The sequence below is a fragment of the Vitis riparia genome, chromosome 9 (genome assembly GCF_004353265.1).
Source record: "Vitis riparia cultivar Riparia Gloire de Montpellier isolate 1030 chromosome 9, EGFV_Vit.rip_1.0, whole genome shotgun sequence".
Classification (NCBI taxonomy): domain Eukaryota; kingdom Viridiplantae; phylum Streptophyta; class Magnoliopsida; order Vitales; family Vitaceae; genus Vitis; species Vitis riparia.
The window spans coordinates 2,485,892-2,628,664 of record NC_048439.1 but is presented as its reverse complement, the minus strand read 5'-3'; the positions used below and the strand labels follow the sequence as shown (position 1 = coordinate 2,628,664).

Here is a 142,773-nt window from a genome sequence, read left to right as displayed (position 1 = left end):
TGCCACAACCAAAATAGGTCAAAATCCCAAGGTAAGAGAAAAGTTAAATGCTATCACTTTAGAAAGCAAGGATACATAAAAAATTTAAAAATAAAAATAAATAAAATAAATAAATAAAAATAAAATTTGTTGACACTAAAAAAGAAAAGTAGAGAAAAACATGAAAATGAACTAATCTATGTTATCAAATACTAGAGTTTTGTAGCAAATACTTTGGATGAAGGTAAAATCGTGTATAGCGAAGTAACAACAATTGCGAAAGGCAAAAAAAGATTTGTTGAAGTTTGGTTAATTGACTCGGCTACAATATGACAAATGACTTTTCATAGACAGTGGTTTCACTTGTATAAACCTATCTCAAGAGGATTAGTGTACAAGGGTAATGATCATGCCTTGGAGATGGTTGACATTGGCTCCATCAAAGTGAAGATAGATGATGGCGTGATTCACACTATTGTAGAAGTACAACATATGAAGGGCTTAAAGAAGAATCTGCTATCAATGAGACAATTGGATGGCCTTGGATATGAATTCTATGATAAAAAGGGAATCATGAAGGTTATTAGAGGTGCACTTATGATGATGAAGGCAAAGAAAATGTTGTAAATTTGTACATGATGCATGAAAGGACATATAAAAAGATTGAGACTTTGTTGCAAACTCTAGTTAAAAATTGACAATGAGGTGACATCAGAAACTTGGTCACATATTAGAAAAAGAATTAAAAATCCTTTATGATCAAAAGTTGCTTGTTGAACTCAAAACTTTAAGTCTACTAGTTTGTGAGTATTGTGTTATTAGTAAGCAACATAGATTAAGATTCAGTAAATCTTCTACAAAAAGTAAGAGCTTCTAGGCTTGGTGTATTTTGATGTTTGGGAATCACCGGTCACATCTCTTAGGAGTGCAAACCATTTGGTGTTGTTTGTAGATGGTTACTCCAAATGATTTTGGATGTACCCCATCAAGAAAAAGTAAGATGTTTTTCCAGTATTCAAAGCCTTTAAAGCATAGAAAAAGCTTGAAATGGGAAAAAAAAAAAATTAAATATTTGAGGACAAACAATGAAGGAGAATTTTGTAGTCAAAAAGGCATACAATGATAGAAAACTATTGCTTACACTTCATAACAAAATGACATAGTAAAGCCGACAAATAGAACTCTCGTAAAACGAATGAGAGCTATGTTGAAGACTATAGGACTATCCAAAACATTGGGTTGAAGTAAGCAGTTTAATGGGTCTCCATCAACATCAATTGGGATTAAGACACCTATGGGAATGTGGATTGGTAAGCCAACGGATTATTCCTCCTTACACATATTTGGATGTCTTGCTTATATGATGTATAATGACCAAGAAAGAACAAAGTTGGATCCAAAATCCACAAAATGCATATTCTTAGGGTGTGTTGATGGAGTAAAGGGGTGTCACTTGTAGGATTCCACTGCTTGCAAGGTTATCATTAGTAGAAATGTTGTCTTTGTAAAAAAACATGCTACAAAGTAAAGAAAGAGATAATGCACTAATGAAAAATACAGATATTATAAGTTTCATAAAAAAAAAAAAAACAATAAAAATAACAACCAAAATCTTCTGAAGTAGTTTCAAAGCACAATGAACAAGTACTAGTTGAATCTAAGATACCTGAAGTGTAGCGGTCTATTCAAGAGAGAAGAGAACCTTCCTAACACTAAGACTTTGTTATGGCGACTGATGTTGTACACACCTTCTTACAGAAGATAGAGAATCTTCAAATTATCAGGAGACCATAAACAGTTTAGATTCATCTTTATGGATGACAATAATGTAAGAGGGGGTTGAAGCCTTGCATAAGAAATAGACATCGAAACTTATGCCACTACTACCTAGAAAAAAAAAAGTTACTGGAAACAAGTGGGTTTAGAATATCAAATGTGATAGTAATGACCAAGTGGAGCAATATCGTGCAAAATTGGTGACTAAAGGATATGTTTAGAAAGAACGTGTTGATTTCAACAAGATCTTTTTTTTATTTGTTTGATTTAAATTAATTCAAGTAGTCTTATCTATGTGTGGTAACTTGATTTACACCTTGAGTAGTTAGATGTGAAAACAATGTTTCTTCATGGAAAGCTTGAAAAAAAAAATTATGTGATTCAATTGGAAAGCTTTGAAGAAAATGGGAAAGAAAACTTGGCTTGCAAGTTAACCAAATCTTTGTACAATCTAAAATAAATGCCAAAATATTGGTACAAGAGATTTGATTCTTTCATATTGAGCCTTATGTAAAACAGACTCAATTCAAATCATTGTATATATTATAAGAGGTTTGTGGGTGATGATTTTATTATCTTGTTATTGATGTTGGATGACATGTTCGCTGTAAGCCCCAACAAAGATCAAGTCCAAGAATTAAAGGCATTGTTGTCTAGGATGTTTGAGATGAAGGATCTAGGACCAATAAACAAGATTTTAGATATGCAAATTCAATGAGATAGAAAAACTAAAAAGATTTTACTCTCACAAAAAAAAACCTATTTGAAGATAATTTTGTCACTTCAACATGCATGATTGTAAGCTAGTGTCTACCTCACTTCCTATAATTACAAATTATCTTCAAGTATGAGTCCTAATAATGAAACAGAGTTGGTGGAACTATCTCAAAAAACGTATGCATCGCACTAGGAAACTTAATGCATGTTCATTATGATTTATTTACTAGACAACGCATAAGCAATGGGATCAATAAGTTGGTTTATGCCAAATCCAAGGAAAGCACATTGGAATATGATTAAGAGGACCTTTAGATACATAAAAAAAAAAAACCTTAAATGTTGCATTATGTTTTATAGGATCAAAATTCATCATCAAAGGCTATATTGATTCAAACTTTGCAAGTGATCTTGATAAGAGGAAATCTACTATGAGCTATGTGTTCACACTTATAAGAGTTGTGAGCTAGGTTTCAAAACTTCAAATTGTTGTGGCTTTATCTACAACAGAAGTAGAGTACATGGTAGCTACATAAGCTTGCAAAGAAGCTATCTAGATTAAAAGGTTATTAGAGGAGCTTGGGCCTTGTGATAGTCAAAGTGTGTTTTATATTGCAAGGAATCCAACCTTTCATTCTAAGACTAAGCAAATAGGAGTTCAATATCACTTTGTCTGAGAAGTGGTGGAAGAAGGAATCGTGAATAAACAAACGATCCATATGAAGGACAATGTAGCAGATGCCTTGACAAAACCAATCAATACTGACAAATTCAATTGGTGTACATCCTCTTATGACTTAGCGATAATGTAATCAACATGTGATAAGACAAGATATAGAAGAATGACTTCAAGTGAGAGAATGTTAAGGTTGGAGTCATCCCACATAGAAAGAAGACAAAAAGGACATAACCTCCTTGTGATATAAAAGGAAGCCTCAACTCCCTATGCTTTGCATCCCAAAAAAAGGTTTTCATCATTTTATAAACTTTTATATTATCTCATCTTTATAGAAAGAAATGTTATAATTTTGTCTTCATATAATGGATATTTTTCAGTCTTATCCTATGGGTGTTTCTCTTATAATCAAGAGGGTTTTACCACGTAAGCACTTTTTCCCATTGTTTTATTTTATTTTATTTTATTTATTTATTACTCTATTTTATTTTCTATTTTCAAATTATCATTGTGGGTATCATTTTATAACAATTTGCAGTAAGTCTTTGGAGAGAAGAATGGTTGTGCTAAAAGGTTGAGGTAGTATGATGGGGTTTCTGGCAACCAATTATGGGTTGTTGCTTGAGGAAATGATGGTGATTGGGACAAAGATGAGCTAAACCAATGTTGGTATATTGTCCATGTTGGTCTTTTATGTGGAATGGTGGTGTATGATGATTGATGGTCAGGAGTTGGATGAGAAGTGAAAGGTCTTAGCAAGGACACAAGTGTATGAAAGTTAGAGAAACAAGATGAAGCATGCATACTGTGGAGCTTAACTAGTTTTGACAATGTCAAAGCCTTATACACAGAGCCTCTAGTTGTTTTTTTTTTTGTTTTTTTTTCTCTATTTTTATTTTTAACTTTCTATAATACCACAAATGTTTTTTTTGTTTTTTTTTTAATTTTACAACCATTTTCTATGAAAAATGGTAAGGTACTATAGCGGTACCTAGCAAACAAAAGATTCAAATTGTTGATTATGTATGTTGAGATCTAAGTCATGGAATGTACAAATGAATAATCAATGAACAATTTATAAATAAATGACTCTAAATATATATATATATATATTTATTTATGTGTGTGTGTGTGTGTGTGTGTGTTGGGGGAGGGGGGGGGGGGAGAGAGAGAGAGAGGGGTTTGGTACTACTTGATTGATAGTGTTTTTTGTATGAATATACAGAGAAATACACTTATATAGTGTAACTAGACTTGTTTCTATACATATATTTTTATCAAAGGTCATTTATATAGCGGTTGTTCACCTCTTTATTGTTAGTTGACCTATTCATGGTTAATGGAAAAAGTACTTTTCTATAGCCCCTAGGTAACACCCTATATGAATTTCTATTGACAATAATAATTTTCATCAAATCCCTATAGTGGAAATAAGTAGTAGGCATCTTTGAACTATTTTTGAAAATCATTTTTAAAAATAGTTCTTAATTATCTTTAAAAACAAAATTTTATTTAAAAATTTCAAATATAAAAACCAATGTGTTTTTTTTTTTTTTTTTTTTTTTTATAATTACTACTTATTTATAGATAACATAGAAGTTTTCAAAATATGTTTTACATTTTCAAGTGTTACTCAAAACATTTTACAAAATATGATTAAAAACACCCTAAATTTATTTTACGAACCAACCTATTTTCATAACAAATTCTTAAAAGTAATATAAAATTATTTTCAAAAACAGTTTCTACAACAAACCTATATGTTTTTTATGACTTTATTATAAATTTAGAAATATTTATAGTACATTATTTCTCGTCAAAAAATTATGTCTTATAAGTTGTGCACAAGCAAATTACTTAAAGCTATTTCACTTCCCTAAAGTTGAATAAATTAGACTTTCAGTATTCGCCTTTCTCATGAAAGAAATGGATTTCATTTAATCAAGTTCTTTGAGCCTAAAACATTGATCATACTATTAATTCTTTGGGATAACTTTTATTTACCACAGTCAATTTTTAAATAATTATCTTCTATTTATAAATATTACAATTTGTGAAAGTGAACAAATTCATTCAAATAAATTTAATTTTCCCTAATTATGAAGATTGTAATCAAGAAAAAAAAAGTACAACTTAAATATGTTTTGCTTTTATCTATTTTCTTTTGTTTCTTAAGATAATTTATATAGAAAATTTTCTCAGGAATTTTACTTAAAAACAAAACCCAAATATATAAATCACTTAATTTGAATAAAAAGTTAATTTAAAATAAATTTTCAAAATTTTAAAATTGAAATCAAATTTCTACCACATGTCTCCACTATTTTAACTTTGAATGAACTTATGAGAACTCTTGCTTATTGGTGCATGATAATTGTAGGAGAGCTAGACAATAAATTGTCTTCTCCCCTTATTTTAATTGATTTCTTAACATGCTCAAGATAATACTAGCTTGAAACAAAGCTCTCCAAATGACTCTAGATAGAGGGTAAGGATGTATGTAGGTTGTGTTTAACAAGAAATATAACATGTAACAAAAATGTTCATTGCAACACTTTTTTGTACAAAATGATAATTAAGTTAATTTGATGTGCCTAGTTTGAGTATGGAACATATGATTTACAATCATTTGAAAAGCATTGACATCGTCACAAAATAGTTGAAGTGCCATCTTAAGCAAAATTCAAACGTTTCATAACATGGATGTTTCAATGTAATTTCATTAGTTGAAGAAGCCATGTAGCTTTACTCAACTTCAATGCTAGAGGGTGTCATCTCTTGGGTTGCTTTGTAGAACCCTAAGAGATGTAGTCAAAACCAAAAGAGTTAAAAAGTTTCCTACAAGGATTGATTTTCAAATATTAAAGTCTAAAAAAAAGTGGGTATTTAACTAAACAATTTAATAACTTAATGATCTAATGACTTAATTTAAGTCATTAAGTAGATTCACATGTTTGGTAAAGTAATTTAATATTATAACTTAAAGTAAAAAATAATTTTAAGTATTAAATCAAAATAGTTAATTTATTCTTAATCTTATTATTATATTATTATTATTATTATTATTATTATTATTTTACTTCATTTATCCATATTTAGTAAAAACATATTTTGCAACTATGATTCAAGTAAATAATTTTTATAGTTATATCATGTCGTAGAGGGTTTGCCCTTTGGGACATGGTATTAGACTATTAGTATTGAGTCATTGACTTATAATATGAGTATTAGGAACTGTATTGACTTGTAAAGTATGCGCCAAGTTAGGGCTTGGGGCCACATGCATTTATTAATTGTTGAATGGTAATATGAAATTTGTATTTCATAAACTATTGTCATCAAAAAAGGGAGAGAAAGGTGAGTAAATAAAGGATTAGAAATGAAACCAAATTGGCAAATCTAAGCCTCCCATGTTTCAACTTAAAAAATAATTCATTTTTAACATGAATGCATTTTTTATAAAATCCTAAAAAGTTGGTACAATTATCCAATATAGATTTTTCATGAACACAATTCAAAATATAGAGTGCACCATAATCCATATTCCCACATGCTAACATTAAGAAAATTTATCACATTAAAATGGAGCGTCCAACAACTACCTAGCACGGGGAGCCGATTGAGTGCCAAGAATCAAGGGAAGATCGTCCAGGGAATTGCCTGATCCGATGCTGTGGCTACCTACACTTTGAATTCTCCTGGAAGTCACCTCCATCTCCAAACATTCCTTCAAGTCTGCCAATACATGACTCGTATCTGGCCTTTGCATTCCTGTTAATGCTACACATGCTAAGGCTATCTCTAGGGCTTTCCAGGCAGAATTGGCGTTGAAAGCTCCTTGTAACCTTGGATCAACAATGCTTCGGATATCCCCTCTTTCAATCATAGGACTAACCCATCCAACTATATGAATGTTCCCAGGGTTCTTTATTGCAGGCTGGCCGGTGATTAGCTCCAACAAAACAATCCCAAAGCTGTAAACATCGCTCTTCTTATTCAAAATTCCCGTTGACTGGTATCTGCATAGGAAGTTACATTTCATGAATAAGGAAGCAATTATGTAAAATTGTAAGGAATGTTGTTAAAACTTACTCAGGATCTAGATATCCAGGTGTGCCTGCAGGGACAGTTGATATGAAAGCTCCACTTTCAATTGCAAGATCTCTGGACATCCCAAAATCAGCTACCTTGGCTTGCAGTGTTTCAGTTAATAGAATGTTGGAAGATTTCATGTCTCTGTGGACTATTGGTGGCTTACAGCCATTGTGTAGATACTCCAATCCTACACAATTAAGCAAGAAAAGAATCACAAATTAAAGAAATATTTGAATGCAAATTAATTATAATGTGGTAGATCTCCGCTTAGTTACTGACCATGTGCTGCATCTACTGCAATTTGAAGTCTCTGTTTCCAATTCAAAACATCTGCAGCTTCTCTCCCTGCAGCAAATGCATAAACATTGAAGTCCACAAGTTGCTTTCAATGACAGTTATACCAAGAGAGGTGGATATATACCTAATAACTTGTTTTGCAAGTTTCCATGGGACATGTATTCATAAATGAGAGCCATGTGTGTACCATCCTTGCAATACCCAATTAGACGAACCAAGTTTTTATGATGAACTCTCGTCAAGAGTTTCGCCTGCAACATTTCAAATTCTTTTAGTGTCAGACATCAGATGGAGAACTTCTAGTACTGTAGAACCACGGATGGATTGATTTGTCTAACCTCGGCTTGTAATGCCTTGGGGCTTTGTATTGATGATTGAGAACGCATCTTGACGGCAGCCTGAGTGCCATCTGTCAAAGTGCCTAGATAAACTTGTCCGAATCCTCCTCTACCGATGGTACGACTAAAGTAATTGGTGATAGTTGCCACATCAGAGAAAGTGAACTCGGAATTCCCTGACTTCAATGACCCATCTTTGGGGCGTTCACTGACCGTCTCTATGGTTGTAGCTAAGGAAATCACAATAAAAATAGAGCAATAAAATGTTAAATCCTCACTTCAAAAGAAAAAAATGAAAATGAAAATGAAAGAAAGAAAATACCTCTAGTTTCTCTCCTCTTGGTCAACTTCCGGATGATTGCAAGGGCAGCTATGAGGATCAGGATAATTACAGACAGAATGGATATAAGAACAGGAACAAGGAACTTGTTCTCCTTCTTCTTTCTTTGGCACGAGTCTGACTGACAAAGATTTGGATTTTCGCCAAGACTTGCATAAAATAGAACATGGTAAGTCAAGAATTCTATAAACAAACATTGAGAACAAGTACTAGAAAAGATCATTCATAAGCAAACCTCAGAGTTCCATTCTTGAACTTATCGATAACAGCCTGTGGAACCGAACCTGTTAGGTTGTTCCCCGTTAAATTTCTGCAAAGACAGGATCAATACTCAGATTACCTGCATATATATCCAAAAGAATTCGAATATCCCAAAACTCAAAGTTAATTACTCACAGGGTTTTTAAAGATGGCAAGTCTGCAAAAAATTCTGGTACAGGTCCAGTCAAGTTGTTGTATGATAAATCCCTGAAATAATTTGAATTTCATGCATTTTGAGTAAAGGTCTCCATCAGATTATAGAGAAGATATTCATGCTGCCACCATTTTTTAGGTGACTGACTGCTAATGGCCACTAATACTTACAGATTTTGTAATGATCTGAGACTTGAAAATGAAGTAAGTATATTCCCGGACAAATTGCTAGATGAGAGGTTCCTGCTTGCCAGGTTGATTGGCATATATTAGTAAATCATGTGTAATTTATTAGAAAAAGACTAATAATATTTAGGAGTGACAATTTATATTGGTGGATGTTGTTCATGTTATGTCAAAGCCAAAATATTGTACTACATAGATCAACCCAAATCGGACATGATAATCATATTAAAAATATAAACTTAAATACTATCTAATTATTAAACAAGTAGTGCATAGTGTAACCCATGTAACTCATTTAATAGTGAAATCCTTATATTTAATAATTAGGTTGAGTTAAGTCTTGTATAAGTATATATGATATATGTTTCAACTAAATATGTTTTTGACTCAATTTGTCTATTTATTTGAAGACAAATTTAAAATGAGTCAAAGATGGGTTAAATAACTTGAAGTTACAATAAAGTAAATCAATAGGATTATTAAATGAGTTAATCTAGATCGAATTCATGTATGTAGGTTGACCGAAAAGCTATCTATTTATTAAACCGGTTATGTAAGTTGACATACTCGAACTTCACTTAAACCCAATTATGCTTAATTAAAATCCGTAAAAAGCGTGTTGGGTCAAGTCGTGTTGACAAATTGTATAAAACCTTGCTACCCCTAATAATTTTCACCACCAAGTCCCTACAAATATAAAGTTGTTTGAAATGCCAAACTCACAATGATATTATAGAAGGGGAGGTATCTTGGCTGCAATTCAGGCCATCCCATTGGTATTTCATGGGGAGACATGGATCTCCTTGCCAGTTGCTGCTCACTGCGTATCCTGATTTGATCCTCTTGATTGCATCAACTAGTTATTTTCCAAGAAAAAGAATAAAGGAATTAAATAAAGCTGGATCATGTTCAGGCCTGCTCAATAACTAAATTATAACATATATGTAACAGAGCAGAACAGAACAGAACAGAACGTACCATCGTTTTGTTGGGTTGATGACTGTGAGAATTCTTTTAACCTATAAACCTCCATAGCATTGATAATTGGTGGAAGCGTGGATCTGTTTGTCCTTTTTAGTGAAAAGGACAATCGGTTAATACTTCCATTCAGGGAAAATTTGCTATATACCGTGTCCGAAAGTAGGTATCTAGGAGCCACTGGCCCACCAAATGACTCATCATCATTCACGGAGATGGTAAATTCTCTGATTTGGCCCTTGAGATCCTCAACCTCCGCAAAGTGCATGTACACGTACAACTTTTGAGAAGGATCACCAACTATTAAAAAAGAGAAACCCAAGGGTTCATTTTCATCTGCAGGTGTTGCAGCAGTTGCCATGACAATCCCCGGTATTTTATAGTCAGAGGTACTAAAGGAAGGATTTACAAGTGATGAACTAATTATGGACTCCGAATTGGCTGGTTCCCAAATCCGATCGTAAACATCATCTTTGTCCCTAAAGGACCACAATATATATTTACATAACTTGTTAGTTCCATATACATAGAGAATTAAAAAATTGGTTTGACAAAATCAGGAAACGGAAAATGGTTTTTTTGCTTTGAGGATAAGAAAACAGGTTGGTTTCAAATAACGTCTTTTAGAATCTCACCTGATTGCGTACAACTCCTCTTGTGTACCAAAATCCAACCTACCACTGAGAAGCAGTGACCCTGGTTCACTTGGACTATAAATCGAATTATTAAGCTGTCTGAGCTCTAACACCGATATGAATGGTGTCCCCAAACCGATGTTTACTAGACACACATCTATGTCGTCTGTAATTGGTATGTGTATGATTTCTGCTATAATAATTTTAGAGGCGTCTTTTATCCTCACCGTGGTCCATTCATCAATACCCAGATGTAGCTTGAAGATCGGAGGTTGATTCTCGGAATCATAATTCCCATACATGAACCAAGCCCTGATCAAATACTTATGATTCTTGCCTTGTGCTGGTCGTAGGGTGTAACAATTCCTGTCTCCTACTGGGAAGCTTCTAACGTTTATGAGATGTTGATCGATATCTTCAAAAACTTCGTATTCCGGGGAAACATTATAATTGATTCCAGTATCTATGAATCCTGTATCCGAAGTGTAATATATCTCGGTTTCACCATCCATATAATCGGAGCCCGGAGCTATCCACAATCAATGCTTATGAATCCTACGAAGTTTCAAACTCATTCAAATTAAACAGACTTCATAATGAATATGCTTATCTGCACATACTCGTTATTTTATGAAAAATAAATAAATAAAACATGGTGTTGCAAGATGGTGCTAAATTGTATAAAAACTTGGCTTGACAAAGTTCAATACAATTTGTCAATATAATTCGAATCCAACATACTTTTTATAGATATGGGTTGAATATAATCATAATTAGGTTAAACTTGTGTTGACTTCTATAATATATTTAATATATAAGTAGTTTTTGAATCAATTTGTATAACACGAATTTACTAATGGTGCTAATTAACTTAATAATAACTTTAAACTATTTAACTTATTTTAAATTTATTTTTGAATAAATAAATTAATTGAACGCAAACATATCTTATTGAAACAGTAATCATATATACTTATACAAGACCTGATTCAACTTAATTATTAAATATAAGGACTTGATACACGATATGTTACATGTTTCATAATTATATAACATTTGAGTTTACATTTTTAATAACCTATATATTTAATAGAATGCCTAGAATTTAACATGATATGAAAACTACCCACTAACATGAACTGACCTCTCATAAAAATGAATACCTACCTTCCTTTGCTGAAACCCATTCCGAGTTGTGCAAGGAAATAATCATCGGAAGAACGATCAGCCAGGTCAATATTAGTCCACCATCCATGTTGTTTGACAGTTTGAAACACCAAAGAGGCAACGAAATCTGGATGAAACTGAAGTGGTGAAGCTTAAGGAAAAGAGAAGACGTATTGGATAAGATGGGCCTGAAACAAGCTTTAAAGGGAAAGCCTTGTATACTAAGCCTCCCAAGCTTGGAAGAAGTAGGAATGATGTTGACTTCCAACGTGTTTGTTGGGAAAGGGTATTGACTTACAGCGTAGGTCTTGGGTTGCTATGACCAGCTCCCAATTATTCTTGACAGCCTCATAATATATGTAATTGAAAATTGAAGAAAATGTTCCACGGCTCCCTTAATGGATTTAATCAAAGTACCTCTTGATATAAATCTTAGTGGGTAATGATTTTTCCTCCAGAATTATTTTCTCTAAGTCTTGGGTTTCTATTTTCATAACCAATATGGACATTGGAAACTCATTAGAAATTCATGAGTGCCCACATCATGATTTGATCTTTCCCATCAAGTGGAAAATAAGGGAAGGAAAGATATAGAGGAAATTAGGGTTTGACTAAGATACCGAAGACTTGCTTTTCGATACTTACCCGAAAAACTTCTTTCAATAATTTTTCAATTATTAATAGTAATTGTTGTAGGAAATAAGACAATGAAGACTTGATTAAGTCAATTTGAAAGATTCCATTGTGACTTGACAAAAAAAATTAATTATTTAATTTTTAAGTCAATGCAAAAAATTAAAATTAATTTTTAATTTCATATTAATTACTAATTATATATAAAACAAATTCAAACCTATATATTCAAGTTTTAAATAAAAACCAAACACCCACTCCAAAGTGTTATGATTTTTTGTAATTATGAAAGGTCCGAAAGGAAGAAATCAACCAACTCTTCATTTTTTATTTTTTTATTTTAATTTTTTAACAAAAGTTTAGAATTTTATTGACTTGTCAATGTCACACTAACAACAAAATTGAATAATGCATCAAACTAACAGCTGTGAGGGCCCAATAAGACATGTGGTTGATATTAAGGGATTATTGTCATTGAAAAATCGATCGAGGAAGGTGCTAGAAATAACAACACTTTATTTATTTATATATTTATACTTAATATTATTTATTTGTATCTTTATTCAATGACTTCGATTCCACGGTATATATTGAACGATCCAAATTTCAATTTCAATAGATATCACTACGATGTCTTAGCATTTTTTGTGTAGAATAAAAATACCAAGCTAGCTCTGAATTATTGCAATGGGAGCTATGGGAGCCAAAACTATTGATGTTGTTTTCCGATCCAAGTTGTTCTTTCCCAACGTATTCAGTGGGCTAAATGAGTGGAAATGCCAAGAGTTGTGGGGCCATGTTGTGTTGGAAAAAGACTAGCATTATATGAAATCTCAGTCAATTCATTATTGTATTTTGGTATAAAGAAAAAGAAGCAAAGGGACTTTGAAGTTTCAATGGGGCAAAAAGACTTTGAATTAATAGAGTCAATTGTAATTGCATATCATCACTGCAAAATGAAGACAAATCCAATATGAGGAAGATGGATCCATTATGTATCCAATTTATCAAATCATAGTGATGTTTTCTACATGGAATTGTAATTAATTTTCATTCTTATCTTAATTTTGTCTATATTTTCACGTACCAAACACATTATACAAGTCAATATTAAAACCTGTTTTTTAAAATAAAGCCAGAAAATATGTTTTATGATAATAAAAAAAAATTCAATTGTTGAAAAAAGAAGAAGATATTTTTTTAAAAAAATTTTGAGTTGTTTTTATGTATTTTCATTTTTGTGAGGATGGTTTTAAAAAAATAACTACATAAATATGGAGAATTACTAAGAATAAAGTATAAAACATATTTTTTGAAAAATGCAAAATAAATTAAAAACATTTTAAGTTTTCAAACAACCTTTATTTATACTATATATAAAATAGCAAAAACTTTTTTGTTTCCCTTGAAATACAAATCATCTCACTTCTACGTGCTAACATCATTTCATTACTTTATTTAATTAATTTGAATAACATTTTTCTCTTTTCAAAGACACAGATAATATTTCCTTTTCTAAAAAAAATATATATTATAATTTATTTAAAATGATTTTAATTATTATTACTGAAATTTCTAGATGAAAAATATAAATGATTTTTTTTTCTATTTCTAAAGAGTGAAATGTTTGTAATTTTTTTTCCTAAAATGTTCTTATTATCTCACTTATATTCATATTCATATTTTATTTTATGGGACAATTGTGTTTTGGATCTAGTTGGGTCCAAAAATTAAACTTTAGTCCATATAAGTTCACTATTTAACCCAAGACTCGGAGAAAATGTGGAAATTGAGAAGAAGGATATGAATTTTTTATCTTTCCAAAAATGACCTTTATTAACTATGAAAAAAAAAGGTAGAAAAACATTAATTTAAATTTTATTCCTTTTGTAAACCTCAATAATTTTAATTTAATTTAGTGATTTGGAAAAAAATACACAATTTTCCAAAAAAATAAAAATAAATTATTATTATTATTATTATTATTTAAAAATCAAACATCGTGGAAAATATATATTTTTAAATTATGTATATAAAAAATAACTAAAAATATGTCAAAGTTATTTTTTTAAATAATATATTTTTAGAATATATTTTATAAAAAAATTAGTTTTCTAAAAATAATAAATTTTCAGAATAATTATTAAAAAAATTTAAATAAAAAAGTTTGTCAAACATTGTGGTAGAAAATACTCAAAATAGTTTTGAAGGATATATTTGGTCTCTTTACATTTTATATCATTCTCATCAATTATGCAACTTTCATGAACCAAATCTTAATTTTTGGGTCCAATTGGGTCAAAAACATAATTGTCCTTTATTTTATTTTATTAATATATTCTTAAAAGAGAACCTAAAAATCAATTTAGATACTATTTCCTTAAAGAAATTATCATAATGTAATTAAAATAATTTTAACTTGAAAAGTTAAATATTATTATGGACATTTTTGGAAAAAAAAAAAAAGTGGATGATTATTTTTTTTTCTAAAAATGGAAACATATAAGACAGATTTAGATCATTTTTCTCTTTTAAAAATTATCATAATTTCATTAAAAAAATAATATTTCAGTATAATATAATTTTTCCTCTTTGAAAAAGGTGATAAATAGATTTAAATAATTTTTCTCTTTTAAAATTATCATAATTAAATTAATGATATTCTATATCTCTAGAATTATCATAATAATTTCTATTTAAATTCTTTAAATGAAATAGTGATAAAACTAAAAGTTTAAATGATTTAATATATATATATATATATATATATATATATATACACATATATAATAATGTATAAAAATTAATTATAAATAATTTAAAGAAACGTAAAAGATAATCTTATATTAATATAATTTATTATCTATTAATATAATATATTTGATTTATCTATTTATAAATATTATTTATTAATTTAATATCTTAGTTTAAATTTGTCATTTTATATATTATTTTAATTAATTTTAAGTTATTTATAAATTATTTAAAACAAATAATTTACCGTTAAACTACTATTTTTTAAAAATGATAAGTTACTCATTAATTATCTTTAGAAATTTTATCTCTTTTCATTCAAGGGGATGACCTATAAATTTAATTTTCCAAATAATTATTAATAACAAATAAAAAAAGAATTCAAAATTCTTATTTAAAAGCCCTTTCATTGGCAACCATTAAAGATATGATACCAATCATTATTAACTATTAAAAATTAATAATTAAAATTAATTTTCAAATATTAGATTATTAATATTTAAAAATATGATATTTATAATTATCATAATAAATTTGAATTTTGTAATACTGATTAACAAAAAAACTAATAAAAGTAAGATAAGTAGAAACAACAAATTCACATGTGGAATTTTATAAAATATAATGAAAAAAAAAACAGTTATTATTGGGAAAAAAATCAAACATTAAATAAAATTCTAAGGAATTGTTAAAGTTATCCTAATAAATTTTGAGTTAAAAGATTTATTTGAAATAATAATATGTAGAAAATTGTAAATTGCTATAAAAAATAAATAAATAAATAAACTCATATGTGAGTTTTGGTGGGGTCCATCCCCATTATGAAGATGGTAGGCAACCATCTTTCTGCTTCTTGAGAAACCAAAATTTCTCTTTAGTTTTTTGTTTGCTCCATGCTGCCGCCACCGCCACAACCCCTTTTTCCTCCAATAAATTGTTGCGGTTTATTCCTCTAATAAAAACCTGCCTTTATTTCAACCAATTGAGGCGATCTTCACCCTTAAAAAATCTCCCATAAATAACAGGCTTTTGGGATCATTTGGAGAGACAAAGAAAATTCCAACTATAGAGAATTGTGCAAAAAAGTGCGAAAAGAATGGTAGGTATCACATCAGGGAGAGTGTGTGAGAGAAAAAGAATAGTACTCCACATAGAGAGTATTAAGTGATAAAATTGTGAGGATTGTGAGTATCGTAGGGTGTGTGAAACTCAAATAAAGGCAATACTTAAGTAATATTTTGTCTCAATTTTATCACATAGTGAATTATTTTGTCAGACTTTGCCTTATGGGGGTTTCCCTCATACTAAGGGTTTTACCATATAAAATGGGTGTTCCTTTTTCCTTCCATTTTATTTTATGTGGAATGGCACTGCCACCTATTTATTCATTTTTAAAGGTTGGCATAGCCACACAATTGCTTATTCAAATTTCTAAAGGTTGGCATAGCCACCCATGCTGTTTATTTAAATTTCTGAAGGTTGGCATAGCCACCCAACTTGCTCATTTAATTTCCTATTGATTGGCATTGCCATCAAATTATTAATTGATAATTATTATGGATTGGCAAAGCCACCCAAATATTACTTCTTGTAATATTTAACAAGTCACACACATTTCTAACAACCGCTATCAGAGTGTGGCTCAAAAGTTCAAGTTCGGGTGGAATCATGGTCGAAATTTATTCGAGTCCCATGATTAAATTGACGGCTACAAACTACTCATTATGGAAATCCATGATGGAGGATTTCCTCAATTGTAAGAATTTAGTGGTATCTTTGGGAAATTTTGCCCCAAAAGGAAAAGTCAGATTAGGTATGGTTAGAAATAGCCTATTCGATGAGGAAATTCAAATGAAGGATTTGGTGGGCAATGACACACATGCCCTTGTCACGGAAAACAGGGGTGGAACTAAAAGTAAAGGACCTTATGGGCAAAACAAATCAAGAAACAGATCCAAGTTTAAAGAGAAGATAAAATGTTATCATTGTGGTAAACTAAGCCATATGAAAAAAAACAAAACTATAAATTCCTGAAACAGGGAATAGACAAGAACCAGAAGCAAACAGATGATAGGAATACCACTGCTACCACCTCTACCAGTGACAACGAGGTGACCTTACTTTGTAACCAAGAAGATTGTTGTCATATAGCATATCAAGATGACGAGTGGATAGTGGAGTAAGCGGCATCATACCATTGTGTCCCAAAAAATGAATATTTCTCCATATACAAAGCAGGAAACTTTGGTGTTGTGAAAATGGGAAACACAAGTGTTTCTCAAATCGTGGGGATTGACAACATCTGCATACAGACAAGTACGGGGTGCACATTAACATTGAAAGATGTGCGACACATTCTAGATTTGCGTTTGAACCTGATTTTTGTACATATGCTAGACAATGACGGATATAGTCACTTTATTGGCAACAATAATTGGAAACTTTCCAAGGGATCTTTGATGGTGGCGCGAGGAAAATTATGTTGCTTGTTATACAAAACACACATGAAGGTGCGTGGAGGTCAACTAAATGCAGTTGAGGATGATACTTCTCTAGATTTATGGCACAAACGACTGGCACATATGAGTGAGAAAGGGTTACAACTTTTGGCCAAACAGTCCCTCATTCCTATGGCCAAAGTCAAATCATCAAACCTTTGTGACTATTGTCTATTTGGAAAACATCACAGAGTTTCATTCCAGAATAATTCCAATCAAAAGTTAGAGAAATTGAAATTAGTGTATTCTAATATTTGCGGACCCATGGAAGTAGACTTGTTGGGTGGTAACAAATACTTTGTTACTTTTATTGATGACACTTCACGAAAGACATGGGCATACTTGATGCGTACAAAAATCAGGTATTACAATATTTTCAACAATTTCATGCTATGGTAGAGAGAGAAATGGGAAATCCACTAAAGCATCTTCGAACAGATGATGGTGGAGAGTACATCTCTAGAGAATTTAAAGAATATTGCTCAAAACATGTAATCAGGCACGAAAAGACAAGTCTTGGTACGCCATAGCACAACGGCGTTGCTGAACAGATAAATCAAACTATTATGGAAAAAATCCAGTGTATTTTGAAAATGGCTAAACTTCCTAAGCCATTTTGGGGTGAAGCTATCAACACCTTTATTTACCTAAGGAACAAAGATCAAAGCTTGATGATAAAGCAATTCTTGCATCTTCATGATCGGATATGGTAATGAGGAATTTGGCTACAAGCTATGGGATCCAGAAAAGCAGAAGATAGTCAGAAGCAGGGATATTATGTTTCACGAACATGAGACCATTAAAGATATGGAGAAAAATGTGGTTAGTGCAAAACTCACATATGAAGGTGTTGCAGATTTAACAACAAGACAAACTTCATCAAAGGGTGCCATAGATGAAACAAATATGATAGGATAAAAAAATGGACAAAAATTGAAGAACCAGTCATCAAGGATGAGGATTAGGGGGAGCAGACCCCTCCACCAGAAGAATGAACTTAATTAAAATGAACTACCAGAGAACATTGACCATCCACAAGGTCTCCCAATTCTTAGTATATTTTAATTATTGATGAGAATGAGCCTGAGAGCTTCTAGGAAGTGCAATCTTACAAAGACAAAGATTGTTGGACAAAGCCATGCAAAAAGAGATGAATTTCTTATGGAAGAACGATACATACAAGTTAACATAACTACCAAAATGGAGAAAATCACTCAAGAACAAATGGGTGTTTAAACTAAAGAAAAATGATGAGAAACTGTTGAAATACAAAGCTCAATTAGTGGTGAAAGGTTTAGTCAAAAACAAGGTATTGACTTTGATGAAATATTTTCACCTATTGTGGAAGCATGTTCAATTCAAGTTACATTAGGATTAGCAACAAGTATGAATCTCAAATTGGAGCAACTCAACATCAATATTGTTTTTTCTACATGGTAATCTTGATGAAGAGATCTTTATGGAGCAACTAGAAGGCCTCAAGGTTAAAAGGAAGGAGAACATGGTCTGCAAGTTGAAGAAAAGCATGTATGGACTAAAATAGGCGTTATGACAATGGTACAAGAAATTTGACTCATTCATGATGAGTCAAAAGTACAAGAGAACAGTTGCAGATCCATGTGTATATGTTCAAAGATTCCCTGATGGTAAATTCATCATTTTTTTATTATATGTTGATGATATGTTGATTGTAAGATAAGATGCAGACATGATCCGAAAAATAAAAAGGAAATTGTCAAAGACATTTGACATAAAGGATTTGGGTACTGCAAAACATATCTTGAGAATGGAGATCCTACAAGATAAAAAGGCGAGCAAACTAATGGCTATCACAGGAGAGATACATTGAACGAATGCTAGAGAGGTTCAATATGAAATATTCGAAGGCAATCCTACTCCACTCGTTGGACATTTCAAATTAAGCAAGAAATCTTGTCCATCTATGAAGAAGTAAAAATATGAAATGTCAGTTATTCTGTATTCATCAACAGTTGGAAGTTTGATGTATGTTACGGTATGTACGCATCTAGATATTTCTCATGCAGTAGGAGTCGTGAGCAGATTTATAGCAAATCTTGGTAAGACACATTGGGAAATGGTGAAATGGATTTTCAGATATCTTAGGGGAACCTCAAAGGTATGTCTAAGCTTTGGGGAATCAAAACCATTTCTTGAAGGGTATATAGATTCTGATATGGTTGGAGACCTAGATAGTAGAAAATCTACTTCTGGGTACTTATTTACAGCTCCAAGGGGAGTAATATCATGGCAATCAAAGTTATAAAAGTGTGTTTCATTATCTATTACAAAAGCAAAGTACATAGCAGCTACTAAAATTGGAAAAGAGATGTTTTGGATGAAGCAATTTCTTCAGGAACTGGGTTTGAGACAGAAAGACTACATAGTATATTGCAACAGTCAAAGTACTATTGACTTAAGCAAAAACATTATGTATCATGCAAGGATGAAGCATATAGATGTGAGATATCACTAGATCAAGAAGACTTGAAGAGAAACTATTCCAAGTAAGAAAGATCCACACATATAAGAATACTGTTGATATGATGAGGAAGGTCATTACAAAAGAAAACCCTGCACAATGTGTCAGAAACGTCGGCATGGGCTCTTACTAGAAGTCAAGAGATTTCCCACCTTCAGTTGATGCATAGGTCTGGAGGGGGAGATTTGGTGGGGTCCATCCTCATTATGGCATGCAACCATCTTTCTGCTTCTTAAGAAACCAAAATTTCTCTTTGGTTTTTTGTTTGCTCCATGTTGCTACCACGACGACCGTCACAACCCCTTTTTGCTGTAATAAGTTGTTGCAGTTTATTCCTACAATAAAAACCTGTCTTTATTTCAACCAATTGAAGCAATCTTCAACCTTAAAAAATCTCCTATAAATAATAGGCTTTCGGGATCATTTGGAGAGACAAAGAAAATTCCAACCATAGAGAGTTGTGCAGAAAAGTGAGAAAAGAGTGGCGGGTATCACACCAGGGAGAGTGTGTGAGAGAAAAAAATCAGTACTTTACATAGAGAGTACTGAGTGATACAATTGTGAGGATTGTGAGCATATCCTAGGGTGTGTGAAACTCAAGTAAAGGCAATACTTGAGTAATATTTTGTCCAAATTTTATCACATAGTGGATTCTTTGTTTGGCTTTATCTCATGGAGATTTCCCTCATTTTGAAGGTTTTACCATGTAAATTGGGTGTTTCTTTTTCTTGTCATTTTATTTTCTATGGATTGGCACTGCTACCCATTTACTCATTTTTTTTAAGGTTGGCATAGCTACCCAACTATTTATTTAAATTTATGAAAGTTGGCATAGCCACCCAACTTGCTCATTTAATTTCCTGTGGATTGGCATTGCCACCTAATTAATATTTGATAATTATTGTGGATTGGCAAAGTCACCCAAATATTACTTATTGTAATATTTAACAGGTCACATGCATTCCCAACAAGTTTCAACTTTTATCCAACATAATAAACTCAAAAGTTAAAAATAAATAAATAAATAAATAAAATTAAATCAAAATTAAAATACTAAATCATTCAAATATTAAATCATTGAAATTCTATGAATTTAATCTCAAAAGTTATGGTTAATAAGAAAAAACTAAAATTTATGACTATAAAAATAAATATAACGAGTTTCAACTTTTATCCAACATAATAGACATAAAATGACAAAAAAAAAAAAAAACTTTTTAAAATATTAAACCATTGATACTCTATGAATAAGAAAAAACTAAAATTTTATATAATTATAAAAAAAAATCCAAGTAATATTCGAATAAGATATTAAATTGTGAAAGTTACATCCCCAAACATCATCCGCATCATCCATGTGCATCGCATCTATTCAACTACTAGTTCTACAAAATATGAGAAAAACAATTTTTTAAACCAATTTTCAAAAAACTATTTTTTAAAACTTGAAAACACTTATGAAATAGAGCCTAACTATTATCTTGCTTCTGGACCCATTTCAAGTTCAAGATCCGGACTATATAAGTCAATCGAATTGCTTGATTCTGTGGCCTGTTCCTCCATCCTTCTAGTTTGATCATGAGCTTTCTCTTCTTCCAAACACTCCTTTAGTTCCATCACTACATGACTCATAGTCACCCTTTGGATGGAAATTGGTGGTAGGCATGCCATTGCTGTCTCCAAAACTCTCCAAACTGAATTTGTGTTCAAATTTCCTTGTAGCCTGGGATCAACAATGCTTCCAATGTCCCCTCTCTCCACAAAAGACCTTACCCATTGAACTATATGAATGTTGTCTTCATCTTTAATGATTGCAGGTTTTCCAGTTATCAACTCCAATAGAACAATTCCAAAGCTATAAACATCACTTTTCTGGGTCAACCTATTAGATATGTAGTACCTGCACAGAAGCACTTGGTGACTAAATCCAGTATAGTGTCTTATTTTATTTTATAGTTTTTATAACACCCACATGTAGGGGTGTAACTTGGACAAGTTTGTCCGACCCAACCTAACCTTTGGACAAATTTAGACAATAATTTTCAATACTTGGATTGGGCTTAGGTTAAGTTTTTTCAATCTAAACTCAATTTGGGTTGGATTTAACTAAGGCTCGCACCACCCAATCTCAACCCGAACTCGATTTAATATTTTTTTTAATATTTGTAATGTCTATTATCTTATATAACAATATTCATTTTTTTTTTTAGATTTTTAGAAAATATATCAAATTATATTATATCATATACTTTTCATTTTTGTAAAAAGATATATAAATTTATTTTCACTTTTTTGTTATTATCTTAAAATTATGTCCTATTCACTATTTAAATTTTCATATAAATGTACAGAAAAAGTTTAAAAAAAAACATTATAGATGAATTTTGAATTATGCAACATAACCAACTTGAATTTGATCTAACCAACCCAAGTTCAACCCAAATTTAAAGAAATGGGGTTGGGTTAGGATTAGGTTGAATAACTCAAGTTAGAAAATGGGTTGGGTTAGGTTAAAGTTGATTATTTCTTAATTCAAATTGGATTTGATTTAGGGATCAACTCAACCAACTCACCTAATTTGCAACCCTATCCACATGTCTACTCTTTTTGACCAAAAATATAGAATGATCCCTAAAGTAGAAAATAGGGTTCTAATTCATAGACCAATCTCCTATAAAGAAATAGAGTCATATACTGATTAACTGTAAAGTAACATGGACTTACTCTGGATCAATGTAACCAATAGTGCCAACAACTGCAGTTGTGGGATGAGTTTCACTCTCAATTGAGAAAAATCTTGAGAACCCAAAATCAGCTATCTTAGCTTGCAGTTTTTCATTCAACAAAATGTTGGCAGTTTTCACATCTCTGTGGATTATAGGTGGCTTGCAACCACAGTGCATGTATTCTAGTCCTACACCTCAAATTTTGAAGAAATGTTAGTTTAATTCAAGGGATTTGAACTTTATTAGTATCAATTGCAATCAATTGGCCTTCTCACCTTGTGCTGCATCCACTGCTATTTGAAGTCTCTCTATCCAACTCAAAGGACTAGTGCTTATATCTGCCCCTTCAACATGAGAAGCCAATATTTGCATCTTGATTTTATTTTTAGCAAAATGGTTTTCTTAGTGAGGTAAGATTCATACAGGAAAATGGGAATTTACCTGATAGATAATTTTGTAAGTTCCCACCAGCCATGTACTCATAGATGAGCCCCATGTTTGTACCTTCATGGCAGTACCCAACCAGAGAAGCCAAGTTTCTATGGTGAACTCTCATCAAGAGCCTAGCCTGCAACTCAAAAATCAAAAACAAAGTCAAATGAGAAACATTTTCACAAGAAAGAGGACTCATACATATATAGGTTCAAAAAACTTTTTCTCTATTTAATGTGGGATATCACAATCACTCTCATACAAACATAGTGTACTTGTTATATCGTATGGGATTACAAGGCAGACATCCCTGATCGGGGATGAACTCTTGTGTGCCTTATATTCAAAGAGACCTCATGGCTTTAAAACACATATACAAGGTTAAAAAGATTCCATACATATATAATGGTGAAAATTTTTTTTTTATCCAATGTGGGCATCACAAAAATCTTTTAACAATCAAGATTTGTTGTAAGATCAAAAGAAAATGAATTTATGTATCAAGAAGCATGCCTCATTGCGAAACTCCTTCATTCCTTGTTTTGATGATTGAGAGAGCATCTTGATAGCAACTTGTGTGCCATTAAGCATGCAGCCATGGTAAACGGTTCCAAATCCTCCCGTCCCAAGGACTGTTTGAAAGTCATTGGTAATACTCACAATCTCTGAGTATCTGAATCGTTGGTTCTCCATCTTTAGTGACCATGTTTCTTCAGGAGATCTGACAAGTGATTTTGTAGCTAATATGACCACAAAAAAAAATCAAGACATCTTAGAATTAGGACGCAAGTATTCATAAGGCCAACTTCTTGAACTGCAAAAAATGCACCTTTTTTCCTTCTTTTTAGGCTCCATATAATAACCAATGCAAGGAAGATGATGACAAGTGATGAAACTACTGCTGCAACTATTGGACCGACAGAGTTCTTATTCTCTTTGCATTGAGCCGATGGACAAAGATCCGGGTTGTTGGCCACACTAGCATTAAATTAGTTGTTCTTAGGGGAAAATGAAGTTGGAAAACCAAAGTAGTGTTCAAGAAATAGAATTAGTATTGATGGGGTTTCGAATTGAGAGGGTGAACCTCAATGACAGTGACCCTTTCTCTGATCTTGCAATGAGATCTGGAGGAACTGAACCCGAGAGCTTGTTTCCTGTAACATTCCTGCAAAGATGTTGAATTAGACTGGATGTTTTTCATTCCAACAATTTTTTATTATACCATCAAAACTCCATTACTTACAGGGCAGTCAAGAATGACAGTCGTGACAAAAATTCAGGCAGTTCTCCTGTTAGGCTATTGTTCGACAAATCCCTGAAATGAAATGTACGTAGAATACTTTCAAACTCACTCCTGTCACTAACAGGATTTCTTATTACAGTAGAGGGTATTGTTGCATGTATTCATTTTCCAAGAAGTATACTTCACAAGTCATTTGGAAGATAAGGCTTATGACATAAATATATCAACCAATACTTGGATGTTTTAACGATGTCCAGTAACACTTACAGGAACTGTAATGCTGTGAGATTCAACAGTGAAGGAGATATCGTGCCTCTCAATCCACTTGAGGACAGATTCCTGCAAGTAATCCAATATTTATTGAGATAGTCTCTGTAATTAGCTATAACATATATAGTTTTTTATTTTCTTCCTTACATCCTTCCAAGTGCTTATACTCACAGAGAGATGATTCTGGGTGATTCATAACCATTGTTACTGCAGGTGAGGCCATCCCAAGGTTGCACTGGGGCACATGGATCTCCTTGCCAGTTCTTCTCAACAAGATAGAATGATTTGATTCTCGAGATACCATTTACTAGTATTAAACAAGCGATCATATAAAAATTATGCCTGGCTTAAAAAAATGTAAGTACATGAGCAAGGGGACACACCATCTTCTTGGAAAGTTGGCGCCTGTAAGAGATCTTTCACCATGTAAATCTCCATGGCATTTAGGATCGGAGGAAGGGAAGAATTCAATGTCTTATAAATAGAAAACTTCAGCTTGGATCCCCTCACTGGCTGTTTGTTATTTACAGTTCTTGAGTGCAGGTACTTGGGAACAATATTAGCTTCCCCCCAGGGGTTACCATTCAGGGTAATGCTGAAATTTCTAGTCTGGTTTTCCTGCAGCCCCTCAAGTTCTGCAAAGTGCATGTACACATAAAACTCCAGAGTGGAATCACCGATATCGAAATCAAAGTCCAATGAGGCACTGCTATTCATTGGCCTAATGGCAGTGGTCATGACCTTTGATGGCAGTTTATACTCAGTTTCAGCATGGGAATCAATGGGCACTGTTGTATTGAGTGATTCACAGTCAGGTAAATTATAAGGAAACCAAATTCGATCATAAGCGTCGTCTTTGAACCTGAGAGAGGTGTTTCCCAAACATATCATATGCTTGTAAAACATGTTTCTTGAAAACCAAACACAATTCAATGGTAAACTCACCTGACTATCTCATTGGTTGTTGAACCAGCATCGAGCCGCCTGTATAAAGCTAGTGATCCAGACTCAGTCCTATAACTAGAATCATGAAAATGCCTTACTTCCAGTGTGATGATATAAATGGTTCTCCACAACCGATATTTACAAGACATACATAGATATCATCATCTGAGGGAGCATGTAGAATCTCCTTCATCACAAGATGAGATGCATTGTCCAGCTTCACAGAATCCCACATGTTAACTCCAATATAAAGATCAAACTGTGGAACCTGGTTGAGTTCATCATAGTTTCCATACATGAAGGAAGCTCTGATCAAATACATAGTGCCGTGGCCTTCTGGAGGTCTCAGTGTGTAACAATTCCTTTTCCCTTGAGGGAAGCTTCTAACATTTGTGAGAGACTTGTGAAGAGTTGTAGAGCTGAACTTGGATGATATGTTCTTATTTATTCCGGATCTGATGAAGCTTGCATCCGAAGTGTACTGTAACCCAGTTTTGGCATCAATGTACTTGAAATCTTCAGGTAGCCCGCAGTCTATGTTTATGGAGCCTTTGAAATTCACAAGAAACCAGCAAAAAAATAAAAAATTAGAATAACCTTTTTGATCAAGTAAACCAGATTAATCAATGCTATATGCTACACTAATAATATATGTGCTACTTTTAATAGTTAGTTGCTGGGTTCTGTCCTAAAAATATCGATATTCGTGGGATTGGGACAGAGCTGTGTGAATTGGTAGATGAACAGAGTCCAGCAAAAACAGGGCTCTGATAATGATGAATACATTGCTTCTATATTCCCATTTCTTCTTTCCCATAAGCTTAGAGGTATGAAGTGTTAGCTCAGTTGTGTACTGTTTAGAAGCAAATTCAATGGAGAATGACTCCTACAAGCAACAAGAAATATCTCAGATATCACTTCAGAGGGAAAAGGGTGCCTAAGTTTTTTAGTGTTTGGTGAGTAAAAACAGAGCACTTTTTCTTCAGCCTTCTAAAATTCTGCACTTTATTTGAAACCCCATCTTGAAACTTGTTAATATACTTAAATCAGAAAACATTATTCCTAGGAATTCTTAAAGCTTGCTTTACAAAAAAATGAATTTGGGCATGAATTTTCCTCTGAAAACTTGATTTTAATTTGATTCTTGTGCCTTCTTCCTTAATATTACTATTAGGATGTTCAAGAATTATGGTCTGGATGATCTGAACTACGAAAGGATGTCTAATAACTCAGTCAGGGAAAATCTGCAGATTGATATCCCAAAAAGATAATTGCCTCCATATTTAGTGGCACAGGCACATGGTGATATAAAAAGCACAAAAAGTAAAATGAAGAGGCCAAAATCTGTGTGAAATCCCAAGAGGGAACTGATTTAAACCAATCAGCCCTTGAGACCTTGATCTATATTTCGCAATGAAAAAACACGTTACCAGCTATGTCATCTAGCTTCCTTCGAGCAGGTTTACGATTGATGATGCTTTCTGAATCACCAAAAACACCATCAGAAGCCAGAGCTACCGATTCTTCCATAGAAATGGTGAGGGCAAACACTTGCAGGAAAAGAAGGCATACTTTTGAAGACCAGGCATATGTTCCTCTGCACTCCACAAACATTTTTTTTTTCTCTATAGATTAAAAAATGTTGTATTCAGCTTAGATGAAGAGAAAATCGGAGATGAAACTATGAACTATAACATGATTGATCTTTCTGCTGAAAATCAGGGTATAGAAGATAAGACCGCTGCATTGATGGAGAGCCTTGAGAAACCTTCTCAAGCATTTAAGAATGAAGAGCACCTTCCCTACAAACATGAAAGTGACCATCACCAACCACTCTTTCTAAATTGAATACTCATCTTGACTAGTTGCAGTTACTAGGTTCAGTAGTTCAAATTTATGAACCCTGCAGTGAAAAGTAGCTGGCCTCATCTAATTATAAATCACAAGACACTTGGAACCATCTGATCAATCTTGGGTCATTCTAATTACAGATGATGTGTCTTCTATCTTTGAGATTAACTCAATATCCGTTAGATGTGGTTATCACGAGATTTAATATCATGTGGACCTTTTGTGATGTTTGATCTATAAGGTTGGTGACCACCATCATTTAATATGGTTGAATGCTTCTGAAAATATCTGTGGCTTGGTGGACCCTCAATGTGGAATTAGTCATTCAGATTTCTGCAGATACTATCATCAACCCCATTTGTGAAAAATTATTAACACTTCAATATATTTTCCATATTTTGATTAAACCAACCAACATGAACATAACATAAGGTGGGGAGTTCACAATACAGCATGAACTTCATTCAAATTTATTTTCAGAACAAAGGAATATGAAGCAGGCAGGGACACTGGCATGTCCTTTGGCTTCAATTTATTCATAAATATATGATTAGGGGACAAAGCTGGCGTTTCAGGGTGACACTGGTTGTTCTGCAGGAGAAGCACAGCATTGGCAGCAACCGTTTGGAGGTAAAGGTGAGCAACAAACACAAGCAGGGCAGAGGGGTCCTCCTTGAAGAAGCTCTGCATGAAAAAAGAGAAAGAAAAAAAAAAAGACTGAATTAATATCATCATGGTAACAAAATATCTAGTACCAGTAATCAATGATTAATCAGGTTTACCTCGTTGGGTGAATCGAGCTGCATCACATGGTGATACCATTGGAGATAAAACCATGGCAAAGATGAAAATGGTGAGCAGAATAGACCTTGGAGAGTTGGTTGCTGCCATGTTAATTTGTTATGATAAAATCTAGTACTGGAGAAGCATACTTATATACACTGTGAAGGACATAGTCATGGAAGTTACTTTGCGTATATGCTGCAAAGTATGAATGGAAAATGTAGAATTCCCAGCGTTTTGGGCTCCAGTTTGTCTAAGTTTCCATCTTATTGGATGAGCTTTCACCATTTTCAAACTTTTCTCCTTTTTCACAGCCTTTTTCTCATCATCTTAGGTGGGATTGTGGGTTGAATGAGCTTTGAGTCAATGTCTTATGTCACTAGTAGTTGTTATCAATTTGAATAGCATCTTACGTAGGTCAGCATGATATCCTCAACTCACTCAAGCAACTACAATGATTCAAAATCTATTGCTTTCATCAAGGAAACAAGAGAATTATGATGGGCTGCTGTAAGATTAGGTAAGAATCAAGCTGGCCAATCTTGATTTCATCTCGGACTATTTGAAATAGTCACTACAATTTTCCAAGTATCATATTGAGATAACCATGTTTAGCGGTGGCAAAGTTTGATACGATGTTTCCAACACGAACTCGAACCCAACATAGTTTTATTTGGCTCGAGTATAATTGGATTTGGGTTATATTCATGTTAACCAGTATATCCCATTTAACAAATAGAAAGTTTTTGGATCAACTTGCATAATATAAATTTAACCTAAATTGACTCATTTAATAATTAATTTAAATATAAGTTTAAACTATGTAATTCATATTTAACTTAATTAAGTTATACACATGTAGGCATTGATCATATAAATTTATATAAGATTGATCTAGCTCAACTTAATTATCAAATAGAAAAACTTGATTGTTAAATGTGTTACCTAATTAATAATTAGATAGTATTTGATTTATATTTTTGATTTGATTATTATTCATGTCGAGTTCAGGTTGAACTATGTAGTAAAATATCTTGGTTTTGACACAAACAACCACCAACACGAATTGCCACTTGTTATCAATTCCCTCAACTCAAAAACATAGTTCTTGTATTTTACCTTGTACTAAATATTTGATTCATCAACTGAGAATTTAATTTATGAATCATATGAAATCTTTTGTTTGTCGTAATTAGATGGAGGATGAGAAGTGCCCTCTTTGATTCTTTACAACTAAACCATTTTACTCCAACTTTGGAAACAAGGGAAGAGCAATTACAGAAGGGCAATGCAGAGAATTTATTCAGAAGAGCCACAGGCTACAATATTGTGAGAATCCCTTCTCACGAGTACACTATTATTTCCCTGGTCATTACACATCATAGTAAGGAAAACCATCTATATTACATCATGCCCTGCCCTCCAGCAGACTGAGACCAAGCTGTGTTGAACTACTCCGGCAAACTTGAGAGCTCCAACTTTCACCAGTTAAGCTTAGCAGGGAAGTACTGCAACAACAAAGGTTCTTTGTGATAAGGACAAATCATAGGGACCAGAAAGAATGTAAGAGTTTATTTGACAGTAATTTTAAAAAACATTTCAAAACATTTATTCTAAAAAAAAAATTCAAGTGTTAGAAAGTTTAGAAGCATTTCTTAGAATCATTGTCAAACGGGTTCTAACATCGATTCGGACTTTGCTCTTGCTGTAAAGGTCATATTTGCTGCATATACAGGAAAGGAATTGGAAAATAAACATCAGAATTTATTAGGCAAGGTATAGTTAGGACTTAAAAGTAAAAGAAAAAAATGGTAATCTTACTTGAATATCTTGAGCCACTTCAGATCCTCAATGTCTTCCTCATTCATCAGATGTTTATATGCATCAGACCTGTGCAAAGCTGCCACATTAAACACTTTCATTAAGACCGATTCATCATGAAATCACCATTTTGTGTATAATTGGATATATATTTAGAGAAATTTCCTCGTTCCCTCAACTCAATAACAAAATAAAGCCTTGATGCTAAATGGGGTTCAAGAAATTTCTCTGATTTTTTTTGTACTAACCACAAAAGGGAATGGTATATGATAACAGAAAGCCCTGCTGCAGGTAAAGTTGTCTTGTTCTCCTTGGCCACCTAAAAATGAGAGATGGGAAGTTAGAATTTTGTCACTCTTAACCTCAAAAACAATTAAAAAAAAATCATGTAGGTAGAGTAGATAATGTGGGCAGAGTTTGAAACATGTACCAGGTACATGTAATCATCATGCCCCCATGACATCATCACATTCTCAAGCCCACAGCCCTCTGAGTAAGCCCATACTTGTTGTAAGCAGGATTATGGTCGTCAGGGTTTTCCTTGAGATACTGCAGAGCATCATAAAAACCATAAGTCTGATTCAAATAATTAGAATAATTAGAGTAACTGGATATGTTTCTTTAGTAATATGGATTTGAAAGAAGACCAACCTTGTGATGAACAATGGACTCATCAAAAGCACACCCACCAGGGAATGTGTCCCCTGCAATATAACAAAATGATGAGATTACAAAATTTTTTAATATGTTTGATGATATTAGCTGCAACATATGAAATAAGACACTCACCAACAACAGCCCACTGAAGCAGTCCTCCAAAGGAAGGAAAGAGGACCTTTCCCAGATCTGCAGTACATCGAGAGACAAGTCAAGCAATTGTTTCCCTACTTACAAACCAGATTGGATGTGAGTCCTTTAGAGTCTGCCCATTTCATGGAAAAGTTCAATGTGACTCAAGAGTTGAAAAGATACAACTCCATCAACTTTATGGATATCGTCTACTTTGGACCCAAACAGTCCTTACGGTTTTAAAACTCATCTACAAGGTTCAAGAAGAGGTCATACACATATCATGTCATCAATCTGATGTAGGATGTCACAAATACACCCAATGGAGACACAATATATTCATTATATCACATGGGATTGCAGAGTGAAATAGGTGAGACCCCTTGTATTGGGTCAAACAAACTCCCACATCAAGATTAGGAATTAAAATTGATATCATTTATAACGAGTCACTCCCAACTATGCAAATATTGTCCCTGAGGATCCTCAAAGCCCATACGATGTCTGTTAGGCTGGGAGCGTTCCTTACAAGGGTCCTTTTGCCTCTACCTAATATTATTCATAGGATTTACCGAGATGAAGCAGGAATTTACCATGGATAAGGGCACAAGCTTTAACGTCATAGGACTTTTTGTGATGTTTGGTTTATAAAGTTGGTGACCACCATCAGTTAATATGGTTGAATGCTTCTGAATATATGTATGTTTATGTGGACCCTCAATGTAGAATTAATCATTCAGATTTCTGCTGATAATATCAACCGCATTTGTAAAACATTACAAAGACTTCAATATATTTTCCATATTTTGATTAAACCAAACAAACATGAACATAACATAAGGTGGGGAAGTTCACGATACAGCATGAATTTATGCAAATTTATTTTCATAACAAAGTCATATGAAGCAGGCAGACACACTGGCATATCCTTCGGCTTCTGTTTATTCATAAATATACGATTAGGGGACAAAGCTGGCGTTTCAGGGTGACGCTGGTTCTGCAGGAGAAGCACAGCATGGGCAGCAACCGCCGGGAGGTGCAGGTGAGCAGCAAACACAAGCAGGGCATATGGGTCCTTCGTCTTCTTGAAGAAGCTCTGCATGAGAAAAAAGAAAAGACTGAATTAATCTCATCATGGAAACAAAATATTCAGTACCAGTGATCGATAATTGATTGGGTTTACCTCGTTGGGTGAATCGAGCTGCATCACATGATGATACCATTGGAGATAAAACCATGGCAAAGATGAAAATGGTGAGCAGAATGGACCTTGGGGAGTTGGTTCCTGCCATTTCTGCTATGATAAAATCTGATACCGGAGAACCATACTCATATAGATTGTGAAGGACTTAGTCATGGAAGTTACTTTGCGTTATATGCTCCGAAGTATGAATGGAAAATGTAGAATTCGTAGTGTTTTGGGCACCAGTTTGTCCAAGTTTCCACCTTATTAATTAGACTTTCACCATTTTCAAACTTTCTCCTTTTCACAACAGGCTTTTTCTCATCATCTCTTAGGTGGGATTGTGAATTGAATGAAGTTTGAGTCAATGCCTTGTAACTATAATGGTTCAAAATTCAACTCAAGCAACCATAATGGTTCAAAATCTACGGCTTTCATAAAAGAAACAAGAGAGTTACGATGAGCTGCTGTAAGATTAGGTAAGACTCTAGCCCGACAATCTTGATTTCATCTCACACCATTTGGACAATCTTAATTTCATCCCATACTATTTGAGATATTAGTCTATTTTTTGTTTTTTGAAGACTATTTAAAAAAGTGATTATACAAATACGTAGAATGATTGAAAATAAACTACTACATATAAAAATTATTTTTAAAATATATTTAAAAATATTAAAAATAGATTAAAAATATTTCAAGTTTTCAAACAGACTTTTGTTTTATAAATCATCATAAAATAGTTTTGAAAATTATTTTCACAAGTTGTTTTTCATAACTATTTTTTAAAACAATTACCAAACAGAACCTATATTTTTCCAAATATTGTGGCAAAGTTTGATATGATTGAACCCTACACACTTTTGACGGGCTTGGGTTGAGTATAATTGGATTTAGGATAAATTCATGTCCACCTGTGTAACCCATTTAAATAATAGATACATTTTGGGTCAACCAATAGAATTGCCATATTTACCAATTCCTTGAGCTCAACCACATAGTTCTTGTAATTTACCTTGTACATAATATTTGATTCATCAACTGAGAACTTAATTTATGGATCATAATAGGTCTTTTGTTTGGCTTAATTAGATGGAAGATGGGAGGTAACCTCTTTGATTCTTCACAACTAAACCATTATGTTCAAACTAACAAGGGAAGAGCAATTACAGAAGGGCAATGCAGAGAATTTATTTCAGAAGAGCCACAAGCTACAATATTGTGAGATTCTCTTCTCACGAGTACACTATTATTTCCCTGGTCCCTAAACATCATAGAAAGGAAAACCATCTATATTACATCATGCCCTGCCCCTCTAGCAGACTAAGACCAAGCTATGAACTACTCCAGCAAACTTCAGAGCTTCAACTTTCACCAGTTTAGCTTAGCAGGGAAGTACTGTAACCACAATGGTTCTTTGTGTTAAGGACAAATCACACAAATCATAGGGGATCAGAAAAAATGTAAGAGCTTGTCCAACAATGATTTTGGGAAACGTTTCAAAACAACTATTTTGATAAAAATTTTCTAAGTGTTAGAAAACTTAGAAACACTCCTTAGAATCAATGTCAAATGGGTTCTAACAAAATACAGCAGTTCTAACCTTTTCAATGAGGGAAAGATAGTACGGCTTGACCTTCTCAACATCGATTCGGACTTTGCTCTTGCTGTAAAGGTCATATTTGCTGCATATATAGGAAGGCATTGGAAAATAAACATTAGAATATATTAGGCAAAGTATAGTTAGGACTAAAAGGTTAAAGAAAAAAATGGTAAACTTACTTGAATATCTTGAGCCACTTCAGATTCTCAATGTCTTCCTCATTCATCAGATATTTATATGCATCAGACCTGTGCAAAGCTGCCACATGAAACACTTCCATTAAGACCAATTCATCAAGAAATCACCATGTTGTGTATAATTGGATACATATATTTAGAGAAATTTCCTCATTCCCACAACTCAATAACAAAATAAAGCCTTGATGCTAAATGGGGTTCAAGAAATTTCTCTGATTTTTTTGTACTTACCATAAAAGGAATGGTATCTGATAACAAAAAGCCCTGCTGAAGGTAAAGTTGTCTTGTTCTCCTTGGCCACCTAAAAATGAGAGATGGGAAGTTAGAATTTTGTCACTCTTAACCTTAAAAACAATGAAAAAATGTTATGTAGAAGGTAGAGTAGATAATGTGAGCAGAGTTTGAAACATGTACCAGGTACATGTAGTCATCATGCCCCCACGACATCATCACATTCTCAAGCCCACAGCCCTCTGAGTAAACCCCATACTTAGTGTTGTAAGCAGGATTATAGTAGTCAGGGCTCTCCTTGAAATGCTGCAGAGCATCATAAAAACCATAAATATGATTAAAATAGTAATTGGATATGTTTCTTCAGTAATATGAACTTGAAAGAAGGCCAACCTTGTGATGAACAATAGACTCATCAAAAGCACACCCAACAGGGAATGTGTCCCCTGCAATACAACAACATGATGAGATTACAAATTTTTTTAATATGTTTGATGATATTAACTGCAATAAATGAAACAAGACACTCACCAACAACAGCCCACTGAGGCAGTTCTCCAAAGGAAGGAAGGAGGAGGACCTTTCCCAGATCTGTAGTCCATAAAGAAACCATGTCAAGTAATTGTTTCCCCTACTTACCTTGTTCAAGGAACTTCACCCTCTTACAAACCTGATTCGATGTGACCCTACATTTCTAAAGCATAGTAAATAGTGAGTCGTTTAGAGGCTGCCCATTTCATGGAAAAGTACAACGTGACTATCCTTATTGTGTCAGTGAAGGCCCTTAAGGCCCGTACAGTATCAACGAGGTTGGGAGTGTTCCTTACACAGGTCCTCGGGCCTCTACCTAATATTATTCATAGGATTTATGGAGATGAAGCAGAGAATTTACCATGGATAAGGGCAGTGAGGTGCATCCAATCCTCGTTAGGATAGTCTTTTCGGATGGCCTCAGCTGTCTGCAGCAAGTGCTCAATCTGAGGCTCATCCAAGTCAGGATCACTTTCATCAACAACATCATTGAGAAGTTCACAGCATTCCCATATGCTCATTTGCACCCTGTTCAGCCTGCTGTACTCCCCTCTCATTTTCTTCACCTAGTACATAAAAATCAAAGGCCAAGGATTGATTCATTTCTCTGACAAAATGAAAAGAATTGCTCAGAGTCTGATGAATTTTGAGGTTGAGGCGATCTTCTCACAAAGTCATATGTCTGGTTAATGTGATTGATTCTGTAGAAATTTTCTACCCCATCTTTTCTATCGCTTTCAGCATCATAATCCCTGAGAACAGAAGATGAAACATCGAATCATATCATATGTTACATATCTTGCAGACACATGTCTAAAACTGAAGCCCAGAACCAGAGATCTAGTTGCAGGCCCATACAGCCCAATGGGAATAGATCCCTGCATGGGTCAATTTCAAGCCCAAACCCAAGATCCAACTTTCAGACAGAAAAGACAAGGCCCAAATGGCCCAACCCTAAAACATGAAAGTCATAAGATCCTGGAATCTGCCGACAGCCGCCCTAATAACCGATGACCCTTTCCTATGATTTCCCGAGAAACAAACATAAAGGGAAAAAAAGAAAACACTGCAGCACATATAATCAAACAGGTAAAAAACACTTAAACTGGTAAAACACCTTTTTTTCTCCCTCCCCTTTATGAAAAAAAACAAAGGGGAAGAAATCCACCGGGTTAATTAGTCCAGGGTTAATTCCGTTTCCGGGATTTACCTAAAGGTATGCCCAAAGGCGTTGCTCTCCGGCACCACAAACCCACCGTCCAACACCAGTTCATTCTCCTGTTCAAAATCCACCTTCTCCTCCACCACCTCGACTGCCAAAAATAATTCAACATCAAAACCCACAAAAAAAAAAAAAAAAAAAAACTGTAAATTCAATATCAGATCTAAAACCCCAAAACCCCAAAAAAATATAGTAATTTTTTTAAAAAAAAAGATTAAAAATTACCAAAATCAGGCTGATCAATGAGGATGGTCATCCCGGATGTGTAGGAGGAAACCCAGGAAAACCCACAAGAACTGAATCAGAGAAATGAACAAGAGGAACCTGATTTGATGGTGGAGACATTATGGGTTTGGGGAGGTATTTATATCAGCCGGAAGTCCTTCCCTGAGAATTCGGGGGAATGGAGTCCTTGCATGAAAATGTTTTATAGTTTTGCAAACAAGTTTATTAAGATTGATGATTTTAGAGAGACGTCCTCTCCCCATGCAAGTTGGCAACCTCTCATGCAGACCTTCCCGCTGACGTGTCCACCTGTCACTCGAGGCTCCACCCTCTTGTCACCACTCCTATCCAGTCAGGATTTTTCGCTAGTGGTGGGCCCATTCTGACGTGTTATCTAGTCAAATACTGTAACTTTTGTACGTTTCCTTCTTTGGAGTATTAGCCTCTTGTTCCTTCCACCCATCATTTTCTCTTATGTCCACGCGCTGCCTACGTGTCGCCCTCCTGTCTCTGCCTGCTCTATCGTGCCGCCCTCATCTTAGCGCGTGGACCTGGGGTTTGTTGCGTGGAGGTGAGGCTTTTCGAGTTTGATGTAGTTCTTCAGGTTTTGACTTTCTTTGTAAAATCCAATAACATCATGAAACGTGGATACCGATCTTGACCGTCCGATCCGCATACTAAATTTTGACCGTGTCCACGATGGACCATCATGCTTGGGTCAATTTTCCTAAATGATCAGGTTTTCATCACTGCCACGTCATTTCAAATTATTATTAGGAGGATATTTTAACTTATTTTATTATTGCGCCTGATTTTCAGGTATCTGAACAATTAAAATTTTTGGTAATTAAATTCTGATAACCATATGATGTGTCACTGAATCAATCCTAAGGATAACATTAAAATATTCCCTGATTTTTCATATATGATAAGTCAATGCCAGGAAATATTTTTAAATTTATAATTTTCTAGAAATAAAAAATTGTCAAAAAAATATTATAAATGGAACTAAACATATATTTATTAATTAAAATAAATTTATAGAATATTTTAAAATTAATAGTAAATTAATATATGGAATTTTAGTATTATCCAAAATTTTTAAATGGAAATAAATATCATCTAAAAGGAAAAATTAGATGGGTTGATTCGCCTATGCTCATATGCCTTAATTACCTAAAATGATTGATTAATAAAAGGGATAATTGTGTTTTGAACCTAATTGGGTCGAAGTTTTGATCCATAAAAGTTCACCATTTAAGTCAAAGACTTAGAAAAAGTTGAAAATTGAGAAAAATAAATAATTTTTTATCTTTTAAAAAATGATCTTTATTGACTATGAAAAAAAAAGTAAAAAATATTAATTTAAATTTTATTTCTTTTGTAAACCTCAATAAAATTTAATTTAATTTAATAATTTTAAAAAATGCATCTTTTCCAAAAAATAAAAATAAATTATTATTATTATTATTTAAAAATCAAACATCTTAAAAATATATATTTTTAAAATTGTGTTTATAAAAAATAATTAAAAATATGTCAAAATTATTTTTTTAAATGAAATATTTTTAGAATATATTTTTTAAAAATAGTTTTCTAAAAATAATAAATTTTCAGAATAATTATTTAAAATAAAAAAATCAAAAAGTTTATCAAACATTATGGTAGAAAATATTCAAAATAGTTTTGAATGGTATATTAGTCTTTTCACGTTTTATATAATTTTCATCAATTATGTAACTTTTATGGGTTAAATCTTAATTTTTGAGCCTAATCAGGTTCAAAACACAATTATCATAAAATTTAAAAATTCATAATTTAGAGTGAGGACTGCAAAGGGTAAAAAGCTTTAAGGGTTTATTAGTAAATATATTTTAATTTTTTATCTGTCATATTTTGTAAATGGAAAATATCTCTTTTTATCGATCTTGTATGTACGTCAATAATCTTCATCAGATAAGAGGATAGAGAAAGACAAAAATCTTTATTCCAAATATTTACAAGCTTTTATTTATTCTTCCAGTGGTTACTACATTTAATAATTATAAAATCATAATAATATGAATACAATACAAATGGAAACAAAATTTTATTTTGAAATTTAAATAAGAAAAATAAATTGTATGGTAAAAAAAAATATATTATTTCGATTGAATAAAGGAATCAAAAACATAATAAAAATGAGATATTTTATTAAAAATAAAATTTTAAATTTTATTTTTATTTCAAGAATCATAATCCTTGCAAAAAATTCAACTTTCATCTTTCATTCACCGAGTTATCCTAATAATTTTAAAATAGTAAATAAAATGAACGTTATTAAAAAAAAATTCTTTTTAATTTTATTAAAAATTTCATGCATGCACATTCAACACGTGACACCATTTTTTTTTTGAAACAGCAGGGATGGCGGTGCCTCGCACGTGTGAAAGATACCAGTTCGGGGTGGTGGAAATGTCACGCCCAGATCGATACGTAAAACATAAAAAAGTTATGTGCGGGAATGGAAGTCACTGTCACTGATATCTAATGATTTAGCCAGCTGGCAACACTTCACCTGCGACCTAGAATGGGCCACGTCAACAGCGGCTACATTAAAGTAGTGGAAAGTTGGTTAGTGACAGTGAGAAAATCCACCACATGTTTATTAATTTTTTGGACTGTCGGTGAAAAAATATCTTCGATTAATTATAAACAAAGCAGGGCTACCTGCTCCATGTTTGGTAGTGAAGGAAAGGATCTACTATCTGCTGCTTAATGTCCCACTGAGTTAAATAGGTCCTGCAAGCTCAGCACCTTTTCTCAGCAGATTTGGACCATTCGATTCAGACATTTTTCCACCGAATGGACAGTCTCTGTGCATTGAAATTAACGAGTTCATGACGAAATAGAGCAGAGCCGAGAAATTAAGTACATTTTATCCTACCAATCTCCTCCTGTTTGGTTCAGATGAAAACTACATTCTGAACTAGATAAAATACACAAACCCGGGAAAATGAGTTATGATGGAAGTGAGAAATTAGCAGAGAATTCGGTTAGAGCAATGTAGATGATCTCGGATGAAAAGGGGATCAAAATTTCATTCTTTTAGATGGGCCTTGGTCGATGATGGGATCAAGAGCAGGAAGCTGTGGCTCGGCTGCTTGCTGGGTTTCGGGGCCTTTCTCTCCTTCCGCGGTTGCAGGGGGAGCATAGCCTTCTGGGAATTGTGGTGGTGGAGGGGCTGGAGGCAGCTGCATGAATGGAAAAAGAACATCAACTATAAAGAATCAACTCCATGAAACAATAAACTCAAATCTATTTTAAGTAATAAGAGATCAAATCCCATTAATTCCTTTATCCATCCACCAGCTTCTACACCTGTATGCTGTGGCTCAGGGCTGTAAAGGGTTGGGATGGATTAGGGTTTAAATCTTCTAATGTCCTAATATTATATTCATATAAAAAAAATGAACAGGTGCTCCATGACTTCTGTTAAAGCTTCAGAGATTTGGGAAACAAAAACTAAAATGTAATCATGATAAAAGATAATCTAAGCCAAGAAAGGGAGGCATCCATATTCATGTAGCCAAGCCAAATAGTTGGGTTTAATGCTTTTTTTTCAATGTTTTTGTTGTAAGGGAGCAGTGATATTAACTTCCATGCCCTTAAGGTGGCTTACTCACTAGGGCTTCCAGATGTGACTGGGGTTGGATTTCAGTTTGCGAGAGGAGGAAAAATCTTTGTAAAAGGAACAAGTCATGTATGAGTACAAGAATGCAAGACTGTACTTCATCCTTCATATAGCATTTGTCTGTCATCCAATCTAAAGATAAATAAACTGTAAAAATCAATTAATCATACATTCCATCAGATGTTTGTTATTGTTCCCAGGGTGATCTTCTATAATGTTTTGATAATTTCTACATTGTCCCTATGTAATTAATTCTCTTCAATATAGCATAAAGGCTCCTGATGGTTAAGGTTACCTTGCGCTGTAAAGATGCAAGAATCTGGTCCACTCGCATGACTTCCTTAAAGTCGATTGTCTCTTTACCAACCTTTGATTCAAGTGCGGATTTTCATTTTCAGCATCCACTGCATCAGAAGGAAACAAGAATTGAATTGATACGTGTGCGGCTAATAATGAAAAGGAGATATTTATGCGGCTGCCACCGATATTCTGTTATGCCATACTTCTGCCTACACTTCCATGATAATGACATCACAGTATAAAACCAAGTTGATTATGCCAACTATTTGAAACTTCTGGACCAAAATTCTTGGATTCAAAGGCAGCAAAACTTAAAGGGTGTTATGTTCCCAACACCTACCATCAACTAGTTCCAAAGACAAATGACAAACATAAACACATTATTCTAGTAAGCAATATGATAACTGTAGTCCTTCAAATGTATGCCACATTCTTTAATTTGAAAATAATGATGGCCTCTCTTCCATTAAAAAGAGGAGAAAAATGAGATAGCATTCAAATACCATATCCAATCTTCTCCAGCTTTGAGGCAGCGGTGTAAAAGCCTTTGATATATGATACAGAGCCCGGCCCTGCCACACAGGTCCACAAACAAGAAAAAGATTGAGATCAAGTTCACAGAAACAAATATATTAGATGACTTAATTATTCAATCCAGTGTTCCCAAGTTTCTATTATGTATGGTGCATATATCAAACAATTGCCATACAACTAAAGCTTCCATATTCGGAAAACAAGAAATGGTTTCAAATTTCATGTTTAATGGACTAAGCACCTAACAATCTTTCAGAAAATCATTGTCAGCACCTCAAGTAGTTCCATGATGCATATTCAGACCAAATAAACTTGTATAATGATTCAAATGGCTTCATCAACTGAATCATATGAACGTATAATAATTTTGAACTTTTTAAATTGGATTAATATGCCAGTACAAATGAGCTATATGGGAACAAGAGGACAACAAAGATAACAGAACTTACAATTCGAGCTGTAAAGACATTGCAGAGTTGTGGAGCTTGGTAGATTGAACCATCCAAAATATAATAAGTAAGCATTGGTGTAACTTTCTCAGGGCCATCTCTCTTTTGCTTCCGGATGACAAAGAGGTGGGGCTCCATAACTTCATTCAGCATGAATTCGGTACCAGTCATTTTCCTGTAGATAAAAATAACCATCATCCTTTACAGTGCAGCCCATCAAATCATATGGGGATGTCAACATGACGCCTAGTAGATACTTTCTCCTCATATATGATCTCTTTAATTAACACATGAGATATTAACAACTTGTTAAATAGAAAATTCAAGTGTTTCGTTGCCAAGGAAGGCGGTCCACAATCTTTAATTAGTTTTGGCAACCTAGAAGGCTCAGAGTACATTTCTACATCTGTACTGAGCTTGAGCAGATTCCCGTGTTCCAAGAATTGTGTTTTGAATTTGAAATGAAGAATTACACAAGGGAATGGCACTTAATTCAACTTTGATGGAATCCCCAAAAATTTTCTTGTTCCTGGTTTTCTTCAATTCATTATCACTGTAAATCATGATTCTCAAATTTAGCAGTAATTTAAAGTCGTGATATCAATATCTTGATCACAGAGGATATCAAGAATGTTTCAAAGTTCCAAAAAAGAAATAGACTCCAAATACTTCCAGAAACCCTAGCTGATTGAAAAACATAGTAAATAACAAAGTTTCGTGGCTGAGAAAAGGTAAGCGAAGAAAACAAACCAAAAATTGAAGCTTAGATTTTTTTCATTGAACTTGAGAAGACTAACGCGCCCATTCCACTTCCCTAATTCTTCCACACACTTGGCTTAATTTAGTTGAATTTTAATTTCCTTTTTAAAAAAACATAAATAACATAAGACATTATTCACATTTCCATTTTCTTTTTTCTTTTTTCTTCCCTCCGTTTTCTCAGCAACCAAACAAAGACTAAGAAAATTTAAAATGCACCTAAAAAAATACTAGGGAACTTCGAATAAACCTATTTCCATTCAGTTACCATGAACAATTGAGTTGAAATTAAACATTTTTAGCAAACTGAAGCAACCACATAAGCCACAAAACCACGCAAAATTTCTTATCGGCTTGGTGGAGTACAAGAATTTATGCAAACAACTCAAGACATAAAATTTAAAAATTTTCCTTTCATCTCCTCTTTCTCCTCGATTTTTTCAGAAACTAAACCAACCAAAATAATCAAAATAACGAGAAATCTTACGACAGATGCGAGGTGTCGAGAGGATGAATTGATCGTAGACGAAGCTGTTCGTTATTGCAGGTCCAATCGTAGAAAGGAGACAAAGCAAAGTAATCAAACACGAGGTTTCGATCCAGAGGGTAGGAGTTTAACCATAGCTGGTCTCTGAAACAGATGCCCGTCATGTCTGTTCCCGGCGGAGTTGGGGTCGCCGGCAGATTCCCGTCGAAGTTAGGGTTTCCCGCCGCCGCGTTCGGCGGCGCCATCGGCGTCGACGTCATTTCGTTCTTCTTGTCTGCGGGTACGTCCGTTCAGAAACGGGTTTCAGATGGCTTTAAATATGTTTGTTTATTATTATTATTATTATTATTTTATCTGAAGTTAAAATAAAATGTTAAAAACTGAAAAAAAAAAAAAAAAAAAAAGTAATAAAAAATAATAATAAAAAGAAACTTCTAGAAAATTTTGAGAATTGTATAAGAATTTTGACCTTTTATTCTCGTTGACCGAAAAATACATCTGATAATTGCACATACATTTGTATTGACTTTTATGTGATATGTTTGAAAATGTCGCATCTATCTACGAACTTGCCACGTCAGCTTTTCTATTATTTTTTTTAATGAAAAGAAATTAAAAAAACTTAATCTTAAAAAAATACGCGAGCGCTTTTTTTAATTTACCTTAAAAATTATTTATTTATTCAACTTTAGAGGCCTCTACTAATTGCAATTCTAAAAATTTGAATTTATTTTTTGAGGGAAATGTTTTTAAAAATAGTTTTTAAGTTTTTAAAAACTATTGTGTGATATTTTATTTAATAAAAGTTTGTTTGAAAACTTAAAATTTTTTTAATTTGTTTTATATATTTTTAAATATGTTTTAAAATAAATTTTATTTATATTATTTTATTTTTAATCATTCTTCATATTTATATAATTATTTTTTAAAATAGTTGATTGAAAACAAGTAAAAATTACCGAAAATAAGATGTTTTTAAAAATAATCTATTTTCTATTTTAATTAAAGTACAAATATTGATAGAACCCAATAAATGTTGCAGAAGAATTTTCAACAATCTTAATTTTCCAGAGACCAATGTCCATATAAACTTCACTATCTTGCATGAGGCATTGAGACGTCGAGGTCAACAGCAAACAGATCAATGGAATTAGCCCTTGATGCTGTATCTTGATATTTTCTCGACTGTGAAGCACTTTTGTTGCGGCGCATTTCCATCTGCAGACACTCCTTCAGCTCCACAACCACTTGACTCATTGCTGGTCTTTGTATGGAGCTTCTGGGCACACATGCCATTGCTGTCTCTACAAGTTTCCAGGCCGAGTTGGGGTTGAAATCTCCATTTAGCCTAGAGTCGACTACAATGCTTCTTATTTCCCCTCTTGCAAGCCTGGGACTGAATCGACTGATCCAGTCAACTAAGTGTGTGTTCTCATTGTTGGAATTTTTATATGTGGACTTACATAATCAATTTAATAATGTCATAAATCAGTGTTATTTATTTTTTGCATTGTGATCCATAATGGGACTGGACACATATTGTTGCTTGATTTTTTATGGGCTCACCCTAATTCACTTGACTGGCCCATTAAGTCAAGTGGTGGTCCAAATAATGTGTGTGATATATATATGAATATATATATATAAAAGAAAATGAAGGGCTCTCTCGCTGGTTTTGCTCCCTGCTCTTTCCTCCTTTGGCTGAAAGAGAGCACGCACTCTCGTTTTGGACTGAATCTGGGTGTAGAAGGGAAGAACTCATTAACCCGTAATTCTCGCACCATCAAGCTCCTCCATGACAATAGTGAATATATGTGTGGTTGCCTATCGTGATCCTATATGTGTCAAATTGTTTTTGTTGAGATAGTTTATCTCCCTCTTTTGATTGTTTTATTATTGTGATAACTAAGGTCCATGCGGGTATTGTAATTGTCCTATCGATGATAACAATGCTTGGTAGGATGCTTAGATTGGTGAAGGAAATTAATTGTATATTATGAATCGTACTAATTTTCTTTACCCTTTCGGTAATAAAATTAGTACATCTTGATTGTAATATTTAATTAGTTGTCCTTACCGCCGTGGAATTTTCAAAATTCCAAGCTATTGCTAAATTGAGAAATTCTGGAAACTAGCAAATGCATGATTTTGTAGTAACATGCATATTGCTTAATTTTGTTATTTTCCAGCTACTAGCAATCCTGTATTACTCTACAATTGTCTGCCATCAAACCTCTTACTGGAATAATTTTGAGGAATGTTTTGAGTCTTTCAATGTGCATATGACTATGCACATTTTGGACTGGGCTTTGAGAGTTGATAAGCCAAGTAAATTTGAGTTCTTCCATATTGTGGCACAAACGCCTAGGTCATATTTCTAGGCAAAGATTAGAGAGATTGGTTAGAGATGGTGAGTATTATGGGAGATATGATGAGACTGGACGGAATTCTGGACCATTCGCTAAGTTTCCGTTGGAATGCGGCATTGATGCTAGATATACAATGTCAGGCACTCCTCAACAGAATGGGGTTTTGCGGAAGGAGGAATCGCACATTGTTGGATATGGTGAGGTGCATGTTGTCTAATTCCTCCTTACCAAATTTCTGTGGGGTGAAGCCTTAAGGACTGCGACATATATTTTGAATCAAGTGCCCAGTAAGTCTGTGCCTAAGACACCTTATGAGCTATGGTCAGAGAAGAAACCAAGCCTTCATCATTTCCATGTTTGGGGATGTAAGGCTGAGGTTAGGCCATATAATCCACAGTCAAAGAAACTTGATCCTAAAACCATAAGTGGTTTCTTCCACTGCTGTTGGTTATTGCATTGGATCAAGGGGTTCCAGATTTTATTGTCCATCTCATACCACCATGATCATTAAGTTAGACAGGGTTGTATATTTTGAAGATGTGAGCTCTGTTGATGAAAGATCTAGTGGTATCTGAAGTTTGATAGTATTATCACCCAAAATGTTTTTTAAATAGAATACAGTTGACAGATGCATATATTTGAGGGTCAGTGGGAGTAGTTACATATTTCTTGTTTTATATGTTGATGATATACTACTCGCATCAAATGATTCTGACTTGTTGATTGAGACAAAGCACATGTTGTCAACCCATTTTGACATGAAGGATCTTGGTGAGCTTCTTATGTCTTGGACATAAAGATTCTTCGTGATAGGGCTAATGGAGTGCTTAAATTGTCTCAAAGAGCCTATATTGAAAAGATATTGAAGAGGTTCAATATGCACAACTGTAAATCTACTAAAGCGCCAATTGTGAAGGGTGATAAATTTTCAAAGGCTCAGTGTCCTCAAAATGATGATGAAAGAGAGAAATGAAGACCATTCCTTATTCATATGTGGTGGGCAGCCTTATGTATACTCAAGTATGTACACGCTCTGATATTGCTTTTGTTGTGGGCATGTTGGGAAGGTACTTGAGCAATCCTGGGAGTCAACATTGGAAAGCAACTAAGAAGGTCCTTAGGTATTTGCAAGGAACTAAGGACTTAATGTTGACATATCAGCACACCAGCTTACTTGATGTAGTTGGATTTTGTGATGCTGATTTTGCTGGCTGCATAGATGATAAGAAGTCCACTACGGGCTATATTTTTATGATGGCATGAGGAGTTGTATCTTGGAAAAGTGTCAAGCAGACACTTACAGCATCCTCAACTATGGAGGCAGAGTATGTGGCATGTTATGAGGCTTGTTGTCATGCTATGTGGATGCGGAATTTTATTTCAGCTTTGGGAGTTGTTGACTCCATTTCTAGACCGCTGAAATTATTTTGTGATAATTCCGCAGTTGTTGCTTTCTTCAAGAACACTAGGAGTATTTCTCGCTCCAAACATATTGATGTAAAGTTCTATTTTGTTAAGGAGAAAGTGGCAGAGTCTCTTGTTGATATTGAACACATGTCCACAAAAAGTATGTTGGCGGATCCATTAACAAAAGGCTTACCCATAATTACGTTTCAGGAACATGTATCTCAAATGGGGTTGTTGGAAGCCTAGGTTGTATTAAGTTAGTGGGAGCCATTTTTGGTATTATAATATTATGGTATTGTTGGAAGGATTGCTACTATTGTATATTTCCCTGTGAATCAAGCAATGAAGCATGTATGATTGCTTTTGATTATTTATTTTGATGAGATTCTATGGGACATTGATTTATGATTATGTGTATGTTGTAATGTTTGATTATGTAGTCCAAGTGGGAGATTGTTGGAATTTTTATGTGTGGACTTACATAATCAATTTAATAATGTCATAAATCAGTGTTATTTATTTTTTTGCATTGTGGTCTATAATGGGACTGGACACATATTGTTGCTTGATTTTTTATGGGCTCACCCTAATTCACTTGACTGGCCCATTAAGTCAAGTGGTGGTTCAAATAATGTGTGTGATATATATATGAATATATTTATTTATATATATATATATAAAAAAGAAAAGGAAGGGCTCTCTCGCTGGTTTTGCTCCTGCTCCTTCCTCCTTTGGCTGAAAGAGAGCACGCACTCTCGTTTTGGATTGAATCTGGGTGTAGAAGGGAAGAGCTCATTAACCCGTAATTCTCGCACCATCAAGCACTGGAGGAGCTTCCTGAATACCAGAAAAGAGGAAGAAATGGCCTTTCAGTGGTCCAAATAATGTGTGTGATATATATATATATAAAAAAAAAAAAAAAAATATATATATAAAAGAAAAGGAAGGGCTCTCTCGCTGGTTTTGCTCCCTGCTCCTTCCTCCTTTGGCTGAAAGAGAGCACGCACTCTCGTTTTGGACTGAATCTGGGTGTAGAAGGGAAGAGCTCATTAACCCGTAATTCTCGCACCATCAAGCACTGGAGGAGCTTCCTGAATACCAGAAAAGAGGAAGAAATGGCCTTTCACGGAATTAACCAAGGTGAACGTTTCTGTTTTTGCCGTTCAATGCATGCTTAAATATCAACATGTGATCCTATGTTGTTTAAATTTTCTTCACTCATGGACTGGTATGAAATCTCTCATTTCTCTCAATTACAACGGCCTGCACACAATTTTTCTCTTTAAAACAAAACCCTAATTCATAAAAGGGTTAAATGTAGTTCCTTGACACGCTCCACGTTAGGGTTCATTGTTTGTTCAAGAGGGCCGTTGTGAGCCAGGCTGCTATGAGCCACCCAGCTTGTGCATGAGGCACGATGGCGGGCAAGGCTCTTGGTGCCTACTGATTGAGAATGGAGTGGTAGTTAGGCTCGGGCCTGCTCCAGGCTTGAGGGAGTTGTAGGGGCAAACTCATCACTCAAATAAAAAAAATTATTCAAAGGATGCACTCCCTTAAACTCCACAAGCTAACCAGATAGTTCAATTCCTGTGAGCTTAGTAAGGATCTCGATTCCCACGAGCTCAACAAGGAGCTTGATTCCTACGAGCTTGGTGGGAGCTCAGCTTTCAATGCCTTTGTGTAGCATAAAAACATTAATTTAGACTTCACAATCCAACACCCAGAGTTCATAGAGATTGTTACTGTTGTAGAAGACTTACTCAGGATCGAGGTAGCCGGGTGTGCCAGCAACTTTAGTTGATACAATAGCTCTACTCTCTGATGGCATGAATCTGGACAGCCCAAAATCAGCCACTTTTGCTTGGAATTTTCCATCCAAGCAAATGTTGGAAGTCTTAACATCTCTGTGGATTATTGGTGGCTTGCAACCTTCATGTAAATATTCAAATGCTGCAATTCCATCTTCCACTGCTGTTAGTTATTTAGATAAGGAAAAATCCATGTTCAGAAAGAAGTTTCATGCTTGCTAACCTTGTGCTACATCAACTGCTATTTGAAGCCTTTGTTCCCAACTCAAGACCGGAGTGTCCTTTCCTGCACCTATAACAGAATAATTACATACAAAATCAGAATTGATGCAACGATTACTCCCCATCATATAGATATTGTCTGCTCTGGTCTCAAAAGTTTTTAAGATTTTAAAATGTGTCTATAAGGTTCGTAAGAGTCCATATATATATTTGTTCTCGCAAGTTTCCATTAGCCATATACTCATATACGTACAAGCCTGAGTATACAAGCCCCTTGCATCGTCCTTCATTACAGTATCCAATTAGGGGAGCCAAGTTCCGATGATGAACTTTTGTCAACAGCTGAGCCTGTAATGCAAATGGGTTTACTCAGATCCAAGCCAAATTGGAAAATTTCCAATAATTTTTCATAGATGAAGAAGATATGCGCTTGCCTCTGAGCGGAACTCCTTAAACCCTTAAGCTGCTTGTTCTGATAGCATCTTCACAGTGACTTGAGTGCCATCGTTCAAGTAGCCACCGTAAACTGATCCTAATCCTCCTTTCCCAAGTACTTTTTGGAAGTTGTTGGTAATGTTTACAAGTTCAGAATATGTAAATTGCAGATTCTTTGACTCTAATCTTCCATCTTCTTCTTAATTGGCTTTGGATTCAAGGGCTATGCACAGAGATGAAACAATTGTTATATATCTAAACAAGCATTTTTTTATGATCATTCCAAAATCATTTCTTAAATAGATATCAATCCCTTGCCATTGTTGTTGTCTTCTTTTTAAGCCCCATAAGATGAGGAATGCCCTCAGAAGTACTAAAACTACAGCAATAGATGCAATTAGCGGTATAACGACACTCTTCTTGTTGTTGCATGAGGCCATTACACAAAGATTTGGATTGCCATCCACACTAGCACCAAATGGAAAATTTTAGGACATTCAACTGAATCAAGATGGTCTAAAACTTGAATTTGGTCGGTCTGTCAAGCAAACCTCAAAGAGAGGGATCCATTTTTGGATCTTTGGATAAGAAGTGATGGAACTGAACCTGTGAATTCATTCCCTGATAAGTTTCTGCAAAGCCACATAGGATTCTGTGAACACACGATTTCATTCATAAGCTGATATATAAATATTACAATTTTAGGCACATTGCTGTTGAGTCAATACCAAACCCAACTAACACATCTAGCTTTTTCAAAAACAAATTCCACAAAATACGGATCTTCACACCTTTACAACTAATCCTACTGTTAACAAAACATTTCTTAAAGTATCTATAAAATTCTCAAATTCTAACATTCCTCCTTGAGAATTTTCTTAGAGACTCCAAGCCTTGATCTTAGCTCTTCGAACTTGGCTTTGGAAAGTGCCTTGGTTAATATGTCAGCAATCTGATTTTCTGAGCAACAATGCACCAGATTGACTTCACCATTCTTCTCAGCTTCTCTAATTGCATGAAACTTCACATTTATGTGTTTGGTTCTTCCATGCTGCACAAGGTTTTTTGCAATAGCAATGGCTGACTTGTTGTCAACCCAAATTACAGTAGCATCTGCTTGGTTTTGCCCCAGATCAGTCAGCAGTTTCCTTAGCCAAATAGCTTGGTTTGCAGCTGCTGCTGCAGAAATATACTCAGCTTCTGCTGAGGATTGAGCCACAACCTTTGTTTTTTTGAATTCCATGAAAAAACTCCACTACCAAATGAGAAAGCATAACCAGAAGTGCTTTTGGAATCATCTAAACTTCCTGCCCAGTCACTGTCTGCATATCCTTGGAGTTCTTTACTTTCTTTCTTAACAAACCACAAACCATAGTCAAAAGTACCTCTAATGTACCTTAGAACTCTCTTAGCTACCCCAAAATGAATTTTACTAGGTGAGTGCATAAACCTTGAGAGTAGGCTTGCTGAGAACATTAAATCTGGCCTTGTAGCAATAAGTAAAGCAGACTACCTATTAGGCTTCTGTAAATGGAGGCATCTGCTTTGATGTTAACTTCATTCTTTGATAATTTCTCATTCACAACCAAAGGAGTTGCTACAGATTTGGATCTTTCCATATGAAACTTCTTCAAAACCTTCAGAGCATACTTCTGTTGTGAGATGAAGATTCCAGCTTCACATTGGTGAATTTCCATGCCCAAAAAATATTTCATCTCACCCAAATTGGACATTTCAAACTCACTTTCCATCTGCACCATGAATTGCTTCAAGATTTTTGAATTACAACCTGTAACCAGCAGGTCATCTACATACAAAGAGACAATAAGCTGAACTTCTTCTTGAACCTTCAACACATATAGAGTGGCTTCACTTTCACTTCTTTTAAATCCTTGCTGAGCAGATAGGCATCAATTCTACTATACCAAGCTCTTGGTGCTTGTTTCAAGCCATAGAGAGCTTTGTGGAGCTTGTAAACTTTATCTTCACAACCTGAAACTTGAAATCCTTCTGGTTGCTCAACATAAATATCTTCTTCAAGCACACCATTTAGAAAGGCAGACTTCACATCAAGATGATGAATTTTCCAGCCCATCTTTGCTGCTAAAGCCACCAGAAGCCTTATAGTATCATGCCTAGCCACTGGAGCAAAGGTATTTGAAAAATCAACACCATACTCTTGAGAATAGCCCTTTACAACCAATCTTGCCTTAAGTTTGTTTACAGAACCATCTGAGTTATATTTGATTCTGAAAACCCACTTAACTCCAATTATCTTTTGATTTTTGGGTCTATCAACCAGCTCCCAAGTTCCATTTTTCTTTATCATTTTTAGCTCCTCCTCCATTGCAACTCTCCACCCATTTTCTTTAGCAGCTTCATCATAACATGTAGGCTCCTGTAATGCTACATCACATCTCTCATATATTTCATCAAGTAACCTTGTTCCTCTTACTGGAACATCATCTAAGTTATCAGCACCAACTTCATCTTCAGTTTCTTCTGGAATTTGGGGAATGGTTACCCCAATTTGATCAACATCTTCTACTTCTATCTCATTTTTCTCCCAGTTCCATACTGTTGCTTCATCAACTTTGATGTCCCTGCTAACCATTATTTTTTTTGTTTTCAAATTGAAAACTCTATAGCCCTTGGAGGTTGAGCTATATCCCAGGAAGATTCCCATTTCAGCTTTGTAGTCCAACTTGTCTCTTTTCACATCTGGCACATGAGTGTAACACAAACTCCCAAATACTTTCAAGTGCTCCACAGCTGGTTTAACTCCATACCAAGCCTCAAATGAAGTTTTATTCTTCACAGCTTTGGTTGGAAGTCTGTTCAACAAATACACAGCTGTGTTAACAGCTTCTGCCCAGAAACACTTGGGCATTTTCTTTTCAAATAGCAGACACCTTGTCATCTCCATAATGGTTCTATTCTTCCTCTCACTCACTCCATTTTGTTGAGGGTAAGTGATAGTCAACTGATGTACAATTCCAGCTTCAACACAAAACCTGTCAAACTTGTCTGATGTATATTCAGTCCCATTATCCGATCTTATTACCTTAATGCTGCAATTTGCTTGATTTTCTACCAAGGCCTTGAAATTCTGAAACACACCAGCCACTTCTGATTTTTGCTTCATAAAGAAAACCCAAACATCCTTGTTTTATCATCTATGAACAGGATGAAATACCTGTTTCCATTCAGCGAGGGTGTCTTCATTGGTCCACACACATCAGTATGGATCAATTGCAACCTTTCTGAAGCTCTCCAAGCCTTGTTTACAGGAAACGACAATCTACTTTGCTTCCCAAATTGACAGACTTGACACACATTTTTTTCATCACAAATGACAGGTAGGCCTCGTGTTAAGCCTTTCTGATGCAAGTGTTTAAGTGCAGCATAATGAAAATGGCCAAATCTCTTGTGCCACAACACAGACTCATCAACAACAGTCGTATAGGCATGCAAATTAGTCTCTTTCCACTTAATTGGAAAGCTTTTGTCTTTCATTTTTACAGTCATCAACTTACAACCAACATTATCAACAACGATGCAGGACATTTTTTGAAAATGCAAAGAATAATTCTTCTCTAGCATTTGACCCACACTTAATAAGCTTTGACTAATTTCAGGCACAAACAACACATCTGAGACATATTTAATACCTGTTGGAGTCTCAACAGCAACAACTCCCTTGCCCTTGACATCAACCAAATCTCCATTTCCAATCTTCACTTTCGACTTATATGACTGATCCAACTCCTTGAAATAGCTCAATTCAGGAGTCATGTGGTTTGTACAACCATGTCAATAAGCCAAGTTTCTGTGCAGCTGCTCGTTGCATGACTTGTAACAATAAACAATTGTTCCTGTTGCTGCTGATTTTCAGCCATTTGTGCTTGTTGTCCTTGCTCCCCTTGCTGATCATTTTTATTCTTGCATACTTCTCTACATGACCAAATTGCTTGCATGATCTGCATTGTACACTTGGCCTATACCAACAAAAATTCTCTGAATGACTCTGTTTCTTGCAGTGAGGACATGGAGGATATCTCTTCTTGCCACCACTTTTCCTTCCTTGGCCCTCATTCTTCTCTTTATCTTTCTTCTCACCAGATTGCTTTTTCTCTCTGCCTTGAGAAGCTTTTCTTTTTTGCAGTGCAAGAAAAGCTTCTTCATTGCTTTCTTCCTGTCTCATTGATCTCCTCTGTTCTTGAGCTTGAAAAGCATGAACAAGCTCAGCCAAGGAAATTTTGGTTAAATCCTTTGAGTCTTCAAGTGAAGAGATCTTGGACTCAAATCTTTCAGGCAAGCTCACTAGAACTTTCTCTACAACCCTTTGGTCTGTTAGATCCTCACCAAGAAGCCGGATTTTGTTAACAACTTCCATGAGCCTGTCTACATATTCTTTGATGAACTCATTGTCTTTCATCCTTAAAACTTCAAATTGCCTCTTCAGATTCAGAATCTGCATTTGCCTAGTTCTGTCACTCCCCAAATACATCTCCTTGAGCTTGTCCCACGCCTCTTTTGGTGTTTCGCAAGCCATAATCCTTGTGAAAATTGGTTCTGAGATAGCAGCATGGATGTAAGATAAAGCTCTTGGAGCTTTAGCTTCTTCTTCTTCATGAGCCCTGATTTGATTGAGGGTTAGATTGTTTCCCAAAGGTTGTACTTGCCTTTCAGTTTCAACCCACTGCCACAAACCAAGACCTCTCAGGTAAGCTTTCATCTTAACAGCCTAAACTTGATAGTTTTCACCATTGAAAACTGGGGTTGAAAGAGCAGACGTATTGCTAGAAGCCATGAGGGTTTTTAGAGAAAGCCTTGCCGGTGGTTTTTTTTTTTTTTACTCACAGGTCCTATTAAGATCTTTTTGGTGCTCTGATACCATGTGAACACACGATTTCATTCATAAGCTGATATATAAATATTACAATTTTAGGCACATTGTTGTTGAGTCAATACCAAACCCAACTAACACATCTAGCTTTTTCAAAAACAAATTCCACAAAATACGGATCTTCACACCTTTACAACTAATCCTACTGTTAACAAAACATTTCTTAAAGTATCTATAAAATTCTCAAATTCTAACAGATTCAGTCCCCTTCTCTATATGTTTGCCAAAAAAATACTTACATTATGTCGAAAAAATGAATCTCATTAACTTACAGGGTCTTCAATAGAGGCAGTTGGCTGAGAAAATCTGGCACTTCTCCAGTTAAGACTATTGTTTGATAAATCTCTATAATGAAATAACTAGTACAGTTAGAGAATTAAAGTGTTGAAAAATGGAGTTCACAGATGTTATATTTGATTTTCATTGTATTACTTTATACTTACAAGTACTGTAAGGATTCGAGATTGGACAGTGAAGAGTCTATTTTCCCGGACAACCCACTTGAAGACAGGTCCCTGGACACAGAGTAGAATGATATTCATTAAGAAGAAAATTCAATAATTCACATTAGTCCATCACATTAGCTTGTTTTTCCAGGGCAGAAAACTCACAGAGAAATGATCCTGAGGGGATTGTAACCACTGTAGCTGCACTCAAGGCCATCCCATAAGTGCTTTTTTGGAGCACAAGGATCACCTTGCCAGTTCCTCTTCACTCCATACACTGACTTTACGTTCCGATAGCTTCAACTACAATTCCAAAAATGTAAGACAAATTCCCTTTCATATGAAAACAACTAAAAGGGGTACTAAAGGCATATATCATTAGTATTGGTTGATATCAATACTGGTTGTAATGATATTTCGCATATAGAAAAAAAAAGTTTATAATATTATATATAGATGTGTTTTAAAGTTATAAAAGTCCTTTTAAAAGCGAACAATATCTACATGATTGGAAACATACTAATATAAATGCTATTAGAGTTGATTCCTTTAAAAGCACACAATATCTACAGAATTGGAAGTGAGTTATTATAAATGGTATTAGAGTTGATTATCGATTCTAATATAAGAGTTTGTTTGACTCTATCTTAATAAGACACAATATATATATATATATATATATATATATATATATATATATATAAACTTTTTTTAACTATGTACACATATTTTTAAAGCCATGAGGGTCCAAGGACTCAAAGTGGAAGCCGCAAGGGCCTAAGGAACGAGGGCAAAAGTACTCGTAAGGGCCTAAAGACCTAGAGCAGCAACCATGAGGGTCCAAGGGGCTTTAGGTTCCTCTTTATGTATGAACTCTTTTTAATTATATAGATTGGTTTTAAAATTATGATGGTTTAAAACAAACAATATTTACATAAAGCATGAGACCAAAACACACAATATATACAAGTTTGAAAGCAGGTTGTTACAATTGAGTTATGGTTCAAGTATGTATAAAAAGTTACAAACTCACCATCACTTTGTTCAGTTGGTGATTGAAGGAACTCCTTCACCATCACTTTGAACTTCTATTTTTTTTTTAATTCAAAAGTAACTACTTTTTTTGTATGATAGATTTTATATTGAAAACAAGAATAAATTTGATATTTTTTTTTAATAATTTTAATTAAATAAATTTGTTTCTCATATTTCATTTGATATGAAATCCATATTTAAGGGTTTATATAGAAAAAAAAAAACTTCCTAAGAAATTCCTCAAGTCTCCATTAAAGTTGTATGTGAAGATCACTATAAATAATTCTATTCAATCGAAAGGATTCAACTCAATGCAACCCATATTTGTGTGGACTCTATTTGAGGCTTCCCATTTAGGTAGAATTTCTCTCATTGTGTTAAGATTTTATTAATTTCCTTAAAAAAGTAAAAATAATAACAATAAAATAAATAAATAAAACTTCAAAAGCATAGCTCCTAATAAACACAAACCGATGAGATATGGCACCATGTGTGCATAAAACCCTTAGATGCAAACCTCAACAACATAGCCTAAGATGTTTTGAGCTATGGCCACATCTTTGTTAGGTTTACAACAATGTCACTCCTTTAAAAAATGATGACTCAAGAAGTAAGACTACAAATTTGGAATACTTAAGAGTTGCTATTAGTCCTAAAAAATATGTCTGAAATTGTTAATTTGGGCTTTGGCACAACTCCAACCTTATGCTTTCTTGGCATGACATGGGCTATATATGCCATGCTAATAATAACTTTAATACAATATTCTTTGCTACCTGCCCAGAGTAAAATCTCTTTCTTCTTTCAAATATTGCAAAAACACATCCTAATACTCAAATTAAAGATCTACCAAGTAAAAAACAAAAAAAGGAATTCATCTAATTGAAGCACAACTCTTTACAGGTAGATGATGGGGTTCAATTTATTTTATAGAATTGGCAAGAGCATTATCATTCAAAATACATATAGATGTTCACCAAAGCCTGAGAAATAATCATTAAAACAATGGTAAGCGCTGCATTTTACAAATATTTCTACCTTGCTTGGTATGTTATTGCCTCTAAGACATGGTTCAAAGTCGCAGTCTCAATCATCGACTCAGAGGGTTTCGAGGCACATCGGTCTCAGCATCTTAGCTCAGAATCTTGACTGAATCCTCGTTAAAGATGGTATTGGATATCAGAGTCAGCGTGAAAAGGACTGAGGCGGATACTACTTTTCCTCATCCCCAATTGTTCTTGCTAAATAGTTCATACACTGTTTTAATTTGTCTGCTACATCACTCATGATTGGCCTTTCCGGGGAGTTACGTTTTACACAAGCCATCGCTGTTCGTACAAGCTTCCGGGCAGAATAGATGTCAAAGCGTTCAATATTTAACCTTGGATCCACAATAGCCGTGATTTCTCCCGTATAAAGGAGCAGGAGAGGAACCCATTGGAGTAGGTGAACTGTGCCCGCGCTGCTCTTTGCCACTGCAGGTTGGCCTGAAATAAGCTCCAATAGAACAATCCCAAAGCCATAGACATCATTTTCCTCACTCAACCCTGCCGTTAAGAAATACCTATGGGAAGAAGAAAAAAAAAAGTGAAGAACTATTGAAAAGTAAACTTGAATTCAAGTTCCCAAAATTAGAATTTCATTTGATTTTTAAAAGTCAATTAGAATATTTTTAGTTTAGTGACTGATCGAATTTCTATATCCATCAGTTAGTCGACATTGCATTCCAATGAAGTAAACCTTGAAAACTTACTTGGGGTCAAGGTAATGGCATGTGCCAACGACCACAGTTGATAAATAAGCAGGATCTTCATTAGGCACACTTCTAGACAACCCAAAATCTGCCACTTTAGCTTGCAATTTTTTGTTCTTTTCATTTAGTAAAATGTTTGCGGATTTAATGTCTCTGTGGATTATGGGTGTCTTGCAACCATTATGTAAATATTCCAGTCCTACAATTCAAATTCCCTGGTAATTAGTATAGGAAAAGAATTTATGAAACACAACTAGAGGTATAGAAGAAAACTTCTCCATTCATCTGAGAGCACAATCTAACCTTGCGCTACATCAAGTGCTATTCCAATTCTTTGTTTCCAGTTCAAAACAGCTTCATTTTCATCTGCACTCATGGCATAAGAGAATTATTTTTTTTCTTTTTTGTGTTTTTGCAGTTTTGGGCTATAAAAGGAAACCCTGATAATATCTGTACTTAAAAATATTGCAAAAATAATCAGAATTAGCAGAAGAGTGGTTTCACATCTTCATATAAGCCATAGCTTTGTTATTAATTGGTTTCTATTGTGAGTCATGTTATCAAAAGCAATGGGGCTTGAGGAGAGATGAATTGCCCACATATACAATTACAGATTGTATCGAGGGGTATTAGAGAAATGGAAACCTGATAAATACTTTCTTAAGCTCCCCGGCCCCATATACTCATAAATGAGTGTCATGGTTGAACTTTCAAAATGGTATCCAAGCAGAGAAACCAAGTTTGTATGGTGAACTCTTGTCAACAGCTCAGCCTGTCACCCAAACCAACACCCAGCAATATTCAAATTAAGTTTCAATTTTTGTTTGCATCTAGCAATGTATAACTGCACAATAGCTAGTTCAAAATCAGAATAACTTGAATGCTACTATAGAGAAGCTTGCCTGTGTCTGAAATTCCCTGAATCCTCTATTTAAAGCTGAAAGCTTCTTGACAGCCACCTCAATTCCATTGCATAAATGACCAAGGTAAACCGGGCCAGATGCACCATATCCAATTTCGTAAGTGATTCTTGCAACTTTGGAGTAACTCATATCTTTAGCTGATAAGATCATAGTACATGTAATCAGCACTTCAGTATCACAAGTTGTTCTTAAAGTAATTCCACAAGACAGATAAGAATATACCATGTGGCAATTTCTTTTTAGATCTTCCCAAGTTGTTTAATGCACCAGAGGTGTCTAAAACTGAAGCAATTGATCTACATGCTGGACCAATTATTTTCTTTTTCTTCTCCTTCCTCTTCTCCTCCTTCTCCTTCTCCTTAGCCTTCTCATACGAGTCTGTCTTATGGAAATCCGGATTTCCATCCAAACTGGCATGAAAGCAGATAATTACTTACAATTTCAACACATATTCATATTGGATAAGAAGAAAAAGAATTGAATCAAAACTTTAAACATCTCAAATTCTTTCAAATAATCTTCGTTTCTGAAAATTCTCATATTTCAAAATATTTTCAGAGGATTGTACCATGAGATAAGCAAAGAGGTCATCCTACAAATAATCACAATTCTATAAAATCATATAATTTCAAAAGAGTGTTTTTCCAAATAAAGTGCACCAAAGAAAGAAGGATTTGCACCATGACTTGAGCAGTCTAAACTATATGTACCCATTTTTGACAAATATTATTCTACCTTTCTTCAGCAGTCATTGCAACTTCAATACCAGCAGAATCATGGTCCTCTACCAAATTGTTAGTTCTTTCATGGGCCATCACTATTTTTAGACATTCTCTTAATTCTACTACTATGTTGCTCATAGTAGGCCTCTCAGTGGAGCTGAATGATACACAGGACATTGCTGTCTCTATAGTTCTCCTGGCAGAATTGGTCTCAAATTCTCCTTGTAACCTTGGATCTACAATCATTCTTATATCCCCTTTTGCAATGATGGGGCGGACCCAATTTGTTATGTTACATAGGTTCTCTTTTGTTATCTTTATGATTGCAGGCCTACCTGAAATAAGCTCCAACAAAACAATCCCAAAGCTATAAACATCGGTTTTCTCATTCGGCACTGAGCTTCTGTGATATCTACATGAAAAACACACCAACAACCTCAGTTGATTTTGATAATGAATAAAGAAAAGAACTTGAGTTTGTTCTGAAAGAGAAGTTTCTGATAAAATTTTGATTCGCCTTAGGTACTTGTATGTAGGAAGAAGTGACAGTCATTTCTTAAGGATCAATGCATGCTAACCAACAAAAATGTCAATCAGAACTCAAATGGCAATAGAGACTCTGTTTTCAGTTTCATTAATATTCTTTTATTCATTTACTAAGACATCCATCAGTCTCATAGCAATCTATTTAAGTAATAAAGGGCACTTACTCAGGGTCGAGGTAGCCAGGTGTGCCAACAATTGCAGTTAGTACATAGCTTCCACCTTCAGCAGGCATACTTTTAGACCACCCAAAATCTGCCACTTTGGCTTGCAATTTTTCATTCAATAGGATGTTTTCAGTTTTGACATCTCTATGGATTATGGGTGGGTTGCAACCATTGTGTAAATATTCCAGTGCTACAATTCAAATTCCACTTTAACTTAGTTTAGGAAAAGTGGCATAAAAAGGAACCACACAACTATAAGAAAATTTTTATTTTATCTGCTCATTGGCAAACCTTGTGCTGCATCAATTGCTATTCGAAGTCTTTGTTCCCAACTCAGGACAGCTTCTGTTTTACCTGCACGCATGACATAATAAATCAAATCTTTTTTGCATGCGCTTTTGCAATTACTTGAAAATATGACAGAAATAATCAAAATTTAGCAGAATAGTAGTTTCAAATCATAATTTCATCCATAGTTTTGGCACTATCTTTAGAACTACTCCATGGTTCGGTCAAAATATGGGATTTTTAGACATGAATGTCTAAATTGATTCTATTCTGATTAATCAAATTTCAATGAGGCACATTAACAGCAAATCTCATTCAGGGGTGCAATCAACTACCTACCTGATAAATATGCTTTTACATTCCCCTTTTCCATATACTCGTAAATGAGCACCATGTTTGAACCTTCATCACAGTATCCAAATAGAGAAACCAAGTTTTTATGATGAACTCGTGTCAAAAGCTGAGCCTGTCACTCAAATCAACAACATTCAAATTGATTTTCCTTTTTTGTTTGTCTGGTAATGAGTAACTGCACTATAGCTAGTTCAAATCCATAATAACTTGAATGCAAGTATAGAGAAGTTTTACCTCAGTTTTGAATTGCTTTGACCCTAGAATTGATGAAGGTGACAGCTTCTTGACTGCAACTTCAGTGCCATTACTTAAATGACCATGATAAACTATTGATGATGCTCCTCTTCCAAGCTCCTTTTGGAAATTGTCAGTGATTCTTTCAACCTCAAAATAAGTAAGGTGTTGGTTCTTTGGCTCAAATGTTTTATCATCCTCCTTAGGTTTGACAACAATGTCTACAGAGTAAAATCATGGTACATGTAATCAGCATTTCTGTATAACAAGATTTCTCTTAAAATTGCCCCATAAAACAAATAGGAGTAAACTATGTTGCCATCTCATTTCAGAATTTTCTAAGTTGACTAACTCACCTGATGGGACTACAAATGAAGTAATTGATGCAACTGCTGGAACAACAATATTCTTCTCCTCCTTTTCCTTGGCCTCCTCATATGAGTTTGTACTACAAAAATCCAGATTCCCATTGAAACTCCAAACTAAGGTCAAAACAGATAATATATGTAAAAGTGGGAACAAGAACTATTGAAAAATCATTGTTATTTGTTATCAAATACTCCTTGAACTTTTATAATTTACTGGCTGTTTTGACTTCATTCTTGTTAGATAGACCTTCCTAGGAAAAAGAAAAAATGACTCAAAATAAAGAAAACAAGCACTTCCTGTCACTTTAAACACAACAAATGCCTTCTTGCAAACAATCAATTTTCTAAAATTTTTCATACTAATTTAAAAAAATTGAAAGGAAGAGGATTGTACCATACGAGATGGTGAGAGGTTATCCTGTAGATAATCAGAACTCTATAAAATCATGTAATTTAAAAAAATGTGTGTTTTTCCAAATAAAGGCACTATGAATTGAGCAGTCCTCAACAATATATATGCACCAATTTTTTGGCAAATATCTCCACCTTTCTTGGATAGCCATTGCAGATTTAATACCAAGAGGACCTTGGTCCTCTTCCACATTTTCAGTTCTTTCATGGGCAGCTTCAATACCAACAGGACCATGGTTCTCTTCCACATTATCAGTTCTTTCTTGGGTAGCTTCAATAGCAACAGGACCATGGTCCTCTTCTGCATCATCAATCCATTCATGGGCAGCTTCAATACCAACAGGACCATGGTTCTCTTCCACATTGTCAGTTCTTTCTTGGGCGGCTTGAATAGCAGCAGGACCATGGTCCTCTTCTGCATCATCAGTTCTTTTATAGGCAGCTTCAATACCAACAGGACCATGGTTCTTTTCCACATTGACAGTTCTTTCATGTGCAGCTTCAATACCAACAGGACCCTGGTCCTCTTTAGCATTGTCAGTTACTTCATGGACAGCTTCAACAGCAAGAGGACCATGGTCCTCTTCTGCATCATCAGTTCTTTCATGGGCAGTTTCACTACCAAAAGGATCATGATCCTCTTCCACATTGTCAGTTCTTGCCTGGACAGTTTCAATACTAACAGGACCCTGGTCCTCTTCTGCGTTGTCAGTTCTTTCATGTGCGATGGCTATTTTCAGACATTCTTTTAATTCCACTACTACATAACTCATGGTTGGCCTATCTATGGAGCTGACTGGGACACAATACATTGCTGTCTCTACAGCTCTCTGGGCAGAATTGGGGTCAAATTCTCCTTGTAACCTTGGATCTACAATCATTTTTATATCACCTTTTGCAGTGACTAGGCGAACCCAATCTGCCATGTTACATGGGCTCTCTTTTGTGATCTTTATGATTGCAGGTCGACCCAAAATAAGCTCCAATAAAACAATCCCAAAGCTATAAATATCAGTTTTCTTACTTGGTACCGAGGTTTTGTCGTACCTACATGAAAAACATGCTAACAACCTCAGTTGATTTAAACTAAAAAATAAAAAAACTGAAATTCAGTTTGTCCTAAAAGAAAAGGTACTGATGAAATTTTCGATTGCTTAGCTGCTTGTATGTTAAAAGAAGTAACAATCAATTCTTAAAGAGCAACTCATACTCAAGAGCCACGATGACTTAAAGCCCAATCAAATTGAGATGACACAAATTCTGTTATAAGTTTCACTTCATTGATTTTCTATAACACTCATCAATTTAATAGCATTGGCTTTCAGTGAAATAACAAAGGGTACTTACTCGGGGTCAATGTACCCCGGTGTGCCAACAATTGCAGTTGATACATAGCTTCCACCTTCAGAGGGCATACTTCTAGACCACCCAAAAGCTGCAACTTTGGCTTGAAATTTTTCATTCAATAAGATGTTTTCAGTTTTAACATCTCTATGGATTATGGGCGGATTGCAACCATCGTGTAAATATTCCAATGCTACAATTCAAATTCCAATTCACTTAGTTCAGGAAAAAATAGTAGAAAAAGGAACTAGACAGGCATAAGAAATTTTTTTTTTAAGTTAATCTGCTCATTAATTAGTGAACCTTGTGCCACGTTAATTGCTATTCGAAGCCTTTGTTCCCAACTCAAGACAATTTCTTTTTTGCCTGCATGCATGCATGATAAATTATATCTTTATTAGACTTCTGCATTTACTTGAAAATACCACAGAAACAATCAAAATGTAGCATAATAATAGTTTCAAATATTGAATTTAGCCGTTATTTTGGTACTATCTTAGAACTATTCTACAGTTTTGTCAAAATGCATGGCTTTTCGACATGAATGCTGAAACTCAATCTATTTCTAACAAACCAAATTTTAATGGGGTATGGAAGGAATTAAAATAAACACATTAACCAGAAATCTCATTCGGTGCTACAATACAACTAGGTACCTGATAAATACTCTTTTAAGTTCCCCTTAGCCATATGCTCGTAAATGAGCACCATCCTTGAACCTTCATCACAGTATCCAATTAGAGAAACCAAGTTTTTATGATGAATTCTTGTCAACAGCCGAGCCTGTCATTCAAATCAACACAACCAATGACATTGAAATTGACTTTTCTTTTTGCTTGTGTCTAGCTATGTAGCTGAACACTAGCTATAGCCAGTTCAAAATTAGAATCACTTGACTGCAAGTACAGAGAAGCTTGCCTCAGTCTTGAATTGCTTAAACACTAGAACTGATGAAGGTGTCAGCATCTTGACTGCAACTTCAGTGCCATCACTTAAATGGCCAAGGTAAACTTTTGCTGATGCTCCTTGGTCAAGCAGCTTTTTGAAGTTGCCAGTGATTCTATTAACCTCAGAGTAACTAAGGTGGGGGTTCATCGAGTCCAATGTCATACCATCTTCATTAATTAGGTTGATTTACAACAATATCACAGCTAGTTAGATCATTGTAAATGTAATCAGCATTGTCACAAGTTTTTTCTTAAAATAACCGATAAGACAAAGAAGAATACCGTATTGTTGTCTCCTTTTAGATATCCACAAGGCTCCTACTTCACCTAATAAGAGGACTAGAACTGAAATAATGAATGCAACTGATGGAACAATAACATTATTATTGGTCTTCTCTTTGTCCTCCTCTTCCTCATCCTCGCAAGAGTTTTTCTTACAAAGATTCGGATTCCCATCCAATCTACCATCAACAAAGCTAATATATATCAGAGTGGCAGGAAAAAAAAATCTTTTCTCAAAACAGAGGAAAATAAGAATACATCATGGATTCTGAAAGAAAAGTTGGAACTGAGGACAGCTACCAACAATAAAATGAATAACCACCAAGGAAAACTTGAAATAAAGGTCAATTTTGAGCAATCAGACCTCAAAGACAGGGATCCATTTCTAGATTTTTCAATGAGAGCCAATGGAACTGAACCTGTGAGATTATTCCCTGATAAGTTCCTGCAAAAGAACACAGAATTTGGGCATCAGCTGCTTTTTTTTTTTTATCAATAAAGATAAAGCTTGGCAAAGAATAGAATTAAAAACTTACAGGGTCTTCAAGGAAGGCAGTTTAGATAGAAAGTTTGGCACTTCTCCAGTCAAACTATTGTAAGATAAATCTCTGTAATGAAAGGTTTGCTTTAGTAAGTAGCTGTATTATTCAATATGGCAAGGGAACGTGTATGCAATTGGTCAATCCTTGACAGCATTACATCTAAAAACAAAGGAATAGATGAAATTCTAGCCCATTACCATGAACTTTTCTTAGCTACATAACAAGTGCCACAACTTCATAGCTATATAGTACTTACAAAGATTTTAATGATGTGAGATTCGAGAATGAAGAATCTATCTCCCCAGTTAACTTGCTCCATGAAAGGTTCCTGTTTACCAGATAGAGTGACATTAGTTTCTGGATATCTTTTCTATTTACTGAAGATAAGAAAAATTTAATAACAGTGACAGTAATAATTAACTGAAATTATGTTTCTGCAATTTTATTTTATTTTGGTGCATAAACTCACAAAGAGATGATACTAGGGGAAATGGGACTGTTGTCACTGCAGCTCAGGCCATTCCATGAGAACTCAATGGGAAGACATGGATCTCCTTGCCAGTTTTTCTTCATGTTGTACACCGCCTTGATTTTCTTGATAGCATCAACTAGTTTTGATTTCCAAGAATAGACAAAGATTTAAGTGGATCATGTGTGGGCTTTTCAAATGTTACAAACCACAAAGAAAATAAAATTACAGACTAGGAATTATTTAGTAAGGCAAATTTGCAAGTAAGAAATCAAATCAACAAAGTCCAATCCTAAATCTAGTACATTCTCATGGAATCAGACAGAGATATACCCAGAGCAAATCTAATCTGTCAAGAGGAGTTTTCTCGGTTGCCTCCCACAATTTAAATAATCTTATTCATAGGCACTTGAGGGTGCTTTAGACAAAGATCCTATTCTCTTTCATTCCTTAAGAAATATGAGGACAAGGACCATACCATTGATCTGGACAGTTGATGATTGAAACAATTGTTTTATCTCATAAATCTCCAAAGCATTGAGAATTGGTGGAAGAGTGGATCTGTGTGTCTTAAAAATTGAAAGTGATAGCTCAGATGATGCGCTTATGGAATGTGTGCTAAATCCAGTATGTGGAACCAATCTTCCAGGAACAATAGGTTCGGGACTCAAGAACCAACCATTAAGCGATACATACAATTCTCTCAACTGGTTGGATTGGAGCTCCTCAACCTCAGCAAAGTGCGTGTATACATAGAACTGTCGAGTAGAATTGTCCAGATTCCAGTGGAATTCCAAGGGATATCTTTCATCAGCAGGGGTTACAGCCGTTGCCATGACCTTGGATGGAGGTTTAAAGTGGTTATCACTTAAAGTATCACTACTATAGGATGCGCTCACTGATTTCCAATAAGGCTGGCTGAATGGTTCCCAAACGCGATCAAAAGCGTCATCTTTGTATCTGGTGAGAATATATAATTTGTTAGTTTAAGTCATTTAGAAATACACAAGCTTAAGGTGAAAGAACATAAGGAAATTAAGAATATTGGGTGATAGGTGATAATGTTAGTGACCTGCTCACAGCATGCCTCACCTGACTGTCTGACTTCTTGTTGAACCAATATCAAGCCTCTTAAAGAGTATCAATGATCCAGATTGAGTTGTATAAATGGAATTATTCAGTTGTCTCAACTCTAATGCTGATATGAAAGGTGACCCAGAACCTGTGTTCACTAGGCAGACATCTATGTGACCTGTTCTGGGGACATGTACAATTTCCTTCCTGACAATATCATATGAATTGTTGAATTTCACAGTATCCCATTCATTAACACCCAGATATAGTTTGAACTCTGGAAGTTGATTCTTGGAGTCATAGTTCCCATACATGAAGGAAGCTCTGATCAAGTACTTATTATCTTTGCCTTCTTGTGGTTGAAGAGTGTAACAATTCTTGGTTCCTTCTGGAAAGCTTCTCACAGTCATAAGCTGCTGATCTGGAGTTCCAAACCTGGATCTGTGTTCCATGGAAACATCATAATTTATTCCAGTGTCTATGAATTCTGAGTCTGACATGTAATATATTTCAGTTGCGGCATCAAAATAACTGGAACCCGGATTTATCCCACAATCGATGCTTATGAAGCCTACAAAATTTCAAACTCTCCTTGTCAAGTCAATAAGTAGTATGCTCATGTGAGATATGAGTACATGAGAGGGGCAGATCAATGTAAAATCTAGCTTGTATTGAATGTTAACTAAAATATCATACCCAATGTTAATATAACTAATTCACTTAAATTATCTAGTAAGAAAATACAAAAATAAGATCCTACTGATATAATAATTTTGAATTTTTTTATAGGGAAACGAAACTATTATTAACAGGGCCAACCAAATATATGAAAGGGCACAAATTGATGATAAAATGAGGAAGAACAAGAAAAAAAAAAATTCTTGACCCCTAATTTTGTCATTGGTAGCATAATACGCAAATACCATATGTGTTCATATCTCATTCATTTGTTTTGATGAGTATTGGTCATGTTTTTCAAGAGCTTCCACACATCCAAAATGCCTATTATTTAGTGTGTAAAGATTGGCTCAGGGATTCCCATGCAACGTGCAAAATTTGACGGTGTCAAATAGTGAGACACACTACCAAAATCCATATCTAAACTTTGACATCAGCTACTGGATAGCACCCAAGCCAATACCAAATGCAATTTCTGAGGTCCCTTATCAAAATTTTAATATCAGTCATCGGTCATTTTGAAATTGATACCAGGAAATAGAAATCAAAATTTTGATTTCTCCTAGAATTCCACATTTTTCATGCAATTCTTCCTCTCAACAACAAGTTTTTCTAGAATCTTCTTCAGTTGTACCACAGGATTGTAAAGGAACACATGGATTAAGCTCAAGTTATTCTCTTACATGTGTTGGTGATGAAAGTAAAGAGAACAGAGGATTAAGCAAGCGAAGAGGGTTTGAGGAGAACAAGATTGCTGTGTGAGGTTCAGCTGGCAAAGTCAGCATCATCCTTCGGTATAACTTCTCATTTATTTCATTATCCATATTGAACATACTTTCTTGACTGAAATTCTTTTTTTTTATTGAGTAAAGCAAAAGTATATTATAAACAAAAAAAAAGGACAAAACAGCATTCCACAGTACACGGGAGGTATACAACAAATGCTTAAAAGCACAAAAAAAGGACGAGGACAGACAAAAACTACATCCTCCTCAACAAGAACCCACCCAATCCACAAAATCTACAACTGAAGAAGGGCCGGAAATTAAAAACAACCAAGACCAATCCTATAGATTACAATGGAAAGCAAGTTCTAGTCCTTGAACAGATTGTTCCTCATTCTCAAAAGCTCTTCTATTTCTTTCCTTCCAAGGAGCAGCCCACCACACCTTTTTCTGCCTTTGACCGACAAAAGAACCATGTCATCCTAGAAGTATGTCTCTGTTGAATATAATGTATTTATAGTGTATAATCTTTCCTTGTTAATATAGGTCACATGTATGATAGTTAGGACTCCTAGCCTTGTATATATATATATTTCTCAATTGTAAGTAGATATTACATGAATGAGAATTAAGGTCTTTCTTCTTTCTCTCTCTCTCAACATGGTATCAGAGCCAAGGGAGAAAACCTAATTCTTTCCAGTTTCCCGTGTCATCAACTCCAGGAAACCTTTCGGTGACCGTGTTTCATTCCGATCACCTTCCCCATCTCCCAATACTTTCCGGTCAATCGGATCGTCGTCAGAAAACACTCACCGCCGGCAAACTTTTCCGGCGAACTTTCCGGCGACGTCTTTTTCCGACACCGACCATACCAGAAGGAGTGCCTGGAGGAGATCTCCAACTTTTGTGAAGGCACCGGAACCAAAAGATCATCCACGCTCCGGTCACGCGCAATTTTCCGTCCGGCGACTGCATCTCACGCGTCGACGAGTGAGGGCGCGTGAGGACTTTCCCGGCCACACGCCTCCTCCTCCAGCCTCGCCTAACGCCGACTAGCCTTCCTTCATCCCTGGTTCTGCCATCTGAGCCCTGCACGTACCTCTTTTGGGGTTTTTTTGCTTCCGTCGACCCTCCAAACAGTTTTTCCGGCGAGGTTCGGCTACTTTTTCTCCATCCTAATCCCTGCATGTGCCTAAGGAAGTGTTCTTCTACCTTTCTAGTGGTGCCACGCCGCGATCTGAAGCCGTCTCCCTTTCTAGTGGTGCCACGCTGCGATCTGCAGCCGTATTAGGGCTCTCTTTGATCCAAATATACTTCATTCTCCAGATAAGTAGATATGGCTACTAAAACTTCCATTTTTTCCTCTGTTATATCTGGATCTCCTATGATTACTTCGGAGAAATTGGTTGGCAGTGACAATTATCTTTCCTGGTCTGCCTCTGTTGAACTTTGGTTTCTGGGTCAAGGATATGAGGATCACTTGATTACACAGGAGGCAGATATCCCTGAGGTTGACTGCGTACAGTGGAGGAAGATAGATGCACAGTTATGTAGTGTATTATGGCAATCGGTTGATCCCAAGATTCTTCTTCATCTTCGGGCCTACAAAACTTGTTTTAAATTTTGGACTCAGGCCAAAGGATTATATACGAATGATATCCAGCGTCTTTATAAGGTGGCTTCTGCTATTGTCCATATTAGCCAACAGGACTTGGATCTATCTACTTATATTGGCCAGATTGCCTCTCTTAAGGAGGAGTTCTTGACTGTGCTGCCTCTTACTCCTGATGTTGGGGCTCAACAAACACAGCTTGACAAGTTCTTCATGGTTCTTACTCTTATTGGCCTCCGTCCGGATCTTGAGCCTGTCCGCGGTCAGATTCTTGGTAGTTCATCAATTCCATCCTTGGATGATGTGTTTGCTCGCCTCCTCCGTATCTCTTCCACTCAGACTTTGACATTTGATAGCACTTCAGATTCTTCTATGTTAGTTTCTCAAACTAGCTCTTGAGGAGGCCGCAGTGGTACCCGAGGTAGAGGTCAACGTCCTCATTGCACCTATTGCAATAAACTTGACCACACTCGCGATCGTTGCTATCAATTACATGAACGACCTCCTCGCACTGCCCATGTGGCCCAATCCTCTGATTCTCCGCTGCCTCAACCTCTGAGCTCTTTCGCATCTCAGGCTTCTATTGCCTCTGTTGCCCAACCTAGTAATGCCTCTGCCTGCCTTACCCACACATCTTCTCTTGGACCCTGGATTCTAGATTCTGGAGCTTCTGATCACTTATCTGGTAATAAGGATCTTTTCTCCTCTATTACTACTACCTCTGCTTTACCTACTGTTACCTTAGCTAATGGTTCTCAAACTATGGCTAAAGGTATTGGTTTGGCCCTTCTTCTACCTTCTCTACCTCTCACTTCTGTCTTTTATACTCCTGAATGCCCTTTTAATCTTATTTCCATCAGCAAAATCACTCGTACTCTTAATTGCTCTATTACCTTTTCTGATAAATTTGTGACCTTGCAGGACCGGAGTACGGGGAAGACGATTGGCATAGGACGTGAGTCTCAAGGCCTCTATCACCTCACCTCGGATTCATCTCTTGCCGTTTGCATTTCCACTTATGTTCCTCTCTTCATTCACAATCGTCTGGGCCATCCTAGTCTCTCCAAGTTCCAGAAGATGGTCCCTCATTTTTTCCACTTTGTCTTCATTTTCCGTGTGAGTCATGTCAGCTTGGGAAACATACTCGTGTATCGTTCCCAAAGCGTTTCAATAATCGGGCAAAGTCTCCTTTTGAGTTTGTCCACACTGATGTTTGGGGTCCTTGTCGGACTGCGTCTACTTTAGGATTTCAGTATTTTGTCACTTTCATTGATGACTATTCTCGATGTACTTGGTTATTTTTAATGAAAAATCGAGCTGAGTTATTCTCTATTTTCCAAAAATTTTATGTTGAAATCCAAACCTAGTTCAATATTTCTATTCGTGTGTTACGCAGTGACAATGCCAGGGAATATTTTTCAACCCCATTTACTTCGTTTATGTCTCATCATGGGATTCTTCATCAGTCTTCTTGTGCTCATACTCCTCAACAAAATGGGGTAGCTGAACGCAAGAATCGACATCTTGTTGAGACAGCTCGTACTATCCTCCTCCATAGTAATGTTCCTTTTCGTTTTTGGGGAGACACTGTTCTTACCGCTTGTTATTTGATTAATCGTATGCCCTCCTCTGTCTTACACGATCAGATTCCTCACTCCCTTCTCTTCCCTGACCAACCGCTTTATTTCCTTCCTCCTCGTGTCTTTGGTTGTACTTGCTTTGTTCATATTCTCACTCCTGGACAGGACAAGCTTTCTGCCAAAGCCATGAAGTGCCTCTTCTTAGGATACTCCAGACTTCAGAAGGGTTATCGTTGTTATTCCCTTGAGACTCATCGATACTTTATCTCCACTGATGTCACCTTCTTTGAGGACTCACCATTCTTTTCCACCACTTCTGAGTCTTTTCCTGTTTCTGAAGTCTTGCCTATTCCCATTGTCTCCCCACCTGATGCTATGCCTCCTTGACCACTTCAGGTTTATCATCGTCGCCCTCGTGTCGTTGCTACTCTCCCTTTTGCTGAGGCACCTGCTGACTCACTTCCTATCCCTTCGGCTTTACCTGGCCCGGCTCTGCCTTCTCCTAATGACTTACCCATTGCTGTTCGGAAAGGTACTCGCTCTACTCGTAATCCTCATCCTATTTACAATTTTTTGAGTTATCATCGATTATCTTCACCCTATTCTGCTTTTGTTTCTGTTATATCCTCTGTTTCTCTTCCAAAGAGCACCCATGAAGCTCTTTCCCATCCAGGCTAGCAACAGGCAATGGTGGATGAAATGGCTGCTCTGCACTCTAATGACACTTGGGATCTTGTTGTTTTACCCTCTGGTAAATCTACCGTTGGCTGTCGTTGGGTCTACGCAGTTAAGGTTGGTCCTGATGGTCAGGTTGATCGCCTTAAGGCCCGCTTAGTTGCTAAAGGCTATACTCAGGTTTATGGTTCTTTATGGTGACACATTCTCTCCTATTGCCAAGATTGCTTATATCCGTCTGCTTCTCTCCATGGCTGCTATGTGTCCTTGGCCTCTTTATCAATTGGATATTAAAAATGTCTTCCTTCATGGTGATCTTGCCGAGGAAGTTTATATGGAGCAACCTCCTGGTTTTGTTGCTCAGGGGGAGTCTAGTTTAGTGTGCAGGTTACGCCGTTCTCTATATGGCTTGAAACAATCTCCTCGAGCATGGTTTGGTCGGTTTAGTTCTGTTGTTCAAGAGTTTGGCATGCTTCGCAGTACAGCAGACCATTCAGTTTTCTATCATCATAACTCTTTGGGGCAGTGTATTTATCTGGTTGTTCATGTGGACGACATCGTCATTACAGGCAGTGATCAGGATGGTATTCAGAAACTAAAGCAACATCTTTTTACCCACTTTCAGACCAAAGACTTGGGGAAACTCAAGTATTTCTTGGGAATTGAGATAGCTCAATCCAGTTCTGGTGTGGTCCTTTCCCAAAGGAAGTATGCTTTAGGCATCCTGGAAGAAACCGGTATGTTAGACTATAAACCGGTAGACACACCTATGGATCCGAATGTCAAACTTGTACCAGGACAGGGGGAGCCTTTAGGAAACCCCGGGAGATATCAACGGCTCGTAGGTAAATTGAACTATCTCACCATTACTCGTCCAAACATTTCTTTTCCTATGAGTGTTGTTAGTCAATTCCTACAGTCACCATGTGATAGCCATTGGGATGCCGTAATCCGCATTCTTCGATATATCAAAAGTACACCAGGCCAAGGTGTGTTGTACGAGAACAGAGGTCATACTCAGGTTGTTGGTTACACAGATGCAGATTGGGCTGGCTCACCCACAGATAGACGTTCCACTTCAGGGTACTGTGTTTTTATTGGAGGTAATCTAATATCTTGGAAGAGTAAGAAACAAGATGTAGCGGCCAGATCTAGCGCTGAAGCCGAGTATCGAGCTATGGCTTTGGCAACATGTGAACTCATATGGTTGAGACATCTTCTTCAAGAGTTGAGATTTGGAAATGATGAACAGATGAAACTCATCTGTGACAACTAGGCCGCATTACATATTCCATCCAATCCAGTCTTTCATGAAAGGACCAAACATATTGAAGTTGATTGTCATTTCATTAGAGAGAAGATTGCATCAGGATGTGTTGCTACAAGTTTTGTTAATTCAAATGATCAACTAGCAAACATCTTCACTAAATCTCTCAAAGGTCCTAGGATTAAATATATTTGTAACAAGCTTGGTGCATATGACGTATATGCTCCAGCTTGAGGGGGAGTGTTGAATATAATGTATTTATAGTGTATAATCTTTCCTTGTTAATATAGGTCACATGTATGGTAGTTAGGACTCCTAGCCTTGTATATATATATTTCTCAATTGTAAGTAGATATTACATGAATGAGAATTAAGGTTTTTCTTCTTTTTCTCTCTCTCAACAGTCTCTAATAGAAGAAGGAAGTGTCCAAAGCACACCAAAAAAGAACACTAGATTCCATAACACTATTGTCTTAACACAATGGATAAGAATGTGGCCAATGGTCCTTTCCTCTTCAAGACAACGAAAACATCTGTTTGCTAAATACCACCCTCTCCTCTTTAAACAATCCAAAGTTAACACCTTCGCCCAAGAAGCCTCTCAAGCAAAGCAACTAACCTTGGAGGGTACCCACGAATTCCAAATCACACTAGCAGGAAAGGGCATAGAACTTTCAATCTCCAAGGCCAAATATAAGGCTTTAACAGAAAACTTCCCATATTTCTATCCTGACCAAATCACTTTATCTTCTTAATCCTTACACGTCCTCCTCCTTTGCAAACTCAAGAGAAATTGCTCCACCAAATCCAATTCCCAATCATTAAGAGCATAAAGTGAGGGGCTCAACACCCCCGTTCAACTATTGAGTGCCAAACATCCGCCACCTAATCCTCTTTAAGATTAGCAATAGCATAAAAAGCAAAGTAAACAATGCCACATCACCATACTACTTATCCTTTCAAAATTTCACCCTTCGCCCACTACCAACCGAGAAGACAACTCTATTAGATATTAGCTCACATTCCTTTCTAATGGTTTTTCATAATCCTACCTTATAACTTCCTCTCACCACCTTAGATCGCCACCCTCCCTCTTCCACCCCATACTTGCCACTTATAATTTGCTTCCACAAAGCCCCCTTATACTCTGCAAACTGCCAACTCCATTTACTTAGAAGGGCTTTGTTAAGCTTAGCAAGATTCTTTACCCTCAATCCACCCCTACTCTTATCTGTACAAACAATAGACCACCTTACTAAGTGTGGCTTTCGCTCTAGTGTTCCTCCTCCCCAAAGGCAATTCCTTTGAATCTATTCCAACCTCATCCTAACTGTCCTTGGAATATAGAACAAGGACATGCGTATATCGGCATGCTAGAAAGAGTGTTTCAAATAAAGGTAAGCCTCCCACCCTTGGATAAGTACTATCTTCTCCAAATGGCCCGCTTTCTTCGAAACCTCTCCTCCACCTCATCCCATACTACCATAGACATCAAAGGGACCCCAAGGCGAAAACCCAAATAAGACGATGGAAGTATTCCCACCTTGCATCCAAACTCAAGGGCTACCTCTTCTACATTCTCCACCCTTCCCATCAGAATTAACTCGTTTTTTTCCAAGTTGATGCTAAGCCCCGAGATAGCCTCAAACCACATAAATAACCAAGCTAAGTTAACTGGTCTTGATTCGGTTTGAACAACACTAACGTATCATCGACAAACAAAAGGTGGAAAATAACCACTCCATCTCCACATCTTCCATTCACCCTCCAACCTGGCAAAAAACCACCATCCTTAGCCTTTTTAAGCAAACAGCTTGTAGAGACCACCCACCAAACTGATAGGCCTAAAGCCCTTTAGGTCTTCAGCTCCCCCTTTCATAGGGAATAGGACAAAAAAAGTAGCATTCAAACTCTTCACAAAACGGCCCTTTCATAAGAATCCCTAAAAGACCTCATCACCTCTTCCTTCATAAAATCCCAACTGAGCTACCAAAAAGTCATAGGAAAGCCATCAGGACCTTGTGCTTTGTCTCCATTAAGATTTGAAAGGGCTGTGAACACCTCCTCCTCAGAGAAAAGGACCTCCAGATATGCTGCATCTTGATTCCCTGACACCTCAAAAGAAAGCCCATTGACAATAGGCCTCCATTCCCCTGTCTCAGACAAAAGAACCTGAAAAGCCTGAACCACCCTCTCCTTAATCTCTCTCTCCTCTGTAGCCCAACACCCATTAATTCTAATCTTTGCTAACTGATCCCTTCTCCTGTGAGCATTAGCCATTTTATGGAAAAAGTTAGTGTTTCTATCTCCTCCTTCAACCACAACTCTCTTGACTTCTGCCTCCACAAGGTTTCCTTGTGAAGGGACCAGTTCTTGTACTCTTCCCTTGCCAGATTCCTATCATTCTGCTCTTCCCCAGTCAACACTCTGGATGCTTCCTCAGAATCCCACAAAGCCTCCTAATTTAGAGTCCTCTCCTTACCAGACGAGGCATTGCCAAAGACCTCTGTTGAGGCCCTACAATCTCTTTGTTCCAAACCTTCAACTTAGCCTTCAAAGCTTTCAATTTTTCTGTCAGAATGTAGCTGTAAGAACAGTTGAAACTGAAACCCGACCACCAAGACTGCAATAAATCTTTGAAACCTTCCACCTTCAACCACATGATCTCAAACCTAAACGAGGAAGGGCCACTTCTTAAATCCCCCTCATCTAGCAGAATAGGAAAGTGGTCAGAAACAGGTCTAAGCACGATGCTTTGGACCAATCCAGATTGGGATTGATTATTTAACTCTCCCCTCCAAGTGAACGAACCCCCCTGTAGAGGCAAATCTTTCATTTCTAGGTCATCAATGACCTTTGAAAATCTTCTCATATCTACCCACGATTGACTGCCTCTGCTTTTCTCCCTTGGGAATCTCACTAAGTTAAAGTCCCCACCAATACACCAAGAGTCACCCCAAAACCCCCTGATGCCCCCAATTCTCCCCAAAAGTCTTCTCTAAACCTCCTTACCATAGGGCCATACACCCCAGTAAAAATCCACGTAAATCCATCCTCACAATTTCTGAAACAGCAGGATATCGAAAATTATCCTGTTTCCATACCCACCTACTCAAGCACCCTACTGTCCCAAAAAACCAAAACTCCCCTACTGCAGCCCGAGAATTCAAAGCACCCCACTCTAAAACTCTTCCCACTCTAGGACTTCGCACAATACCCATAGACATATCTTGAATCTTGGTTTCTTAAAGATAAACCAAATCCACTCTCTGGGACTTGATTAAGGCCTTAACAACTTTCCTTTTATCACTGTCATTAACCCCCCTCACATCCCAAGAGAGGATTTTTAGCTTCATTTATCCACCACAACCAGAATCCCCCCCTCTTTAGATTGACTATTCCCCCCAACCTATTCTGTTATAGTTGACAGAACATTCTAACTTCCTCAACTCCCTTTCGAACCTAGACTTGATCCTCCCTTTTCCAGTCTTCTCCTCTTTGTGCTTCAGTTTTTAAGCAAAGCCAAAATTTCCTTCTCAAAACCTGTTGTTGGCATACCCAATAATTTTCTGAACTGTGCAAGACAACTCATGGACCAACACTTTAATGACTCCTCCTCCCTCTCGCCCTCGATATGATCACTAATCAAAGTCAAAGCCCTTTCGCCTCAGGTCCCTGTTACATCCCGTTCCTCTTCTTCAACAGACCGAGACTCCATTATCCCCACCCAAACTCATTTATATAAACAAATTCGCATCCTTGTTCTGATAAAAAATTTAGATAAGGCAAAATATGAATTCGGAATGAGAATTTCCTATACTTCCCCCACCCCACCCTCTTTTATTTATTTATTTTTAAATTAATTATATTAAAAATAACTATATTTTATAAACAAATAAATTTAATAATCATTATAACTTATTTTATTTTAGAAATAGATTTTTTTATTTTTTCCTTTATGTGTTATAAAGAAAAAATGAAAATTAAATTAAATTATTTTTAAATTTAATTATATAAATAATTGAGGTGAGATGGACATGACAAGACTTTAATTGAAATCATCTTAGACCACCCTAGTTTTTTTTTTCAAATCTCGACCAATTTATCTTTATCCAAACTTCTCCTATTAGGATGAAATAAGGCAAGGTGGGTACCCTATAAAACTTCATTCTATTACTATCCCTAAAAATAGTAACAAAGATTAAATTAATTAGTTTTCCAAATGAAGATTCATACATGTTATTTAGTTTATATATTTGCAATTTAATATAGTTACTTGTAATTTGGTTGAAGATATAAAGAATAAAGTATGTACTAAAGAATAGTTTAAGGTTTAAGATTAGACTAAAATGTTAGGGCTTGTTTAATAATTGTTTTTGAAAATAATTTTGAAATACAGTTTTTAAGAACAATTTTTGAAATTTGTTTTTGAATTTTTATAAAACAAAAATTTGTTTGAAAACCTAAAATATTTTTAACCTATTTTTAAATATGTTTTAAAAATTATATTTTTTTATATATAATGTTTTATTTTTAATTATTCTACATGTTTGTTTAATTATTTATTAAAACAATTTCAAAAAAATAAGTAAAAATAATAAAAAAAAATAACTAAAAAAAATTCTGAAAATACTTTATTTTATATTATTAAGAACAATAAATAGAAACAGTTTTTTGTTATCAAATGTATTTTTTATCCTCTAGCACAAAAAATTGTTTTAAAAAATAGTTCTCAAACCTATATAAATATGACTAATAGAAATATAAAAATAATGCATAAACCATAGAAAGAAATTTAAAAGTAAATCTCCAAAAAAAAAAAATTAATAAATATTCCAATGATTCCAATTGTTATGAAAGAATACTACCACTGAAGAGGTTGTAACAATTGAATGTAATCTATTAACAGAAACAAGAAAGAAGGTTTGTTTGACAACTGTTTTTAAAAACAGTATTTTGTTCTTGGGAACAACAAATAAGGAAAACATGTTTGATAACTAAAGAATAATTTTTAAAAACTGTTTTTTAAAACAGTTATCAAACGGGCAAGCAACTCTTCAAAGGAAAGTTCCTCGGAGCTAGTCCTGGACATACAGAGTGCATATGAGAGATCTAGGGGAGGGAGATGGCAAGAAATCATGAGATGTGAGAGAGATATGCGCACCGGATTGATCCTGGCCATGAACCATAGCAGTAAAAGCCAAATATCCAGAAAGAACAATTAACATTTCCATTGGTCTCCTTGTTTGCCTCCTCAGCAATGAAGGGGAGCCTCGATCACCCAGTTCTCAAGAGTCGATACAAATCTATATGTCCATCGATCACCCATTTCCAACCCAGTTCTCAAGAGTCAATACAAGTCTATATCTCCATTGCTCACCCATTTCCAACCCAGTTCTCAGGAGTCAATACAAGTCTATATCTCCATTGCTCACCCATTTCCAACCCAGTTCTCAAGAGTCAATACAAGTCTATATCTCTATTGCTCACCCATTTCCACTTGCAGATGCCTGCCCACGACAACGCGTTGGATGTCTTAATCACGAGAAACTACTTAGATATTAGAAGATATTTAATTAGAAATGAAGTTTCTGAAATTACTCTATAAATATAAATATTGTAAAGACAGTATCAAACTGCAAACCAAAACAAGCGACAATTCGCCCAACTTAGAAATATTACTAAAGAATGTAGGTATGTCCACTGGTTCAAACTATTGGCTGACTCCGGTAACACTCGGCCGAATCCGATATCTGATACCATCTCAAACAGAGGCTCAGTTAGGAATCCATTAAACTCGATTGAATCGTCCGAGTTACCAAGATTCCTCGTGACCTTATAAGTAAGAGTTTGCAAAGTCAGTAAGTATGGGTGTCAAATCATACATATGAAATGTCTTCTTGACTTTCTCCACACCTACAATGGTTTGACTTCTAATTTGTTGTGGGGTGAATAGACTTGCTTGGATGCCAAGAAAATTAATACTATAGAAGAATTATTCACCCAATTCTATGAAATTGAGGTGCACTATCCTCAATGTATGAATTTTTCATTTGTCCGCATCAAATTAATACTATAGAAGAATTATTCACCCAATTCTATGAAATTGAGGTGCACTATCCTCAATGTATGAATTTTTCATTTGTCCGCATCAAATGTGGAAATGATCAAATAGGAAAAGAAAATATTTGGGAGCTAAAATCATGAGGTAGCAATTCAATCAATTAGATTTGGCTAAAATTTTCAACTTTGGCCTCCAGCATGAATTCAAAAATAAACCCTTCATGATGAGTTGGGAGGAGAGAAAATTGATTATATCAAATGTTCACATTAAATTGGTGTTGATTTTCCAATTCCAATGCTTCCCTCTCTTGTCTACTTGTTCTACTTGATAAACATTTTTTCTTTATTAAGATGTATAAACTGACCAAGTAAAATATTAAGGTTATGTTTGATTTTTAAAAAAATTAAGAGAAAATAAGAAGAATAAAAATAAAGAGGAAAAATAGAAAAAAAAGTTAAGAAAAATAAAAAATTGGATTTAAAGCCAATAAATTATTTATATATGTTATTTCAAATTTATTTAATTTATTTTAATTTTTAATATAAAGATTATATAATTTGAAAACACATAAATTTTTAACTAATTATAATTAAACATAAGAAAATCTAAACATCGGTGGTTAGATTTTACAAAAATGCTAAATTGAAATTTAAATAAAAAAAAAAGTATTAGTGAAATGGAAATAAATCAAAATTACGTAAACATTAAAAAATGTAAAAAAAAGATAAAATAAGTAATAATATATCTATTGAAGTTATTTTATCATTAATAATTATATATATATATATATATATATATATAAGTATGATTATTTTCTATTTAAAAATACTTATAAATAAAATTATATTATTTTGTATTTCATTACTCATTATCTCCAAAAGCAAATGTAGAGATAATGAATTAATTAAAATTATAATCTGTTACATGATGGGTTCAATTTATTTTATAGAATTGGCAAGAGCATTATTATTCAAAATAGTGAAATACAAATAGATGTTCACCGGAATCTGAGAAGTAATGCCTTATTTGGCAATCCCTACGTGTTCTTGCTAAATAATTCATATACTTTTAATTTATATGATATGTCACTCATGGTTGGCCTGTCACTGGATTTAAGTTTTACACAATCCATGGCTGTTTCTAAAGCCTTCCGGGTAGAATTGACGTCAAAGTCTCCAATATTTAACCTCGGATCCACAATACCCCCGATTTCCCCCCTATCAAGCAGGAGACCAACCCATTCTACTAGGTGAACTGGCCCCTCTCGGCTCTTTATTATTGCAGGTCGGCCTGAAATAAGCTCCAATAGAACAACTCCATAGCTATAGACATCACTTTTCTTAGTCAACCTTGAACTTAAGGAACACCTATAACAAAAGAAAATAATTAATATGAAAAACTATTGAAAAGTAAACTTGAATATTCTTAGTTTGAGTAATTGATTGAATTTCTATATTTAACTAATTGAATCCTACAAGATTTCTAAGTTTTTTTTGTTATTAGAAATTAACAAGAGTGGTGGAAATTTGCTGTGCACATTATTGAAAATATATGGACTAATAAATGTGTAAATAAATAAACAAAAGAAAATAAAATTAAACTCACAAATAAGTTTGATTGACGCTAGAGCTTGACTCAATGTCCTTAAAATGAATTTGTTTTACTCAAGTGCTTACGTTTTAATTGCAATCGTCTTCCATGATACACCGATTATTTTCTTGTGATAGTAACACTTCAAATCATAAGAAATAATGAATAAAACAGTGTTTCATATTCTCTACAAAATCTTAGACACTTTGAATCTTGCACACTTGTAGCTTACACTTAACTTGGAATTGGATTCCACACATAAGAATGACTTGGAATAGAACATCACACTGGGTTAGAATGAAATACAAACAAATGATTATTGAAATGAATGAAATGCTAAGGGAATCCCCTATTTATAGTTGTAGTGGTAGCTATTGGAGGGGTTCTGTCTTTAAGACACTAGACACATTTGTTCTAAAGGTTATGTTTTAAGACACCAAACACATTTTTTTTTAGAAAGAACACACCTTTCTCAAAGAATAGGTTCTTTATCATTTTGAGCTTAATTTTCTATTCACCTATAAATGATTTTAAGTCATTTTATTAAAACTACTTTCCAACAATTCCCCACATGAATGAAAATTTACTAGATATATATATATATATATATAAATGACATGCTAAAATTAAGGGAGTACCTTTTGGAAAGAAATTGCATAACAATAAGTAACTTGAGGCTTTGGACCTACCTTAATAAAATACTATTGAATTTACTAGTTAATTAGTGAACATGTCTTAAACTGTTTAGCTTTTTGTGTAAACCAAGATAATAGTGTTCACTCAACTCCTTCCCAAGCATTGTTGAATCTCGCAGTTGTGTTCATTTTGGCCTTTAACAACTCTTGGTTTTCATGAGTACTCTAGAGCTTTTCAACCTTAAAAATTCTCATAAAAATGACCCCATTTCACACTCATATAGGTGATTCTTATTAATAGTATCCTACCATACTCCACTTGGTTTTCCAAGTTATAGGATTCATTAAAAGTAAAGTTTAACCTAATTCATGCTACAAATAGCATTATTTCATCATAGGAATAGGTAAGAGATATTATCTCTCTAGTGCTTCTCTTTGTTGTTCATAATTTAGTTGTACTTTTAAACCTAGATTTTGGGATCTCCAATCAACTAGATTGGGTTACCATTATGAAAACTTTTTAGTCATAGGCTTTAATCTCATTCCCCTCGATGAATAGTTAACTTGATCTCTTGACAAACCTTTAGTAAGTGGATCAGAAAGGTTATCCTTTGACTTGATTTAATCAAAGGAAAATATTTTATTTGAAAGTAATTACCTCATAGTATTGTGTTCTCAATGTATATGTTGAGATTTATCATTGTATATGTGTTTTTATGCCCTCCTAATAACTAATTGATTAATATAATGCATGGTTATTTTAGGCACAAGTTTTTAACCAACATGGTATGCCCTCTTGAAAATTATAAAGTTGTTTGACTTGTTCTCCAGCTTTGTCTAATGTTATCAATTCAAATCCCATGGTGGATCTAGTAATTCACCTTAGACTTTCAAGATGTGGGTCATCCTTCCATTGTGAATACATAACTATAAGTGGAGTTATTATCCTTTCTAATGGATATCCAATTCACATCATTAAATCCTTTTAAGGTTAAAAACAACTATTTTAACTAAATTCCCTCATACTTACAAGTATTTAAAGGAGAATCTTTATCCTTTCCATAACTTATATGGAGTTACATATTTTTCCAAGAAGGTTGCAATTTTTTAATTATAATTACAATTTTGGAAAAATTCACTCAACACCATCTTTTCTACATATATTTCTTGTAGAATGAATTGTAACTCTTGAACTCCACTCATGACTATCTTAGAGTCTATCATTTTGAAATCCTAAACTCTTCTGACTATGAAATTCTTCAAGCCAACATCCTCAATTTTATACTTTTTCCTTAAGAACTCCCATAACTCCTTTGTGGTATTTATTAAACTCTACACATTATATAATGTGTTGTCCAAACCATTGAGGATATAATTTTTTGTATAGGAAGTTGGAATGATTCCAAGCTTCCATAGTTGCTTGCACTTGCTTATTAGTTTGACCATTCTTTAATGTATTGGGCAATCTCATACAAAACCTAAGCAAGATTTAGAGTTATGAGGTAACCCTTTTTTTTTATTGCCACCTATCCAAGTTTGTTCTGATTAACTTCTTTAACTTCTCACCATAGGCAGCGTGCCATAATAATCAAACAATAAAATAAAATTCATCTTAAGATTGTTGTACACATTATTGAAAATATATGGACTAATAAGTGTGTAAATAAATAAACAAAGCAAATAACTCTATGTCCTTAAGATGAATTAACCTCAATCGAGTGTTTAATTAATAAAAATCATTTTTCAGGATATAATGATCACTTTCTTGAAGCAAGAATATTTCAAATCACAAGAAACGGTGAACCAAACAATGTTTTGTACTCTTTGCAAAAGCTTGAATATTTTGAATAATGCACATTTACAACTTACACTTAACTTGGAATGGAATTCCACACTTGGTAATGACTTGGAATGGGATGCCATGATTGGATTGGCATACCATATTTGGTTCGAACAGAATAACACATTTAGTTGAAATGAAATATCACACTTGGTAGGAATGAAATACCATACTTGGGAATAGCTTGGAAAGGAAGGAGAAACAAATGATTGATAGAATGAATGAAATGTCATGGAAGTGATCCCCTATTTATAACTATAGGCGGTGGCTATTGGAGGGGTTATCTTTAAGACACTAGACAAGTTTGTTGGAAAGGTAGTGATTTAAGAAGATAACTAGAGGAACTCAAAGGCCTATTTGAGAGGCATGGTATTCCCCGACTAGCATCCAGACCGCCTTAGTTAGCTACATCCTCAGGGTTAAACATCTAGAAAGTCACGCAGTTCCATCGAACTATCAACCAAGATATAAGTTTCCTCTCCCAGTGCATGAAGGAAAAAAGGAAGTCATAAAGTTGCTTTTTCTCCTCTATCCTCCTCATTTAAAAGTCACATCTAATCCTAGCCTACTTGTCTTTGCTTCCTCTAACCCAGCTCGTTATCCCAACTATAAAGAGAAAGAAGACGACTACCCTCTAATTAGTTATTATCTGTCCAAATATAAAGTAAATACATCCAACTCATAGAGGATGCAATGACTTTAAAACTATGTCTTTCCTTACTAGGAGGAAGATAAGAGCAAGAAGGCTAGGTCCCAACCTTTTCCACTAGAAATGGCTTCTTCTCTTAAGAAAGAAAAGAAAAAAAAAAAACCTTGCTTATCTATCCGACAGAAAGATAAATAGATCAATGTCTTCCGTTTTTGCTATAATCTTCAAAGAAGAGAAGATGTAAAAAGGCAAAACATATTTGATGATAACAATAGAGAGTACCAAGACTAGCTAGAAGGAATTGTTCGAAGTTTGCAGTTTAAACAATAAGGGTGGTTGTAGATCATAGGAGACCAAAAAAAAGAAAAAAGTGAAGTATCACCATTCATATTCTTCGATGCACCTGAAAAGCGGCCCCCTATGTTGTAAGCGTAAGGGGAAGCAAATACTTGTAGCAGAAGAGGAAGAGATATGACAAGATAGATTCTTTGTTTTCGTTGTCGAGGAGTAAAACTATTTGTGTCGGGCGTGGGAGTGCTCCTAAGATCATAGAAGTAATGCTGCAGAGGCCCTATGGAGTAAGGGGATTGGTAAGTCTCCGATTCAGTAGGCGTCTCTGGGGGAGCAGCAAGATGAGCTGTGTCTGACTGTCGACGAGAGTTTGCATTCTGCCGCTTGCGAGAGTCTGCAATCATGTGACCCGGCTTCTTGCAATAGTGGCATATGATCTTGGACATGTCTCGTTGGCCTGATGCACCAGCAGAGCTTCCAGATTGAAGATTCTGACCATAGGGTCGATGCCCCGAAGCATGTTCAGCTGCAAGAACCTGATCTGAAGCACCCTGAGTAATATAAGATCGACCCCCAGCACCCAACCTAGTAAAGGGGAGCAAGTCGAGTCCCCTTGGATCTCACATCAGCAACTGCTCTCTAATGTCTGGGAAAAACTCGATGTTGAATTGAGGATCTAACATTCTTAAACTCATGCCTCAAGCCCATCAAAAACTTAGAGAGCCCCTTTCTACGGCTATTCTATGTTATATCAAATTCTTCCCGACAAGAGCCTTTAGAATCGGTGCCCCTATCTTTGAAAGGGGTCCCTCATGTTCAGCTGGTCCCATAGAAGCCTAAGCCTTCGGTAATAAATAGTATAGCACACTTCTTTCTTTATTTTACCTATAAGCTAAGGCATGTTCTTCATGTTGCAACTGAGAAAAAGGTTTAGAATCATCCTGAGAATCAAGATTACTTATAAAATCCCAAATTGATTTAGCAGTCGCAAAAGAGGTGATGGTGTATATGGGGCTCAAAGGAAGTACACAAGTCATCCCATTTGAAGCTAAGCACTTTTCATCTTTTGTAGGAAAATCCCCTTCTCTAGTCTTGGGAAATTGAAGCGACTCATCCACATAAGCACAAGATTTTTTCCCGAGCAAATCATTCTTCATCGCATAAGCCCATGACAAGTCATTTCCAGATGCTTCTTTCGGAAACGGGAAAAGCCTTTTGAATCCATTGTACTAAGACCCGCAAGATCATCCAAGGACTGAAAATCGGGACTCAAAACTAGTCAAGAAGGCTTAACTCAAGCAATCACTCAAGAGAAGAAAGGATTTTCGCTTGCCGGATTCGTAAAAGAAAGAAGAAGAAGCCGGGTCTTCTTTTTAGGGCAATAAAAGGGCTAAAATGAAAGAGCTAGGGTGGCAGCAAGAGTCTCTCACAAACTCGAGTTCAAGACCTCCGATTCAAATCCGATCGACTAGATCCGATCACATGATCAAAGAACTATCCGAGGTGTGCGAAGGTGAAATTCCTGAGCACGGGTCATGCCTCAATTTGGTGGGATCAAGTCCAAGCAAGGCGTGAGCGGAAAGGCAAAGGGAAGTACATGGGACAAGATGCGATCGAGGTTGCGGGAGAAATTTCTACCCTCCGATTAGACCCAAAGCTTGTTCCAAAGGTTCCACTTCGCTTTAAAGGATAGGGGGCAGATAAGATAACTTAGAGTTTGTCCTAAACACATCTTGGTCTAGAGACACTAAACACATCTTTTTCATGAAGAACAAGAAATTGAGTATGTCCTAAATGAGGAGTTAGTCATAAAATTGTAATGTTGTTACATTATTAACGAATATTGTTGCATGTAGTAAGAAAAACTCCATTTTAAGTTTAGTTATTTTTCTTCTGTTGGTGTCCCAAAATATCCATCAATTTGTTGGCATTGTATTTCCATGAAGTAATAAAGAGAACTTACTCAGGGTCAAGGTACCCATATGGGTCAACGACCATAGTTGATGAATAAGTTGAATCTTCCTTGGATACACTTCTAGACAACCCAAAATCTGCCACTTTGGCTTGCAATTTTTCATTCAATAAGATGTTTGCAGATTTAATGTTTCCATGGATTATGGGTGGCGTGCAACTATGATGTAAATAATCCAGTCCTACAATTCAAATTCCACTTTAATTAGTATAGAAAAAGAATTTATGAAAAGCAACTAGAGGTATAGAAGAACAGCTTCATTTGATCACTAGCTAACCTTGTGCTACATCAATTGCTATTCCAACTCTTTGTTCCCAACTCAAAACAGCTTCATTTTCATCTGCACTCATGGCATAAGAAAATTAATTTTTTTTTTTTTGTTTTTTGTGTTTTTGCTACCCAAATGATATCTTTACTTTAAAATATTGCAAAAATAATCAGAATTAGCAGAACAGTGGTTTCACATCTTCATAAAAGCCATAGCTTTGTTATTAATTGGTTTCTAGTATGTTATCAAAACCAGTAGGGCTCAAAGAGAGATGAATTGCCCACATATACAACTACAGATTGCATTGTGAAGTATTAGAAAACTAGATACCTGATAAATACTTTCTTAAGCTCCCCTTCCCCATATACTCATAAATGAGAGCCATGCTTGAACCTTCAAAACAGCATCCAAGCAGAGAAACCAAGTTTGTATGGTGAACTCTTGTCAACAGCTCAGCCTGTCACCCAAACCAACACCCAGCAATATTCAAATTGATTTTCCCTTTTTGTTTACATCTAGGAATGTGTAACTGCACCATAGCAAGTTCAAAATCAGACTAACTTGAATGCTAATATAGAGTAAGCTTGCCTCATTTCGAAATTGCTCAAACCCAGTATCTGATGATGGTAATAGCACCTTGACAGCGACTTCAGTATGACTAGTACTCAAACGGCCTCTGTAAACTTTTGCTGATCCTCCTTTTCCAATCTCGTTTTTGAATTCGTCAGTGATTCTTACAACATCAGAGCAACTAAAGTGTAGACACTGGAATTTAGTTACTCTGATTCGGTGAGGGGTTATTTCGAATGCAGAGTAATTCTTATCTTTACCTGATAAGATCATAATACAAGTGATCAGCACTTCAGTATCACAAGTTGTTCTTAAAGTAATTCCACATGACAGATTAGAATACCACGTGGCCATTTCTTTTTATATCTTCCCAAGTTGGCTAATGCTCCAGAGGGGACTAAAACTGAAGTAATTGATGTAACTGCTGGACCAATAAAATTCTTTTTCTTCTTCCTCTTCTCTGTCTCCTTAGCCTTCTCATATGAGTCTGTCTTACGGAAATCCTGATTTCCATCCAAACTAGCATCAAAGCAGATAATTACTTACTTTTTCAACACATATTCTTATTGGATAAGAACAAGAAAAAGAAATGAATGAAAATGAGGAGAATAAACACTTTCTCCTACGTTAAACTTCTCAAATACTTTCTTTCAAATAATCTTCTTTTCTGAAAACTCTCATATTTGAAAATATTTTAAGAGAAGAGAATTGGACCATAAGATAAGCAAACAGCATCCTATAAACTATCACAATTATATAAATTCATGTAATTTAAAAAAAGTGCATTTTTCTAAATAAAGTGCACCAAAGAAAGAAGAATTTGCACCATGAATTGAGCAGTCTAAACTATATGTACCCATTTTTGACAAATATTTTGTACCTTTCTTGAACAGTCCTTGCAGCTTCAACACCAACAGTAGAAGCATGACCCTCTTCCAAATTGTTAGTTCTTCCATGGGGCATTGCAATTTTTAGACACTCTCTTAATTCTACTACTATGTCACTCATGATAGGCCTATCAGTTGAGCTGAATGATACACAGGAAATTGCTGTCTCTATAGCTCTCCTGGCAGACTTGGTCTCAAATTCTCCTTGTAACCTTGGATCTACAATCATTCTTATATCCCCTTTTGCAATGATGGGGCAAACCCAATTTATTATGTTGCATTGGCTCTCTTCTGTGATCTTTATGATAGCAGGTCTACTTGAAATAATCTCCAACAGAACAATCCCAAAGCTATAAACATCGGTTTTCTCATTCGGCACTGAGTTTCTGTGATACCTACATGAATAATACACTAACAAACTCAGTTGATTTAGACAATGCATAAAATAAAGAAAAGAAATTGAGTTTGTTCTGAAAGAGAAGTTTCTCATAAAATTTTGATTAGCCTTAGATACTTCTATGTAGAAAGAAGTGACAGTCCATTCTTAAGGAACAATGCATGCTAACCAACAAAAATGTCAATCAGTACTCCAATTGGCAACGGAAACTCTGCTTTCTGTTTCATTAATTTTCTTTTATTCATTTGCTAAGACATCCAACAATATCATAGCAATCCATTTCAGTAAAGTAACAAAGGGTACTTACTCAGGGTCGAGGTACCCAGGTGTGCCAACAATGGCAGTTGATACATAGCTTCCACCTTCCACAGGCATACTTTTAGACCACCCAAAATCTGCCACTTTGGCTTGCAATTTTTCATTCAATAGGATGTTTTCTGTTTTGACATCTCTATGGATTCTGGGTGGGTTGCAACCATTGTGTAGATATTCCAAAGCTACAATTCAAATTCCACTTTAACTTAGTTTAGGAAAGAAGGCATCAAAAGGAACTAGACAGCTGTAAGAAAATTTTTATTTGATCTGCTCATTGGCAAACCTTGTGCTGCATCAAGTGCTATTCGAAGTCTTTGTTCCCAACTCAGGACAGCTTCTGTTTTACCAGCACACATGACAAAATAAATCAAATCTTTATTGCACGTGCTTTTGCAGTTACTTGAAAATATAACAGAAATAATCAAAATGTAGTAGAATAGTAGTTTCAAATCACGATTTCATCCATAGTTTTGGCACTATCTTTCGAACTTCTCAATGGTTCTGTCAAAATATGGAACTTTTGGACATGAATGTTTAAATTGATTTTATTCTGATTAATCAAATTTCAATGAGGCACATTAACTGCAAATCTCATTCAGGGGTACAATCAACGAAGTACCTGATAAATATGCTTTTAAATTCCCCCTTGCCATATACTCGTAAATGAGCACCATGTTTGAACCTTCGTCACAGTATCCAAATAGAGAAACCAAGTTTTTATGATGAACTCTTGTCAAAAGCTGAGCCTGTCACTCAAATTAACACATTCAAATTGATTTTCCTTTTGTTTGTCTGGTAATGTGTAACTGCACTATAGCTAGTTCAAATCCAGAATCACTTGAACGCGAGTATAGAAGCGTTTACCTCAGCTTTGAATTGCTTTAACCCAAGAATTGATGAAGGTGACAACTTCTTGACTGCAACTTCAGTGCCATTACTAAATCGACCATGATAAACTATTGCTGATGTTCCTCTTCCAAGCTCCTTTCGGAAATTGTCAGTGATTCTTTCAACCTCAGAATAACTGACGTGTTGGTTCTTTGGCTCAAATGTTTTATCATCCTCATTATGTTTGACAACAATGTCTACATCTAGTAAAATCATAGAACATGTAATCAGGATTTCTGTATTATAAGGTTTCTCTTAAAATTGCCCCATAAAACAAACAGGAGTAAACTATGTTGCCACCTCATTTCAGAATTTTCTAAGTCAACTAACGTACCTGATGGGACTACAACTGAAGTAATTGATGCAACTGCTGGAACAACAACATTCTTCTTCTTCTTCTTCTTCTTCTCCTTTTCTTTGGCCTCCTCATATGAGTTTGTCCTACAAAAATCCAGATTCCCGTTGAAACTCCAAACTAGCATCAAAACAGATAATATATGTGAAAGTGGAACAAGCACTTTTGAAAAATCATTGTTATTTTTTATCAAATAATCTGTTTGACTTCATTCTTGTTGGATAGACCTTCAACCAAATATACATATATAAATAAAAAATCAAATGAAGAAAACAAGCACTTCCCCTCACTTTAAACACAACAAATGCCTTCTTCCAAACAATCAATTTTCTAAAAATTTTCATACTAATTAAAAATAATTGAAGGGAAGAGGATTGTAACACAAGAGATGCATAGAGGTTATGCTATATGCACCCATTTTTTTGATAAATATCTCTACCTTTCTTGGATAGCCGTTGTAGCTTCAATACCAAGAGGACCATCGTCCTCTTCCACATTGTCAGTTCTTTCATGAGTAGCTTCAATACTCGAAGGATCATGGTCCTCTTCACCATTGTTTCTGTCATGAGCAGCTTCAATACCAACAAGACCATGGTCCTCTTCCACATTGTCAGTTCTTTCTTGGGTGGCTTCAATAGCAACAGGACCATGGTCCTCTTCTGCATCATCAGTTCTTTCATGGGCAGCTTCAATGCCAACAGGACCATGGTTCTCTTCCACATTGTCAGTTTTTTCATGGGCAGCTTCAAGACTCAAAGGATCATGGTCCTCTTCACAATTATCATTTCTGTCATGGGCAGCTTGGATACCAACAAGACCATGGTCCTCTTCTACATTGTCAATCCTTTCTTGGGTGGCTTCAATAGCAACAGGCCCATGGTCCTCTTCTGAATCATCAGTTCTTTCATGAGCAGCTTCAATACCAACAGGACCACAGTTCTCTTCCACATTGTCTGTTCTTTCTTGGGTGGCTTCAATACCTATAGGACCTTGGTTCTCTTCTGCATTGTCTGTAACTTCATGGGCAGCTTCAACACCAACAGGACCATGGTCCTCTTTCTCTTTGTCATGTCTTTCATGGGCAGCTCCAATACCAACAGGACCCTGGTTCTCTTTTCTATTGTCATTTCTTTTATGGGTAGCTCCAATACCAACAGAACCATGGCCCTCTTTCCCGTTGTCATGTCTTTCATTGGCAGCTCCAATACCAACAGGACCCTGGTTCTCTTCTCCATTGTCATTTCTTTTATGGGCAGCTCCAATACCAACAGGACCATGGCTCTCTTCCCCATTGTCATTTCTTTCATGTGTAGCTTCAATACGAACAGGACCCTGCTCCTCTTTGGCATTGTCGGTTGCTTCATGGGCAGCTTCAAAAGCAAGAGGACCAAGTTCTTCTGCATCATCACTTCTTTCATGGGCAGCTTCACTACCAAAAGGATCATGATCCTCTTCCACATTGTCAGTTCTTTCATGGACAGCTTCACTACTAATATGATCCTGTTCCTCTTCAGCATTGTCAGTTCTTTTGTGGGCGATGGCTATTTTCAGACATTCTTTTAATTCCAGTACCACGTGACTCATGGTTGGCCTATCTATGGAGCTGCGTGGCACACAAGATATTGCTGTCTCTACAGCTCTCCTGGCAGAATTCGTTTCAAATTCTCCTTGTAACCTTGGATCTACAATCATTTTTATATCACCTTTTGCAGTGACTTGGTGAACCCAATCTGCTATGTTACATGGGCTCTCTTCTGTGGTCTTTATGATTGCAGGTCGACCCAAAATAAGCTCCAATAAAACAATCCCAAAGCTATAAACATCAGTTTTCTTACTTGGTACTGAGGTTCTGTTGTACCTACATGAAAAACATGCTAACAACCTGAGTTGATTTAAACTAAAAAAATTAAAAAAAAAAAATTGAAATTCAGTTTGTCCTAAAAGAAAAGGTACTGATAAAATTTTCAATTGCTTAGCATTGAAAATAGGAGAACAACAATGTTTTAAAGCCCAGTAAAATTGAGATGACACAAATTCTATTTTAAGTTTCACTTTATTGATTTTCTACAACACCCATCAATTTAATAGCATTGGATTTCAGTGAAATAACAAAGGGTACTTACTCGGGGTCGACATACCCCGGTGTGCCAACAATTGCAGTTGATACATAGCTTCCACCTTCAGAGGGCATACTTCTGGACCACCCAAAATCTGCAACTTTGGCTTGAAATTTTTCATTCAATAAGATGTTTTCAGTTTTAATGTCTCTATGGATTATGGGTGGATTGCAACCATCGTGTAAATATTCCAATGCTACAATTCAAATTCCAATTCACTTAGTTCAGGAAAAAAATAGTTAAAAAAGGAATTAGACAGCTATAAGAAAAATTTTAAGTTCATCTGCGGATTAATTCGTGAACCTTGTGCTGCATCAATGGCTATTCGAAGCCTTTGTTCCCAACTCAAGACAACTTCTTTTTTACCTACACACATGCATGATAAATTAAATCTTTACTACCCTTCTGCATTTACTTGAAAATACCACAGAAAGAATGCAAAATGTGGCATAATAATAGGAACCATTCTATGGTTTTGTCAAAATGCATGGTTTTTGGACATGAATGTTGAAACTCAATCTATTTCTAACAAACCAAATTTTAATGGGGTACTTCTTTTTTTCTTTTTTTTGATAAGTCAAATTTTAATGGGGTATGAAAGAAATTAAAATAACCACATTAACCAGAAATCTCATTCGGTGCTACAATACAACTAGGTACCTGATAAATACTCTTTTAAGTTCCCCTTAGCCATATGCTCGTAAACGAGCACCATCCTTGAACCTTCATCACAGTATCCAATTAGAGAAACCAAGTTTTTGTGATGAATTCTTGTCAACAGCTGAGCCTGTCATTCAAATCAACACAACCAACGACATTCAAATTGACTTTTCCTTTTGTTTGAGTCTAGGTATATAGCTGAACACTAGCTATAGCCAATTCAAAATCAGAATCACTTGAATGCAACTACAGAGAAGCTTGCCTCAGTCTTGAATTGCTTAAACACTAGAACTGATGTAGGTGTCAGCATCTTGACTGCAACTTCAGTGCCATCACTTAAATGGCCAAGGTAAACTTTTGCTGACGCTCCTTGGCCAAGCATTTTTTTGAAGTTGTCAGTGATTCTATCAACCTCGGAGTAACTAATGTGCCAGTTCTTTGAGTCCAATGTCATACCATCTTCATTAATTAGGTTTATTCACAACAATATCACAGCTAGTTAGATCATTGTAAATGTAATCAGCATTGTCACAAGTTTTTTCTTAAAATACCCCATAAGACAAAGAAGAATACCGTGTTGTTGTCTCCTTTTAAATATCCACAAGGCAGCTACTTCACCTAATAAGAGGACTAGAACTGAAATAATGGATGCAACTACTGGAACAACAACATTATTATTGGTCTTCTCTTTGTCCTCCTCTTCCTCATCCTCCCAGGAGCTTTTGTTAAAAAGATTTGGATTCCCATCCAATCTATCATCAACAATGCTAATATATGTCAGAGTGGCGGGACAAAAAAAAAAATCTTTTCTCAAAACAAAGGAAAACAGAAGAAAATAAGAATTCGTCTTGGATTCTGAAAGAAAAGTTGGAACTGAGGACAGCTACCAAGAATAAAATGAATAACCACCAAGAAAACTTCAAATAAAGGTTAATTTTGAGCAACCAGACCTCAAAGACAGGGATCCATTTCTAGACTTTTCAATGAGAGCCAATGGAACTGAACCTGTGAGATTATTTCCTGACAAGTTCCTGCAAAAGAACACAGAATTTGGGCATCAGCTCCTTTTGTTGATCAATTAAGATAAGGCTTTGCAAAGAAAAGATTTTTAAAACTTACAGGGTCTTCAAGGAAGGCAGTTGAGATAGAAAGTGTGGCACTTCTCCAGTCAAACTATTGTAAGATAAATCTCTGTAATGAAAGGATTGCTTTAGTAAGTAGCTGTACTATTCCATATGACAAGGGAATGTGTATGCAAGTGGTCAATCCTTGACAGCATTGCATCTAAAAACAGAATAGATGAAATTCTAGCCCATTACCATGAACTTTTCTTAGCTACATACCAAGTGCCACAACTTCATACATATATAGTACTTACAAAGATTTTAATGATGTGAGATTGGAGAATGAAGAATCTATCTCCCCAGTTAACTTGCTCCATGAAAGGTTCCTGCTTACCAGATAGAGTGACATTAGTTTCCAGATATCTTTTCTATTTACTGAAGATAAGAAAATTTTAATAATAGTAGCAGTAATAATCAATGGAAACTATGTTTCTGCAAATCTTTTTTTTTTTTTTGGTGCATAAACTCACAAAGAGATGATACTAGGGGAAATGGGACTGTTGTCACTGCAGCTCAGGCCATTCCATGAGAACTCAATGGGAAGACATGGATCTCCTTGCCAGTTTTTCTTCACCTTGTACACCGCCTTGATTTTCTTGATAGCATCAACTAGTTTTGATTTCCAAGAATAGACAAAGATGTAAGTGGATCATGTGTGAGCTTTTCAAATATTACAAACTACAAAGAAAAGAAAAATACAGATTAAGAATTGGGAAGAATTATTTAGTATGGCAAATTTGGAAGTAAGAAATCAAATCAACAAATTCCAATCCTAAATCTAGTACATTCTCATGGAATCAGACAGAGATATAAACAGTCCCAGAACAAATCCAATCTGTCAAGAGGAGGTTTATCTGTTGCCTCCCACAATTTAAATAATCTTATTCATAGGCACTGAAGGGTGATCTAGACAAAGATCCTATTCTCTTTAAGTCCTTAAGAAATATGAGGACAAGGACACATACCATTGCTCTGGACAGTTGATGATTGAAACAACTGTTTTATCTCATAAATCTCCAAAGCATTGAGAATTGGTGGAAGAGTGGATCTGTGTGTCTTAAAAATTGAAAGTGATAGCTCAGATGATGCACTTATGGAATGTGCGCTAAATCCAGTATGTGGAACCAATCTTCCAGGAACAATAGGTTCAGGACTCCAGAACCGACCATTAAGTGATACATACAATTCTCTCAACTGGTTGGATTGGAGATCCTCAACCTCAGCAAAGTGCGTGTATACATAGAACTGTCGAGTAGAATTGTCCAGATTCCAGTGGAATTCCAAGGGATATCTTTCATCACCAGGGGTTACAGCAGTTGCCATGACCTTGGATGGAGGTTTAAAGTGGTTATCACTTAAAGTATCACTACTATAGGATGTGCTCACTGATTTCCAATAAGGCCGGCTGAATGGTTCCCAAACGCGATCAAAAGCGTCATCTTTGTATCTGGTGAGAATTATATAATTTGTAAGTTTAAGTCATTTAGAAATACACAAGCTTAAGGTGAAAGAACATAAGGAAATTAAGTAGTGAATATTGGGTGATAGGTGATAATGTTAGTGACCTACTCACAGCATGCCTCACCTGACTGTCTGACTTGTTGAACCAATATCAAGCCTCTTAAAGAGTATCAATGATCCAGATTGAGTTGTATAAATGGAATTATTCAGTTGTCTCAACTCTAATGCCGATATGAAAGGTGACCCAAAACCAGTGTTCACTAGGCAGACATCTATGTGACCTGTTCTTGGGACATGTATAATTTCCCTCCTGACAATATCATATGAATGGTTGAATTTCACAGCATCCCATTCATTAACACCCAGATATAGTTTGAACTCTGGAAGTTGATTCTTGGAGTCATAGTTCCCATACATGAAGGAAGCTCTGATCAAGTACTTATTATCTTTGCCTTGTTGTGGTTGAAGAGTGTAACAATTCTTGGTTCCTTCTGGAAAGCTTCTCACAGTCATAAGCTGCTGATCTGGAGTTCCAAACCTGGATCTGTGTTCCATGGAAACATCATAATTTATTCCAGTGTCTATGAATTCTGAGTCTGACATGTAATATATTTCACTTGTGGCGTCAAAATAGCTGGAACCTGGATTTATCCCACAATCGATGCTTATGAAGCCTACAAAATTTCAAACTCTCCTTGTCGAGTCAATAAGTAGTATGCTTATGTGTGATATGAGTACATGAGAGAGGCAGATCAATGTAAAATCTAGCTTGAATTGAATGTTAACTAAAATATTATACTCAATGTTAATATAACTAATTCACTTAAATTTTCTAGTAAGAAAATACAAAAATAAGATTCTACTGATATAATAATTTTGAATTTTCTTATAGGGAAACAAAACTATTATTAACAGGGCCAACCAAATATATGAAAGGGCACAAATTGATGATAAAAGGAGGAAGTAAAAAAAACATTGTTGACCCCTAATTTTATCATTGGCAGCATACTACTAGCTTTTGACTGATATCAATTTCAGCACCGAAAGTTCACATCTATAAAGATCAACTACTAGCTTTTTCCCCAAACTTCAGAACTATGACTTGCTTCCGTGAAGGCTCCCCTTTTGGAGTAAACTTCTAGCTCCTTTTGCCAAGCAAAGCCTTACTAAGGATATATAAATCTCTACTACCAAGGCCCTCCTTTCTTCTTCTCCATACACGCAATCGACCATCCTACCAAATAAAGCTTGTTCTCAAGGGCTCCACTCGAGCGAAGAAATCTCTTTGAATCTTCTCAAGTCTGAAGCTCACCTTTCCTAGGACAACAAACTAGAATACAAAATATATTGGTAGGCTAGACAAAGTACTCTTAATCCACTTGAGACTTCTACCTTCTGATGATAGTAACCTCTCTTCTATCATGTCCCAAACCATCAATGACTTAAACAAGGCTCCTAAAGGATGAACCAAGTAGGTAGTGGGGAGCTCACCATCCTCACAAGCCCACAAAGTAGCCAACTCCTCCATATTATGCACCCTTTACTAAAATTAACAAGATCTTCCCTAAATTAATTTTCAATCCACAAACACTCTCCCCTAAACCACATAAGAGTGTTCAACTCAAATACATTAATTTCTCTTTACAGATATCACAAGAAATGGAAGTGCATATCATCTGCAAATAAGATATAAAATTTCTTCATCTTCTTACCACCTCTCTCCCCTACCTTGAAACTTGAGATGAACCCATCTTTCTTGGCCCTTTTTAATAAAACAATTGAGAGCCTCTATGGGAAAAACAAATAAGGAGAGAGTTGATCCCCGCACCTTAATCCTCTTGAGCTTCAAAAAAAGCTAGTATGGCTGTCATTCACTAACACTAAAAAGGTTGTTCTTGAGATACACCACTTAATCCAATCAATGCATTTCTAACAAAATCTATTTTCTCAAGCACTAATAAAAGGAAATCCCAATATTTCGTCTGGCCATAAGCTTTCTTGATGTCTAGTTTATCGATTACTCCTTTACGGAAACTCTTCAACCTTGAACCTATGACCTCATTTATGAAAAAACAATGCATTCAAAATTTGTCTACCCTCCATAACAACATTATCATGAGGATTAGAAACTACACCTCCAATCATTTTCTTGAGTCTCTAAACTAATATTGCACTACTAGGAGTTTATAGAGGCCTCATGCCAAATTAATAGGTTTGAAGTCCTTAAAATCCTCTTTACCCCGCCCCCCCATTCATAGGGATTGAGAATAAGAAGGTGGTGTTAATACTTCTCAAAAAGAATCCTCTTGAAAAAACTTCACGAAGAAGCCATTACTTCATCACCCTTCACAAAATCTTAACAATGTTTCCAAAAGACCACGGTGAAACCATTTGATTGAGAAGATTTATCCATACTCAACGTGGATAAAAACATAAAAAAAAAATACCTCTTTTGTAAATGCATACCTCCAAACCCCCTAAATCCTCTCTTCCCTAAGAATTAAAAGACTTCCCATGAACACTAGGCCTCTAATCTTTCAATTCGAATAGAAGACTATGAGAGGAACTAAACGCTCCTTAATGTAAAAATCCTCCCAAGCTCTATTCAGCTTTATTTTATGAATTTAATTCTTGCCCTACATGTGTTAGCCATTTAGTGAAAGAATTTGGTATTTTTGTCTTCCTTCTTTAGTCATAGTTCTCTTGATTTTGCAATAGGGTACTAAAATTAATAAGTCTTCCACTTTTCTCAACACAAGGAACTACTTAATCTTGAGATTAAAAGACTTTTCATAAAGGTTACCCCGATCAATGTGATATCTTGCAAATTCAGCTCCATTGTCCAAGTAAAACCTCTCATATTCAAAGAGAGCTTAACACAATCCTCCTTTTCCCCAAGAATCTAACCATGTTAAAATCCCCATTGACACACTTAGGGACTTCTTAAAACCCTCTAATATCCCCCAATTCAACCCAAAAGTCTTCCTACTCCCTCCGTGAACTATCACTTAACACTGACAAACATCCATATGAAACTATTCTCATAGCTTTTAAAATGACAATAAATTGAATAAGCATCTACTTCCATTGTGAGTATCTCTATGCCTCTATTACCCCAAAAGACCACATTGTACACCTTTAGTTGCCTTCTTTGCCTTCACATCTCCCTATTCTAAAAATATTCCTATTGTTAAACTCCTGACCAAATTCGTTAACATCCTTGCAGCTTCGTTTCTTGAAAAATGTGATTGTTATAGTCAAGAATAATATATAAACAATTCATGCATTTGGGAAGCAATAATATCTTACGCTATTATTTATTTTTCTATTTACAGTGCTTATACTTTTAAAAACAAATTTACACAATCAACATCAAAGAATTCATCATTTTTTAAGACGTTTCATATCAAAAGAAAATTAGGGATGACAATAGGATAGGTCACCTCCATCCTGATCCCGTCTCATTTATATAAACATGTGTTCATTCTTATCCTAATAAAAATTTTAAATGGGGTAGGATATGGAGTGGAAATGAGAATTTCTCGTACTCTCCTCACCCCACCCTCTTATTTTTAAAATTTTTTAATTGTATTAAAAATAAACATATTTTATAAATAAATATTGTAATTATTATAACTTATTTGATTTGAGAAGTAGATATTTTTTTTGTTATTTGGTATGTGTTAAAAATGAAAAAAATAAAATAAAATAAATAAAAAATAAATTAAACTATTTTAAAATTTAATTTTATCTATATATATATAATTCAAATGAGATAGGACTGGGCAAGACAAGACAATACCGTCTTGAACCACCCTTGACTCGTTTATCTTCATCCCAAACCTATTTTATTAAGATCAAATGAGGCAAGGTGGGTACAAAAAAAAATGGTTCTATTATTATCCTTAAAAATAGTAACTAACATTAACTTAATTAATTTATTTTTCATGTTATTTTCAAGTTTTCCAAATGGAGATTTATACTTATTATTTAGTTTATTTATTTGTAATTTAATATAGTTATTTGTAATTAAACATGTCCAACGAAACAAACAAACTATAAACTAGAGTAAAACAAGCTTGACAAAGAACAGATATGAAGAATAAAATATGTACTAACAAATTGCTTAAAGTTTAAGATTTGGATGAACTAAAATGTTATAGTATGACCCATAGAAAGATAAAAATAACCCACAAACCATAAAAAAAATTTAAAAGCAAATCTCAAAAAAAAAAAAAAAATGCTAAATATTGCAATAATCTCCATTGTCATGAAAGGGCTCTGCCATGGTAGAGGATCTTGCAATTAAAATTAAGCGTCTATTAGTATCAGCTAAAACAATTAAAGGAAAAAGGAAAATCTATTAACAGAAACAAAAAGGAAAATAATGTCTCTTCCAAGAAAAGGAACTAATCCTGGAGATACACAGTACAGTATATGAGAGATCTGGGAGAGAGATGGCAGGGAACCATGAGACTTGAGAGAGATATGCGCACCTGATTGATCCTGGCCCTCAACCATAGCAGTGAGAGCTAAAAATGCAGCAAGAACAACTAACATTTCCATTGGTCTCCTCGTTTTCCTTACCAGCATTAGTGAATGGAATTAAGAAATATAAATTATTTTACCCAGAAAACTTGGAAAATAGTTAAGCTTTCCCACCTCAGTCACCGTGCAAGCTCAAGTCGTCCCCGTATACTTTCCAAGAAATTGGACCGAGTGGCTCTTCCTAGAGAAAAAATAAAGAACAAAAAAAAAAATTGACCTTTCTTTCTTTGGTCATAATTGGACCGAGTGGCTCTAATATTTTTTTTCTTCTTAACATTTACTTTTTTTTTTAATGGTTGAAATAATTTTTAAATAACTTATTTAAAATGTGTTATGAAGATTTTTTTTTTCTTTTAAAATCTAGAATAATGTATGAAATGATCAAAGAAATCGATAAGAGTTTTTCTATGATAATTAATACATTAAGAAGAATTTGCTATGATAATTAATATATTATTTAAGGTTTTTTGTTGGTTATATTTCTTTTATTATTATGAATATTAATACATTAATTAAGAGATTAACATTCTTTTATATTTTAAACATTATTGCTTGTAGGTAAGAAAATAATGTCTCTGATAGTATTCGCCTTGGAGCTCAGGACTAGTTCCTTTCAGTGGAAGAGACATTATTTTCTTACCTACAAGCAAGAGTTTGCAAAGTCAATAAAATACGGCTGTCAGTTCACACGTATTGGAGATTTTGGCGCCTAACGCGGGTCAACGAGTCAAACACCCTGCAATAAAGTCAAGATTTTGGCGCCTAACGTGGGTCAACAAATCAAACACGCTACAGTAAAATCAATGTGCCACGATCATCTCCTTTCGCTTCCGAGGGGATTTGACCCCCAAACCACTTATCAGGCAAAACTTGCCCTTATTTTATATTATATCGTGCACTAAATTTATATATATTTAAATTTATTATATAAAAAAAATATTAAAAGAATATTTTAAAGAGCAAATTAATTATAATTATTTTATAATTAAATATAAAATTTTATTTTAATTGATTACCAAAAATATAAAAATTATATAATTTTCTTCATAATGTTTTTAATATCATTAATAATTAATTAAATATTAAAAAATTATATATATATATATCATAATTTATTTTATATTATTTAATACAATTGAATTAAATGAGTCATAATTTTAATATTAATATATATTTTAAAATTATACATATTATAATCAAACATCATAATATTATATATAATTTAATAATAAATGTACATTTATAAAATTCATATTTTTATTGATACATACGATATTATTATTAAATATGATAAATCATGTTATTCATATATCAAATTTTTCAATAAAATAACTTTAAAGTATCTATTATACTTTTAATTATATTATTATGAGGTTTTTTTTACATTTTCATGAGGTTTTAATAATTTTTAGTTGATATTTTTTTCCAAATTATCCGTCGATATATCTCCGATATATCCAATATATTCGTAAAATCAAAGCACCGATATATCTGTGATTATCGATATTTTCATCCTTCCCTACTCCCACAATGGTTTGACTTCTATTTTGTTGTGAGGTGAGTGAACTTGCCAAGTTAGTGGTTGGACGCGAAGAAAATTACAAAAGAATTATTCATTCAATTCTATATGAGGTTGAGGTACGTGCACTATCCTAAAAGTTTATGATTTTGGAAAATATAAGGAAAGAAAATAAAATTATTACAAAAATTGTTTTCTCAAATTTAATAGTTCCATAAAAAAATATATAAAAAAATTAAATATAATTAAAATTAATTAAAATTTTATATATTATCAAATATTTAATCTTTTATATATTAACTTGAAATCTATTTTTTTTATTTTCTTTAAAATTTTTTTTTTTTTAACCAAACAAAGCTTTAAGTCACTACAATTTTGAATGTAGTTCTCGAGCCATCATTTCTTTGGATCATCACCAACTTAATAAAAAGGTACTTCTAACTTTTTATTTTTTACCAAATTCAGAATAGAAAGATATTCATTTAAAACTTTTTAAACTATTCTTGTTGATTAGAAAATAAATATGAAAAAAAAAATCTATTAAATGTGAACTTCTATTTTTTATTTTTTATTTTTATCTTTTTCTTCTTTTCATCTACTAAAAAAAGGTTTTTTATATTATGTTTAGTATAGTTCATGAGAAGCATGGGAAACGGAAAAAAAAATATTTTTTTCATATTTGATTGTATTATAAAAAATAAAAAAATTAAATATAATTGAAATTAGTTAAAAACTTATGTATATTTAAATTATTTAATTTGTATATCCAATGGTTAAAATAAATCAAATGAGCTTAAAGTATTAAAGTAGAGTATAAAAATAATTTATTGACCTTAAATCCATTATTTTATGTTCCTTCATATTTTCTTTTCTTCTATTTTTTTCTATTTTATTTTTTTTTCTTTTGGTGACATGAAATGGGCGGACATCCTGTGCTTATAACTTTAATACAATATTCTTTGCTACCTGACTAACTCAAATTTTATTTTTATTTTCATTTTTTCTATATAACAAAGACATCCTTCTATTCAAATCGGAGAACTGCTATCCAAAAATAAGGAAACCTTCAAAACACCAACCACACAGATAGTAAAAGATTTCATTTCTAGCTTGGTTGGTGAAGCATTGCATCCTGAATAATAAAAGAACCAAGGTCCTCTTCCACATCCCCAGTTGCTATTGCTTAACAATTTATACACTCTTTTAATTCGTATACTATGTCACTCATGGTTGGCCTATCAACGGAGCTGAATCTTACACAAGCCATTGCTGTTTCTACAGCCTTCCAGGCAGAACTAATGTCAAAGTCTCCATTTAACCTTGGATCCACAATTCCTCTTATTTCCCTCCTCTCAATCAGGGGTCGAACCCAATTGATTAGGTGATCAGTTATACCGTTGGTGCTCTTTATCAGTGCAGGTTGGCCTGAAACAAGTTCCAGCAGAACAACCCCAAAGCTATAGACATCGCTTTTCATAGACGCCCTATTGGATTGAAAATACCTGTGAAAAAAGAAAAAAAAAAAAAGAACTATTCAAAAGTAAGCTTGAGTTTAAGACATTTTCAAAATTAGAATTTGATTTGAGTTTTAAAGGTCAATAGAATAGTTTTAGTTTGAGTGATTAATTTCTGTATTTAATTAATTGAATCCTATGAGACATCTAATTTTTTTTTTTTTTTTGTTATTAGAAATCTCTATTTGTTAAACAAGAGTGATGGAAGACAATATATTCTTCTCAATTAATCGACTATTTTATGTAATTACTTGTGTTTTTAATCCTATCACTTCAACAAGAACAAGCAATTGAGTTTGTCCTAAATGAAATATTGTTACATTATTAACTGATATTGCTCATGTAGTAAGAAAAACTCTGTTTTAAGTTTAATTATTGTTCTTCTATTAGTGTCCCAAAATATCCATCAATTTGTTGACTTTGCATTTCAATGAAGTAATAGAGAGCACTTACTCAGGGTCAAGGTACCCGACGGTGCCAACAACCACAGTGGAAACATTAGTCAAATCATCAATAGGTAGACTTCTAGACGACCCCATATCTCCCACTTTGGCTTGCAATTTTTCATTCAATAAGATGTTTGCAGATTTAATGTCTCTGTGGATTATGGGTGGATTGCAACCATCATGTAGATATTCCAGTCCTACATTTCAAATTCCACTTTGGTTAGTATAGAAAAAGAATTTATGGTACACAACTAGAGGTGAAGAAGACTTTTCCATTCATCTGATCACTGTCTAACCTTGTGCTACATCAAGTGCTATTCCAATTCTTTGCTTCCAGCTCAAAACAACTTCATTTTCATCTGCACTCATGGCATAAGAAATTTAATTTTCTTTTTTGTGTTTTGGCAGTTTTGGGCTATAAAAGGAAACCCAAATGATATCTTCACTTAAAAATATTGCAAAAATAATAAGAATTAGCAGAACAGTGGTTTCACATCTTCATATAAGCCCTAGCTTTGTTATTAATAGGTTTCTATTATGTTATCAAAACCAATGGGGTTGCCCACATATATGACTACAGATTGCCTCGAGGGGTATCGGAAAACTAAATACCTGATAGATACTTTCTTAAGCTCCCCTTCACCATATATTCATAAATGAGCGCAATGATTGAACCTTCATCATGGTATCCATGCAGAGAAACCAAGTTTTTATGTCGAATTCTTGTCAGCAGCTGAGCCTGTCACCCAAACCAACACCCAGCAATATTCAAATTAAGTTTCAATTTTCATTTGCATCTAGCAATGCATAATTGCACCATAGCTAGTTCAAAATCAGAACTTCTTGAATGCTAGTAACAGAAGCTTGCCTCTGTCTGAAGGTCCTGGGATCCTCTAGTTGAAGATGAAAGCAACTTGACAGCTACCTCAGTACCATCGCTTAAATAACCTAGGTAAACTGATGCAAATGCTCCACATCCAATCACCTGCTGGAAGTTGTTCGTGATTCTTGCAACCTCGGAGTAACTCTTATCTTTAGCTGAAAATATCATAGTACATGTAATCAGCACTTCAGCATCACAAGTTGTTCTTAAAATAATCCCACAACACAAATAAGAATACCATGTGGCCATTTCTTTTTAGATTTTCCCAAGCTGGCTAATGCACCAGAGGGGACTAAAACTGAAGTAATTGATGTGACCGCTGGACCAATAAAATTCTTTTTCTTCTTTTTCTTCTTCTTCTCGTCCTTCTCCTTCTCTTTCTCCTCAGCCTTCGCATTCGAGCCTGTCGTAAGGAAATCCTGATTTCCATTGAAGCTAGCATGAAAGCAGATAATTACTTACTGTTTCAACACATGTTCTTATTGGATAAGAAGAAGAAAAAGAAATGAATCAAAACTTTAAACATCTCAAGTTCTTTCTTTCAAATAATCTTCTTTTTGAAGATTCTCATATTTGAAAATATTTTAAGAAGAGGATTGTACCATGAGATAAGCAAAGAGGTCATCCTATACACAATCACAATTCTATAAAATCAAATAATTTTTTTAAAAAAGTGTTCATCCTATAAACTATATGTACCAATTTTTGACAAATATTTATACCTTTCTTGAACAGTCATTGCAGCTTCAATACCAACAGAAGCATGGCCCTCTTTCGTTCTTTCATGGGTCATCACTATCTTTAGGCATTCTCTTAATTCTACTATTATGTCACTCATGGTAGGCCTGTCAGTGGAGCTGAATGACACACATGACATTGCTGTCTCTATTGCTCTCCTGGCAGAATTAGTCTCAAATTTTCCTTGTAACCTAGGATCTACAATCATTCTTATATCCCCTTTTGCAATAATGGGGCGGACCCAATATGTTATGTTGCATCGATTGTCTTCTGTGATCTTTATGATTGCAGGTCTACTTGAAATAAGCTCCAACAAAACAATCCCAAAGCTATAAACATCGGTTTTCTCATTCGGCACTGAGTTTCTGTGATATCTACATGAAAAACAGTCTAACAACCTCAGTTGATTTAGATAATGAAAAAGAAAAGAAATTGAGTTTGTTCTGAAAGAGAAGTTTCTCATAAATTTTTTTTTTTTGATAAGAAGTTTCTCATAAAATTTTGATTAGCCTTAGCTACTTGTATGTAGGAAGAAGTGACAGTCAATTCTTAAGGAACGATGCATGCTAACCAACAAAAATGTCAATCAGTACTCAAATGGCAACAGAAACTCTACTTCCAGTTTCATTAATTTTCTTTTGTTCATATGCTAAGACATTCATAAATCTCCTAGCAATCCATTTCATTAAAGTAACAAAGGGTACTTACTCAGGGTCAAGGTAGCCAGGTGTGCCAACAATTGCAGTTGATACATAGCTTCCACCTTCCACAGGCATACTTTTAGACCACCCAAAATCTGCCACTTTGGCTTGCAATTTTTCGTTTAATAGAATGTTTTCAGTTTTGACGTCTCTATGGATTATGGGTGGGTTGCAACCATTGTGTAAATATTCCAGTGCTACAATTCAAACTCTACTTTTACTTAGTTTACAAAAAAAGGCATAAAAAGGAACAAGATGGATATAAGAAATTTCTAATTTTTCTGCTCATTGGCAAACCTTGTGCTGCATCAATTGCTATTCGAAGTCTTTGTTCCCAACTCAGGGCAGCTTCTGTTTTACCTGCACATATGACATAATAAATCAAATCTTTATTGCATGAGCTTTTGCTGTTGAAAATATAACAGAAATCATCAACATTTAGCAGAACAGTAGTTTCAAATCATGATTTCATCCATAGTTTTGGCACTATCTTCGGAACTACTCAATGGTTCTCTCAAAATATGGGATTTTTAGACATGAATGTTTAAAATGATTCTATTCTGATTAATCAAATTTCAAAGAGGCACATTAACAGCAAATCTAAGTACCTGATAAATATGCTTTTAAATTCCCCTTTGCCATGTACTCATAAATGAGCACCATGTTTGAACCTTCATCACAGTATCCAAATAGAGAAACCAAGTTTTTATGATGAACTCTTGTCAAAAGCTGAGCCTGTCACTCAAATCAACACCCACAACATTCAAATTGATTTTCCTTTTTGTTTGTCTGGTAATGAGTAAGCACACTATAGCGAGTTCAAATCCAGAATAACTTGAATGCAAGTATAGAGAAGTTTACCTCAGTTTTGAATTGCTTTGACCCTAGAATTGATGAAGGTGACAGTTTCTTGACCGCAACTTCAGTGCCATTACTTAAATGACCATGATAAACTATTGCTGATGCTCCTTTTCCAAGCTCCTTTTGGAAATTTTCAGTGATTCTTTCAATCTCAGAATAAGTAAGGTGTTGGTTCTTTGGCTCAAATGTTTTATCATCCTCATTGGGTTTGACAACAATGTCTACAGATAGTAAAATCATAGTACATGTAATCAGCATTTCTGTATAACAAGATTTCTCTTAAAATTGACCCATAAAACAAATAGGAGTAAACTATGTTGCCATCTCATTTCAGAAATTCCTAAGCTGACTAACTCACCTGATGGGACGACAACTGAAGTAATTGATGCAACTGGTGAAACAACAACATTCTTCTTCTTCTCCTTCTTCTTTTCCTTGGCCTCCCCATATGAGTTTGTCCTACAAAAATCCAGATTCCTGTTGAAACTCCAAGCTAGCATCAAAACAGATAATATATGTAAAAGTGGGAACAAGAACCATTGAAAAATCATTGCTATTTTTTATCAAATACTCCTTGAACTTTTATAATTTAGTGGCTGTTTGACTTCATTCTTGTTGGATAGAACTCCTAGGGAAAAAAGAAAAATGAATCAAAATGAAGAAACAAGCACTTCCCCTCACTTAAACACAACAAATGCCTTCTTGCAAATACCCAATTTTCTAAAATTTTTCATACTAATTTAAAATAATTGAAGGGAAGAGGATTGTACCACAAGAAATGTGGAAAGGTTATCCTATAGATAATCAGAACTCTATAAAATCATGTAATTTCAAAGAAGTGTGTTTTTCCAAATAAAGACCACCAAAGAGACAAGGATTTGCACTATGAATTGAGCAGCCCTCAACAGTATATATGTACCCATTTTTTGACAAACATCTCTACCTTTCTTGGATAGCCATTGCAGCTTCGCTACCAAGAGGACCATGGTTCTCTTCCACATTATCAGTTCTTTCATGGGTAGCTTCAATACCAACAGGACCATGGTCCTCTTCATCATTGTCATTTCTTTCATGGGCAGCTTCGATACCAACAGGACCATGGTTCTCTTCCACAATGTCAGTTCTTTCTTGGGTGGCTTCAATACCAACAAGACCTTGGTCCTCTTCTGCATTGTCAGTAATTTCATGGGCAGCTTCAGTACCATCAGGACCATGGTCCTCTTTCCCATCGTCATGTCTTTCATGGGCAGCTTCAATACCAACAGGACACTGGTCCTCTTCCCCATTGTCATTTCTTTTATGGGCAGCTCCAATACCAACAGAACCATGGCCCTCTCTCCCACTGTCATTTCTTTCATGTGGAGCTTCAATACCAACAGGACCCTGGTCCTCTGTGGCATTGTTGGTTACTTCATGGGCAGCTTCAACACCAAGAGGGCCATGGTCCTCTTCTGCATCATCAGTTCTTTCATAGGCAGCTTCACTACCCAAAGGATCGCAATCCTCTTCCACATTGTCAGTTCTTTCATGGACAGCTTCAATACTAACAGGACCCTGGTCCTCTTCCGCATTGTCAGTTCTTTCATGGACCATGGCTATTTTCAGACATTCTTTTAATTCCACTACTACATGACACATGGTTGGCCTATCTGTGGAGCTGAGTAGCACACAAGACATTGCTGTCTCTACAGCTCTCCGGGCAGAATTGGCTTCAAATTCTCCTTGTAACCTTGGATCTACAATCATTTTTATATCACCTTTTGCACTTACTAGGCGAACCCAATCTGCTATGTTACATGAGCTCTCTTTTGTGATCTTTATGATTACAGGTTGACCCGAAATAACCTCCAATAAAACAATCCCAAAGCTATAAACATCGGTTTTCTTACTTGGTAATGAGGTTCTGTTGTACCTACATGAAAAAACATGCTAACAACCTCAGTTGATTTAAACTAAAAAATAAATAAATTGAAATTCAGTTTGTTCTAAAAGAAAAGGTACTGACAAAATTTTCAATTGCTTAGCTGCTTGTATGTTGAAAGAAGTAACAGTCAATTCTTAAAGAGCAACTCATACTAAACAACAACAATGATTTAAAGCCCAATCAAATTGAAATGACGACACAAATTCTGTTATAAGTTTCACTTTATTGATTTGCTACAATACCCATCAATTTAATAGCATTGGATTTCATTGAAATAACAAAACTTACTCAGGGTCAATGTACCCCGGTGTGCCAACAATTGCAGTTGATACATAGCTTCCACCTTCAGAGGGCAAACTTCTAGACCACCCAAAATCTGCAACTTTGGCTTGAAATTTTTTGGTCAATAAGATGTTTTCAGGATTTACATCTCTATGGATTATGGGTGGATTGCAAGCATCATGTAAATATTCCAGTGCTACAATTCAAATTCCAATTCAATTAGTTCAGGAAAAAATAGTAGAAAAAAGAACTAGACAGCTAAAAGAAACTTTTTTAAGTTCATATGCTCATTAATTAGTGAACCTTGTGTACTTATCAAAAAAAAATTAATTAGTGAACCTTGTGCTGCATCAATTGCTATTCGAAGCCTTTGTTCCCAACTCAAGACAATTTCTTTTTTACCTGCACGCATGCATAATGAATAAAATTTTTATTAGGCTATTGCATTTACTTGAAAATACCACAGAAATAATCAAAATGTAGCATAATAATATTTTTCAAATCTTGAATTTAGCTGTTATTTTGGTACTATCTTAGAACTATTCTATGGTTTTGTCAAATTGCATGGTTTTTGGACATGAATGTTGAAACTCACTCTATTTCTAACAAACAAATTTTAATGGGGTATGGAAGGAATTAAAATAACCACATTGAAATCTCATTCATTGGTACAACACAACTAGGTACCTGATAAATACTCTTTTAAGTTCCCCTCAGCCATATGCTCGTAAACGAGCACCATTCTTGAACCTTCATCACAGTATCCAATTAGAGAAACTAAGTTTTTGTGATGAATTCTTGTCAACAGCTGAGCCTGTCATTCAAATCAACACAACCAATGACATTCAAATTGATTTTTCTTCTTGCTTGTGTCTAGCTATGTAGCTGAACACTAGCTATATAGCTGAACACTAGCTATAGCCAGTTCAAAATCAGAATCATTTGAACGCGAGTGTAGAGAAGCTTGCCTCAGTCTTGAATTGCTTAAACACTAGAATTGATGAAGGTGTCAGCATCTTGACTGCAACTTCGGTGCCATCACTTAAATGGCCAAGGTAAACTTTTCCTGATGCTCCTCGGCCAAGCATTTTTTTGAAGTTATCAGTGATTCTATCAACCTCAGAGTAACTAAGGTGGCAGTTCATAGAGTCCAATTTCATACCATCTTCATTAATTAGGTTGATTCACAACAATATCACAGCTAGTTAGATCATTGTAAATGTAATCAGCATTGTCACAAGTTTTTTCTTAAAATAACCCATGACAAAGAAGAATACCGTATTGTTGTCTCCTTTTAAATATCCACAGGGCTGCTACCTCACCTAATAAGAGGACTAGAATTGAAATAATGGATGCAACTACTGGAACAATAACATTATTCTTCGTCTTCTCCTTGCCCTCCTCTTCCTCATCCTCACAAGAGTTTTTCTTACAAAGATGTGGATTCCCATCCAATCTACCATCAACAAAGCTAATATATGTCAGAGTGGCAGGAAAAACATATTTTTTTTCAAAATAAAGGAAATAAAAATATGTCCAGGATTCTGAAAGAAAAGTTGGAACTGAGAAAAGCTACCAAAAATGAAATGATTAACCACCAAGAAAACTTCAAATAAAGGTTAATTTTGAGCAACCAGACCTCAAAGACAGGGATCCATTTCTAGATTTTTCAAGGAGAGACAATGGAACTGAACCTGTCAGATTATTCCCTGACAAGTTCCTGCAAATGAACACAGAATTTGGGCATCAGGTTCTTTTATTGATCAATTAAGATAAAGTTTTGTGAAGAATAGATTTCTAAAACTTACAGGGCCTTCAAGGAAGAAAGTTTGGACAGAAAGTTTGGCACTTTTCCAGTCAAACTGTTGTAAGATAAATCTCTGTAATGAAAGGATTGCTTTAGTATGTAGCTGTACTATTCAATATGACAAGGGAATGTGAATGCAAGCAGTCAATCCTTGACAGCATTGCATCTAAAACAAAAGAATAGATGAAATTCTAGCCCATTACCATAAACTTTTCTTAGCTACCAAGCACCACCACTTCATATATATATATATAGATAGAGATATATATATATATATATATATATATATATATATATATATATATATATATATATGGTACTTACAAATATTTTAATGATGTGAGACTGGAGAATGAAGAATCTATCTCCCCGGTTAACTTGCTCCATGAAAGGTTCCTGTTTACTAGTTAGAGTGACATTAGTTTGTAGATATCTTTTCCACTTACTGAAGATAAGAAAAATTAATAACAATAACAGTAATAATTAATTGAAATTATGTTTCTGCAAATCTTTTTTTTTTTTTTTGGTGCATAAACTCACAAAGAGATGATACTAAGGGAAATGGAATTGCTGTCACTGCAGCTCAGGCCATCCCATGAGAACTCAATGGGAAGACATGGATCTCCTTGCCAGTTTTTCTTCACCTTGTACACCATCTTGATTTTCTTGATAGCATCAACTAGTTTTGATTTCCAAGAATAGACAAAGGAGTAAGTGGATCATGTGTGGGCTTTTTAAATGTTACAAACCATAAAGAAAAGCAAAATACAGATCACGAATTGAGAAGAATTATTTAGTATGGCAAAATTGGAACTAAGAATTCAAATCAACAAATCCAAATCCTAAATCTAGTACATTCTCATGGAATCAGACAAAGATACACCCAGTCCCAGACCGAATCCAATCTGTCAACAGGAGGTTTCTCTGTTGCCTCCCACAGTTTAAATAATCTTAAGAGGCACTTGAGGGTGCTCTAGACAATAATCCTATTCTCTATAATTCCTTAAGAAATATGAGGACAAAGGCACATACCATTGCTCTGGACAGTTGATGATTGAAACAATTGTTTTATCTGATAAATCTCCAAAGCATTGAGAATTGGTGGAAGAGTGGATCTATGTGTCTTATAAATTGAAAGTGATAGCTCCGATGATGCACTTATGGAATGTGTGCTAAATCCAGTATGTGGAACCAATCTTCCAGGAACAATAGGTTCGGGACTCCAGAACCAACCATTAAGCGATACATAAAATTCTCTCAACTGGTTGGATTGGAGCTCCTCAACCTCAGCAAAGTGCATGTATACATAGAACTGTCGAGTAGAATTGTCCAGATTCCAGTGGAATTCCAAGGGATATCTCTCATCAGCAGGGGTTACAGCAGTTGCCATGACCTTGGATGGAGGTTTAAAGTGGTTATCACTTAAACTATCACTACTATAGGATGCACTGACTGATTTCCAATAAGGCCGGCCGAATGGTTCCCAAATGCGATCAAAACCGTCATCTTTGTATCTGGTGAGAATATATAATTTGTTAGTTTAAGTCATTTAGAAATACACAAGCTTAAGGTGAAAGAAATTAATGAAATTAAGTAGTGAATATTGGGTGATAGGTGATAATGTTAGTGACCTACTCACAACATGCCTCACCTGACTGTCTGACTTGTTTTTGAACCAATATCAAGCCTCCTAAAGAGTATCAATGATCCAGATTGAGTTGCATAAATGGAATTATTCAGTTGTCTCAACTCTAATGCTGATATGAAAGGTGACCCAAAACCAGTGTTCACTAGACAGACATATATGTGATCTGTTCTCGGGACATGTATAATTTCTTTCCGAACAACATCATATGAATTGCTGAATTTCACAGTGTCCCATTCATTAACACCCACGTATAGTTTGAACACTGGAAGCTGATTTTTGGAGTCATAGTTCCCATACATGAAGGAAGCTCTGATCAAGTACTTATGATCTTTGCCTTGTTGCGGTCGAAGAGTGTAACAATTCTTGGCTCCTTCAGGGAAGCTCCTCACATTCATGAGCTGCTGATCTCGAGTTTCAAACCTAGGTCTGTGTTCCTCAGAAACATCATAATGTATTCCAGTGTCTATGAATTCTGAGTCTGATGCATAGTATATTTCAGTTAAGGCATCAAAATAGCTGGAACCCGGATTTATCCCGCAATCGATGCTTATGAAGCCTACAAAATTTTAAACTCTCCTTGTTTTGTCAATAAGTAGCATGTGTATGTGAGGCATGAGTACATGAGAGATGTAGATCAATGTAAATGAGGCTTAAAATCTAGCTTGTATTTAAGGTTTACAAAGATATTACTCTCAATGTTAATATAACTAATTCACTTAAATTTTCTAGTAACAAAATACCAATGTTTTAAAAACCAAACCGGATCGGCCGGTCCAACCGGTTCGACCGTCGACCAGTCACCAATCCGGTCCGGTTTGGCCTATTAAACCGTTTAAACATTGAACCGGTCACGAACCGCCTGAACCAGCAGTCGGACCGGTGAACCGGCGAAACCGGACGGTTCTAAATGAACCGAACGGTTCGAATTAGCCCATCATTTTGCAAGCAGAAGACCCCATTGTTTACAAACTCAATAAAATACCATACTGGGCCATGTCTTAGTGACAAAGCCCATACCCACCCAATCATTTTAAGTGGGCTGAATCTTTGAGCCCACAAGATAGGATGGTGCTGTTGCTTTCAACGAGGATACCTTTTATAGGCATCCTTTGCACCCTTATTTCTCTCAAATTTCGATGTGGGATTGCAAACTAATATTAATGAAAAAAAGCTAACAACTTCAACCAAGAGGATTTGAAGCTGGGACCTTACGTTTGGAAGTAAACTTGACACCACTCGGCTACAAGCTATTTGATATTTGATTTGCCAAACAAAATAATATATATTGGATTTTAAATTTTTTTATAATATTAAATAAAAATAATATAATATTTTTAAAAATTATAAAATTAGTTAAAATTTTCATTTTTAATATATTCACATTTAAATATTATACACATTTCATTTAATAAAATTTAAAATATTAATTTGATTTAATTTGATAATATCAAAGATATAAAATAATATTATTGATGTTTAATTTATTCATATATATTTTAAAATTTTTATAATTATTTTTAATTTTAATAATATATAAATTATATATTTATGACGTCACCGGTTCAATAACGGTTCGATAGCGGTTCGACCGCCGGTCCGACCAGTGAACCGTGAACCGGTAACTTTTCCGGTTCGATCATCGGTCCGGTTCTGAAAACATTGCAAAATACAATAATAAGATTTTATTGATATTCTAATTTTGAATTTTTTTTATAGGGTATAGGTAAACAAAACCATTATCAACAGGGACAACCAAATATATGAAAGGGGGCACCAATTGATGATAAAAAGAGAAGAATACACACAAAAAAGAACATTGCATGCCCCTAATTTTGTCCTTGGTAGCACATTACGTGCATACTCGTATATGTGTTCATATCTCATACGTTTTTTTGATGAGAAGTATTGGTCATGTTTTTCAAGGGTTTCTACACATCCAAAATGTGTATTTAGTCTGTAAAGATTGACTTGAGCATTCCCAAGCAACGTGCAAAAACTTGGATAAGTTGAAAATGAGCAAAATTTGGCACAAACCTCAAGGTAGCAAAAATAATACTAGAATCAATATTGCAAATCCCATATCTAAATTTTGATATCAATTGCTGGTTGGCACCCAATCCAATACCACAAGCAACATCTCAAGTCCCTCATCAAAATTCCAATATCAGTCATTGGTCATTTGAAACCAATACCAGAATTGATACCAGGAACTAGAAATTGAAATTCCGATTTCTCCAAGAATTTCACATTTTTCATGCAGCTCCTCCACTCAACTTCAAGTTTTTCCAGAATCTTCTTCAATTGTGCCCCAGGATTAGAAAGGGACACATGGGTTAAGCTCAAGTTATTCTCTTACATGTGTTGGTGAAGTGAAGAGTGTATAAGAGGTGGATTGATAACATGGTGAGATCTGAAGTGGAACAACTGGCACAATCTGATGTGGAATTAGGTATATAAAAGGTGTGAGAATGAATAGATTTTAGGAAACTTTTGGTGATTTGAGGGAAACTCTGGAGGATTTTCTCCAGCCTGTTTTGAAGAGGACTCTTATTTTTGGCTTCGAATGGCTTAAACATTTTCTCTTCTCTTTGGGGTGAAGTTTCTATTAGGGAAGCGAGTTTGAGTAGAAGATATTGGAGAGCTTTAAGTTTACAGCGCTTTTGTCTTCTATTTTGCATGGAATGACCTTCAAATGAAGGAGAGCTGAGCTTGTAGATTCAATTCTAAGTTGACTTGGAGAGACAGTGAGTGAAGAGGATTTGAGGAGATCAAGATTGCTGTGAGAGGTTCAGCTAGCAAAGAGTGGTAGGTTGATGGATTTGGATGGGAACCAGTCCTTAGAGCCAACCAATGTGGATCAACTTAGGAGTACTATGTTTGAGGTTGTAGTCAAAGGATTGGTGGTCATTATTTCATAAGCCTTGCTCATCCTATTCCCTTGCACTTAGAGTTATCACTAGATAGCTAGTTGAGCCACTTACATTTAGCTTTTCCTTCAAATCCTTGTTTATGATTTTCCTTATACCTTGGGAAGGAGCCTCTTGGTGTGCTCTTGTATATAGTTAGGACCTCATTGGTTGTAGAATCCATGATTCAGTCATCTTTGATATTTATTCATCATGGTTGTATGAGACGTCTTTACCTATGGTCTTTATAGTCTCATGGTCTGATTGACTATTTCTTGGTTTTCATAGATGGTCTATTTAACATTAATTCCTTCTTCATGACATTAGAAGTATTCTATTCTAATGCTTCAATGCTTTATTTCTTATTTTTTATTAGAAACAAGAATTGTATTAATATCATAAAAAGATTTCATGAGAGGGATGAGGAATCCTTCCGATAAATATACAAACCTAATCTAAACCGCTAAAAACCTCTATTATTCAAGGAGATTTATACAAAAAGATAGATCACAAAAGAATATATAAGAGGAACCTCTCCTGAAAAAACCATGCTTTATTTCCTTGATTCAGTGATGTGCTTTGGAGGTTAAGGAAAAAAAGGGGGGGAAAAGGATGGGAGGGGGAAGAGGAAGAGTATCATTTCTTTGTTTTCATATGGTTCCAAACTTTGTTTGGACCTGATTTCATATTGGGTACGTCAGCAACCTGTGTGACAAGTTCGGTCCTTCCCATATCCCTACTTTTTACAAGGTTTCAAATTCTCTGCTTGAATGTAAATAAAATAATGATTTTTATATTTTAAAAAAATGTAAAAGCAAAGCCCTTTACTATTCACATGATATGATATGGATATACCATGCTAATTTGTTATGCATGGATCATAGATTCTGTTGATATAGAGACAAGTCTAATAGACTCATTGGAAGGCCCTATTTATTGAAACTAGAATTAGAAATTTAGATAGGTATCCCTAGTTTATGAAAGAGTGAAAAATATTATTATGAAATAAGTAGCCTTTTTATCTTAATACATGTACTTAATTTATTTTGGATACCTAGCTCCAACAGTGCACTTCTCAGATTGATAAAGAGAAATTGCTTAGGATTGCATTATTAATACTCATTAAATCTTGATTCACATCATTATGCTTGATAAAAGAAAAAAAGGAAGGTCTAATAGAAAAATATTGGAATGGAAAAAATTTGGAAGATGAACATGTTTCCACACAATATGTAAGGAATTCTTGATGGCATTGGGTTGGAGCAACCCAATCTTCTTATACCTATTCAATGCCAAAGAAACCTTCCCTCACAACTATAGAAAAGCAACTACTAATTTTTTCCCCCAACTTCAGAACTATGACATGCTTCCATAAAGGCTCCCATTTTGTAGTGAACCTCTAGCTCCATTTTCCAAGCAAAGCCTTCTTAAGGTTAGATAGATCTTTGATACCAAGTCCTTCTTTCTTCTTCTCCATACAAGCAATTGACTATCTCACCAAATGAGGTTGGTTCTCAAGGGCTCCACTCCCATATAGGAAATCTCTTTAAATCTTCTCAAGTCTTAAGCTCACCTTTCTTAGAACAACAAACCATAACATAAAATATATCGGTAGGCAAGATAGAGTACTCTTAATCCACTTGAGCCTTCAGCCTTTTAACAGATATTGCGACTTCCACAAAGCAATAATCTCTCTTCTACCATGTCCCAAATCATCAATGACTTAAACAAGGCTCCTAAAGGAAGACCTAAGTAGGTAATGAGGAGCTCACCTACCCCACCAACCAACAAAGTAGCCAACTCCATATTATGCACCATCTACTAGAATTAATAAGATCTGCCGAATTAATTTTCAACCAAAAACTCCACTAAACCACACAAGAGTCCAACTATAATACCTTAATTGTTCTTTGCAAATGTCACAAAAGTGGAAGTGCATGTCATTTGCAAACAAGATATGGGGCATCTCCATCTTGTCACCACCTCTCCCTCCTATCTTGAAACTTGAGATGAAACCAGCTTTCCTAGCCTTTTTTAATAAAACAATTTAGAGCTTCTATGGACAAAACAAATAAGGAAAGAGTTGATCCCGACACCTTAATCCTCTTGGGCTTTGAAATAAGTTAGTACAAGTGCAATTCACTAACACTAAGAACCTTGTTCTTGAGATGCATAAGTTGATCTAATCAATGCACTTCTAAACAAAACCTATTTTCTCAAGCACTAATAGAAGGATATCTCAATAGTTGATATGGCTGTAAGCTTTCTTGATTTCTAGTTCACCAAATATTACTCCTCCATTGGAACTCTTCAACCTAAAATCCATGACCTCAATTGCAAGAAACAATGTATTCAAATTTTGTCTGTCTTCCATAACAACATAATGAGGATTAGAAACCCCACTTTCAATAATTCTGTTGAGTCTCTAAGCCAATATCGTTACTAGGAGTCTATATAGGCTTCATATCAATATTGCCAAAAGACCATGGTGAAACCGTTACTTCACCCTTCACAAATCTTAACAATATTTCCAAAAGACCATAAAAGCTTCATGTCAATATAGTCTATACAGGATTAGAAACTTCATGAAGAAGCCATTTCTTCATCCTTCACAAATCTTAACAATATTGTCCAGACCATGGTGAAACCACGTGGCTTAAAAGTTTTATCCATACTCAACATAGATAAAGACAAAAAGTTTCTCTTTTGTAAATCTAAACCCCCTAAATCCCCTCTTCTCAAAGAATTAAAATAGACTTCCCATGAATGCTAGGTCTCTAATCCCTTGATTTAGATAGAAGACTTTGAGAAGAACTAAACACTCCCTCCTTAACATCAAAATCCTTCCAAGCACTATTCACCTCTATTTTATGAATTTAATTCTTTTCTCCTACATGTGTTAGTTATTTAGTGAAAAATTATGATATTTTTATCATCCTTCTTGAGCCATAATTCTCTTGATTTTGCAATAGGCTACTAAAATGAGTCTTACAATTTCTCAACATAAGGAATTAGTCCACTCTTGAGATCAATTTTTTTTTCGAAAAGGCCACCCTAATCAGTGTGATATCTTGCAAATTCAACTCCATTGTCTAAGTAAAACCTCTCATATCTAAAGAGAGCTTAACACAATCCTCCTTTCCCTCAAGAATCTATCCATGTTAAAACACCCATCGACACACTTAGAGCCTCCTTAAAACCCTCTAATATTCCCTAATTCAGCCCAAAAGTCTTCCTACTCCCTCCTTGAACTAGCACTTAAACAGCCACAAACATCCATATAAGATTAGTTTCAAAGCTTTTGAAATGACAAGAGATTGAGTAAACATCTACTTCTATTGTGAGCCTCCCTATGCCTTTATTATCCCAAAAAACCACAATGTATACCTCCAGTTGCCTCCTTTGCCTTCACATCTCCTTATTCTAAAATCTACCCACTACTAAGCTCTTGACCAAACTCATTAAGACCTCTTGCACCTTGGTTTCTTGAAAAATGTAATAGTTATAATCAAGAATAATACATAAGCAATATATGCATTTGGTAAGCAAATAATATCTTGCACTATATATCTAGCCTCTCGATTGACTTATTTATTTCTCTATTTATAGAGCTTTTAATTTTAAAAATAAATCTAAACAATCCATATCAAAGAATTCATAATATCTTTTAAACTATGATATTAAAACAATTAGGGATGACAATAGGGTGGATTCAAGATGGGTAACCCCCATCTCGACCCTGTTCCATTTATATAAATCTCGGGGCAGGGATAGTTGAGCATGAGGATTTCCTATTCCTACCTCACCCCGATTCATTTTTTTTAAATAATTATATTAAAAAAAAATTTATAAATAAATAAATAATATCAGTTTTTATAACTTATTTTATTTGAGAAGTAAATTTTTTAATTATTTTATGTGTTAAAAATAAGAAAATGAAAAAAAAAATTAAACTATTTTTTTTATAGGTACACTTTTTTTACCTTTTTTTTTTTTTAATAAGAGAAGTATTGTATTACGAGGAGGCACTAAAATAACAACTCAAAATGTACTAAAAAGAAAAGGAAATACCCACCCCCTAACAAGAGAAACAAAAAATTGTCCACAATGATGTACAAAAAAACAGCCCCTCCCTTAATCGAAACCCACCCAATAAAAAAACTCCAAAAAGGTCGATGGACCATCTCTTATTAACAATTTAGTCTCCAACCAAAGTGAGTTAAGAAAAGAAGTTTTCAGCCTTTGGATGGACAACACCTCATCTTCAAAGGCAATTCTATTTCTTGTCTTCCAAATTGTCCAAAAAAAAAATGCAAAGAGGACCCGCTCTCCAAACCATCTTGTGTCTTTTTCCCACAAAGAATCCATTCCAACCCAAAAAGGCTTCCCTAACCGAAGATGGAAACACCCAAAACACTCCAAAAAGAGTGAAAAGCATCTCCCACACCGCCCTTGTCTTCTCACAATGAAGAAGGAGATGGTCAATGGATTCCTCTTCTGCTTGACAAAAATAACATCTATTTGCTAAGGCCCAACCTCTCTTTTTAACTTGGTCCAAAGTTAGAACTTTGCCCCAAGATGCCTCCCAAGCGAAGAAGCTTACTTTTGGCTGCACACATAATTTCCAAATGTTCTTCATTGGAAATAAAACTGAAGAGCCCGGCTCTAAAGCTTTGTAAAGTGACTTTGTCAGCTAGGGCAAAAAGAGAAGGGAAGGAAGCACATAAAGGTGTATCCCCACACCAATTATCCTTCCAAAAGCTCACCCTTTGGCCATTCCCCACCACAAAAGATATTCTACTGCTCAAAATATGCCCAAGCTTCCTAATTGCTTTTCACAACCCTACACCATACCCCTCTCTTACATCCCAAGAATACCACCCTCCTCGTTCCTCCCCATATTTCCCTCTAATTACTTGGTTCCATAAAACCCCTCTCTCATTCGCAAAGCGCTAACTCCATTTTCAAAGGAGGGCCTTATTAAGCGTAGAAAGACTCTTAACCCCCAAGCTCCCTTTTCTCTTATCAAGACACTATTACCCATCTTACTAAGTGAGGTCTCCAATCTAGGGCCCCACCTCCCCACAAAAAATCTCTCTGAATCTTCTCCAACCTTAATCTGACCCCCTTTGGCGTTTGTAGAATAAATATGAAGTAAATAGGCAAGTTGGACAGTGTGCTTCTAATCAAAGTAATTCTCTCTCCCTTGGAGTTATATTGGTGTTTCCACATAGGCAATCTCTTACGGAATCTCTCCTCCACTCCATCCCAAGCTGCCACAACTTGAAAGGAGCACCCAATGGCATCCCCAAGTAAGTGAAAGGTAAATTACCCACCTTACAACCAAGCTCAGAAGCCAACTCCTCCACATTCTCAACATTGCACACTGGGATCAGCTCACTTTTATCCAAATTTACTTGCAGCCCTGATATTGCCTCAAAACACATAAGTAAACAGCTCAAAAAGGTCACTTAGTCCTCGTTAGCCTTGCAGAAAATCAGGGTATCATCAGCAAATAGAAAATGGGAGATTTTTACCCCTTCACCCCCTCTATCCCTGACCTGGTAAGGTGACAAAAAGCCTCCCCTAACAACTCTTTTTATGAGGCAACTAAGAGCTTCCATCACTACCACAAACAGGTAAAGTGAAAGAGGATTTATCTGCCTAAGACCCCTAGAACTTTGAAAGAAGCCCGTAGGAGTGCCATTAACCAGAACCGAAAAACTAGCAGTAGACACACACCACTTTATCCATCTTATTCACCTCTCCCTAAAACCCATTTTTTCTAGAACCGAAAACAAGAAGTGCCACTCCACATGATCATACACCTTCTCAATGTCCAGCTTGCAGAGAATTGTTCCACCCTTACTCTTCAAAATCGAGTCAATGGTTTCATTGGCAATAAGCACTGTATCCATAATTTGCCTACCTTCCACAAACACATTTTGGGGCATTGATAATCACCTTGGCTAGCACCGGCTTTAACCTATTAGCCAACACCTTAGCCAACCACTTATACAGCCCCCCCACCAAGCTAATAGGCCTGAAATCCCTCAAGTCCTCTGCACCCCTTTTCTTTGGAATCAACACTAAGAAGGTTGAGTTCACACTCCGAACAAAACGCTCATTTTCATGAAAATCCCTAAAAAAATTCATCAACTCATCCTTAACGAACTCCAAGAAAATTGCCAAAAAGCCATGGAGAAACTGTTCAAGCCTGGAGCTTTGTTTCCTTTAAAATCTGATAGAGCACCAAAAATCTCCTTCCTTGTAAAAGGTTTCTCCAGCCCTTCTGCCTCCATAGAGCCCAACCTCTCAAAGGACATATCACTTAAGTTGGGTCTCCACTCATCAGTGGCTGAGAGTAGCTTCTAGAAAGCTCTACTCAGTTCTTCCTTAATTTCATTGTCCTCAGTGATCCACATTCCATTAATTTTGATTCTAGCCATCTGGTTCCTTCTTTTATGCGGATTTGCCATTCGGTGAAAAAAAACTCGAGTTTTTATGCCCCTTCTTCAACCAGATTTCCCTTGATTTTTGCATCCAAGACGTTTCTTCTAACAGAACCCACTTCTTGTAATTCTCCTTAACTTCCCTCCTAGAATACTCCTCTACTTTTTTTACCTTTTTCTTGTTTGCTCTGGACTTAAACTTAGAACCTCCCATAAACCCACCCCAACCGTTTACCACTATTGTTAAATTTAATTACAAATAATCGAGGACAAGAAGGGGCGAGACAAGGCAATATATGAACCTGCTCTGAACCACCCTGGTTTAAAAATAAAAAATAAAAATCTCAAACCCATCTCTAACTTATTTATCTTCATCTCAAACCCATCCTATTAAGGTTGGGATGAAACCGGACAGGTATCCAAAAAAATTAATCCCAATGTCATCCTTAAAAACAATAACTAAGATTAAATTAATTTATTTATTTCTCATGTTATTTTGAAGTTTTCCAAATGGAGATTCATATTTCTTATTTAGTTTATATATCTATAATATAATATAATTACTTATAATTAGACATGCCCAATGAAACAAACAGACTATAAACTACAATAAAAGAAGCTTGAGAAAGAACAAGATGTGAAGAATGAAATATGGATTAAAGGAACGCTTAAGGTTTAAGATTTGGACAAATTAAAATTTTATGAAATGACCCATGGTGATCAAACCATCAAAAAATTTTAAAAGTAAACCTTAAAAAAAAAAAAAATTGATAAATATTTCAATTGTTTTAAAAGAGTACTGTCATGGGAGAGGATCTTAGCATTAAAACTCAGCATCTATTAATACTAGATGGTACAAGTAAAAATGAAAAAGGAAAATCTATTAACAGAAACAAAGAAAGAAAATAAGAAGATTTAATTGGAAATATCGAAAAATTCTTGCGGAGTTCAAAGAAATGAAAAAAAAAAAAAAAGATCAACTGTTCCAATTTCATCGAAAGGAACTAGTCCTGGAGATACAGAGTGTATATGAAAGATGTAAGGGAGGGAGGTGGCAAGAAATCATGAGATGTGAGAGAGATATGCGCACCTGATTGATCCTGCCCATGAACCATGGCAGTAAGAGCCAAATATCCAAGAACAACAACTAACATTTCCATTGGTCTCCTCCTTTGCCTCCTCAGCAATGAAGGGGAGCCTCGATCACCCAGTTCTCAAGGGTCAATACAAGTTTATGTCTCCATCGATCACCCAGTTCTCAAGAGTCAATGCAAGTTTATATCTCCATCGATCACCCATTTCCACTTGCAGATACCTGCCCATGAAAAAGCGTTGAATATCTAAATCACGAGAAACTATTTATATATTAGAAATTTTTTAATTCAAATTGAAGTTTCTGAGAAACTATTTATATATTAAAATTTTTTTAATTCAAATTGAAGATTATGACATTACTGTACAGATATAAATATTGTAAAGACAGTTTCAAACTGTAAACTAAAGCAAACAAAAATTTGCCCAACTCAAAATATTACTAAAGAATGTAGGTATGTCCACTGGTTCAAAGTATTGACTGAGTCCGGTACGACTCGGCCGAGTCCGATATCTGATATGGTGATACCATCTCAAACAGAGACTCGGTCCGGAATCGATTAAACTCAGTTGAATCGTCCGAGTTACCGAGACAAATCATTTTTTCCCTTTCAAATCACAGCAAAAGTGCAACAAACCGTATCCAAACCTGAGAATTTCAAGAATCAGGACAGTAACTCATGATGAAGCGGAAGAAAGACATCAGTCCAATCCAGTCTTGGAGGTGTATGAGAACAGGAGGAGATTGAGGGCATTTCATCCCTAACCTCAAAACGATTCCGGATGTGGAGCGGCTTCGTGCCGGCGGTGCCGATGTGGCGACTTGTGTGGTGAGAAACATCAGATGAGTTTCCTCCATTGACGGCGAACTGCAATCGCTGCATGCTGGCCTCTCCTCTCTCTTTGCTTCTATCTTTGTGTGGGCGTGCGGAGCAATCTGCCTTCCTCTCTCCCTCTGCTTTTGCCGGACTGAGGTGCACTGTCATCGCCCTCTCTCGCCGTGGTGGGTCACCATTGGAATTTTGAAAATTTTACCGAAATTAGAAAAAAAAAAAAAAAAAATCATTTAACTCAACATTAAATTTAAAAATAATAATAAAATTTTAACAAATATCTTCTCATTTTCATTATAAATTTTGTTATTTATTTATTTTTATTTATCTTTTTTTCAATTTAAAATAAATGAAATTGTCGAGTAAGTCATATTAGTTAATTAACTATGTTTTGTTTGATAAATATATATTTATATTTATATTTATTTAAAAATATTATAATCATTTAATTAAAACTAAAAATGAAATTGATGATTAAATTACAAGTCCCTTGACTAAAAATATCATTAATTATATGTAAATATAATTAATGATATCAATATAATTTTGACAAAAGTATGATTATTTTTTAAATTTTTTTTTAAAGTATAATAGCTTTGAAATTATTTCCCAATTACTTTTTCAAGAGACAATTTTAGTTGAATTTTGAAATTATATTTTAAAATTAATGATTTACTATAAAACCTAAAGTCATATTCTATGTTTGGGAACGGTTCTCAAAAATAATTTTTTTTAAATATATAAATATATAAAAGTATAGTCCATTGTCAATTCATCCCAAGTTTTTGAAAATTGTTTTTAAAAAATGATGTTCTTCGAAAATATGTTTTAATTATACATTGATAACTCAAATTCAAATTTCAACTTATATTGAATTGATGCCTTAGCATTTTCATATCAAAGACATGTTACTTAATATAATTTTGGATAGAAAAATAATATTTTAAGTTTCTTTTGTAAAAATAATAATTATATTCTTTATTTTTAAAATTTAAAATTATTTATATATTTTATTTTATTTTATTAGTAATCCCTTTTAATAAGCTGATGTTAGTAATTATTTAATATATAATATATAAATCAAAGATTAAAAATTCATGGATTTCCTATAATTGACTTAACCTTCCCTTTAAGCCTTTTATTAAAAATTCATATATTTAACATCGTTAACTTGATCTTCCTTTCAAGAGTCTTCTTAATTAGTACTACGACATATAAGCTTTTTTTTTAGAAATGCTTTGGAAATTATCAACAATTGTACTTTTGTAAAGAGAAGAAATGCATCTCATTGTGACTTGAATTAGTCAATTGTGAGGTGATTTTGCATCTAAAATGTTGTTTTAAAAGTGCTTTAGAAATAATATCAGGAAATTCCATATTTATAAAGGCATATTGATAAAATGCATATTGATAGGATTATAGGTATATCAATCTAAGGTGATCATTTTAGAGGAGAGATGAATAAGGTGATTATTACTTTTTGTAAATTTAACAATTATAGAATACAAGTGATAATTTAAGTAATGATATGATAAAAATCAAAATAGAAGCAATTGCAAGTAAATCGGGTAGGGAAAAGAGGAATGCAAATTCAAGATTTATGGTGATTTGACTTAATCCTAGCCTACGTCTACTTTATTCTAACTTCAATCCCAAGTTTGAGGTTCACTATACCAAGACTTCTAAATCAAGTCTTCAAGTTTTATACTTGGATTAATTAGATTCCAATTGATACTTACAATTTTCCTTAAGAGATACCTCACTTTCAAATTCTAAGTGATATCCCACACTTAGCAAATCATAAATGATATCTTACATTTAGATTTTTTTCCTCAAGTGATACCCTAAACTTAAGGTTACCTTATAAGGTATACAAGACAGATTTGATAAGAATAAAACTCCTAGTTTACATTTTGGCTCTATGGATCACAAGGAAACTAAGGTTGAATGGTGCATTAAAATGAAATACAAGTTTGAAAGCAAATTCACTCGAAAAACACTCCTTTAAGGCTCAAATAATATTCAAGAATAATTTAACACTATTTTCTCATTAATATAAAAAGTTAAAAATCTTTAAATAGGAGTTGGAAACCCAAACTAGTCGTGAGGCATAATTTAAGGTTAACTAGTCAACCAACCAGTCAAACTGGCTACTAGCTATTGTATGGTAAAAGGTATAACTAATGACCATTAGGTCACAAGAGCTTGACTAATTGAGGTTGCATCTTAACCAATTGAGATAAGTTTTATATCACTTTGAAAATTTTCTTGAATTGGCCAATCGTTTGGTTCAATCGACTAACTTCTTAGTCAACCATTAGTTAAACAAAAAAAAAAAAAAAGTAAGAAAGTGGGAAACCTATCTAGTGTACAAATAAAGCCATAGTAGATACCAAAACTTTGATACACACTCAATGAGTAGATGACCTTCTCATTGCGTATGAATGATTGCTAAGGTCATACTTTCTCAAGCTTATACAATTGAAGTAGTGACTAAGAGGCCACTATGAGATCCTTGATAAACTTGACCTCTTAGGACAAATGATAAAGTGGTTGGTAGAACTGAGCAAGTTTGAGATTCAATATGCATTGATCGATATCTTTAAAGGCCCAAGTTGTGTTGAATTTTGTGGCAAACTTCACAAATAAGCAAGGAACAAACATGACAAAATATTTGAGTTCCAACAATAAAGAAATGAGATTGTATGTGGGTAGATTGTCAATAGCCAGATTTGTTGGGATAGGGGTTTGCCTTGTATCCCTCAATGTGATAAAAATTAAGCAATCTGTCCAATTGGATTTCAAAGCCACCAATAATGTGGTCAAATTCATAGTGTTACTAACCAATCTATGTCTTCTCAAAAGTACAAGAGCTAAAATACTAGAAATTTATAGTGATGCCAGTTGGTAGTATAACATAAGTATAATTAAAATATTCAAGTTTAAATACATGATGACCTTGATCAAGAAAAACCAAAGATAAAGTTAGTACAACTTTGTACCATTTTGAGTTATCATCCTCTAGGGTCAATATTAATGTATTTAATTGTTTTTGAATTAAAAGAATCAATTATTTACTAAAATAAATAAAATTCTTATTTGAATAAATAAGAATGAAAATATGGATAAAGATTTCCTAAAATATTTAATGAAATAAATAGAACAATTTTTTTTTTAGAGAGTTTCATAATCCATTATTGAATCCTTAAAGAGAGAACAAACAAAATCTAGGGTTCAGGATTAAAGTTAATTCAACATCAAATTGAATGTTAAGATCAATATTACATTCAAAATTCAAATTTGTATTTTTGAAAGCAAATCTCTTAAACCAATTCAATATAATGATTAATTTTAACTTTTACTTTTATTCAATCAAAAGCCTATATCCATTTTGTATAATAAACCTTTAGATTTATTAACAATAGAATCAAATTAAGGTAATTAGAGAATTACTAGTACCTTGGTAAGAATCCTCTTTGCCTTATCCACAGTGAACTAACATAGAGGATTTATCATACCAATTCAAATATGAAAACATAAAAAAATCATTTAGAACTTTACCATGTTCTTGCTACTCTTTCTTTATATTCTTCACCTTCATGTTAGCATCTTTGGATCCATCAAGTTAGTTAAATGCAGTAGAGGATTTTTGTTCATAACTTATGATTGGTTTCCGAGAAAATTCAAGAAAAAGAAATCTTTCTCTTTTAAACGTGCCACCATGAATCAGGAGCTTAAGTGAGGACCATTGGGATTGATAGAAAAATATTGGCTCTCTCATAATCCAATTATGAAGTTGACTTAACACTTCACTACAGAGAGTCAATTACACTTTAGTATCCTATGCATATTGCAACGAGACAAATTAAGCTTAGGTTAGTCACCTACTATCCACTACATGCAAACCTCTTATAAATTGGTGTTCATAATCTAACAAGGTAATGTTATCAACTTCTCAAGATTACTTCTCCAATCTTTGAGTTATAAATCATTCTATTATATGATTAATTGACATACTCTAACTCATAAAGCATATATGTCAAATTCTACTCCAAAAATTACTATGACCATTATTTTCTTGATCACATGTCCTTAGGATCATATAAGGGAACACGATTATTGGGATGAACCCTGGAAATCATGACATGATGTAACAATTTTAGATTCATTAATAAATTTATTTATTAATATTTCTTGGTTTCTTTTTATTATCCATTTTGTATTAATTGGTTATTTGAGCATATACGCTCATATCACTTGCATCATATATGATTTGGGTGAATTAGGAGTCTCACCTATAAGTCAAAACCTCATATTGATTTTGATATATACTCAATATCTTTTTGAGGTTAAGAGTCTTTGCAGTATAGTAGGTTGGTGAATCTTGACTACTTGATAGTTAATGTCCTGATTCAGTATAGGTCTTATTCAATGTATAACCATATACACTAGTGCATGCACTATTGGAAAATCATCTTGATGATCAAGACAAATTATCTCTCCAATTAAGTGCACTGCAATTTCTACTAAATTTCCTAAATTCATGAGTCGATTGTGAATCACTTATCACCTTGTAAGGAACTTATGACTTGTATTTTCTGTACAACTTCTATTTCATCCAAGTCATGTACAATGACAATGATATGAACATGAATGCTCAAATAAAGGATTAATGCAAAAAAAAGATACTAAATGGAAACAAAATCATAAATAAATAAATTTATTAATGAATCTAAAATTTATTACAATATTATGTCATGTTTTCTAGGACTCTATCCTAATAGTTACCATAACCAACATAAATAATATCTTGACCTTTACAAACTTTGGAAGAGGATAACTACTTACATTATTTGTCATGTGCCTAGTAACTCCAAAATTTGCATAAAATTTTGGTCATTGATGTCATTTAGATTCATAGCTATAAGGACTTGTAATGTTTTTCTTTCTGATAAGCATAATCGCAGTGGTTATAATACTTTACTACCATGTGATTAACCCTTCCACAAATTTGGTAAGAGACTAGTGGTTTGTTGCTGTTTTGCCCATGTTTATCTAGTTTTCTCTAGTGTTGACACTATTAAGAATTTTGGTTATTTGTTATCTTATAGAAGCATGGTAGTTGTTGTCTTACCCATTTCCATCTAGTATTCTCCATTGTTGGACATTGTTTGGTATTTTAGGAGAGTTTTGATTATTTAGCCAACCTATAGGAGCAAAGCCTCTCTCTTGTAAACTAAAACCTCCACCTTTTCCACTTCATCTTTTTCCTCTTTCTCCCAATAAGGCTTGAGAGTGATTTGTGGTGTTCATTGCTTCTTTTTCATAAATGTTCTATTACACATAATTATGTAGAGAAAGAATAAATTCACTTAGTGTTGGATAAGGTGGTTTAGATAATGTTGTAGTTCAAAAGTCTCATTATTTTAAACCAAGACCATGAGCTAATTGAAATTTGTCAATATTTGACAAAGGTTTGTTTATGGTTGCAAGATTGTCAAATAATGATTTAAACTTCCTGATATACTCATCTAGGGGTTAAGAACCCTTATTTACTTTAAAAAGATAATACCTCAATCTTTCTTCATTTTCCTTGGTGTTAGACAATGATTGCTCCTCCAATGTACTTAAAACTTTTAAGGTTGTATCCACACTAACAACCATGATGAGGACTTCTTCAGTTATATTTCCAAGAAGCCAAGACATTAAGAAACCATTGTTGTTCATCCAAGTTACAAATTGAGGATTCTAAGTTCTCCTATATTCTCTATTGTTTCTGCCTAAGGTATCTTACTTGTAGTGATATGATGTGAGCTATTCCCAAACTTTGTATCAATGGTAGTACTTGGGTTTGCAAGAGAAAGAAATTGTTGGAGCTCAATTTGATCAAAACTAAACTCACACAATGATTGAACGGTTAGACATGGTTCATCCTTGATGGCCATGTTTGAAACAAATGACTGCTTTGATACCATAAAGAAGTTGCAAGCAAAAGATTCACTACAAGAAAATGTACTTTTCATGACAAAAATTTAGGGGCGAATTCTACTTTTGTTGCTAAAAGTAACTTTTACCAATGAAATTTTAGATGTTGTCAATAATGCCAATTTTCTACAAACTTTTCCTAACAAATTTGAAAATTTTGTTGCTGAAAGATGTGGCGGGAAAATTTGGCGCTTTTTTTTTGCACAAACACTTTTGTGACGAAAATAAACTATTTCCCTACGAAAATATTTATCACTAATTATAATTTTTGGTGATGAAAATAATTTCCTCACTAAAAGTTACAACTTTTTATCTATTTTTGCTTACAAAATGGTTTCGTCAGTAATTTTGTCACCAAATAATGTTATTAAATTGTGATATTAATAAAGAATATTAATAAATAAGTAGATGATTTATACTATGAAATAATATAATATATATTTGTTGACACTTAATATTTATACTATAATATTTTATTTATATAAATAATAATAAAAATTAAGGATCCATAAAATTAAATACTAGAATGTAGATTTATTTAAATTTAAATGTTCTATTATGTAATAATAGTATTGTTATGAAATAACAAAAATGTAAATTATTTAAGCAATTAATATTTATAGTGTAATATGTTATTTATATTTTTATATATATAAATAATAACAATAGATAATCCAAGATATGTAAGATTACATCCTATGATATAAATTTATTTAAATTTCAATATTATTATATGGTGCTACACATACATAAATACTACTAAATGATTTTTATTATATTAGGTAAAAGTTATCCATACAAGTCCAATGTAGTATTAAATTTATGTTAGCTATGAATAAGTTATAGTCCTCTAATTTGTTCTCATTCAAAATCATACCTTATCCAGTCAAGAAGTAAATTTATACTAACATTTAGTTAGCTAGTTTAAATTAATAGATTTTTTTTAATTGTTACTTGGTTTTTAAATAATTGGTCAGAATTAAATTTCTCAAATAAATTGTTTAGTGTCTATAAAAACATTCTACCTACATAAAATTCCAGATATTATTTATGTGTACGAAGATATCATATATTATTAATAAATAAATAAGTATAAGTTAAATATTATATGATATAATATATTGCAAGTACTATATGCCTAGCTCTATTTTCATATTTACAAAATAAAAAATGTCTAATATATATAGCACATGTGAAATTCTATATAAATATAAAGTTTTTTAAAAAGTTTCAACCACATCTTTATTAATACTTGGTTTTTTTTTATTTTTTATTTTATCAATTATATATTTATTATTTTTAATTATTAATTATTAATTACTAATTTATCAAAATTGATTAGTTATTAAGAATAAAATCTTAAATTATACCGCAAAATAGTAAAGGAGTTTTTATACTTGTATGCATTTTTAATCAAATATTTAAAACAAATATAGTTATAAAAATAATTGAAATATATCATAAATTATTATATGATTTATATTTGTAGTGTTTCATTATGTTTGATATTTTTGTTTGGAATAGATGAGAAAGGGAAAGAAAAAAAAAATGATGTAGAATCCTAATTTTATTTTGATCATTATTTTATTAATGTCAATATGAGTATTACACTTTGGCATTCTCCTAACATTGTCTTTCAATTGTAATTTTATTTTATGTTTCAAATTTATCACTTTAATCCATAAATCTGGAATTGAATTTTTTCTAGCTATTAATAAACTATAGTTCTCTAATTTGTTCTCATTCAACATTAGGTTTGTTTATAGATGACAAAAATTGATATGACTTGAATCTAACACCCTTTCATGATTTTGGGTTGAGTATAATTAAGTTCAAGTCAAATTCATGTCAACTTGCATACCTTATTTAATAAATAAATAGTGTTGGCCTTATGGGAGGCCAACGACCACCCTAATGAACTATGGAGAGTAACTTAAATAATATAAGGTTCCCGTTCTGATCACCAATTGGTTTTCAGAACAAATGGGGGCCTTGTCATAAAATACTCCGTGGTTAAGTGTGTTGCAGTCAAAGAAATCTTAGGATAGGTGATCCACTAGGAAGTATAGAGCACCTCTATCAACAAGTGGTATCAGAGTCTGGTCACATGTTTGACGGGTAAGCTAGCACTATGGGTGAATGGTGAAGGCCTGGGGCATGGCCAAGTTAAATAACAGGGACGGTAGGCTATCACCGACGAAATTAATTTGTTTCCAAAAATAAAATTCGTCGACATTAAATATTGACGACTTTTGGGACAAATTTTATTTTTTTCGTGACAAAAATTCTTACTTTTGTCGATGAAATATTTTGTTGAGTACACCTTCAGTGACAAAATTTTATTTCATCAAGGAAAACTTTGGGTGACGAAATAAGATTTTTGTCACGAAACTTTTAGTGACAGGTTTAGGGCGACGGACAAGGTAAGAAAGAATTTTCGTTGGGGAATGTTTTTGTAGACGAAATTAAGACTTTCAGTGACAAAATATTTTATCGCTGAAAGTCAATTTTTTTGTAGTGATTTAAATAAAACATTGAGTGTCCTTAGCATTTTTATACAATGTGATTTACAAAAAAGGAATAAAGCATTTTATACAGCGATTTATAGAAAAAGAAATAAAAAAATAAATTGATATTACATAGAAAGAAATAAAGGAATGTAGAGCTATCATTGTTACAAAACAACTAGGAAGAGATATTTGTGCCCATTCTTGAACATGGAATTTCAGAATTACGATGGATGTATGTTTCTTAACAGATTTATTTTCTAAGGTAGTGGTTGGGCTATAATAATGGAAATAGAGTTATTGGAGTGGATGATTACTTTGTTTTCATATTGCATATTGTTATTAGAGATATTATATTTCGATCTTGTGGATGGTTGATTTCGTTCTATATCATTTATAAGAATTATAGAAAACTTGTTAAATTTTATTATCCACCTTGAACCACGAGCCCTCTTACTTTACCAAGTGTATCCCACTCTTCCTTTCATTTCTATATATCCATTATGTAAACTCTTCACAAACTCATTTTCATCTTATAACTTTTTTTTTTCTTCTCATATTTCTAATAATTTCTTATTCTATAAGGAATCTAATTATAATGACATACAAGCTTAAAACATGTTTTAAATAATTTTTTTTTTTTTTTTACAAAAAAGAAATATATTAATAAGGAATTTGAGACACTCCAACAAAATCATCATATAGCAAGTCATTCAAATATAGAGTATAGCAAAGATTCAATAGCAAAATGTACAATAGCAAGTCATCTAATTTAAGCACAACTCTTTACAAGAACCAACCTCAATGAACATGCCATTAGTTACATAAGAGGTTCAATTTATCTTATATAATCGGCAAGAGTATTGTTATTCAAAATACATATAGATGTCCATGAGATCCTGAGAAATAATCATACAAACAACAACATGCAGCCACATTTTGCAAATATTTCTACCTTGCTTGGGGAGACATTGCAGCTTCAGTAATAATAGAACCAGAATCCTCTTCCATATTAGCAGTTGTTGTTTCCATATAACTCCTGCACTCTTTTAATTTGGCTACTACATCACTCATGGTTGGCCTTTCACTGGAGCTGTGTACTACACAACCTATTGCTGTCTCTACAGCCTTCCAGGCAGAATTTGTGTCAAAGTCTTCATTTAACCTTGGATCCACAATACCCCCGATGTCTCCCATTTCAAGAAGGGGACGAACCCATTGGACTATGTGAATAGTACTGCTCTCACTGCTCTTTATGATTGCAGGCTGGCCTGAAATAAGTTCCAATAGAACAATCCCAAAACTATAAACATCGCTTTTCTCGGTTAACCTTGAAGTTTCCTGATACCTACATAAGAAAGAAAGAAAATAAAGAACTAAGCAATTGAGTTTGTCCTAAAGGAAAAGCTAGTCATAAAAATTGTAATATTGCTGCATGTAGTAATTAAAATAAAGTCTGTTTCAAGTTTAGTTTGTTTTTTTTTTCTATTGGTTTTCCCAAATGTCCATCAATTTGTTGGCATTGCATTTCAGTGAGGAGAGAGCACTTACTCAGGGTCAAAGTAGCCTTCTGTGCCAACAATCCTAGTTGATACATGGGTTTGGCCTTCAACGGGCATACTTCTAGACCACCCAAAATCTGCAACTTTGGCTTCTAATTTTTCATTTAGTAGTATGTTGTCAGTTTTAATGTCTCTGTGGATTATAGGTGGCTTGCAACCATTATGTAAATACTCCAGTCCTACAAATTCAAATTTTACTTCACTTAGTATATATGTATGTAAAAAGGAATCCATGTTCATTTCCATTTTATCACTAGATAAGTTACCTTCTGCTGCGTCAAGTGCTATTCCAACTCTTTGTTTCCAACTCAAGACAGCTTTCTCCTTATCTGAAATCATGGCATGAGTTAAATATACTTTTTTTGCATTAAGGTTGAAGTCGATTGAATAATTAACATATCAATTTCTCATATTTAGTTTATTATTGGATATGATAAATGGTATTGTAAATTATTTAACTTTTGTTTTAATCTCCTCAGGATATAATAATCCTAGGTTGATATATATTTATTTATATCCCATATCATAAATTTATTCTTCTCATCTATTTTTATTTTTATTTTTTTTCGATCTTTTTTATATTTATTCATTGTGTAAAATAAATTTTTTTATCAATAAATTAATATTATAGTTCGAATAAGAATTTTTTTTTAAATATGTATAAAATGAAATATAAAATAATACTAATATATATTATTTAACATAATATTTAATCTATACAAAATATTTTTATATATTTAATAGAATAATATAATTAATTTTTAAAATTCATATTTTTATAATCATGAATATCATCAACGAAGAAATAAAAAATTACTTACTAAATGATAAATTGTAGACTATTTTCAAATAATTCTAAATATGAGACATGTTTCATACTTTTTTTAATAACAAATATTGAAATGTAATATAATTTTGATTTAAAATATGCTTTGCAAATTAAATATAAGCATGATATAAGATATATGGTATTTTATGATATTAACAAAGGATATATATCATATTCCACTTGAAATAAAATCCTAAAATATGCATATTTCACTTGAAATGATTTCTTAGGAGATGTATATCCTATTATATCATATCCTATCAATTAAACGTAATTCGAAGGATACAACATGACCGTAAATGGAAGGCTAAAATACAATTGGATACCTGCTAAATTTTTTTTTAAGTTCCCCTTGTTCATGTACTCATAAACGAGCACCATGCTTGAACCTTCATCACAATATCCAAATAGGGAAACCAAGTTTCTATGGTGAACTCTTGTCAAGAGCTGAGCCTGTCACCCAAACCAACACCCAACAATATTCAAATTGATTTTCTTATTTATTCATCAGCAATATTTGAGTGCAACATATCTAACTCAAAATCAGAATAAATTGAATGCAAATATATATAGAGAAGCTTGCCTCGGTTTGAAATAGCTTAAAACCTTCAGCTGATGAAGATGACAGCAACTTGACAGCAACGTTAGTGTCATCACTTAAACGGCCTCGGTAAACTTTTCCTGATCCTCCTTTTCCAATCCCATTTTGGAAGTTATCAGCGATTCTTTCAACCTCAGAGTAACTGAGGCGTAGGTACTTTGACTCCAATGTCTTATCTTCTTGATCGGTAGGTTTGACAACAATATCTATATCTAATAAGAGCATCGTAAATGTAATCAGCATGAATTTCTGTAGCATGAGATTTTTTAATTTTTTATTTTTGAAAATATTCCTGTAAAAGAAAGAAGAATACTTTGTTCTCGTCTTCTTTTAAAGCCCCACAAGATGGCCAGTCCACCTAAGAGGACTAGAAATAGGGTAATGGATGCAACTACTGGAACAACAACAGTCTTCTTATTCTTCTTTTTTGCCCCCGCACATGAGATTCCCATCCAAACTACCATCAAAACAGATGATATATGTCAAAGTTGGGAAAAAAAATTGGTTTCTGGAAACTTAAAAGGATGATTTGGTTTGAGAAGCTTCACAAGGAAATTCACTACCAAGAAAAACTATATTTGAATTCATGATAAAATTAAAACTTCAAAAAATAAAAAAAGGGTTTTGAGAAAGCTGACCTCAAGGACAAGGACCTGTCATTATGTTTTTCAATGAGAGCCAAGGGAACCGAACCTGTGAAATTGTTCCATGATAAGTTCCTGCAAGGGACATAGCATTTGATCATCTCTCCATGTAAATAAACTAAGAAACTTGCACGGGTAAATTGCAGTAACTTACAGGGTTTTCAAGGAAGGAAGTTCAGCAAGAAAATTTGGCACTTCTCCAGTTAAATTGTTGTAAGATAAATCTCTGTGACGAAAAAATTTCCTTATATTAATTATTATAGTACAGTAATAGAAATATTAGGTGTTATGGACACATACTTACAGATACTGTAATGAAGTGAGATTGGAGAATGAAACATCCATCTTCCCTGTCAAATTGCTAGATGAAAGGTTCCTGTTTAGCATGTTGAATAATATTCATTAGCAGATTGTTTGCGCCATTCATTGAGAAAGAGTTCTGTTTTGTTTTTTTTTTTGTTTTGTTTTGTTTTGTTTTTTTCTTTTTTTGAGTGCACAAACTCACAGTGAGATGATACTGGGAGCATTATATCCATTGTCACTGCAGATCAGGCCATCCCATAAGTAATTTATCGGGAGACATGGATCTCCTTGCCAGCTGCTCTTCATCACCTGGTATACTGACTTGATTTTCTTCATAGCATCAACTTGTATTTCCAAAAGAAAGCAAAATAAGATGGATTAACTTTTGGTCTTCAAACTATAAGGAAAGAAGAATTCACTAAGAACAGTATTCAGTAGGAAAATTTGGCAGCATTTCATTATACCTAAAAGCTGCAAGAAAAGAAGGACTCACTCGTGTTTATTCAAATCAATATAGTAATATATTCTTATAGATGCAATCAGAACAATTTAAATAGATCATCAATAATCCTATTCTCTTATCGTTCATTGGGCAAAATGAGGAGAAGTTCACATATCGTCCCGTTGTTCAGTGGGTGACTGCAAGAACTCTTTTATCTTGTGAATCTCCAGAGCATTCATAATGGGTGGAAGTGTGGATTGATTTGTCTTGGCAAGTGAAAAATTCAGCTGACTTCCACTTAGGGAATATTGAGTAAAATGAGTCTCTGAAACCATATATTGGGGTTCAATAGGATCAGAAAATATTGTTTTATCATTCAATAAGATGGTAAATTGTCTGATTTTGCCTTGCACTTCCTCAATATCAGCAAAGTGAAAGTACATGTAGAATTCTTCAGAAGAATCAATATCCCCCAAAGTGAAGTTCAGGTAACTTCCAGAAAGAGGTTTTACAGCTGTCTCCATCACCTTGGGTGGAAGTTTAAATTCAGTTTCACTTAACAAAGAACTACTGTAGGGTGCTTGAATGGATTCCCAATACGGAAAGTAAAACGCATTCCAAAGGCGATCCAACACATCATCTCCATATCTAGGTGAGAAGTTGTGAACCGTTAGCTGAAAATGATGAGCAAAGACACTAGCAAATACAAGCAATTAAGTACATATATAGAACATAAGAATTTTTTGAATATGCCTCACCTGAATGTCTCATTGGTAGCTGAACCAAAGTTAATCCTGTTGAAGAGTACGAGAGATCCAGATTGAGTTTTATTATAGATGGAATTACCAAGGGCTCTCAGCTCTAATGCAGATATGAAAGGTATCCCAGAACCAGTGTTTACTAGACACACATATGTCATCCGTTTTTGGAACGTGTATAATTTCCTTCCAGATCATCTGATCATATGATTTGTTCAGTTTTACACGTACTGTCCCATTCCTCAACTCCCAGATGTAGTTTAAACTCTGGAGGTTGATCCATGGCGTCGTAATTCCCATACCAGAAGGCAACTCTGATCAAGTAGTTGTTGTCTTTGCCTTGCTCTGGTTGTAGGGTGTAACAATTCTTGACTCCTTCTGGGAAACTTCTGACGTTCTTGAGTTGCCTTTCAAAAATATCAGATGTGAAATAGAGAGAAATGTTCCTGTTTTCTCCACTGTCAATGAAATTTGCATCTGAACTGTAAAATATGTTGGTCGTGTTATCTAGATAGTCCTCATCCGCTCCACAGTCGATGCTTATGAAGCCTACAACGTTTCAGATTCATACTCATCAAATCAACAGGTAGAAGAACAGTTATTGATTTCCCATCACGTACATTTATCATTTTCTTAATTTACTTTGGAAACACAGATGTGAAAAACTTTTTGAAACATGTTTCTCTTTCCATCTTTTTCTAACCCTATCTTTGTCATCCTACCAAGATGGTTGGTAACTGTATATATAGATTGTTTTTCATCGCTCCATCCTTACCACCTTACTAAGAAGTAAGAAGTAAGAACGGGTTAGGGAAAGATTTCTATTAACTTTATATATCTACAAGGATTAGGGTTTGGTGGTTATAAGATGGTGAAGATAAGCCTTTTTTTTTCTCTTTCACATTCACCCTTTATTTGAAAAATAAAAAATAAAAAGGAGCATCCTTAAATTTACTTGGTGTCCATACATCTTTTTCAAACTCTCCACCTCACTTATCCAAAACCCTAATTTTATTTCTTCCTTGTTTCTCTTCTTTTCTTTCATTTCTTTCCTTTAAAACAATGAGACAGAAGATCAAGAGGAAGAGAAGAATATGAAGGAAATAAAAGAAAAGAACAGAAAATGAAGAAGAAATAATGTTAGGGTTTTGAATGGATTTGAAGAGATATTTAGTATTATCATTTTCAAAATTATTTTTTACTTATCTATAGTACTATAAATACAATTGAATGAGTTGGATAGGAAAATTGGCTCGAGTTGATTTGAATTTAATAAAAAAAGTGACTAACTTTTGCCCGTCTATTTAACAAGGAATTAGCCGTTAATCAAATATACAAATAATTTCTCATCAACTTATACTTGAGGTTCATTTAATATGGAATATAATTGACTATCAAATTTATATATGAAAGTTATATATTTGTGGATGACCAAAATATATTAAAAAAACATCAAAATCAACATATAAATTATAAAACTAATCACGTTATAGAAAACTTAATATTCATTTCACTTTGATCTTTTATCAATCAACCTCTACTCTTAATAAATCAAAAGCTAAAGATAATATCTATTTAAATAAAAGTTCAAAACCTTTGTAAAACAATATGACAATGTCAAAATTTATAATGTTTATTTTCTTAATCAAATAACATAACCTTATGCAAAGATCAAAAGAATAAATAAGAAATTCTTTTATATAGATATATTAAACTATCCAAGTTGCAATCCCATGATATAACATGAGGGTTTTCTTTTTCTCTAATTATTAATATTGTATTAAATAAATAATAATAACTAGTTGTTTATATAATAAAAAATTTGTATTTAAAATTCATTTTAGTTTTGAAGTTTTCTTTCCTTAATAGAGAGGAAATATTATTATATAATTGATAGATGCATTTTGTCTATGACTTAGTATGTGGTTAATTTGAACGCACTTAAGTTTTCTATTCTTTAAAATAAAATATAGTAAATATTTTTTTTTTATAAAAAATCTTGAATTTCAAAAATATTATTACCAAATTTGAAATTAAAATAAAAGTAGAATCATAAAAAAAACTTTTTTATATAAATTTAAATTTTTGTTAAATTCTAAAATAAAAAGTAAAAACAAAAAAAAAATTACAATCATGTTACTTATTGCTCATCAATAATACAAAACTCAAAAGCTCAAATAGAATTTTGAATATTTAAGATAAGAATAAAAAATATAAGCCACAAGAAGGTTTAGTTAATGTTTGGTTCTTGGAAAGTATTAAGGAAAGAAAAAAAAATACTATTTTTTTTATATTTGGTTTTATTATGAAAAATATGAAAGAAAATAAAATATAATTAAAATAAATTAGAATTTTGTGTATTTTAAAATTATTTAATCTTTATATAATGAAGGGAAAATAAGTGAAATGAATATGAAGAAACATATAAAATAATTTATTGACTTTAAATCTATTTTTCTTTTTATTTCCTTTCACTTTTTTTCTCTATTTTCTTTTTCTCATATTTTTTGTGAACCAAACATAACCTTAAATTTTTTTAAATAATTAAAAGTTTTAAATTGATGGAGAGACTTGCTTCTAGAGAGTTTTCTCCTTAGAATTAACGAGGTAACATTATTATTAAATTAAAATAAAGTTTCTATTCATATATAATATCATGAGAGAAAAATTGTAATAATAATAATAAGGAAAAGAGTTATACGTGTGCAACACTGTTTTGGTTGGTATTTATGGTTTATTTGGGATAATATTAGATTTTTTGCTTTCTAATTGCAAAGAACATGGAACTAAAAGTAATTATTAAATTTGGTGACTTGAATTCTATTTGATCCACCTCGAAAACTAATGGTGCAACATTTATGGTGTTTATAGATTTTAAGATTTTTTGAGGGGTTTGTGGTGGTAGCAAATCAAGCCAATAGGCCCGATTATATATATATATATATATATATGTATGTGTATGTGTGATAATATATAATTTTAATGTTATGATGATTATGTTTTTGTTGTAGTCGCTCACAACTCCCTCCTTTTATACCAATATTTTGATATAATGGATTTTTTTCCCCTCTTCCCATGGTTTTTCTTATCTAAGGTTTTTCATGTAAATATGTGTATATTTTTTTATTGTCTATTTTCGTTATTGTGTAATAGTAACTAATTCTAATATAGTATTGATTTTATGTTTGAATATTCCACTTTAAAAAATTTAGTTAACATTGAGTTTGAGGAACAACTATAGTCTTCCTCTCTATCACACAGAAGATTATATAACTTTTTTGAGAATTTTATCTGAACAAACTTCAATATCATTTGAAAGGGTTAAAACAACTTCTTGTAAACACTTTCTAATATTTATCCTACAAAAATTAGGTGTTTCATAAAGTTTTAAAAATCTGAATATATATATATATAATACTATTAAAATATTTTTTTTAAGTTTACAGTCATTAAAACATTTTCTTTAAAAACTTTCTAAATAAGAGCACCATATGTGGCTTTTAAGAGGGATTATAAAGTACTTAAAAAGCACCAATTAAACAGTAAACAAATCATAATAAAATGAGAGAGAAATCAGCATATTAAAGAGAGATATGAGAGAGGTATGCACCTGTTTGAGCCTGCACATGAAGCAGCATATTAAGAGCTAGAAAACCAAAACCTAGAGAAAACATTTCCAATGCTCCTAGTAGGAAAAAAGGGCCTTTGCAGCTACATATTTATAGGCACAAATTGCAAATTATTTATTGTGATTAAACCCATTAATATCTCCCAATACATGTCTAACTTCCACCTTAAATTGATGAATCTTTCGAAATCCATTCTTTGTTTACTTTCGTTAAAATTTTTTTTTTTTTTTTTTTACTATAAAAGCAAGTATAATAGGGAGAACAGTTTTTTTCTTTGTTATTATTTATTTATCATTATTTTTTATTTCATGCCCTTATCCTTCTCTTGTAAATAAAGAATTATCTTTCATGACCATGTTCGATATGTTAGATATAAATATAAGATGGAAAGTACCATGACACCATATCCTATCTTATACTATTTATAATAAGATAAAATGTGTTAACTCGTCTTTTATCCTATGTGTTTGATTAAGAATAAAATATTTATAAAAAAAAATTTAATCTTTCATTTTTTTTAAACACCAAATATCAAGAAGCAATATATTTTCTTTTTAAAAGATACTTAATATAATAATGAAATATGTTTTCTATTCCGATTTTTATTCCTTTAACAAACTAAATAATAGTATAATATAACATATCCTAATTGATATAATATTAAAAAATATCATTATTTGTGAAATATGAAATATGATATTAGAAGATATCATATTTTATTGAAAATAATATCATAAAATATATTTTTTGTCATATTTAGCTAACAAAAGGTAATCTAAATCAATTTAGACACAAATATATTCACCAAGACTCTAGTAAAAAATCAACTTGTAGTACCTTGCACATACCCTTGATCCCTTTATTCTTTTTCCTACTTGTTCATTTAATAAGGCAAGTAGGGCCATAAAAAAAATTACTTAGAAAATCATATCGAAATGCAGAATTAAAAGAAGATTCCCATGAAGATTGCTACTTCCCAACTATACTTTTTGAAGGCACCATCCACATAAGTCTCTCCAAAAATAACATTTAAAAAAAAAAAAAAGGAAAAAAGAGCCATCAAAAAGAACTTTGAGCATTAGAGATGATCAAAGAGGAACCAATAATTTTGAAGTCAAAACCTTGGATGTTGATTTTTGTCTTTTTTTTTTGTCCTCTGCAAATTAGAAGACTGGGTGTAAGTCAGGTTTTACAAATTAAAGACTAGGATTAATAGTGGTGTTTTCCCATGCATGTCAATCATGATGCAATCATGCATAATGTGAAGTCAAGTCATCACAAGTATTTTTCGAAGTAATTGCAGTAGCAGGATCTAGTATTACAAACTATGTATTGGAATTAATCAAAGATGTGGCTTACGTACAAACGAGTCATGGAGTTTTATATTGTTCAGTTTCCATCAAGTGATATTCATTTTTTTTTTTAATCTATAATTTTGAGAAGTTATATGTTTGAATTAATTTTTAAAAATTATTGAGGCAAGATTTGATAAAAGATGTGGCTTTGGGCACAATAAGTTAAATGGGTGGAATCCCAGCCCAATTTTGGATCTACATTGGAGCCACTTTTATATGGTTATTTATTTTTCAAGGTACACATGATTTCATGACCATTCGGACCTATGAACCCTATTCCGGCCTCCTTTAGTGAATCAAACAAATGTTCCTTCTAAATTCATTTTGACATTTTTAAAAAAATTTAATTTTGGCTATGATGAAAAAAAAAACAGGTTTTGAGTTACCTTTTGAAATGATCAAGATTTTTAATGGGTTATTTAGTTGATCAATTTTCTCGATCCAAGTAGTAAAAGAAATTATAATATGAGAACTATTTTTTCTCCATAACGCAATAACCTTGACCCTCATTTTCATAGATAAAACAAAAAAGATTAATTCAAGATAGGACTTTGTTTTTCAGACAAAAGAATCATGCTCTTTCTAGATTTCAATGAGAGAGACAGAAAGGAGAGTTATATTCTTTTTAGTTTTTTACAAGGAGAGATATCTTTTCAGAGAGCAAATTTATTTATTTATTTTATATTTCATTATAGTTTCGGGCGGTTTTAAAACTTTCAGAAATTATTTGTCAACCCATTTGAGCATACAAACCCAATTCCAACAAGCTATTTGTTAATTAATTTATTTTTTGTTACCATCCTTCCAAAAAATAGAAAGATAAAATTGGTGCTTTAAATATCAAACATGAAATTTATAATACCATGTTAAGCTTTTGAGACCTTTTTTCTTTTGCATAATTTATTTGTCTTTTGACATGTTAAATATAACGTAATTTTTTTTAATGGATATATAAATTTTGTCTCTACATGTTGACTACGTAAATTAAGGAAGATTGTAATGTAGAGGATTTTTAGGAATCACTTAAAATCATAGATCAACTATTGCATTTCAACACTCCCATTAAGTTAGTTCCAATGGTGCCTTCTATTCGCAAATTGTGAACCATAGAGTTAAATATGGGACTTCGAAATCCCCAAGTAATGAGTTGTAGTTTATACGAGACGAGGAATGCATGCAAATAAGTCAATCTCTACGTACTTAGTTTTATAATGTTGTATTAGATTGCGAGCAATGCTTACAATAGTCTTGTTGTCACAATATAGCTAGTCTCATAGAATCTTCAAAATTCAGTTGTAGTACCCTGATAGATTGTATAACCACATGCATGAAAATGATTTAGGGTCTTAATGTCTTTCCAAAAAATCCCAAAATTTTAAGGATCCTAAACCAGTTAGAAACCAAAAACATGGTATTCCTCCTTCATGACATTTTTCTTCTATCTATAGATTTATCCCCGTCAATTCAACTCAAATCTATTTCAACAGAGAAGATTGAGCTTTAGTTTAGATCTTTCCCATATTGGAACTCAACTCAAGTTTCGCCAGTTGTAGGTTGAAAAGGCAATGCTAATACCCTGAGTAGAAACATAATGGAGCTCACCATATACTTTCAACAATCATATATAAATTAAGACTTAGAACTTGATATTTTCCTTTATTTTCTAGGCTACCAAACAGCATATGACCCGAGAAAAATAAGGTTTTAACCCTTCCATTGTGCTCTTGTTTCAAGTAACGTGAACACTCACAATTAGGAACATGTATTTGGACATTAAAAATTGTCTCTATTAATTTAATATTTTTCTTCACTTACTGGACAATGAAAAAGCTCAAATGGCGAAGGAAAAATGATTAAAATTTACAAAATTTCATTAAGTACAACATCCTAGTCTTCATTAGGAAACAATGTTGTAAATGAAGATTAAATTTGATTTTTAAGGAAATAAAAAAGATTTTTTTTTTTAACACAAAATGATTCATATGGTAGAGGAAAGTTTATTTACCACTTGGAAATTTCTTAAAACCCTTTCCCTTTTCACACACATTTGAACTAAAGGAAAAAAAAAAAAAGAGAATAAATGGTGAATTTTCTC

At 34.1% G+C, this 142,773-nt stretch overlaps 7 protein-coding genes, 1 long non-coding RNA gene and 1 pseudogene across 12 annotated transcripts; all 9 read right to left on the bottom strand.

Moving 5' to 3' along the window:
* Positions 1-6,645: 6,645 nt before the first annotated feature.
* On the bottom strand, positions 6,646-11,779 carry LOC117921446 (senescence-induced receptor-like serine/threonine-protein kinase). Of its 2 annotated transcripts, none has more exons than XM_034839301.1 (13): positions 11,576-11,779; positions 10,432-10,986; positions 9,797-10,275; positions 9,542-9,674; positions 8,804-8,875; positions 8,615-8,686; positions 8,454-8,528; positions 8,201-8,367; positions 7,879-8,108; positions 7,665-7,791; positions 7,523-7,588; positions 7,241-7,430; positions 6,646-7,167 (listed from the first exon to the last, which is right to left on the bottom strand). In XM_034839301.1, the coding sequence occupies exons 2-13, from the start codon at positions 10,941-10,943 to the stop codon at positions 6,747-6,749; spliced, it is 2,544 nt and encodes an 847-aa protein (XP_034695192.1). In that variant the 5' UTR covers positions 10,944-10,986; positions 11,576-11,779; the 3' UTR covers positions 6,646-6,746. The 2 variants fall into 2 exon arrangements, with proteins under 2 accessions (XP_034695192.1, XP_034695191.1); XM_034839300.1 differs by having other exon boundaries at positions 11,599-11,778.
* A 9,481-nt stretch (positions 11,780-21,260) lies between these two features.
* Positions 21,261-32,142, bottom strand: LOC117922062 (putative leucine-rich repeat receptor-like protein kinase At2g19210). Its single transcript, XM_034840061.1, is given in 15 exon segments — positions 21,261-21,883; positions 22,708-22,897; positions 22,985-23,053; positions 23,151-23,277; positions 23,655-23,881; positions 23,971-24,119; positions 24,226-24,306; positions 24,385-24,456; positions 24,652-24,723; positions 24,826-24,961; positions 25,038-25,516; positions 25,600-25,703; positions 25,706-26,148; positions 27,030-28,134; positions 32,027-32,142. Coding segments are annotated over 14 exon segments (2,757 nt in total). The 5' UTR covers positions 27,214-28,134; positions 32,027-32,142; the 3' UTR covers positions 21,261-21,459.
* On the bottom strand, positions 29,860-32,135 carry LOC117922410 (annotated as a pseudogene).
* Positions 32,143-33,148: 1,006 nt separating the features above from the next.
* LOC117922063 (inositol oxygenase 1-like) lies at positions 33,149-36,146 on the bottom strand. Its single transcript, XM_034840062.1, has 11 exons — positions 36,036-36,146; positions 35,799-35,901; positions 35,259-35,340; positions 34,950-35,154; positions 34,589-34,648; positions 34,451-34,503; positions 34,241-34,363; positions 34,058-34,127; positions 33,809-33,887; positions 33,630-33,711; positions 33,149-33,424 (listed from the first exon to the last, which is right to left on the bottom strand). Exons 1-11 carry the CDS (start codon positions 36,064-36,066, stop codon positions 33,398-33,400), a joined length of 915 nt encoding a protein of 304 aa, XP_034695953.1. The 5' UTR covers positions 36,067-36,146; the 3' UTR covers positions 33,149-33,397.
* A 2,616-nt stretch (positions 36,147-38,762) lies between these two features.
* Positions 38,763-42,530, bottom strand: LOC117921571 (mediator of RNA polymerase II transcription subunit 6-like). The gene is given in 7 exon segments (XM_034839487.1): positions 38,763-39,268; positions 40,004-40,092; positions 40,095-40,112; positions 40,512-40,544; positions 40,547-40,580; positions 40,992-41,166; positions 42,238-42,530. Coding segments are annotated over 7 exon segments (771 nt in total). The 5' UTR covers positions 42,498-42,530; the 3' UTR covers positions 38,763-39,106.
* A 6,318-nt stretch (positions 42,531-48,848) lies between these two features.
* On the bottom strand, positions 48,849-53,902 carry LOC117922234. Its single transcript, XR_004652458.1, has 3 exons — positions 53,831-53,902; positions 53,660-53,732; positions 48,849-49,110 (listed from the first exon to the last, which is right to left on the bottom strand). It is a non-coding gene; the product is annotated as an uncharacterized LOC117922234 (long non-coding RNA).
* A 1,868-nt stretch (positions 53,903-55,770) lies between these two features.
* On the bottom strand, positions 55,771-98,651 carry LOC117922233. The gene is made up of 25 exons (XM_034840288.1): positions 98,406-98,651; positions 65,308-65,860; positions 64,694-65,175; positions 64,216-64,354; positions 64,003-64,074; positions 63,741-63,812; positions 63,569-63,649; positions 63,205-63,383; positions 62,894-63,090; positions 62,632-62,758; positions 62,279-62,341; positions 61,979-62,168; positions 60,767-61,678; positions 60,209-60,300; positions 59,853-60,073; positions 59,604-59,730; positions 59,268-59,330; positions 58,977-59,166; positions 58,280-58,678; positions 57,767-57,954; positions 57,524-57,681; positions 57,267-57,393; positions 56,925-56,987; positions 56,622-56,820; positions 55,771-56,432 (listed from the first exon to the last, which is right to left on the bottom strand). Exons 1-25 carry the CDS (start codon positions 98,500-98,502, stop codon positions 56,081-56,083), a joined length of 5,343 nt encoding a protein of 1,780 aa, XP_034696179.1. The 5' UTR covers positions 98,503-98,651; the 3' UTR covers positions 55,771-56,080.
* LOC117922232 lies at positions 78,816-122,207 on the bottom strand. 4 transcript variants are annotated; one of them, XM_034840284.1, is made up of 26 exons: positions 121,880-122,207; positions 121,229-121,453; positions 110,784-111,336; positions 93,414-93,895; positions 92,919-93,057; positions 92,703-92,774; positions 92,444-92,515; positions 92,275-92,355; positions 91,898-92,076; positions 91,587-91,783; positions 91,325-91,451; positions 90,968-91,030; positions 90,671-90,860; positions 88,987-90,405; positions 88,527-88,633; positions 88,169-88,395; positions 87,924-88,050; positions 87,588-87,641; positions 87,297-87,486; positions 86,586-86,987; positions 86,049-86,224; positions 85,724-85,965; positions 85,466-85,592; positions 85,145-85,207; positions 84,859-85,048; positions 78,816-79,257 (listed from the first exon to the last, which is right to left on the bottom strand). In XM_034840284.1, exons 2-26 carry the CDS (start codon positions 121,296-121,298, stop codon positions 78,927-78,929), a joined length of 5,880 nt encoding a protein of 1,959 aa, XP_034696175.1. In that variant the 5' UTR covers positions 121,299-121,453; positions 121,880-122,207; the 3' UTR covers positions 78,816-78,926. The 4 variants fall into 4 exon arrangements, with proteins under 4 accessions (XP_034696175.1, XP_034696176.1, XP_034696178.1 ...); XM_034840285.1 differs by having other exon boundaries at positions 121,909-122,207; XM_034840286.1 differs by lacking the exons at positions 78,816-79,257; positions 84,859-85,048; positions 85,145-85,207; ... (18 more) ...; positions 92,919-93,057; positions 93,414-93,895 and adding exons at positions 101,032-101,478; positions 101,944-102,133; positions 102,233-102,295; ... (18 more) ...; positions 109,673-109,811; positions 110,165-110,646 and having other exon boundaries at positions 121,880-122,202.
* Positions 122,208-131,506: 9,299 nt separating this feature from the next.
* LOC117922409 (putative leucine-rich repeat receptor-like serine/threonine-protein kinase At2g19230) lies at positions 131,507-136,386 on the bottom strand. Its single transcript, XM_034840548.1, has 13 exons — positions 136,371-136,386; positions 135,997-136,243; positions 135,695-135,880; positions 135,113-135,632; positions 134,697-134,839; positions 134,496-134,567; positions 134,346-134,417; positions 134,241-134,266; positions 133,530-133,759; positions 133,273-133,399; positions 132,384-132,446; positions 132,107-132,296; positions 131,507-131,903 (listed from the first exon to the last, which is right to left on the bottom strand). The coding sequence occupies exons 1-13, from the start codon at positions 136,384-136,386 to the stop codon at positions 131,507-131,509; spliced, it is 2,289 nt and encodes a 762-aa protein (XP_034696439.1).
* Positions 136,387-142,773: the final 6,387 nt, after the last annotated feature.

What these genes read in the sequence shown, in the direction of transcription:
- LOC117922409 (XM_034840548.1), bottom strand. An exon ending in TTGATCAGAGTTGCCTTCTG is followed by an intron (nt 135,881 to 135,996) that starts GTATGGGAATTA and finishes ATGATCTGGAAG; the next exon opens with GAAATTATACACGTTCCAAA. An exon ending in GCTACCAATGAGACATTCAG is followed by an intron (nt 135,633 to 135,694) that starts GTGAGGCATATT and finishes TGTATTTGCTAG; the next exon opens with TGTCTTTGCTCATCATTTTC.
- LOC117922232 (XM_034840284.1), bottom strand. Translation starts at nt 121,298, where the DNA reads ATGGAAATGTTAGTTGTTGTTCTTGGATATTTGGCTCTTACTGCCATG. An exon ending in TAAAAGGAGACAACAACACG is followed by an intron (nt 91,784 to 91,897) that starts GTATTCTTCTTT and finishes TAATTAATGAAG; the next exon opens with ATGGTATGACATTGGACTCA. An exon ending in ACAACGGCTATCCAAGAAAG is followed by an intron (nt 88,634 to 88,986) that starts GTAGAGATATTT and finishes GGATTTTTGTAG; the next exon opens with GACAAACTCATATGAGGAGG.
- LOC117922233 (XM_034840288.1), bottom strand. Translation starts at nt 98,502, where the DNA reads ATGCTGGTAAGGAAAACGAGGAGACCAATGGAAATGTTAGTTGTTCTT. An exon ending in TGAGGGCCAGGATCAATCAG is followed by an intron (nt 65,861 to 98,405) that starts GTGCGCATATCT and finishes GAAATTTTGTAG; the next exon opens with GCTTCATAAGCATCGATTGT. An exon ending in TGTAAAAGCATATTTATCAG is followed by an intron (nt 59,331 to 59,603) that starts GTAGGTAGTTGA and finishes TCATGCGTGCAG; the next exon opens with GTAAAACAGAAGCTGTCCTG.
- LOC117921446 (XM_034839301.1), bottom strand. Translation starts at nt 10,943, where the DNA reads ATGGATGGTGAAACCGAGATATATTACACTTCGGATACAGGATTCATA. An exon ending in GAGGAGTTGTACGCAATCAG is followed by an intron (nt 10,276 to 10,431) that starts GTGAGATTCTAA and finishes GTGGTCCTTTAG; the next exon opens with GGACAAAGATGATGTTTACG. An exon ending in TTGCCATCTTTAAAAACCCT is followed by an intron (nt 8,529 to 8,614) that starts GTGAGTAATTAA and finishes CTGTCTTTGCAG; the next exon opens with AAATTTAACGGGGAACAACC.
- LOC117922063 (XM_034840062.1), bottom strand. Translation starts at nt 36,066, where the DNA reads ATGACCATCCTCATTGATCAGCCTGATTTTG. An exon ending in CCTCACTGCCCTTATCCATG is followed by an intron (nt 34,649 to 34,949) that starts GTAAATTCTCTG and finishes TATGGACTACAG; the next exon opens with ATCTGGGAAAGGTCCTCCTC. An exon ending in ATCTTTCCCTCATTGAAAAG is followed by an intron (nt 33,425 to 33,629) that starts GTTAGAACTGCT and finishes TTGTGGTTACAG; the next exon opens with TACTTCCCTGCTAAGCTAAA.